At 39.6% G+C, this 144,179-nt stretch overlaps 2 protein-coding genes and 1 long non-coding RNA gene across 4 annotated transcripts; 2 read left to right on the top strand and 1 right to left on the bottom strand.

The window, feature by feature from the left end:
• The first annotated feature begins 25,447 nt into the window (after nt 1-25,447).
• On the top strand, nt 25,448-26,076 carry PLAC1 (placenta enriched 1). The gene is given in 4 exon segments (XM_037146349.2): nt 25,448-25,496; nt 25,499-25,587; nt 25,590-25,897; nt 25,899-26,076. Coding segments are annotated over 4 exon segments (624 nt in total).
• A 20,937-nt stretch (nt 26,077-47,013) lies between these two features.
• LOC128626919 (uncharacterized) lies at nt 47,014-50,378 on the top strand. Its single transcript, XR_008391040.1, has 3 exons — nt 47,014-47,091; nt 48,900-48,970; nt 49,733-50,378. It is a non-coding gene; the product is annotated as an uncharacterized LOC128626919 (long non-coding RNA).
• A 39,273-nt stretch (nt 50,379-89,651) lies between these two features.
• On the bottom strand, nt 89,652-122,475 carry HPRT1 (hypoxanthine phosphoribosyltransferase 1). 2 transcript variants are annotated; one of them, XM_037146370.2, is made up of 9 exons: nt 122,286-122,475; nt 107,642-107,748; nt 106,196-106,379; nt 97,790-97,855; nt 94,568-94,585; nt 92,570-92,652; nt 91,080-91,126; nt 90,850-90,926; nt 89,652-90,310 (listed from the first exon to the last, which is right to left on the bottom strand). In XM_037146370.2, the coding sequence occupies exons 1-9, from the start codon at nt 122,310-122,312 to the stop codon at nt 90,263-90,265; spliced, it is 657 nt and encodes a 218-aa protein (XP_037002265.1). In that variant the 5' UTR covers nt 122,313-122,475; the 3' UTR covers nt 89,652-90,262. The 2 variants fall into 2 exon arrangements, with proteins under 2 accessions (XP_037002265.1, XP_037002266.1); XM_037146371.2 differs by having other exon boundaries at nt 122,219-122,309.
• Nucleotides 122,476-144,179: the final 21,704 nt, after the last annotated feature.

The following is a 144,179-nucleotide window of genomic DNA, read 5'->3' as shown; positions in this document are numbered from 1 at the left end:
GGGGAATAGGACAACTGTAATGGCATAATCAATAAAATAAAATTAAATTAAAAAAACAAAAAAGAGAAATGGACCAATTCCTTGAAAAACAAACTACTACAACTCACTCAATATAAATATAGTAAAATATTTCATTGTTAATACTTATATTAACTACTCACCTACCAAAGATGTCCTTGATAGGTGAATAGTTAAACTAGTACAGTAGAAAGGAATGGACTGTGGTATGATAAAAAAGACTGGACAACAACTTGGATGGACTTCAAGGGTATTAACTTCAGTGGTAAAATTGTTTGCATACAGATCTTCACCCCTCACTCTCCATCTCTCCACCATTCTAGATTTAGTTCCCTAGGATTCGAAAGACAAATTGGCCAAAAGAAGCATTCCAGGTGATTTCACTTTAGTGACAATCTCTAAGGCAATATTTTGTTAAATATTATTGTTATCCCACATCTACAGCACACATACGCACACAATCAAGATGATAGAATTTTCATACTATGAGATTTTGGCTTCTATTGATTCATTTGCAAAGATGATACATAAAGACTCACCTGAGCTGTACTCAGGTAAGGGGAATGGTGATGGTTGGTAGCAACACAAGGAAAAGACTACTAAGGAAGAGAGGAAGATAAAACCAATGGTATTTCAAGGAGAAGATTGTGCTGACCTGTGTTCCAGCTGGGTAACTTTGGTCTCAGACATTCTGTTGATATGTACTATCTTCTCCATCTCTAGCCCTACTTCTGAGTGTAAGAACTGATATGGAAATGTCTCTTCTTCAGAAAAGCCTTGTCAGGCCCCAAGACTAGGCCCCTGTGTTATACACTCTCATTACAATTGAAACTAACTTTGGTGTCATTTATCACAAGTATAATGACATGTTTTTGAGATAAACAATTTAATGTTAAATAATGATGTATAACTTCATCTATTTAGTGTGTCTCCCACTTGGGACTGTAAATTCTATGAATGTAGGAACCCTGACTCAGTTCACTTTTGCATATTCCTTCCACCAAACAGTTCTGGTCTAAAGAAGGTGCTCAGTATTTGTTGTATGAATGGAAATAGCAAGTCCCTGATTGAATTAAATACAGTTACTTAAAATCATATGAAAGAAAAAACTTTTGTATTTATTTACTCTATTACAAAATAGCAATAACATTACTTATCCCACTTACTACATTAGATAAGACTAAATAGATATGGAGATGCTCTGGAGTAAAAATCACTGTTCAACTACATGGACTAAAGATAATGAAGCAATGGCTTCCTATGCTTTGAATTTGGGGATCCTATTGCACATGCTTAAAGGTATGGAATCCCAAGCCCTGGATATGCCACGTATGAAAATGTGGAAATCAGTACTCATTTGTCCACCAATGTGTGAATTCTTTCCTCCCACCAAGGATCCCTTCAAATCATCTACAAGAGCCCAGGGATTAAGGCCAATTTACAGTGCTGCTGCCTAGTCAAGATAATTAAGAACAAGTAATTATCAAGAATTATGGTTTCTAGTCCTTGCTTGTGTGGCTTAGTGGATTGAGTGCTGGCCTGCAAACTAAAGGGTCACCAGTTTGGTTCCTAGTCAGGATACATACCTGGGTTGCAGGCCAGGTCCCCAGTAGGGAGCATGTGAGAGGCAACCACACACTGATGTTTCTCTTCCTCTCTTTCTCCCTCCCTTCCCCTCTCTCTAAAAATAAATAATCTTTTAATTTTAAAAAATTATGGATTTCATTATCTATGTTTATTTTCCCCAATGGAAAAACTAAGTTGGAAGACTACAGAAGATTTGAGGAGACTCTCCTTTAGACTTTGAACTTAGAACACAAACACTGTTCCTCACGCTTCTCCAGGTTTCCAATTCCCTGTCACTCACTTTAAAGCTCTCCTCACCTGCCAGTAAGGAGGCACAGATTCTTCCAGTGGGAGGAATTGGGGGGTGCAGATGTTACACATCAGGATATTTCAGGGACAAATCTAAGCAGTTTAGACTTTAACACATAAGCTTACCTTTTCTTCTCAACATGCCATGATTAAGCCCTAGGCCACATAGGCCCCCCACCATGTGCTCACCCCAATCCCTTAGGGTAAAAAAGGTTCTTGCTGGTTGAGTTCCACGTTCAATCCCCAGATCATAGTGAACGGTGCTCTCCTTACCGTCATCTGACAGCAGAACTGCTGCTCTTTATTAAATATATCCCAAGTTTTCTCTCCTTTTCTGCAGTTTATGCTTTCTGTGTCCTTGGGGATTCTTCATGCTCCCCTCTACCCCGACTGATCATACTCTGACCAAATCCTTTTCTTGTACTGCCCACCCCCTACACCCATCCTGTGCCTGCATCCACTCCACTCTTGTTTAATTTCCAAGCTCTTTACCTCTGGGAGTGGTTCTTTCCCCACCAGCAAGTGGCAATCACCAAACACTGACAGGTTCCTGAATTCACCTTAGCCTTCACTGCAAAGAGGCTCTAATTTCAGTACATACAGAACAGGGGAGAATGTTATAGGAAAAAACTGTGCAATATGAAAAATTACTGAATTTTCAAATGAGCGGAATTTCCAGCAAAATAGCTAAAGCTGGGAGTGGCTAATCAAATCATAACCAAGAAAATTCTACTCAAGGGCATTTTGTAACCCTTTCCTATGTGCATGAAAGTCCTCTGAGAAATAATACAAGTACCAGAACCTTATAAAGTGTATTTTCCTGGGCTACATTGTTTAAGCAAAAGAAATATGGTACCAGTTCACAGAAATACGAATTATGTTGACAGTTGCTTTATTCCACATGAAACTTGCCCCCTTTTTATTACTTGGAAGTTAAGAAAGGAGAATGAAAGGATACTATGTTGGTTTTAATTTGCAAGCCCCCCCTAGTGAAACCTAGTAGGTCTCATTGAAACCTAGTGGGTCTCAGAAGTAATCTAACAGAGCCCCAAAAGCATGGCACAGGCCATCACTGTAAGTAGCACTTGAATGAAGTGGTAGAAAAAGGGAAATTGGGAAGCATCTGATTGGTGCTACCCTCTCACCCTTCACCATTTTCTGCACTGTGCCTGGGCCCTCTGTTCATGAAATTGTTCAGAAGAACAGAGATTTAAGTGCTAGCCCACCTGGAGCAACTGTGTTCTAACAGGATCCAAAAGGAGAGGCTTCATGAGAGGATTTCTGGCTTCTTTGGGGAGAGGATCAGTCTCAGTCCTGATTGCTTGCTAGGGCATGATCCTTGGGCTGAAGTCATCTAAACTCATTGTATTTCAGTTTCTCCTCTCTAACTAACATGGGGATGATAACAGTGCCTACCTCAAAATGTTGTGAAGATGAAATGAGGCAATGCTGGTGAAGCCCTAAGTGCAGTGTTGGGCATACATATAATGCTCAATACATATTAGATATGAGGAGGAAGAAGAGAAGGAGAAAAAAGGGCAGAAAGGAGGAGAAGAAAGTGGCATGATGACCTTTGTTCCATTGGAAACAAGGTGACTGGGAACAAGGGTCTTTTTCCTACCCCTGCCAGTTTCCCTTTTGTAGCCTAACTCATGGTTTGCTTTGTGGCCTCTAAGGTCTAACAGCTGAGAATTTGCTACCAAACTCACAGGCATGCTGTCCTGTACACCTGGGTGGAATGCTGCTCTTGCCCTCCTGAAATTATGCTTTAAGGAAGAATTCAGTACACTTTTTAAAATTAAGCCTGCACTTGTATTTGCTCATGGTGAATTTTAAAATTGAGAAGATGATGAGCTTGTTTACTAAATATGTATGTGTGGATCCATTTGTGACCCCCCCTTGCAGATGCTTTTCCCCCCTCCTGTTGCTATGGGCTCCAGAAGCAGAGCAGGCAGTAGGGTATGAAAATGTGAGTTTTTGGTCTTCTTGGACCCAAAAATTATTTACAGAGCACAGGATTTACAGTCAGGAAAAAAAATTAACAGAAATGGGCAAATCCTAGATACTCTCTATATACAAACCTCCTTTCCAACAGTTATGAAAGGGCATTTTAAACTTTAAATGAAAGCCCTGTTGATGGTACATTCTCAATGCTAAGTTTCATCAAAATATCACATTAAGGGGAAGGAGGTCACATAGGAATTGTCACCTTTGAGTTCTGAAATCTCCCCAATAATGCTGTGATGCCAGAAATAGGCAAGGGTCTTTCTTTGTACCCTTTATTTAGTCTCCCACCTCTTGTGCATCTGATGACAAAGCATGAGCTGGTAACATATACTGAGGTATAGAATTCAACTAGGGTCAGGTTAACTTGAACAGTTCTGTACAGAAGTACAACTTTAAATTTAACACTCCATTGAAGTAGTCTCCCTCCTGCAGCTGCTCTCCACCAGCTGCCCAGCCAGCTGTCATCTGGCCAAAATTACCCCCACCTCAGAGTTCCCTCCACACACTCCTTGGGGCTCATTCACTATCCCATTTGCTGGAATCGCTCACATTGGAAATCAGCTCTGGTTTTCACCAATATTTATTTTTATTTTAACAATAAAAGGACAACTTATAGATACCCTCCCTCTCAGCATGTGTGGAATAAGATAAAACAAAAGCCTGCTGAGTCAGACCCCACAAAACAGATAAAGCCTGAAATGATGTGAATGTGGAACCAATCAAAAGGTTACATGTGTTAGAAAGGACTGGCTATAAGCCGGTCAGAGAAAGACAAATAATATGATTTCACTCATATGTGGAATCTAATGAACAAACTGAACTAACAAGTTCAGACTCATAGGGACAGACTCATAGAGAACAGAATGACATCTGTCAGAGATGAGGGGGGTTGTAGGGTTGGTAGAAAAAGGTGAAGGGATTAAGCAGGAAAAGAAACTCAGACACAGACATCAGTATGACGATTATAAGAAGGAAAGGGGGTGGGAGGAGGTAGAAGAGGTAAAGGGGTGGATAAATGATGACGAAAGGAGATTTGACTTTGAATGGTGAACACAAATTACAGTATACAGATGATGTATTGTAGAAGTATACACCTAAAACCTGTATAATTTTATTAACCATTGTCACCTCAATATATTCAATAAAAACAAAGTAAAAAGTAACAAAAGAAAGAACAGGCTTAACAGTTCTCCTTAAAAAGTATATTAAAAGAATTTAATCACATCACATAGTGTGGATTCCTCATATTCCCTTTTCAATTCTTTGTTGTTTTTTTATTCTTCTTTTGGAGATGTTTGGCTTGTTTTTTGTGTCATTTGCAGAATTTGTGGAAAACAGGAGATTGGGTGTGAAATTGAGGCTGGGAGCTCACAGGGAGCAAGAGGTAAAGAATCAGGGATTCAGGATCTGAATCACTGTTGCTTCTGTGGTGAGAGGTTGTCACACAGGCAATTAAGTATATATTAATTTTCCAGCAATGTAGTTTGAAAATCAGCACATCAAATAAAATATTTAACACCTAGGAAAAGCCAAATGCACATTCTGCCTGTGTGTCCTTAAGTGGTATTTTTATGGAAGGAAACCTGATTGAAAACAAATGTCAGAACACAAGTTGAGCTTATGAAAGGCACTGAGAAACCACGGCACATAAGGTTTTAAAATATTGCCCATAAAAAGAATAATCCTCAGCCTCAGTCCCTTCCACAGTTAGCATGCCTATTCAATGCTCATGTTGATGCACCTGTGTGTACAGGTGTCCCCACTCTTTTGCACATCATTCATGGCAAAACCTGATAGGCATATTGCTTAGATGTGTGAAATGAAAAATGGAAGTGAACTAGTGGGTCTGTCATCTGCCACCCTGCCTGCTCTCAGGACAAGAAGGAAATCTCACAATGATGAATGGGATTTTATCAGGATACCCCTTGAGGAGCTTTCTGAGACCAGCATTAGAATGTTTTATGCCCACAGCTGAGAGATTCAAGGACTCTGAACACAAACTGGGGAGCCAGATCAACCTCCAAGCTCCTGCCTGGGTATCTTGAAGAGGCTTAAAGGGTAATGCCTATAACTTGTGCAGAGGGAAGGAGAGAACTGGAGTTGGCCACAATCCATGGCCAAGGGAGACTGCTGAGATAGAGAGATGTTGTGGAGGCATAGTCAGGAAATGTTTGCCACAGCTCTCATGTCTTTTTCTCCCTTCCTAGATGTCTGTCCGCCAACTCTTTTTTCATTCATTTGTACATACATTCCTAAAGTATTTACCGAACACCTATTTCAGGCATAAGCCTGGGCTAGCCAGGGCAGGAGAACAGAGAAGACATTTGTTTTCACCTCTTCCTCTCAATGGGTCTTCTCTCCTTCTCTCTTTCCCCATAATTCAGTGGTAACAGGGGTGGATGGGTATCCAAAATTTGTCCCTGTAAGAGACATCTGCGCCAGGAATTTCCACAAGCCCCTGAGAAGAGTGGCAGATTGATGGGACTCTAGTTGGGACTAGCAAGAGGGTGGAGGGAGGTGGGGTGCAAGAAACCCTGTAGCCAGGCTGTCTGCCCAAGCCTATTCTATAGTTCCCATTTATCAAATACTTGTTCTGTGCCAGGCCCTGTATGTGCACTTTCTTATACCTCTTTCAATCCTATGAGATAGTTATTATAACTGGCCCTGTTTTATTTGAGGAAACCGAGACCAAACTGAGGTAACTTGCCCAAGGTCAGACAGCTAGGATGTGACAGAGCCCCAATTCAAGGTTGGATCTATATATTTCCAATGCCTAAGCATTAAAAAAAACTCAGATATGGTTTAAATGTAAGCACAAAATAGATTAGGAACTTCTCAAACGTGCTATGAGTGCTGTTTCAATGTGGCTACTTTAGTTTCTATTCTTGAATAATAATAGTTTTAATGATATCTAATATTTACTAAGAATTTATGTGTCAAGCAGGAACTGTACAGTTTTACACTCATGGTGTCATTTAACCATCACAAGAACCCTACAAAGTATTATCATCATCGTCATTTTATTATTATCCTCATTTTACAAATGAGGAAAGTAATGCTTAGAAATTAACATGCCCAAGGTCAGATAGCTAGTAAAAGCAATACAGTTTCATTCCACGTCTCTCAGATACATCAAAGCCACTCAGATACTAGGATATCCTTCCTTAAGCCTTCATTATTTTGAAGAGTATGTCATTATTTTGAAGAGTCTTTGCTCAGACTTTCTACTTACCCCTTTTCTATCATAGAAGTGTGTCTATATAAATCTAACCTACTTCTGTTCCATAATGTGACCTATGTCATTGTCTCCTCCACAACCTTCCCACCAAGACCATTTATCCCCCATATCCAATTAGCCAAATCTGGAAGTCCCAAGGATACTACCAGCACCAAATTTCCAGTCACCCTTATAGGTTCACGGAATCCTAAGTAGAAGACAGAGTAAAACCATAAACTCTTGTATTTAGAAATAATAAATGCTACTTAAAACTTTATATTAAAAAAATACCCCAGACTTCCAGCCAAGATAGAGGTGTAGGTAGATATGTTTTGCCTCCTCACATAACCAAAACAAGGACAACAACAAATTTAAAAACAAAAAGCAATCATAACTGCCAGAAAATGTAACTGTATGGAAGTCTGACAATCAAGGCGTTCAAGAAGAAGCATTCATCCAGACTGGTAGAAGGGACAGAGAGAGGCAGCCAGAGTGGGAGAGAAGGGGCAGCAAAGCAGCAGCTGGAGGACTGGCCAGGTGAGGTGGCAGCTGGCAATCTCACATTTGCATGCAGATAAACTGGGAGGAACAACTGGATAGTGATGCAACCCAGGGTTCCAGAGTACGAAACTAAAGCCTCAAAATCTCTCGCTATAAAAACTTGTCAGGTTGTGGCAGTGGGAGAAACTCCCAGCCTTACTACAGGAGAGTTCATTGGAGAGATCCATAGGGTCCTAGAATGTACACATGGCCACCCACCCAGGGAATCGGGACCTGTAAGGGCATGATCCACTTGTGGGAAGCAAGGGAAGTGGTGGAATGTGGGGCAAGAGCCAAGCAAGTTAACAAGTAGCATTGTTCCCTCTCTGACTCCTCCCCCACATACAGTGCCACAACACAGTGACCTGGGTTACCCCACTCTGGTGAATAACTAAGGCTCTGCCCCTTACAACATAACAGGTGCACCAAGACAAAGAAACATGGCCCAAATGAATGAACAGATCAAAACTCCAGAAAAAGAACTAAGTGAAGAGGAGATAGACAACCTATCAGATGCACAGTTCAAAACACTGGTAATCAGGATGCTCACAGAAATTGTACAGTATGGTCTCAAAATAGAGGAAAAAGTGAAGGCTATGCAAAGTGAAATAAAGAAAAATATACAGGGAACCAACAGTGAAGGGAAGGAAACTGGGACTCAAATCAATAATTTGGAACAGAAGGAAGAAATAAACATTCAACAAGAACAAAATGAAGAAACAAGAATTCAAAAAAATGAGAAGAGGCTTGGGAACCTCCAGGACAACTTTAGACATTCCAACATCCAAATCATAGAAGTGCCAGAAGGAGAAGAAGAAGACCAAGAAATTGAAAACTTATTTGAGAAAATAGTGAAGGAAAACTTCCCCAATCTGGCAAAGGAAATAGACTTCCAGGAAGTCCAGGGAGCCCAGAGAGTCCCAAAGGAGTTGGACCCAAGGAAGCACACACCAAGGCACATCATAATTACATTAGCCAAGATTAAAGACAAGGAGAGAATCTTAAAAGCAGCAAGAGAAAGGGAGACAGTTACCTTCAAAGGAGTTCCCATAAGGCTGTCAGCTGATTTCTCAAAAGAACCTTGCAGGCAAGAAGGGGCTGGAAGGTATTCAAAGTCATGAAAGGCAAGGACCTACATCCAAGATGACTTTGTCCAGCAAAGCTATCATTTACAATGGAAGAGCAGATCAAGTGCTTCCCAGATAAGGTCAAGTTCATCATCACCAAGGAGTTCATCATCACCAAGCCCTCATTATATGTAATGTTAAAGGGACTTATCTAGGAAAAAGAAGAAGATTAAAATTATGAACAGTAAAATGACAACAAACTCATAGCTATCAACAACTAAACCTAAAATACAAAAAAAAAAAAAACCCTAAGCAAACAACTAGAACAGGAACAGAATCAAAGAAATGGAGATCATATGGAGGGTTATCAGCAGGGAGGGGTAAGAGGGAGAATGAGGGTGAAAGGTACAGGAAATAGAAAGCATAATTGGCAGGTACAAAATAGACAGGGGCAGGTTAAGAATAGTATGGGAAATGTAGAAGCCAAAGAACTTATATGTATGACCCATTGACATGAACTAAGGGGGAAGGAATGCTGGTGGGAGGAGGGTGCAGAGCTGAGGGGCACAAAGGGGAGGGGGAAATGGACAACTGTAATAGCATAATCAATAAAATATACAAAAATATCCCAGAGTATTTTCTACAATTTTCCACAAACAAAATCTCTAAAATGAAGGTGCAAGAGAAGTCCTCCTCCCCGGAAATCAGTTCATTTTTATAAATAATGATAAAGTATCCCTTTTGGAAGTGTTGCTTACTCAAAGACTCAGAATTTAAACCTATATTACTGGTAAGGGGTGTGTTCCTCATGACCATAATACCTTGATAAAGTCAGTCTTTCCTATTTTCTTAAGCATCTCTTTCCCCTAGTTCTGTAGCAGTCATTTTGTGCCAAGAGTTTCTCTTTCCATGTTCTAAGGAATCATATAAAACAAGGAATATCTCCCTTATGTCCCAATTCCCTGTCTGGGGTCATGCCCTTTAAGGACTTACTCTATTTTAGCTCCTAACTCTGTGAAGTCAGAAAAATTAGTCTAAACAACTCATAGAATGAGCACCTGCTTCAGTTAGGACCTCAATGTGAACGCTCTAATCCCTGGGTTTAGGAGAGGCTCGCTTTCCATTCAAAATGGCCAGGCCCTTCTAGTGGGTCAGCACTGCTGGTTTTAATACCCTAGTCTTGATTTCTAACAGGTGGGCACCACAGTTGTTCAACTCTTATTATGTGCCAGAGCATGGCCCAAACAATGTTAGATTCTTCATAAAGAGTCTGAAAGAATGCCAGGTGGTATTTTGGGGGGAAATAACCTCAATTCCTTTCCTCAGCATCTTGAGCTAGTGACTTTGACCAGGAATGAAGAGTGCTCAGCCCTGCTGCTTTCTGTATGCTCACTGAGTGTCATGGGTTGTTTGTTTGTTTGTTTGTTTGTTTGTTTTTTAACTGAACCAATTTTTTTTCAGGTCACCAGAGCCACTTAGCTCTGGTTGTTTAAAACATGGTACTAATGAAAAGTCGCCTAGTGACTCTCCCATTTGGCTATCTGTTCCCACCCCACTCCCATCTAATCTCTGTTTGGAGTTTCACAAATATCCAGGTTTGGTTAATGAAGCCCATCTTTGTTTTTAAAGATATAACAGAATCAGAGAGAGACACAATCTCTGTCCTTGGGGTGGAATTAGAAATATGTGATTCACCACTTCTGTAACAAATATAAGAGTTTGAGAATGCACGGGACCCTTTTTCCATTCAGAAAGATTTATTGGGTGAGCTTACAGGCCACTCTTCATAGTTCAGGGTCGCCATATTTGGTGGCTTTGTACAGAAGCCATACACATTTCCCTTGTCAAAATAGATTGGGAAGGCCTGAATATACAGTGTGTCCTGAGTTTCATTATGTTATGGGTATGCATGCAGCTCATGGGATAAATGTGTTGCACTGAAATCAGGAATGACTGTTTGCTCTCAAGAAGTCTAAAATATAAGGAGTGATAAAATATAAACAGTGATCTAGAATAATCTTCTCTAAGTGCCTCTGAATTTCTGTCTTTCATTTATTGCCTCTTTTTTCTCTATTTCCTCTGCCTGAAAAGCTATTAATTTCCCCAACTCCCTATCACCCTAGACTCTGATCCCCATAAAGAATCTATGACTCTTTTTTATGTCTTCTTTTTAAAATGCCTTCCCTGTGTTTACTTTCTTAGCATTAGCATTCACTAGGGGAAAAACTATGGAATCTCTATGAATATGGCAGATGCTTTCAATCTTGTCTTGCCACTTACTAGCTTTGTGTCTTTAGTGAGTTTCCTAACCTTTCTGATCTTCTGTGAAAGGGCCATTAATAACAGTACCTACTACACAGGGTTACAGTGAGAATTAAATGAGACATTACACATAAAGCCCCTTAGCACAGTGCTCAATAATATTCATTTCCTTTCTTCCTTTTTCAGGGGAATTTCAGTTTCTAGAGTCAGGCAGCTGCCTATGATGAATGGCCTTCTCTAAGGGGTAGGCTCAGCTTCTTTGTTCCCATAACTTCAGAGAAAAATTTAGAAAACTTTAAAAAGCCAGAGTGGACAGGGAAAGCACATACTACACATTTAACTGGTGTCTTACTATGTCTGCCCTCTCTGGTCTGTGAATACTTTATTCTTCCTGTTACCTTTTTCAAATCTTGGGCTATTCTAAAACTCTTGATCCTGGCCCTTCACTGCCATGCCAACTTGGAGATTCTCTCAGCTTTTCCCAGCTGTGAGGAGTTGCTGCTTAGAGGCTCTCTGTACTTTGGTTTGTGCAGCTCCCTTGGCTGAGTTTGAGAATCACTCCTGCTCCCTCCCCTAAATAATTCTGCTGTTAGACACTGAAACAGAATTTTCCATGTATCTTGGAACAGTAGCCCATAGGTCAAGCCACTTCTAGACTTTCCCTTCCTTCCCTGATGATTAACTCATAAAAATGTCTTGCAATTTTTGTATACATTGTAAAAAGGGACAGAAGTCATGCAGGCTGGTGAGAAGGCCTGAGGACCAAAATGACTTATCCAACCTTGATCTTGGCCAAGGCTTTCTACCCTGCTGGGCCCTTATTTCCACAGTTTTAATATGTGATGCCTGTCTTTGTGGACTTTATGGGAGAACTTCAAGGATCAAGGGAAGTAATAAGAGAAAGTATACCCTATTAGGGGGCATCTCTATATAAATAAAGATATCCAAATTCAAGAAAAATGCCTTATTTTTGAGATTTGTTGCTATATGTGACCCATATATGTTGAAACAAACTTAAAAATCCTTGGATTTTGCAATTGCTTAAAACATTGAAAAGAAGCATAAAAATAAGGGAGGAGTCATTACTACTACTTATTTCTACATTACATAGAAAATGTATATACTTTTGAGTGCTCTTCCTATAACTGTGCTTGGACCTCCATAAGCAGCAAAGCCCCAGCTTTTTCAATTCAGTGCAAGAAGTTTGTAAAGAGAACCCCCCACTGCAAGGCTTCCAAAGATCATGCTGCTTAAAAGGCTATGTCACCACCCACCCCCCATCTTTTAAATCCAGGTAGTAAGCCCTATTCTGAGTACAGGTAACCCCCTACTTTTTGAAAGTTCGCTTTCTCTCACTTCGCTTTTATCAAAGACTATATTAGTACCTGTTTTCTCTAAACTTAAGAAATCTGAAGAGGATTTTTTCTTTCACAGGCAAAAAGCAAAAATAGCATTCAGCATTTGTCTTGGAGCACACACCCTACCAGTAAAAGTGGCTCTGCCAAACTCCTTCCCCAGGAACCACACTAAGGATGTGAACATCAAGGCACCATAGCTTTTGAACTCGGTGAACATCTGTACTTCATACTGATTCATTTTGTGCACTCATTAGCAAGATGCGTCCTAAGGTAATTGTTTCTTTTCTTAGGCTATTTCTGCTTACCAAAGTTTTCATTGTAATGCTCTACTTTCAGATAGCAAGGGAAACCAGTATTTTCCTCTATTTCATGACTCAACCTTTCTTTTCCCCTGCCTCCTTACCCTTGTAATTGCCACCATTATCTCTAAGTTTCAGTCACAACAAAAACCTGGTTGAGGGTTAGGTCCATATTAGACAGTATTATATAATCTTGTATATATTAGGAAGACCTATATAAATAACTTATGTATGTGTGCATAATGTGGATGTGTTCTCATTCCATGCCTGAGTTCTTATATATATGCTAATTATGAACACATTATAATACACCACCATGAGCACATTATGAAGTATGATATATTATCAACACATGCATGGGAACACACACAGAAGGCATTCTGTGATAGGACCTTTAAAACCCTCTAATCTAGGCTTCCGGTCAAGATGGCAACATAGGCAAACATGGCTCGCCTCTTCGCACAACCACATCAAAATTACAACTGAAATATATAACCATCACTCAGGAACATCAGAAATCGAGTTGAATGGAAATCTGACAACTACAGAATTAAAGAAACCACATCTATCCAGAGTGGTAGGAGGAGCACAGGAGTGGAACAAGCTAGCTCCACACCCACATGGGTAAAAATTCAGGAGGGATATCTCGGGAGCAGGGAGTCCCAGACCCACACCAAGCCCCCCCAAACCAGGATTCCAGCACCAGGAAGGTAAGTCCCCACAACTTCTGGCTGTGAAAACCAGCAAGGATTGAGTCGGTAGAAGAAGCTACTGGAGTCCCAAGCAGGTTCTCTTAAAGAACCCACACACAGACACACCTACTCAGACTCACTCCCTCTGAGCTCGGGCACTGGGGTGGCAGCTTGAAGGGCACCAGAGGTATACAGAAAGAGACTGAAGTGTCTTGCACTGGAGTGAGCAGAGGCCATTGTTGTTTTGCTGAGCCCTCCTCCAACAGAGCTGGTAGGCTAGTGCCATATCTGAGACTCCATCAACTGGCTAACACTGTGTGACCCACTTTGGAGATTCCCAGAGGCTCTGCCCCACCCAATTTATGGGCCCACCCAAGCTGCTTTTCCATAAGAGTGGCTGGTTTTGGCTCTTACATCCTATCAAACGTGCAACAGCTGACTTCAGTGAGCCCTTGTGGCAGCCTGATTAGAGTCACAGGCTTTGCCTGGGAATCTCCAAGCTCAGCACAAGTAGGAGCCATCTCAGATTGCTTTACAGCTCAAGCAGGGTGGGCCCAGGCAAAACACAAGTGGGGGCTGACCTGGGCCTGCACCACCCAGGAAATCCCAGAGCCTGCGCATCAAGTGGACAGCTATAGACCATGTTGGAGCACTACCACCCTGCCCCCACACAGCTAATCCTCCACAGAGGACAGAGGTTGGTGGTCAGTGGTCACAGCCAGTCCTTGTAGCTTACTGGCCTGTGTAACTACCACCCAGTGACCTGTCATCAGCAATCAAGGTTCAACTACAAGAGGAGGGTGTACTCAGCCCACACAAAGAACACACCTTAAGTACCCAGGTTGGGTTATGGAAGGGGACTGTGCCAAAGGACCCTACTGGACACCTACTACATTAAGCCACACTACCAAGACACAGCGTCAAAGCAGCTTTACCTAATACGTGGAAAAAAAATACAGGGAAGCTGTCATAACAAGGAGACAAAGAAATGTGTCCCAAATGAAAGAACAGAACAAAACTCCAGAAAAAGAGCTAAACAAAATGAAAATAAGCAATATATGCAGAGTTCAAAACACTAGTTATGAGAATGCTCAAGGAACTTAGTGAAGACCTCAGCGGCATAAAAAAGACCAAGTCAGAAACTAACGATAGACTAATTGAAATAAAGAACAATTTACAGGAAACAACAGAGGAGTGGGTGAATCAAATCAATGATTTGGAACATAAGGAAGCAAAAAACAACCACAGAGAACAAGAAGAAAAAATAATCCAAAAAATGAGGATAGTATAAACTGCCTCTGGGACAACTTCATTTGCTTCATTGGGGGGCCAGAAAGAGAAGAGGAAGAGCAATAAATTGGAAATCTCTCTGAAAAAAATGGAGAAAGAAAACTTCCCTAATTTGGTGAAGGAAATAGACATGGAAGTCCAGAAAATGCAGAAAGTTCCAATTATGATGGACGTAAAGAGGCCCACTCCAAGCCATATTATTAAAATGCCAAAGGTTAAAGATAAAGAGAGACTCTTAAAAGCAAGAGAAAGGAAGTTGCTTACCAGAAAGTTGGTAGATGGGGGTTGGGGAGGAGGAGAATGGGTGAAGAGATGAGAGGATTAAGAAGTACAAATAGGTAGTTACAGAATGGCCATGGGGATATAAAGCACAGTATAGGAAATGGAGTAGCCGAAGAACTTACAGGCATGACCCATGGACATGAACAATAATGGGGGATTGCCTGAGGGGCTGGGAAGTGCTAAGTGGAGGGGGACAAAGGGAGAAAAATCAGGACAACTGTAATATCATAATCAATAAAATATAATTTTTTTAAAACCCTCTAATCTAGCTTCTCACATAAGACAGGGATTCCCTCTCCACCCTTCTGACAAGTGGCCATCTAGCCTCTCTACCTGAATGCCTATGGAGAACCAAGGAAACTCAGTTCCACACCAGCCTTCTTTGTTCTTTTTTTTTTCTTTTGGACAACTTTTGGAGTTAGGAAAGTCTCCCTGATATCACAGTAACATCTACTTCCCTAATTCCACTTCTTCTGTAGGTGTCAAATACCAGCACCTGTAACCCTTTCTTTCTTTCTAACATTTTGTCTCCATTTCTTGTTGTCTCATCATTTTTGTAATTCCAAATAGAATTTAAAGTTATAGCAATATATAGAGTCAGAATATTAAAAGTCACATGCTCTCATATCAGAAAGGAGGCATATGTGTCTGTTCTATTTGTTGGGAAATATATATTTATTAGTTTTCTAGGGCTACTGTACAAAGTGCCACAAACTGAGTGGCTGAAAACAACAGAAATTTATTCTCTCACAGTTCTGGAACCTGGAAGTTCAAAATCAAGGTGTCAACTGGGTCATGCTCCCTCTAAAAGCTGTAGGAGATGATTGTTCTTTGCATCTTCTAGTTTCCAGCATTCTTTGGCTTGTATGCATAGCTAGTCACATAGCTGTTTTCTCCCTGTGTGGTCAGCATGTCTGTGTCCAAATTTCCCCTTTTTGTTAGGACGCCAGTCATATTGGATTAGTCCACCCTAATACCCTCATTTTAACTTAATTATCTATTTAAAAATTGTATCCCAAGTAACATGACATTCTGAGGTACTGGGGGTTCGGACTTTAATATATAAATTTTAGGGGACACAATTCAACATATTTAATGTAGATATTTATATATGCATTATATATATGTGTGTGTGTGTATATATATATATATATATATATATATATACACACACATACATTTTTGCAGCCAAATGGTGTTAGTTAAAAGTCTTGAAAAAATTTCAGAAAAGAGCCTTTTATTCTTTGTTAAGGGGGAAAGATGATTTGCTGGTGGAGAGGAGACCTCAACTTTTTGTTGTTAGTATATATTTTTAATAGTATTATATATCATATATGTGTATATTATCAGATATAATAAATATAAGTGATTTTATATTCATTCAAATATATTTATTTTATAATATTTATATATTATAATATGCAAGTGGTAAACACAATTTCAACTTATTATGTATATATTTTCACCAAATACTAATTGCATGAAGGTGCTAAGCCAACATTCTACCCCAAGTATTTCGATATTGCTACGACCAATCACACCGAAAGTCAAACCCTTGTTATATAAAAGGTACAAAAGAAATGGAGAGTGATATTTACCAGTGAAAGTAGTGAAATTCTATATTATATGTGCTGATGCAGTCAACTTCAAAGCATTTGGGGGAGCACTCAGCCTGGGGGATGCTGGAATAAAATCTGAAGTTGGCCTGGATAGGCAGAGCAAAGAGCCCAGCCCACAGTGAGCCAAGGGTCAATTGGTAGTAGAAGAGATATAACCCATCTTTTCCCAGAAACCTCTGACATTTTCAGACTTCTACCTCTACACTTGGAACAGGTGTGGATGTGTAGATGTACTCTGAGGAGGAACAGATCTCCAGTCTGTGGTTTTGGTTTTGCCTAGCTAAGGGAATCCATACATAGGCAATGTCCATTCACTTCAGTGAACCTGGTGACTTCAGCAAGCCCTTTCTGGGTACCCCATCATTACTCAGTACCTTGTGGACCTGAGACTTCCAGCTCTGAGGATGCTGTGTCTATCAGTTGTCCAGACTTGGTCTGGTGAGATCTGGGGCTTTTTGCTTTCTTTCCATGTAAAGCCAGACCATAGAAGAGTTTCACCTTCTTTTCTCTATGGAGGTTGGCTTAGTTCACTTGCCCGAGACCATCAGAGTGAGAATAGCCTGTGAATTAGTGATGGAACCACAGATTTGGTTTGGTTGCTTGACAGAAAGAAGAGGATTGTGACCAGCAATTGGAGGTTAGTACAAGGAGTTCTGGCACCATTTGGAGTGACTGGCTAAAAGCTCATTGACAGGGCTGTGGGTACCACTGGCCTGGGCAGACACAGAGCTCTTGGCATCAGTGAGCGCAGGGAGTATGCAGGTGGGCAAGTAAGCCTGCTGAGACCCTAACAAGGGTCCTGAACTCTACCAAGAAACACTTTACTGCTACCACAGGTCTTCAACTTGGATTTGGGGAAAGGAATAGGGGAGAGGATTAGCCAGTAACCAGATTCAGACCCTTAGGGGCTGGACAAGGAGGCACAGGGGCAAGTGGTGATTTCTGCTAGTTACTCATTGATTGCTTTATTCTTTTGTTCAGCAAATATTTACTGAGTACTTACTATGTGCCAGATATTCTAGTACTCCAAGAGTTATTTCATTAGAAATTTTCAGTCCAAGAATTAAAGAATGGGGAAAAATAGTAGAGATCAGAACAGTAGGAAACAGATTGGGCTTTCCTTTCTCGTGTGCGTGTGTCCTACAGTGTCCTGGCCACAGAACAATGCAACTTTACCTACTCTGATATGCTGCCTTCCTATGAAAAGGACATTTTCTAAAACTTTTCTCCTTCTCAGGAGCCTAGCAATGGTGAATGGCCCCTTTAGGGTATACATACAGCAAATGGCCACATTCTGGGTGAGGCATACATAAGGTAGCTTTGGGTTTGGGAAAGATGCATATTGCTCAAGTTAGTTAAAAATCAGCCAAACAGCCTGTAACATCAACTGTGGTTTGATTTGGACTTAAGTCATCCTTCAGCTGGAACTATATATGTGCACCTCGTTTTAAGAAAACCTGTGACCAAAAATCTCAGTTTTTTAATCTTCACCCAAGGATATGTTTATTGATTTTAGAGAGAGGAAAGAAGAAAGAAAGGGAGAGAAACATCAGTGTGTGGAAGAAACATTGATTGGTTGCCTTTTGGTATGTGCCCCGACCAAGGACCAAACCTGCAAACCAGGCATGTGCCCTGACCGGAAATCCAACTCACAACCTTTCAGTTTGCAGGAGGATGCCCAACCCATTTAGCCACACTGGACGGGGTGTAAAAATTCCAGCTTTGAAAGGGAGAAAAGAATGTGCCTGACCCTTTTTGGAAGCTATCTAGAGCCCCCATTTATTGAAACAGGTGTATCAAAGAAGTGCTGAAGCCCTTGTAGGAGTGTCTGATTCATCCTTCTGCATTCAGATGGTAACTCCTCTGGCAAACAGGCCTTTAACTAGTGTGAAAAGAACTACAGAGACTCCTAATGGGTTAAAAATGCAGCTGAGCTGCTGTGGAGTTGGAAGCTTGGCTTAGACACAAATTTACCTTATCTTTTAAAAGGAGGAGGGACTGTAGGGCTTTATGGAAAAGGGTGTGGTTTTCTGAAAAATCAAACTCAAATAAATTTTTAAATTAAAACATAAAGTGAACTAGTGACATGCATTTGGGATTTTCCTTACATTTTATGGAAATTGTGAAAAACATTCCCTTGTTCAACTTTAAAATTAAACTAACTCAGCTTCTCTGCACAAAAAGGAAGGAGTTCCCATGACCTGATATTTGCAAATTCCACTTAAGTCCAGCTTTCTGTATTTATTTAGAAATACTTATGTTCAGTCAGGGTATGATTTACCCTTGTTGTGGAACCTTATTATGGTTTTATTTCACATCAAACTACTCACCTTTTAGTAAACCAAATTTGTGATCCAACGAAAACTTCTTTCTCTTACAAGAAGCTTGGACTCTTATTTATTTTGCAACCTTTATTTGTGCATGAAATGAACCATGACATTTAAACTATGCTTGATAGCTTAACAGATTATAAGAACAAAACCAGATGGCCCAAACAAGAATAATGCTTTGATTGCTTTCAAATTCAATGTCAAATATTAAAAACAGCTTTCAAGAAAGCCTTGGCTTTTTTTTTCAGAAATTACTTTGGAATATATATATATATATATATATATATATATATATATATATGCTTCCCCCACCAAAAAAATAGAAGTTCATAAACCAAAACAAAATTAACAATGGTTATTTTGAGATTGCAAAGTATTCATTTTTTATAGCTCCCAATTTTTCTACAGTTAGTTTTAGAATCAGATAAATATTTTTAATGACTACTTTTCATTTAATTTTAATGAAAGCTTTTCTAGGTTTAGTCAAGGTGTTTTACTCTGTTGAGAAAATGGACATTGTTAAACATTAGCAGTTCATAATTCTTCTTCCACACAAAATGATGAATAATGTGCAGTTACTTTTCACACTGTACTTCACAAGGCTAGAAAACTGAACTGGATCCAGCTTCTTTAGAATTAATATAAATTCTACAAAGGCAGTTATTTCATTATTTGACTCACTTTAATGTAACTTTGACATCATTAGTATAATCACAATCCTCATTTTCTTTGAGAGCAGTGAACCAACTAATTCTTTAAAATTGGGCTTGAAAAAGAAATTAAATTTAAAAAGACTTCCAAGCCTTGAGATAGTTGGTAGGGCAAAGTCAGAACGTGACTATTTAAATTTATAAATGAGTAAGTTCACAAAGTGTTAATATTCTTTTTTCTGGTTTTGGTTCACAGGCCTATGCTCAATCTACTGAGCTACACCAGCCAGTTTTTTCTGGTTTTGTTTTGTAAAAGAATCTTTATTCCAACTCAGATTCATTTTTCTTCAAATCAGCTGCAAGAGAGCAAACAAACTTTGCTGCAAATCAAAACCCTGACAGTTATATTTCCCTGAGATAATTGCATGCTGCCTTGGACTTTCCTTTTCCCCTGTTTCCTTTTGTTTTGACAACAAGATTCTGGGAAAACAATATACAAATGATAACTATGCTGTCATGAGTACACTGAATTTTAAAAATAAATAACTGTCGACTCCAAAAGCTTCCAGGAACCTATGGAGTGAGCTCTTTTTCCAAACCTTTCCAAAACCAGATGTGGAAATGTTTAGCTAATTCTCCTCCCCATTCCCCATGTGAAGAATTCATATGTCTCTGATGACATCAGAGGAGATGAAGAGGCAAAAATCCTCTCTGCTTTCAAGGAGATTTGTGTTACACTTCTCAGTTCACTCACCAACATTACAAAACAAATTTGGACTGCAGCTTTTGTCTCTTTTAAAAGAGTTTTTTTCTCTTCTTTCTGAGATGAAAAATGCTCTGTGTTTAAACCAATACCCAATCTTTTTTTCTGTAAGACATTAAAAAACAGAGTTTTCACTCCCCCATATATCCACCATTACTTCTAAAATAACAAATTAGCATTGCCTATTTTTGAACTTTATGAACATGAACTTTTACATTATGCATTATTTTGTGTCTAGATCCTTTCACTCAACATTGTATTTTTGAGATTTCTCCATAGTGTTGTACGTAATAATGATGCATTCATTCTTATTGCTGTGGTCTTCTATTTCATTTTTGAATATGCAACAATTTATCTATCCATCCTAGTGCTTTGGGGAACATGCATAGTTTCCAGTTTTGAGTTATTAGAAAAAATATTGCTATGAATGATTTGTACAAATATTTTGTTTTATACATATGTGCTTTTCTATTGGGTATATATACAAAGTCTATCCAAAAGGTATCCAGCCATAGAGTATGAAAAATAGAGACATTTATTGAAGAAGATACAAAACACAAGAAACATTGTACATAGGACAACGATGCCTCAGTCCACTTCAAAGTAGGCACCTTGGGACCTCACACAGTTCTCCTGATTGCTGTCAGCTGCCCCATTATATTTTCCTGAATCTCATCTACAGTCTAAAATCTCTCCCCTTTCAAAGGTGACTTTAGTTTTGGGAAAAGCCAGAAATCACAGGGCACCAAATCTGGACTGTAGAGGGGCTGAATCACCTGCATGGTTTGATGTTTTGCCAAAATACTCCACACAAGACATGACGCATGAGTGGGTAGATTGTCCTGATGAAGCTGCCAATCACCAGTTGCCCATAGCTGCAGCCTTCTGAATTATCTGAATAATTTCCATGGAGGAAAGTTCAAGTTTAATGCAAAATCTGATGCATATTCATTGCTCTGCTCGCCCAGTCATTTTGAACGTGATAGCCACACAGTACAGATGCTTACTCAACAGTGTCTACTGCTCCGATGGACTAGTACAGTGAAGTCATCATTGTTCACGCATTGCATTCTAGTCCACTCTCTTTGGCAGTCCAGTTATATGAATGTTACACAAACCATTCTTGTCATATTAACAATGGCTGGAATTTTTCTGGACAGACCTCGTACATTTTCCTACATGGTCATCTATAACATGTGAGGGTTGCAATTGTACATTCCCACAAAGTTGATATAGTCCTCCTTTTTTAGTTTCAAGCATTCCAGTGAGTAATCAGTAGTATCACCCTGTGGTTTAATTTGTATTTCCCTGATGACCAATAAAAATAAAACATTTTTTCCTTTGTCTACTGAAAAAAGAAAATAAATTCCATATTCCCAGCATAAAATGTTTCATGATTTGTTAAAGAAAAGTACAGTATTTATTAAGAATTAGGCTTATTAAGTTTTTTGGGAAGGGAGGGAGGAAAGCTCTGTTAGAGGAACTAATGGAAAATGTATATGCATAACCACATTTAGAAAAAAAACAGAAAACTACTGTACTCTGTAGCTGCTAGGAAAGCAAACATTTTGCATCCAGGTGTCATTAGCAACTCTGGTAATGCAGGGCTCTTTATAGCTCAGTTCAGGATAGTATGTACCAACAGCTGAACCCTACTTGGTTATACAAATGCATCTAAGTCTGTTGCTTCTGGAATGTCACAGGGATAATTTGCAATCAAGTCAAAATAGGGCTATGGTAATGCAAATTCTGAGACCTGCTTTCTGACAGCCCAGCTGCCTCCTCCAGAAGCTGGACAGTAGTCCGAAGGTGAGCGTTCCTTTCTGTGCATTTATTTCTTCCCCAGTCCTCAACTCCCTATAGCTCTGAAGGTTTCTGGAAACTTTAAATAAGATTCTGTCCACAGTTCTTGGGATGTTATGTATGAACAGCCCAAATTATGGCTAAAAATACCTTCATTTTGGCACCTCTGTACAACCTGTTCTTCTAGGAACCCCTTTCCCTATCTAGCCCCTCAGCCTTCTTTTTTCTCTGCCCCCCCCGCCCCGTATTCAGAGACCAGCCTTTCTCTCCTCTGCCCAACATCCCATTCTGTCAGCCCGTTTCCACTAAAAGTTAGAAAACCCAGCTTGATGAACTTTTACTGTGTTGTGAATGACTAATAACCATCCTCCAACACACACACACACACACACACACACACACACAGTACCCTTCCTTGGTAATTGCAGGCTGAAGAGAATATAGGCTGCCCAGATTTGATGACCTGTACTCAGCAAAAGGGAGCAACCCCCCAAGTGTGGCATTGAGCTAAGTGTTAGCAGACTCATTAATGAAGCAGTCTAAAATGATTGCCTGGGGGACAACTGTCTTTTTTCTCAGAGAATCTGGGCTTCTTATAACTGTTTGGATTATCCATCAGAGGGAAGAGGAGGGAGGAGGATAGGAAAGATGCTTGAGGGAGGGAGAGAAAATTGATGGTGTAACTTCCTGGCCAAAAACACAGCCTTAAAATTGGATCTCAGTTTTTGAGTTTGAACAAACAAAATGGAACAGAAGGATTGTTTCCCTGGCTTATTGCAGTAACTACTCAAAGGGGAGATTTTTGTTCAGGGAAAATAGGCCCAAGATGTGAGATGATATTAAGGACAGAAGAAAGGAAAGAGAGAGAGGAAGAGAAATCCATTCCCAAAGCATGCTCAGGATAAGGTGGTCTTCTTTAGACCAAGACAATAGTTCAGTAGTGATGGAACAATTGTCTCAGCTTCCAAAAGAAACCACAGCAAATATCATGCATCATTCTGGAGCATGTGCTTTGTTTATTTAACCATTAAGTCATCATCAAGGACCAGCTCTCATTAGAATTTACTTGGTTTGTTGTTGTTGTTTTATCTTGTTCATTTAATTTTTTGGAGAGGTAACAGGCTCAGGTTTTTTTGTGTGTTGTTACTGCTTCTGTTTTTGCTTTGTATAAAACAAAAGAGCAGTCTCAAACGTTTCAGAATGAACAAAAATGAAAGCAAGTAGCTTAGTAGACCCCTTACACTTCTCTTTACACCCCCCCAACACCTTGGAGAGAATGAGGGGGTATTAATGAGAGAGCGAGAGATAGTGAGACCAATCTATACCAATCAGATCAAGTGCCTTACTTAGAAACAAAGCATTTCATCTAGGCCAGTGCACTTTTTTTTAAAGATTTTATTTATTTATCTTTAGAGGGGAAGGGAAGGAGAGAGGGAGAGAGACATCAGTGTATGGTTGCCTTTCGTGCGTCCCCTGCTGGGGACTGGCCTGCAGGGAACCTGCCTGCAACCCTGGCATGTGCCCTGACTGGGAATCAAACCTCGATTGTCTGGTTCGCAGGCCCACGCTCAATCCACTGAGCTACACCAGCCATGGCCAGTGCACTTTTTTAGTGGGCTCTCATGCCATGGTTTTCATTAAAGAATGCAGCAAATTCATCAATTTCAAATGAAGAGAAAAAGCTGCATATTTGCAACTGGGGAAGGGGAGAAAAAAATGTCTTGGGATGCTTCTCAGCACAGTGCTATGCACATAATAGTCACTCAGTAAATGTTAGTCAAGGAATGAATTTATTTATGTGGGGGTTACTTAACTCATTAGGGGACAAAAGTAAAACCCTATGCACAGAATATCTTTGAAATTTTAAGCCATTTCTATTTGATTTATGTCATTTTCCCTTTTAAAATGAAAGCTAAGTAGGACAATATTTGATGTTTTCCTCTTCTTTCCTTCTTCTTTGGTCACCTCATTCTGGTGTCTTTTAGACACTTGTCCTTAGCATTACTCGTTTTCCTCTTCACTGCTCTGCCTGTCATTTTTTAAGAAGTAAAAGACAATAGGACTAGGAAGTGGCCATAGAGCTTCCTATTAAAAAAAAGAAATGAAAAGCTGGTGAAATTAAACAAGAACGTAAAGCAAAGCATGTGACTGAATGTGCCAATCATGGCCACAAAGGATATTTTTTAAAATGCCTTGTCAATAAATGTATAAAATACAAACCGAAGACCCTCTTTCTTTAATACAGGACATTTAAGAAGTTTTAATGTATAATATAGATAAAAAATATATAAAATTTTTTAAAAGCCTTATTTTTGTTTCTGCAATTCCGCTATTTTACAAGGTATCCCAATTGATATACCAAGGAACCTATTGGTCATAATGGCTTATGATGCTACTGCTATATTTTTTAAGACTTCAGCTGATCAATTTAAGGGAACCACTCAGCAACATTTTAATATTTGGTTGCCAGGAATAAACCATAATTTCTTCTTAAGCATTTATTTAATTAAATTTGTTGCTAACCAAAAGAAAAACAATAGGGAGGAGTTCACTAGTACAGCATATGGGAGGGCACTGGGGCCCTTAGGGAGGGAAGTACTGTTAGCTTGAATTAAACTGTATCTCCTGTTTCCTTACTTAACGTTAGGCATGAAAACTGACTTTTATTTATTTTTTATTTATTTTTGCTGGGGTTACAAACAAAAGGATGCTTCTCATGATCAGTATAGACTCATTCTGCATTTAAGGTATATGTGTTTTATACCAAAACAGCATGGTAAAGCCATTTGAAGAAGCTATTGTAGTCACTCAACAACAGAGTGGGAAGCTATTATAGTCATCCAACAACAGCATGGGAGCAGGGGGGTGGCATGGGCAGTGGAGGGCTAAGGGGAAAAATTGGGACAACTGTAATAGAATAACAATAAAAATGATTAAATAATAACGAAGCTATTGTAGTCATCCATAAATGTGAGTTCCAAAAATGAAATTAAAATTCAGTTCTCTTTCACAAAAATGTTTTCCTTTTTCTCTTTCCTTTTCTTCAGTTTTATTGAAATATAATTGACAAATAAAATTATAAGATATTTAAAGGGAACAACTAATAATTTAAGATATGTATACATTGTGAAAGGATTCTTCCATCAAGTTAACAACACATCACATATTTCCCTTTTTTGGTGAGAACATGTAAGTTTTATTCTCTTAACCTTTTTTTAATGCTTTAGGAATGGTCTTTTGTTTTTAAAAAATTGACCCTATTTCAACTGTTGATAGGAAATAAGATGATTTGTCTTTTGTGTTTCTTTGTACCCTAGAAATCTTCATCAGACAGATTCCTGTTTCCTGAGAGTCATTACGTGATCAACTACAGGGATGAAAGTCTTCGAGGTGATGGGAAGGATGGTCATCCTCACCTCTGTGTTTTTACCTGTTCTGGGCAAAATCCAATGACTGTACTCTGCTCTATAGACTGGTTCATGGTTATGGTACACCCCTTCATGTTGAACAGCGACATATATATATACACTTTCATGAGTTACAATTGGGTCTGGGTTGTCCTGCCAACTATGTTCAGTCACATATCTGTAAGTTTACCTACTGTGTTACAGAATGTGGAATCAGGGCCAAGGCTGTCTCTCAAGATACAGTTATGTACAGCACTGAGATACATTATGCTTCAAAGTCTACCTCATCTAAATACACAATCCCAGTGTCATGCACTGCCCCTCAGCACTCCCCATGGCTCACTACTCCCTATTCCATGAAAGAAGCCAGCAAGATAGGAACCATAGCCCAGGATGGTGAGACAGTCTATGAGGTCATGGTACAGACAAAGGCCCAGCTGTGATTATCCACCTTATGTCCTCAATGAAGGAAAGCATATTCAGGCCCAACATCACCAAGTGGGGGCTCAGAAGGGCCATTCTGCACAGTCATCTTTTTTTGTAGATATTTCTGAGGATTGGTTTCTTTGCTCATATGACCTGCTTGAGTCCATGTAATCCCAGTTTGGGGTCTCCTGTTGATTCTCCTTCTAAAAGTAGTATATAATATTTACTAATATCAGGAAAATGTGTCCTTGTGGCCCTCGTATGAGGGCTTCTGAGAAACGACAGCCCATGTTAACTCTGTGAATACAGTTTTAAAAAATATTTTATATTTTTAAGAGCACAAATAAAGTTATGATGGCATGAAAATATCAGTTGGGTATTTTTATTTTATAAATATAAGTATAAAGCTTTTCTATGGGCCAGACATGGTTCTAAGTGCCTTTCAAACATTAGTGCCTGGTCATTTTTTTCTAGGATAACTTAACTCTCCTTTAAGGTCCATCCTCCTGTATCTTCATTTCACTTATACTCTGCAGCATTCAAAATAGTTCTTAGCTATATATCTTCTTAGTTTGATCTAAGGCCATATCATTTTTTATCCATTGGAGGCAAAGGTTGCATTAGTGATTTATAAGCCACAAATGATTCTACGAATAATTTCAAGTCACATCACACTAACTAGATGGTAAGCTACTGAGGCCAAAGGCCATATCTTATACTTTAGTCACAGATTGATAATACTTTGAGAGGAGTTTTGTGCCTCAACTTATGTGTTTGGAATATTTTCACTCAAGTTTGGCAATCCATTAGTTTTTTTCAAAGACTTGGATGGGGAAGGGTAAATAAATTTATTCAACAAATATTCATTGAGTACTGCTACATTCCAGTTGCCATTCTAGACACTGAGTATATAGTAGTGAATAGAAGCTAAGGCTTAGAAAAATTGAGGTCACACAGCTAGTAAACAAATAAACAAGTAAACAGTAATTTTGATAGCAACAAATGTCATGAAGAACTTAAAACACAATAATATTAGAGAATTTGGAAAATGGGTTGGAGAGTCATGGAAGGCTTCTGAGGTCTTGTCATTTGAAATGAGTCTTGAATGTGAAGAAAGAGCCATCCCTGGTATGATCTGAGAAGGAACATTCCACCATCTCATTTAATCCTAAGTACAACCCTGAGAAAAGTACTCTTATTATATCCATTTTACAAATAAGGAACCTAATGCTCTGGCTGGTGTAGCTCAGGGGATTGAGCTCAGGCCTGTGAACCAGAGGATCATGGTTCAATTCCCAGTCAGGGCACATGCCTGGGTTGCAGGCCAGTTCCCAGCAGGGGATACATGAGAGGCAACCATATACTGATATTTCTCTCCCTCTCTCCTTTTCCTCTAAAGATAAATAAATACAAAACATTTAAAAATAAATAAGGAACCTAAGGCACAAAATGATTAAGAAACTTGCCCAAGACCACAACCCTGTTAAGAAACAGACAATGTTAGCACAATGTACATGATGATATACACATAAAGTGTTTCAGTAGATGAGTAACCGTTAGAAATTCAGTCATTATCTTAGTCATTTGGGCTGCTATAACAAAGTACCATAGACTAAATAGTTCATTTAAAAAAACAGACATTTATTCTCATGGGTTTAGGGGTTGGAAATTCTAGACCAGGGTACCAGTATGGTCAGGTTCTGGTAAGGGTCATCTTCTGGGTTACAAACTGCTATTTTCTGGTTATGGAAAGGTAACTAGAGACCTCTCTAGAAGCCCTTTTATAAGGGTGCTAATCCCATTCACGAGGGCCTCATCCTCATTACTTAATCACCTTCCAGAGACCCATCTCCTAATACCATGGGGTGAGGATTTCAACACATGAATCTTGAAGTGGACACAAACTTTCACTCCATTGTAGTCGTGGTAGTTGAAGAAACACAGTTGTTCACTTTAAATTTTTCTGTTCCTTTTAGAGAAAAACCAGATAATAATCTCTGAAAACAGTGTATTAATTTAAAAAATGTTTGGAGTTTGTCCTATGTGCCAGGCATTATGTTAGATGCTAAGTATGCAATAGGAAACAAGACTAATGCAGTCTAATAAGGAGGAGACAAGTAAAGAAACCTGAAGACCTAGAGGCTATTCCAGCTCAGGAAATGGGCTTATACAAAGACATAAAGATCTGGGCTGTGATAATCAGAAAAACTTCGAGTAGTTTAGTCCAATACAATGAGGGCACAGTTGGTGGTGGTGAAAATGGGGCTAGAAAAGTAGTAGTATACATGACTATGTACACAAGAACTAGCACTTCACTTCCCCATCTTCTCTTCAGAAGCTCACAGATTATTAAACACTGAAATACATATAAATAACTTAGCAAACAATCAATACTAAACATATTAGACCTGGAGTGTCATATACAAGTTGCGAATTTCATAACTGCAAGGGGCAATAATCACAAAGACACCCCCTGAGGTGTAATGTATCAGGCATAGAGGAGACTCAAGAGCTATGTGGTAATAATAGTCATTACCATGTGCCAGACATACTATATACATAATTTCATTTAATACTCATAACAACTATGCAAGATAAAAATATTTACTCATGTTTATGAATGAGAAAACTAAAGCTCAGAAAAATTGAGGCCGCACAGTTAATAACATCACTGGGATTCTAATCTAGGTTTGTCTAGCCCCAAAGTCCACTTTCCCCCTATATTCAACACTCCCTCCCAGTGTACAGAAACCTCCAGTTGGGTTGGAAGATCCACAAAGGTTTTCCACTAAAGGTGGGCAATGACCCCACTCTTAGAAGACAGGGAGAATTTGGCTAAACATAGAAAGGAAGAATAGCATTCTTTGTGAGCATAAACACTGGGAACAGGGTAGAGAAGTGTACTGTGTTGGAGGGAGGACACTTAGGGGGTTATTGCTCTAAAATAGGTGGGAGGAGATGAAGAAAGCAGGTGGGGGAAGGAGTAGAATTGTAGGAGGAGATAAAAATGAGTTCCCTGGCTGGTGTGGCTCAGGGTTGAGTTCTGGCCTGTGAACCAAAGAGTCGCTGGTTTGATTCCCAGCCAGGGCACATGCCTGTGTTATGAGTCAGGTCTCCAACAGGGGACGCATGAGAGGCAACCACACAAATGATGTTTCTCTCCTTCTATTTCTCCCTTCCTCTCTCTAAAAATAAATATTTTTTAAAATGAGAACCACTTCAAGTAAATAACAGCAGGACTTTATTTTAGCCTACAAACCAGTTAAATATGTACATAAGACTCATTCATAATTAAGACAAAAATTTGGAGTATGGAAAACTCCAGGACCTGGAGCAGAGAGGACAGGTTTCATGAATGGCACAAGACTTGAACTAAATAAACCCTGATCTATCTGACTGGGTATATGTGAAAAAGAAGAGATTGAATCAAAAAAGATATCACCATTTAGAGCCTGAGAAGGTCAGAAGACATGGTAAGCTCTGCATTTAAGAAAATTAGCATGAATGTAGAGGATAGAGATGCAGATGAGTCAGGGTTAGACATGTTGAGTGTGAGATGATAGTGACATCCAAGTGGATATGTGCAGGAATTAGCTCTAGAAATAGAACTTGGCGTAGAAGCTCTAGAAATTGGAGCTGGAGCTTGAGTAAGGGGTGTAAAGGATAATTACTGGGAGAAAAAGTCTTGAGATCACATGAATACAGGCAATAAGGGTCACAGAATCCAAATCTTCAAGGCATAGTTAGGAAAAGGAGAAAAACAAGTGGGGACAGAAGTGATCAAAAGGTAAAAGGCATATGCTCATGGAATTCTTGGGTGAAGAGCTGGGTGGACTATATTTTCCAGTGCAATGGCTAAGTCAAAATAGAGCACACCTAGGCATCATGAAATTGGAAGTCTTCAAACTAGACTTTAAATGAGAGATAGAATTTCATCAGGTGCAGTTGGAGGGGAAGAGCATTCTAAGCAATGGAAATGCAACAACGAAGATGCAAAACAATATTATAATTAAGAACTATATTGTGCCTGGGTAAACATCTCTGTATGATCAGGCATAATTTTTTTAATATACAAGAGTATTCTACACTTACTAAGTTGGACAAGTAATCACTTAGTAAAAGAGTTCTTCAACCATTTCAGTTGCATGTTTGATCTTTTCCACTTGAATGTGTGTCTCTTGAGCAGGGAAGACCCTCTCCTCTTTGTTTGCCAGTTGCATTGTTTTGGCTTTCTCTTACATAGTACTTGATAAAGGTATTCAGTAGGTACTCAATTCATTTGATGGACTAGCTGACTATTACTGAGAAAGGGCCTGGGAATTCATAAGCATAGGAACCATTCAAAAGATGAGAAGATAGCCATGGCTGGTGTGGCTCAGTGAATTGAGAGCCAGCCTGTAAACTGAAGGGTCATCAGTTTGATTCTCAGTCTGGGCATATGCCTGGGTTGCAGGCCAGGTCCCCAGTAGTGGGCACATGAGAGGCAACCACACACTAATGTTTTTCTCCCTCTTTTTCTCCCTCCCTTCATGTCTCTAAAAATAAATATATAAAATCTTTAAAAAATTAAATAAATAGACTTCCAGCCAAGATTGAAGTGCAGGTAAACACACTGTGTCTTCTCTCACGACCATAAGAAGGACAACAACAAATTTAAAAACAAAAACCAACCGGAACTGACAGAAAATTGAACTGTATGGAAGTCTTACAACCAAGCACTTAAAGGAGAAACATTTATCCAGACTGGGGGAGAAGGGCAGGGCAGATGGGATGGAAAAGACTCATGGCAAGGTGGTGGCTGGTAAACCAGGAGATGCAGCAGCTTGCATACTGGGCAGTCCCACATTCGTGTGCATATAAAATGGCAAAAACAACTGGGGATTGAGATAGACCACCCAACCCAGGGTTCCAGCACAGGGAAATAAAGCCTCAAAGCCTCTTACTAAAAATACCTGTCGGGGTTGAGGCGGCAGTGGGAGAAACTCCCAGCCTCACAGGAGAGTTAACTGGAGAGACCCACAAGGTCCCAGAACATACACAAACCCACCCACCCAGGAGTCAGCACCAGAAGGGCCCAATTTGATTGTGGTAGTGGGCGAAGTGACTGAAAACTGGCAGAGAGCGGAGAAAGTGGCACTGTTCCCTCTCAGACCCCTTCCCCACATACAGAGTCACAATGTATAGATGTGGGTTGCCCCACCCTGTTGAACACCTAAGGCTCCCCCCTCACTATGTAACAGGTACATGGAGACAAAAAAATATAGCCCAAATGAAAGAACAGATCAAAGCTCCAGAAAAAATACAATTAAGCGATGAAAAAATAGCCAACCTATCAGATGCATAGTTCAAAACACTGGTAATCAAGATGCTCACAGAATTGGTTGAATGTCATCCCAAAATAGAGGGGGGGGAATTAAGGCTGTGAAAAGTGAAATAAAGGAAAATGTACAGGGAACTAACAGTGACAGGAAGGAAACCTGGACTCAAATCAACAGTTTGGAGCAGAAGGAGGAAGGAAACATTCAGCCAGAACAGAATGAAGAAACAAGAATTCAAAAAAGGAGAGGAGAGGCTTAGGAACCTCCAGGACAACTTTAAACATTCCAACACCCAAATCATAGGGGTCCTAGAAGGAGAAAAAGAAGAGCAAGAAATTGAAAACTTATTTGAAAAAATAATGAAGGAAAACTTCCCCAATATGGCAAAGGAAATAGACTTTCAGGAAGTCCAGGAAGCTCAAAGAGTTCCAAAGAAGTTGAACCCAAAGAGGAACACACCAAGGCACATCATAATTATATTAGCCAAGATTAAAGATAAGGAGAGTATCTTAAAAGCAGCAACAGAAAAGGAGTTACCTACAAAGGAGTTCCCATAAGGCTATCAGCTGATTTCTCAAAAGAAACCTTGCAGGCAAGATGGGGCTAGAAAGAAGTATTTAAAGTCATGAAAGGCAAGGACCTACATCCAAGATTACTCTATCCAGTAAAGCTATCATTTAGAATGGAAGGGCAGAGAAAGTGCTTCCCAGATAAGGTCAGGTTAAAGGAGTTCATCATCACCAAGCTCTTATTATATGAAATGTTAAAGTGGCTTATTTAAGAAAAAGAAGATAAAAATATGAACAGTAAAATGACAACAAACTTGCAGCTCTTAACAACTGAACCTAAAACAAAAACAAAAACAGACTAAGCAAACAACTAGAACAGGAACAGAATCACAGAAATGGAGATCCCATGGAGGGTTATCAGCAGGGGAGTGAGAGGCATAGGCAGGGGGAAAAGATACAGAGAATAAGTACATAAATGGTAGGTAAAAAATAGACAGGGGGAGGGCAAGAATAGTATGGGAAATGTAGAAGCTAAAGAACTTATGACACATGGACATGAACTAAAGGGGGAGAATGCAGGCAGGAGGGGGTGTACAGGGCAGAAAGGAATAAAAGGGTGGAAATGGGACAGGTGTAATAGCATAATCAATAAAATATGTTTTAAAATAACTAATAATCTTTTTTAAAAATGGGAAGATAAAAATGCCTTAAGAAAATAATGCATTTTGGAGGAGGCTTCCGCCAAGATGGAGGCATAGGTGGATAAGCCGTGCCTTCTCACACAACCAAGTTTAGAGACAACTAAATATTATCAACAGAAAACACAGCCAGAACACAGAAAATTGAACTTTTCGGAAGTCTGTTAACAACAAATTCTTCAGCCTGATTGGTAAGGGGTAAAACCAGCAGCTGGTGGAGCGGGGTTGCACAGGAAAACTCGGTGAGATGGACTCAGGAGCGCAGAATCCAGGAGCAGGGTTGGACTTAGTGAGCAACCGAGCGAGCGACCAAGCGAGCAACCTCGGGGAAACAGTGAGGGAGCAGGGCTGCGGGTTGACTGTGGTGGCACATTGGTGCGCAGATAGACAAGCGAAGGAGTGGGCAATTGGACCGGGACCCAGCCATTCCCCGTGCAGCAGGGAGGGTGCCGCCATTTCCCCACTCTGACCACGCCCCCACATACAGCATCACAACCCAGCGACCTGGTAGTCCAAGGCTCCCCTCCTCACACTTAAAGGACGAGAACAGACCAAAAATGTCGCAAGAAGATCTCAAAGCCCCAGAGCCTATAAATCTAAGCCATGAAGAAATAGCAAAACTCTCAGATGCACAGTTTAAAACACTGGTCATCAGGATCCTCACAGAACTGGTTGATTATAGCCACAAATTAGACAAATATATGAAGGCAAAACTAATTGAAATGAATGGAATTGCACAGGAAACCAATAGCAATGAAAAGGAAACTGGGACTCAAATCAATGGAGTGGACCAGAAGAAAGCAAATAATGGCCAAACAGAAAAGAGTCAAGAAGCAAGAAATCAAAGAAATGAGGAGAGTCTTAGGAACTTCCAGGACATCTTTAAATGTTCCAACATCCGAATTATAGGGGTACCAGAAGGGGGAAAGGCACAGCCACCAGTGGAAAACTTATTTGAACAAATAATAAAGGAGAATTTCCCCAATCTGGCAAAGGAAATAGACTTCCAGGAAATCCAGGAGGCTCAGAGAGTCCCAAAGAAGTTGGACCCAAGAAGGAACACACCAAGGCACATCATCATTACATTAGCCAAAATTAAAAGGAAGGAGAGAATCCTAGAATCAGCAAGAGCTAAGGGGACAGTCACCTACAAAGGAGTCCCCATCAGACTGTCAGCAGATTTCTCAAAAGAGACCTTCCAGGCAAGAAGGGGCTGGAAAGAGGTATTCCAAGTCATGAAATCCAAAGACCTACAACCAAGATTGCTCTATCCAGCAAAACTTTCATTTAGAATGGAAGGACAGATAAAGTGCTTCTCAGATAAGATCAAATTCAAGTAGTTCATCATCACCAAGCCCTTATTATATGAAATGTTAAAGAGACTTATCGAAGAAAAAGAAGTTAAAGAAACATGAACAGTGAAAGGACAACAAACTCACAGTTAGTAACAACCACACCTAAAACAAAAGCAAACTAAAAGGACAGCTAGATCAGGAGTGGAAACATAGAAATGAAGATCTCAAGGAGGGTTAGCAACAGGGGAGTGGGAGGAGGAGAAGGGGGGAGAAGGTACAGAAAATAAGTAGCATAGACAGTAGATAGAAAATAGATGGGGGGGCAAGAATAGCATGGGAAATATAGAATCTAAAGGACTGGAGACACATGGACATAAACTAAAGGGGGGTAATGGTGGGGATGGGGGGTAGGGTGGAGGGGAATGAAAGGGGGAATGGAACAACTGTAACAGCATAATCAATAAAAAATTTTAAAAAAATAAAATAATGCATTTTGAATTGGGTAATTTATTTACCTTTGAAATGCCACTCTAAAAGAGTATTTTCCTCCTTCATTGTAGTAACATTCGTTCCATTTTAAGTAACATGATTTATAAAAGCCTACCACATAGTGTTACTCATATTTGTGATAATAATAAGAAATACTTGATTGGCATTAAAAGAGTCATTCTTAGAAGAAGACTCAAAATAACACTTAAATTTTATTTCTATAACATGAAAACAGCAAACAAGTTTTTTTAGAAAAACTATATAAAAGTGTATATGTAAATGTTCACAGCAAAAGTCTTTTATCCCTAATTTTAATCAATAGACCATTTTGAAGATGCATGTGACTATTCCCATCCTTCCATTCCTCCATTCCTCTACCAATAAGGAAAGCCTGGTCAACCATTAAACTAAACACAGTGCTGTACACACACACATATACACACACATACACATGTGCAAAATACGTTATCAAAGGACAAGCGTTTATTGTAAAGGGAAGGCTAACTTTCACAGAAACATCCTTCATTTTTTTTCTTTTCTTTAACTCAAAGTAGTGTTAATCACTATGATTGATCTTGATATCCTGTTTAAATTGTAATCATAGTTGGTATTCCAAAAAAGAAAGAGAAAAAGCTGGCTTATGTGGCTCAGTGGATTGAGTGCCAGCCTGTGAACCAAAGGGTCACCAGTTTTGATTCACATGCCTGGGTTGTGGGCCAGGTCCCCATTAGGGGCATGTGAGAATCAACCACACATTGATGTTTCTCTCCCTCTCTTTCTCCCTCCATTCCACTTTCTAAAAATAAATAAATTAAATCTTTTTTTAAAAAAGAAAGAAAAAGAGGAAAGGGGGATGAGAGAGCGAGGGAGAGAGAAAGAGAAGCAGGGACTTTCAATCTTGCAATTTTCTACAACTTTTTCAGAATGACACAAATGATTTGGTCAGATTTCAGCTTATAAACTTATATTGGTTATACAATTACAAGGCCTCTTGTATTTGTTATCTACTGCTGAAAACAAATTACACTAAAACAATAATCTTTTATTATCCATACTTTCTGTATGACTTAGCTGAGTGACTCTGGCTCAAGGTCTCTCAGGAGGTACAGTAAAGCTGTGACTATGGCCACAGTCATCTCAACACTCACTCAAGGGGCTCTTGGCAAGAAGCCTCAGAGGCTCTCTGTGGGCCTCCTCATAGGTTAGCTGAGTGTCCTCATGATATGATAGATGATGATGGTGATAAAAAGAGAGAGAGAAGAAGGGGAGGTTAAAGAAGGGGAAGGGAAGGGAAGGGAAGGGAAGGGGAGGGAGGGGAGGGAGGGAGGGGAGGGAGGGGAGGGGAGGGAAGGGAAGGGAAGGGAAGGGAAGGGAAGGGAAGGGAAGGGAAGGGAAGGGAAGGGAAGGGAAGGGAAGGGAAGGGAAGGGAAGGGAAGGGAAGGGAAGGGGAAATCCAAGTTAGAAGCCACAGGCCTTTTTCTAACAGAACCTCAGAAATGACATCTTATCACTTCTGCTATATCTATTTGTTAGAAGTGAGTCTCTAGGTCAGGCCTACAAAGAAGGGGAAAGAATTACATAGGGGGAGAATACTGGGAGATGAGGACCATCGTAGTGGGGAACTTCAATCTGATCATACTGACAAACTCTACATATGCATTTCTCAATGTATCTATGTAAATAAAATTAATGGTAGGGCACAGACTGGGTGGAAAAAGACATGAGATGTCATTGCCATATACTTGCCTCAGTCAGTTCTATTTCCCTTCTCCAGAGAAAACAAGCCCTACAAGGTGCAAGTTATAGGACTGACTGATTGGTGAAAAGCATTCCAGAGGAAGCTTCCATTTATTTTTATAAAAGGATATTGATGCAAACACTCAAAGCCAAAGGAAAAAAAAGTATAAAAGTTAAATCAAATAATATAAATAATGATACTGAATAGAGGTTCTAATGTTGTTTCTAATGTGACTCATATTAGCGATAGTATAAACTCAACAGTCCTTTAATGTAGTGTAATTCTGATCAGGTAACAATATTCTAATGTCATGCAGATTGGGGATGGGAACATAGAGCAACTGGTACATTATGTGTATGTGTGCTGGTGTGCCATTATTATCCAGCTTCTAAGGAAAACAGTCAGGAAGTTCTACTTATTGATTTATATATGAATATTAACACATTGCTCCCCATCATTTAGTACTTTAATTTTTTCCTTTGTTCCTGTCCAGTACAACTATATAGTTTGGCCATTGGTAAAATTCCTGAAGGGTAATGCATGAAATCTAAGTAGTTCACAGAATTATTAAGCAGCAATGGCTGAGAAAGGCTAACTGGGTCTGAGCAGGTGGTGGGATCGCAGGAGGGTTCATAAACAGGTTTCCGGAAGTGAAGTGGCAGGCTTGTCCTTCCCTACATAGCTTTGTCAACATTCATTTGTAGATGTTCTCTGACAGGCAAGAGGGAATTGCTCTAAGCCAGGGAAGTGAATGCTAATATCAGTTTTCAAATGTAAAGAAACATAAAAAATCCCCACCAGCTGTCTAGAAATATACCACTTGAAGGCACTTATATCCTGCAATTAATAAGAAGAATATTTAAATTACCCAACCTATTTTAATACTATTTTAACTTTGTCACACACACACCCTATTATTTAAACACCATGCTAATGTAAATTATTCATCTTTTAAAGTTACTTCAAAAGTTTTCACTATTAGCCAAATACCAATTTCTTTCTATCAAGAATTCTTTGGGGTTATAAATCTGCACACATCTTTAAAAGAAAAGTTTATTTTTCAAGTAATGCCCATAGAATATTTACTCTCTTTTCTAAGCTGTATTTACATGACAAAGTACTAAAAGAAAACCAGTGTGGGGAGAGAAGAGACAAATCCTAAAGCAGCAGGGAGACTGATTTTTTTTGAGGTTAGAAAAATCCCAGCCTTTCCCACTACCAAGGGTGGGTCAAGTTAGGAACAAATTAACCCAAAAGTAAGCCCCAATGTCATTCCCACACCAACTCCCTGTAATAATTTATAGTCTACAATCAAAATAAAGTAACCTCTGCAAAAATCTGCCTCTTTAATGATCCTAACTACAAATTAATTCTCATTTTCATTTCATATTTTATCTGCTTAACTTTTGCTATACTAAGGTAGAGAAATCACACTCTTCTGCTTATATTCAGATGAACCTTAGCTCTAAATATCTTGTGATATTTGGGTTATAGCAACTACAAGGGATATTTAAGTTTCCCAAGTTATTTTCAATGTTGTTTTAACTTCATAAAAATATTTAATGACAATTTTTAAAGCTGCCCATGAAAAATAACATTCTTCAGTTTGAAGCCCTCCCACCATCCAAAAAACAGTTAGCCTCAGTCCAGGTATGTATTTTCAGTCCTCTATTCCATCAAATCAGTATATGATATTAAGGTTCTGGATTCTTTTGATGAATTTTTTGCCTGATTCTTACTAGTATTTTTAAATATTTGTATGAGTAATTTAACAGGAAATGGATTAACTTTAAAGTCCAATCACACCCTAGTAGGGGCGCTATTTTGGTGTGTGCATGTGTCAGTGTGATAGTCAGAAGGAGTAAGGGAGAGGCAGAGGAGAGAGAGAGAGAATAGCTATTGAAAAAAGTCTAGCACATCACCTGATACACAGTAGGCATACAATAAGTAGTATTTTCCATCCTTTCTCTACCCTAGTAAGAAAACTCACTCTTATGTGGCACGGAGAATAGGATATTCCAATTATTCAGATCTTAGTAGGTTTACTGAAGCTCATAGTTCAGAGAGTTGCATCTAAGCCAAGTGAATCTCTTGCAAACATTTTTTACCATTACATCATGCCCCTTCTCAAGGACCTTTAAAGTTGCCACACCATTCCGCAGCTGAAGTCAAAACTCCTCTGCCTACTTCCACCCCTCCGCATAATCTCTACTTGTTTCAGATTGGATGGAATCTATTGTCCAGCTCAAGCTCCAACTAATTCCTGAACAGACAGCCTTTGTTTGGCTAGCTCTATCTCCTTTCTGCTTGTCTTTATCCCAGGGCTTTGAACACAGTTTTCCCCATCCCACCTTCCCTTCAAGGACTGGTTTGATACTTAAAATATACAAAATGACGATGATAGTTTTTCAGGAGAGGGTTCATAGCACTGAATAGCTAATGTAAAAGTAAATTAATTCCATATTATTACAGGGGATGTTGTTGCAAATGTCGGTCCCTCACCAACTTGTTAAGCCACCGTATCAGCTCAGGGTTAGACAATCTTGGCATCAAGAGCACCGAAGGGCACCTAAGAAAACTGTTGAGGATATTGGTCATAGTCTTTACTACCAACACAACACCATTTATCTCCCCCTATTTTGTTTTTTCCCTTCTCCAATATGCATTTATTTGACAGAAATGTATTAGATACCAATGTATGCAAGTTATTGCACAGATATGCCCCTACCCTCTGGGACCTTACTGTCTGCTAGGAGCAGACTCAGAATAACTAGCTGTATGAGAGTGCCCTGACAGAGCAGGACAGAGGTAGTTAATTCCAACTCTGAGGTTATCTGAGAAGTCTTTGAGGAGTAGGGGACATTTGGGCTGGGGGTGAAAAAAGGGAGGAACAAACATCTACATGGAGGCATAAAGAAAGTGTGGATGGAGGGTTGGGGGGTACAATTGGAGGACAGATTAGAGTCAGGTTGGAGAGTGCCTTGAAAGCCATATGCAAGAGTTCAGCTTTTAGTCGTGTGAGTTTTGTGACAAGGACTAATATGATCAGAATTGTGTCTACAGAAAAGAACTCAGAGACCACTAGAAAAGGGATAAAAGTCAGTTGGAAGATGAGAAAGGAGCCTGAGAAGGTCACCTTGATGACCTAGTGGAAGCAAGTTGAAGGTCTGAGCTGGGGGACAGATATTAGAAATGGAAGGGAAGACTTGGTTTTCTTTTAATATTTTTATCTTTTTTTTCTCTCTCTCACCCTCACCCTCAGTCTCCACATCGTTCTTGTTTTCAGTAGTCCCTGCCTGTGGGCTAGGCATTCCTGGGAATTCTGAGGTAAAGAAGCTGCTAAGCCCTGAGTTTAGGGCAAATGTAAACTTTGAAAACTAGGTCTTAGATCTCCATCTTCGTTTCTTGCCAATGGATGAGGCTGCTCTGGTCATTAGCTATTGTAAATCCCACACGATTTTAAACCTAAGAATTATTTTAAGAGACAGGAGATTAAGAAAATTATATTTTTCTACCAGTCTGAGAAACTCTACCTATGCAGTCTTATTTTTAAAAATGCAAAGAGTTATGTTTGGGAACAAGAAGGAGAGCTGCAGGTGAGTTCTGGATAGTGCAGTGTTAACAACTAATGTAAATGCTTCAGTTATACATATTGACTTTTCCTCCTTCCCTATTTCAACAAAGTGTTTCATGGTTTGAAAATCACATCTTGGTTTTAAACAAAGATAGCAGCCTTAGCACCCTTCCATTTCCTGTTTCTTCCTCCTCTTGCTACCCAGCAAGATATTATTTGCCCCCAGGAGCAATTTCTCTTTATGTAGCATGATCCTAAAAGTGATGTCATTTGGACTTGGCAAGGCTCTGTGCTTGTTACAGGACCTCCTTGGTGCTGGTCACTTTGGAGCTTTAAAAAAAATGTTTGATATAAATGAAGCAACCAATTATCCAAATGTACTTCAGCCTGCTGAACATGACTACATCTGACATGTTGACATTGATTTATACTGGAGTTTTTCTTCCTTTTTCATAATTAGGCAAGGCTCAAGGAAACTGCTTAAAGTATTAAAGTTAGAAACTGATGATCATAATGTGTATGGTAAAAGCAAATGACCAAATCCAATCTAGAACTACATTTAAACTCCTGTTCCCGTACACAGGATATAGGTTTTCCATCTCCTTGTCCCTGTGATCACAATCTGCTCTGTCAGTTTACACTTTGCAAAGGACAATGAGTCATGCTTGCTTATGAGACCGTGACACTGAAGGGCCAGACAGTGTAGAGACTGAAACCACCATACACCCTTTTACTGTGGCCTTGCTTTGCGCAAAGTTCTAATCATTTCTGTCATCTGACACAGTCTTTGATTTAATGGGCAAAAATTCAGAAATAATTAAGAGAGTGATACCACACACCCAACAAGAAAAACATGTGGCGTTTAAAGAAGAAATCCTAGCAGCATTGAAGACAGTGACTCTGCGCCTTTGAGGAGAAAAAAGAGACCTTAAAATCAAAAGTAACGGCATCAAGGACTTACTAAGGTCCTCGCTGGCAGAAAGGAAAAATTTACTAATTCATTCTTTTTTTCTGGTGAGATTTTGGGTGGGGTAGGAAAAGTTAAGACTTGAAAATTTTCCCAAATTCCCAAGTTTTTCAAAGAATTTTTAAATCAAAACTAATTGCATAAAGTAAAATAAAAATTACCAAGGAGAACTATCTTTTCTGTTGAATCAATCTGACAGTAGAACAAGCATTTATACTATTACTGCTCACTACTTGCCTTATCATGAACCCTGAAAAAAGCCTTTACAAATAATACAGTAGAAGCTTCATAATGTGTTTCCAGTTGTTCCTTTCTGTTAAATCTCTAACTCTATTCTGATTTCATCTCTCTGAAGACTTCTGGATATTTGTAACATGAAGTCTTGTTTCCATAACTTAAGGTCTTCATGAAAAACATAATCATAAAAGGCATTTCTATTTAAAATAAAAATGCTTATTTCTGAAAATTTGCTTTAAAATTGAAAGCAGAATCTTCAATTCACCTGTTTTCCCTAGTATTTATTTCCAAAGATTCATTCACTATCACTTTTCAGAAAACACTTTCCAAAAATTATTCCAAATACCTTGTTATACATAACTTCCTTGCTATCATCTACAGCTATTTTTTCTCAGCTGAGCCTTCAGATCCTTCAAAGCTATTGCTAAACTCTCCTCCCTTGACTGACTATAATTACTTCTCATTGAGGTAATTTTTTAATGTTTCATGAGCTAAAACAGCGAAAAATATGTGCTATTTTACTAAAAATACCCACTTTGAAACAGCACTTCAGAAATAACCAAAAACAAAAACAAAAACAAAACAATGAATGGTGTCCATTTCCCTTCCAGGTTTCCTGCTGCCCTGTGAGAAGTTGCCTGACACCCTGCTGCTGAGCTATGGCCAGTTCTAGAATGACTTTCTAAGTAGTTTTTAGGGCAATTTAATCCAGCAAGAGTTTGATAAAGTTGGGAAAGGCCTGACTAAATAAAATGAGAAGTCATTCGCAGAATCAAAGTTTTCTTCAGAAGTCCTAAGAAAACCTAAAAAAAAAATCCTTGAGACATGGTACTTGAAAAATATTTGAAGATTGTTCACTTGAGTAAATACTTAAGCCTGCCCTCCCTCACTTTCTGCGGCCTGTAGCCATATTACTCACCGTCAAAGAATTCATCAATATTCAACTGGCTCTCTAATTTGCTGATGTAGCAAAAACAGTTTAATAAAGAAAGCTGTTGCAATTTTCTTTAGAGGACGTGCCACAAACTCGACTTTTATCTTATAGTACTGGAATCTTTTGCTCTTCTGCAAATCCAGATAGGGAAATGAATGCTTACATGCAGTTAGATGAACTCAAGCTAATTTACTCATGAAGCCGAGCCTTAAAAGCTCAGAAAAGTCTTTCACCGCAAGGACACTGGAGCTTTGTAAATAATCTATCCGAGGATTTAGAAGCTTGTTCAGTCACGTCTCACAGCACGGAAAACTTTCAGTCCTGTCCACGAAGAGTTTTGAAGACTAACAGGGAAATTGTCTTTTAGGAATAAGTTTTCAGCGCCCACCGAAACCGTGCAAATTTTAAAACCTTTCCTGCAGTTTTAGAACTTTTCCTGAATCAGATTCTTGGTCTGCAAACTTGTCGGTTAAATTTTAAAAATAGCTTTGCAGACCCTGGAAGGCTCTACCGTCCCTCCCCCACCACCCACGTCTTTTTTTTTTTTTTTAAAAAGGCGAAGACGCCAGCGAAAGGCCGTGCAACACTTGCAACGCCTTGGGTCTGCGTGATCGCCTTTGTAAAGAAAATAAGATTTTTGCATCAGATCTACAGAAACATTACAGTAAAATGCATGCGATGGTTAAGTAGCTCAAGAAACTCCAGCGCTGAACACGGGGAAATCCGTGGTTTTATTTTTATATTCTGATTTCGTGTGTATGTGCACGCGCGCGCGCGCGCGCGCACGCGCGTGTCTCTACTTTCGGCACCTAAATTCCCCGCTCCCCGTAGAGCCTAACGCAAGGTTCTACAGCACCCCGAGCGCAGGGCTCAAGCCACGACAGCTTCGATCTTCCATGGGGAGAATGGGGGACACTGGCCTCGGTGGCGGCGTCAGGCATGTAGCTCAGCTCCCCGCGGCCCACCACTTGCTCGTCCATGGTGCCGGCGGCTGGCACCATTGAGTTAGTTAAGTCAGAGTCGGACCGGGATAGCTGAGGGCCGCCAGGGCAGCCCCCTCCTAGGTCCAGTCGGCAGCGCCTAGGCGGGGTTGTGAGCCTGGCTGCCTACCTGCCTCGAAGAACCCCCAGGCCACTTCGGGGCCTGGGTTTCGTGCCTAGGGCTTTGGCCGCTGCAGTTCAGCGCTACCCATTGGTCTCCCCGTCCAGCACCCACACAATTTGAGCCCTGCTTGTTTGCAGATTTGTTCCACCCGGGACAGGGAAAGAGAAGCAGCCGTGTTCATATCCTTAGACAGCGTTCAGGCGCAATTTTTACTATGATATTTAGCAAATAGACGAGAAATTTTAAAGAACAGTACAAGGAATGTCCCTTTACCCCTGCCCCCAAACTGCGTGTAACAACTGTAACATATTGCAACATTTGCTTCCCCCCAGCACACGGAATGTGTGCATGTGGTAGCTGCATCATTTGAAAACTGCGGACATCGTGACATTTCACCTTTACATTTCAGCACGCATCTTCTAAGTATAAGCACAACCTCCTACCTGCCGTCAATGCCGTTCTCACACGTAAGAAAATGAAGTCTCAGGCCCTAAAAGCCTCTAACATTCACACTAAGGGGTCCTTTCTCTCCTGTTTCCCCACTTCAGTCTTGAAACCACTTTCCCTTCTTGGACTGGGAGTTTGTGTAGACAACTGTTCCCTGTTCTCTACTATGTTCCCCAAAGCAGACAGCCGACACGTACAGCGATCGCCTGGTCCCAGGGCCTCTCTGTCCCTGAGAGCTTGGCAGAGTAGTGGGGGCAAGGGAGTCCGGACAAGTCTGGACTGAAATGCTTGGGGAGAGCACTACACTCAGGCAATCCTCCCCCTTCTTGAATCCTCCCCCCCAAAATTTCAGACATTTCCGGGAAGATCAGGGCTAGGGTCTTTGCTCAGCCACCTAACACCCTCCTGACATCTCAAATGGCACGACGGCACGGCGAGGGCACCGGTGGACGAGTATGTGGGCCTCTGGGTGAGTGCTGCACTACCTTGTGCCCTTGGCTTTGCCGTTTTCCATTCTCTCTTCTTTCTCCCTGAACCCCAGCTATTAGGCTCTGGATCGGCTATTCTGGGCGCGGAGGACCCTTCTCGCTCCTTCTCAGCTGCAGGCCAAGGCAGTGGCGTCGAGCGCCTGCACAACCCCCCTTCCCTACAGCTCCCTCTCTTTTCCTCCTCCCTTCCCCTTTCCCTCCCCCGGCCTGGGAGAAGCGAGGCGAAGAGCGGGCGGGGGGGGGGGGAAGCTCTGGATCCGTGTGGCCACGCCCCCAGAGCCGGCTTTTTCTAGGGCCGCTCCCAGAGCCTCACTGCTGGCTGCCCTGCTCCCCTCTCTGGGTGCGCACAGCTCCAGCCTTTTGCTCCGCTCCACCTCTGCCACGCTGCTCTCCGAGCTTCGGCTGAAGCCAGCCCTAGAGCGCGCCCTCCGCCCTTCCTCCCCAGCTCCCGGCTCTCCGCTCCCGGCTCTCGGTCCTTTTTGCTGGTGCCCAGCCCCTCGCGCCTAGGGTCCTCGCCGCCTTCTAAGTCCTTGCCCTGCTCCGCTCCTCACTCCAGCCCTAAGTCTCGCTATCTGTGCCCCCCCCGACCCCACCCTTCCTTCCTTCCTCTGTCTTTTGCTTGCTTGCTCGTTCTCTAGCTCTCAGACTCTGCAAGCAGCTTCGCAGGAAAATCCCAGAAACCTTTGCAAAAAGCTGACAATGAAATTTAAGAAGTTCTTCGATTTCGGCGCCATTTTCGAGTGGATCGAGAGGTGACACGCGATTTTTTTTAAGGGACTTGTTGGTTGGCGTTCCCCCCACCCCCACCCCAGTAACGTAGGTTATGGCAGAATGAAAAAAATCTGGTGACAATGATGGAAAAGTTTTGTGTTGCTTTGGGGTTGTAAAGCACGTTTGGGAACCTTGAAAGAGTTTAGCACAGAAGTGCAGCCGGGAAAATTCTTAGGAAACGGGCTTGGAAAAGAGCTCAGACTGAGGGAAGGGAAGAGAAAACTGAGTAAGGGGCAGTAACCTATCGTCAGCTTCGCCAGGGTCGGGTGTGACTGGTTTTCACAGACCCTTAAGGGACTTTTCATGGCTCTTCTTTGTAAGCAGTAAAATATCTCTTGAAAATAAATGTGTGATTAATTTTTCATTGTCTTTTTACCAATTAAAACTTTCAAGGTTGTTTAATTTTCCCTGTAGGAAAGTTGACATTAGGAAAGTTTGGCACGAATGCGCCCAGGGAAGATACATCGTGTGTTTGGGATGAGGGAAAGAAAGCATCTGCACGATTAGGACAAAACGTTGTAAAAGTATGAACGGAGGAAGAGTTGTATTCTTTGGCTCTTACACGATTTGGCCAAACAGTTTAGTTCGGAAGGGGGGTGGGTGGGACAATGGGCAACTTTGAAAGTATCGATTCTTTGTCTATTGTATCAGCCGCTGACCGTCTCCTAAAGTGACAAAATGCCTCTTCGTCATCTCTTTTCGTAAGTATGTTTCAATCTAAGGGGAAATCCGTAGAACAGGATTGTAAGGTAGCTTTCTACGAGTGTAAGTCGTTGTACTGTCACTGGGAGAAAAGAAAGGGGTTAAGCGAAGGGTGCAAATGAATTCGATTCCAGTGGGCAGTGTGCAGAGTAATTGGAAGGGACCTTCGCCTTTGACACCATTGCTATTTGGAATGAACTTTTGTTTTTCTAAGTAGTCAACCAAGGAAATGTTAAATTAGGGATGACTTTAACATCTGATGTAATAGTTCACATATTTGTGTGGAACTTAAATATGTAAATGGGAGATGGTTGTGGAGTTTTAAAGTGTAATTGTACATTTGCTAAACATGTTTTTTTTTTCTTTTTAAGGGCAACCAAGGACGTTTTTCTACATAAATCCCAAAAGTCAATGTAAACGTTGTAAATAGCATAGCCAAAACAAGAAGGAATTTATATACACTGAACTGTATTTCTCACTTTAGGGAGCAGAATTATTTTTATTAATAACTTTGTTTACCATGACAGAAATACTGTATTTGACAACACTGGGTCTCAAACTGGTGTGACGTATTTTGCACTTAATTTTATTAAATATTGTGCACAGTAAAGTTACTAACAAATAGGACACAACATCATTTGAAAAACCGATATAACTTTAAAATGAACCAAAACACTAGGCAGACTTGGCTACTTCAATTGTATATATTTCTATTGAAATGTATTTTAACTTTCAAAGCCATTAATTAGAGTTTGGTGCTGGTTTTGTTGTTTTAACTTTCAGGTTTGTGATTGAGGGTTACTGGGTAGTTTCTTCTGTGCTTAATTGACTATTTTGTTTAAACAGTGGGGGAGGATGTGTGTAACTTACTGCTAATGTGTGTCCATTTTAAAAAGGAAAAGTGGTATCTAACGAGTTAATCATTAAGGAATATGCACAGTGCCAGCCATTTCAGGACGTGAAAGAGTTCGTGTGGAGGTGCTTAAGAAAAGAAGGAGTAATTTCACATGAAGTATTTAAATGGTTTGATTGATGTTTTGATAGGTGACATTGAAAAAATATAAATTATTTATAGGTAAGTCTGAGTGACCACTTTCACATGTAAAGACCCAGCATTTTATCTAATGACAATTATTTCTCATTCTTTGACACCTTTAAAAATAACTCAAAGCAGGGTATTTGCTGTAAGAATGAAGAAGTGCCAGGTTAAAGGGGATTCTGATGCTTGGATGGAGGGCTCTGTATTTCCCAGCTACCCTGTATGTTAGAATCAGCTGAAGCTGCCAAAGTTTCTTTGGTGATCTCCTTTAAGTCAATAAGTGAAAAGGGTTGTTTTTTATAATGGGGATATTCAATGAGTCTTAGGATTGCTAATGTGCAGCAGAAGTTTCACCAAGACTTCGAAGTTGGCAAAAGTAATCCAGGTGTCAAATTGCCTCAATTTATTTTATTATTACTTTCAGAGGTAAGATTATTTTAACACCCCAATTTCTATTTCCTACCCCTCTTCTTTTCACCTGTATACTTTTCCAAGATTCATCTTCTGGGAAAAGAAATTGAGAGTCACACCCTCCACTCTACTATCCACCCAGCAAATCTAATGGTGAAGTTCTAAAAAGTATGTCTATTTGGAATGAAGTGTCTTCATTGCAAGTTTTGCTTTATTCCTGGCCAGTGGGTGGGGTAGGGTGGGGCTTCCTTCTAGTCACCCTGTCCTCTCAACCTGCAGGCACCCCAGAGCAATCCCCCTTCGTTGACTCCGAGGGGATACAGCAGCAATTCATGTTTTGAAGTGCTTTACATTGTTCAAAACGTGAGGCGCTGCTATACCCCCTCGTGGGGAAGTTGGAAGGTGGGGTTCTGCTGGATATGTGTTCCTGTGAGGCATCCACTCCCAAAGCCAACTCAGCAGCAGGTAGGTGGGTGGGTGGGAGGCTTTGGTCGCTTTTTTCCTTCCTCCTCACCCTTCTCCCACAAGACACCACCAGATTTGGGGAGAGGGCACTCTGCTGGGGCTTGGGGGCTGGAGGGGTGGGGCGCGCCAGGATGGACGCGGTGCCTGCACTCAGCCGTGCCCTAGCAGCAGGAACAGTACTGCAGTGGGTGATAGGTAATCTGGAGTATTGTTCCTGCTGCCCGGGCAAGGTTGGGACACCCACACGAGTCCACCCACCAGGTAAGTCCTAGTGCAGCACCTGTGGTGTGCACCCCAGGAGGTGCACGGTTGTCCTCCCTCAAACATTTGCCGGTCTTTGAATATGTAAATGGGTATAAATGAAAGGTTTTTCATTTTAGCACCGCATTCCCTGCCCAAGGAAAATATAAGTGATTGAAAAAAATCCCTGCCTGATCACTTAGAATGCCGCCCACACAACAAAAAAACGAAGACTACCTCAGACTCCAACAACTAAATGGGGGTGGGGGAGTGGAAAAAGAGTAAGGGGGACAGCACGGGGTGACCCACTGCAAGCAGTCCCCAGGCCATTCTGTTGTTCCTGGTACACAGCGTCACATCCTGCGCCTGGAAAGGACTTTGGAGTCCAAGAAAGATGAAAGTTTCCGTCCCCTTCCTCTCCCTTCCCTCTAGCTGTGTTTTGGGGGACTGCCCTGGAGCTCAAGCCGCAGAAGATGCGGTGAGGTGGGGGTCCATGCAAGCCAGTGACTCCCAGGCGCCGTGGGAAGTGGCTGACCTGCCTGACCTGAGGCCTTCAGGGAGAGCGGGGACTTGAGAGAGTGGCCCCTGAATGAGGCCCTGCATTTGTAGCTGCTCTTGCTCTCTCTCCCAAAATGGTCCCAGAATTTCACTCTGAAAGCGGTGTCCCAAGGCTCACATAAGGACAAGGCACTCGCTTGGCAGTTCTGGAGAAAACGGCAGCACCTCAGCTGTTGACTGAGGGGCCCTTCGGTACCGCCAAAACTCTGGATACTGTTACTAATTAGTGCCGCACAACTGTCGACCTCTAACACCATCTCCTCTTCTCACTGGGGGTCCCAGTAGGTTTAGGAGCTTGACAGACTGCCTAGGAATGAGAGGGCTCATTCTCTGGCTGAGGGAGCCCTTTGCCTGTGAAAATCACTTAGAATCTAAATCTTAGATATTTATTTTTGACCTGGCGAACCGGGACGTAAAGGACTGTTGGCAGACAAAGGGAGGTGTGGAACATTTCCACACTTTATGTTCTCTTAAAAGAAACAAAACACAAAGCCCCCTCTGGTCTGGATGGGCTGCCTGGAACTGATCCCACCGAGGGCCGGGAGTGGGGCCCCCAAAAGGGCCCCGGTCTAGGGAGGAGGAGGTTTGCAGGGGCCTGGAGCTGGGTGGGAGTTTGGATCAGCCGCCCGAAAAGCCCGCTCTCCCAGACTCCTTTGCACCAAGGGCAGTTGCAGGACGGTTTGGGGCCCTTCCGACCGCCGCGGTCCCTCAGGCTCCCAGGGGCGCCAGGACCCAGACAACTTGGCTAAGCCTGGCTTCCCACAGCAGCCGTTGCCCCTCCTCAGAGCCGCGATCCCCAGGCCCGGGAGCCCTGGAGTGGGCTCCCACCCTCGCAGGCTGCTCCATTCCCCTTCGGGCCCGCAATCTCCAGGCCTAGCCGGTGAACAGGTTCCCGCCCCCGCCTGCCTCTGTATTTGGAAGTGGGGAGGCATCTCGAGGCTGCCCTCCTGCCTCTCACCAGCTTCCCTTCTCCCTTTCTCTCTGCTCCGTACCGGTCCCCCTCGAGCCAGAAGGAGATCCGGTGGCACCCAGCTCTCCGGGAGGAATCCTGCTCCTTCCAGTAGGCGCCTGCAGGACCCAGGTGAGAGACCCAGCGGGTTGGGGACTGAGAGGGGCTGAGAGCGAGGACCAAGTGATCCTGACTAGGGGGCATTGCCTTCCAGAAGTTCAGCGACCCTTTGCCCAGGGCCCCCCAAGAGGCATCGAGATTGAGGGCGCCCAAACTGCTCTCTGACTGCACGGTGCCCTTTTCTGACTTAAAATGTCAGCTTGCACCATATTCACAAGATCGAAGTTGCTGTGTGCTTAGATTTTCCTCCAAGGACAAAAATGTGAATAAAGCAATATTTCAGCCAAACATTTGTGTCAGTTAAGAATATGGCAATTCGTTCCAGACTATAAACTCTCTTTAACAACTCTCTAAGGTATTTTTTAAATTGTTTTTTCAACATTACTAAATGTGCATCATAATGTGTGAGAGACTTGTGTAAAGGGAGTCAATTTACAGTCAGCTGATTAATTGATCCAATGTTACCATCTTCAGAGAGGCACCTTTCCGTTGTTTTCTCAGTGATTTTTCTCCCGACATATGTTATTTGTTAGTGAGAAAGCTAAGTGCATACAGCAGTGTGCTACATTTATTACACAGGTGTGGCCCTTAAACTAGGGAAAGCTTAGTTTAGTTCTCAGTTTAAAACTTGACGATTCTATAAGTTGTGGGACAAGATATACAGGTTGCTTTTATAAGCTAGAATTGAACATAATTTTTAATGTAATCATAGGAGTATTTTTAAGGCATCCAGCAACTCCAGTTAGCAGTACTGACTCTTTTTTTCCAACAAAGGAACACTACATCAACACTCTTGCCCTGGATCTGGACACAGAAGACTCCTGTTTCAAGAAAATACAATGATCTCTGAAAGTCTATAATTTATATTCATTTAACTCACTAGGTATTGAAAACCACCCAATTGTCTCACAGAATGGAGTAAAATATCATCGATCACTCAGTGTAATATTATACATCCTCTAAAAATGTTATTGGAAAATGTTTTATGATCTGTACGTCGAAATAACCCTCTCCTACCATTTCTCCCTGCTGCTCTCCCAAACCCATGCTTCTTTGTTCCAATTGGCAAGTAAACTTGTTTTTCCCGCCAAATGAGTCAGTCATAATGGGAACGTCAATTGATTTGAACAGATGTGTGTCAATGTGACTTGGAAAACTAGATGCCAGTAACCAGGGCCACAAAAAAAGGCAGTGGTTGCGACTCTGTAAAAATTTATGTGTGCATATAGACAAGGACTAAAGTGGCCCAAACAAAACAGGAAAACAGTTGGATATACTCCAGTGCTGGGAGACTGAATGACTGTATGCTGCTTTCCATTTCCGTTCATATGGGCAACTGTCCAATTAAAAAAAAAACCTAATAAGGACTCTGCAGTGCAAATTATTTTGTGGATTGTTTTAAAACGCCATACCTGTCAACTCACCAAGGCAGACGGGGCAGCAGGGAGCTGGATTTGTTCTGTTCCCCATCCCCCACCCCCATTCTGAACTACAGAGCTCAGGGCAACACTTGGAGAGTAGCTGATCCTACACAGGTGGGAGATGGGAGTTAACTTCTAGGCAGCTTTCCTCAGAGACTGCAACATGAAAATTAAAATAGGTTCCAAAAGCATTTTTTGAAGATTGATGAAAGATTATTGATAGGAATTAGAGACTTGAGTCAGGTGATATATCCAAGTTGACATACATTTTTAGAGCTCCATTTTCCCATTGGCCTGCAGTGTAACATCCCATAACCCTGGAACTTTATATCTGCATTCATATTTAGAATGATTACATTACTTTTCATGGAAAACAGTATATATACACCAGTTATAGCAAATGTGTCTCTCTCTGCCATCCTACACCTCACTCATCCCTGCCCATTAGTTGCTGCTCAAAAAATGAAAAAAGATCTGCTAGCTCTTTCCTAATATTCCACCTATCTGCTGGCTTGGCCTCCCTCCCCCCTGCTCCACAATTGATCTCTTTTAGCATGTTCAAAACAGCTTAGGCCCCTGTGGGAACTGTAAATTTATCCATTAGGGAGAAGCCCCTAGAAGACTTCTATTTCCCTTGGTTGCTCAATGTGGAGCTCTATAAACTAAGCAGTGGTGGGAGTTCAGGAGGTGGCCCTGAGAGCTGAGAACCAAGGTAGGGAGAATCTTGATTGTTTTGAAGTGTGATTTTCCCAAGGCAGCTTTTTCACATGTTCCCCATCCCCACCCCTACCTCTTCCCTAGACCAGACTGGTATCCCAAGAGCAGACCTTTTAAAGGGCTGGTCACAAAAACCACAATATTGAAAATCATAATAATTCCAACATCTTGCTTTTACAAATGCTTTCATATTTTCTACTTGGACAACCTCAAGAGATAAATAGGATAAGGCAGTCAAAATAAACAACTACAGAGAAGAAAACTGGGACTTCCAGAGTTTAAGGATTTGTTTGAGGCCTCTTCCTCTAGACCTCGTGTCATAGGGACTGCACATCAGTGACTAGAGCAGGAAATGGAGGTGAATTAGTTTGGTTAGAAAAATTCAGTGTGAAACTGATTAGTTTTATAACAGGCTTTTGCCTACATGCTGTACACTTCCTGGGGGAGTCTCAAGTTTGGCCCCAGGATGACTAAGTAATGACTATAAAATACCTAGCTGTGTACAAGTCCCCTCCCACCCCAAAAGCATGATTTAACTTCATTTAAAATCTCTGGCCCATATTTGGTTCTTTCTATAGTTTCAATCAAATGGAGCATTCAACCATAAGGGTTAACTTACTCAATGGAAACTTTTTTGGTCATTGCAAATAATATTTATAAAGACTATATAGAAACCTGGAAAGTGCTTATGATATCAAGTTTTAGAAACCAGGGACATAAAATCCCATGGACACCATTATTGAAAAGTGGAAAGGTCATGCAACAAGCATACTGGTTGCTTAAGGTGGTGGGATTTGAGCTGAGGTTTTTCCTTCTTTACTTTTCTTTCTATGTGTTTTTGTTGTGCCATGTTTTTTGTGACACTGTGAAACATAATTCTCTAAAAAGTCTTTAGGAATCATGGGTGACATGGAAACCTTGGGTCAAGGATGCAGAGACCTCAGACATCTCGGGGATCATCATGTCACGAGATACCACTGCGCACTTGTGACAGATTGATAACTGAAAGGTCTGGGAGCCACTTATCTTCATAGCAGAACAACTGGTAAGTATTACAAGACCAATCAAATGACAAGATCAGGAGAAAAATGGGCCCTGAGCAAGGAAGAAAATGGCCGCCATGGTGAGAGGAGGGGAAAATGAATTGTATTTTCATGGTTTAATGGGAGGTGAGGGGGTCACCGTTTGTGTCCTTCACTATTATTTTAAGTTTGTTTTTAGTGAATTGAAACTTACATAAGGAATAGGATTTTATATTCATGCTAGAATGTTAAAACAAAGAATTTATGCTCAAACAACAAGTGGGAATACATTAGCTATAAGTATTGCAGACACAGGGTCACCTTTAATATGTTGGGTTCATTTAAGTGGTCAAGAAAAAACATTGAAACTACATGAACAAAACATCATAGAAAAGAATACATAAAAGTGTTCATTTCAGTATTTTTAAGGATGGAAATTAGGAACATCCTGAATGACCAACAACAAAAGATTGAGTTAATAAAATATGGTGCCTTTAATAAGTGACATGAGATTGTCCTGGTGAAATATTTGGTGATTTTAAAAAACGGGGTAGGATCAAGGCTGGGAGGTGGGGATGGATGGGGCATGGAGGAGTGGTGCGGGGAAAATGGAAACAACTGTACTTGAACAACAATAAAAAATAAAAATAAAGTGCAAAATGTTTGCACTATTCCCATTAAGCAATCTAAGTATATAGGGAGCATTCTGCATGCAGCTTTGTTTCAATATACAGATGAAAGGCTGGGAGGAAATATACCAAAACTTTACTAGTGCTTATTTCTAAGTTGTGGAATATTAAGTGATCGAAGAGAGATGCTAAACTATTTTTGCGAGGTGTTCCTAATATGTAATATAAATGTATTGGGAACATTTTGCATTCATAGTTTTGTATCAATAATATGGGAAGACAGCTAGGAGGAAGTCTACATCAAAAGTCTATCGAAAGAAAGATGCTAAACTATTTTTGCGATATGTTCCGAATATGCAGTAAAATATATTGGGAGCATTTTGCATGCATGGTTTTGTATCAATATACAGATAAAAGGCTGGAGGGAATAAACCGAAAATCTAATAATGCTTATTTGTGGCTTGTGATATCACAAAGTGATAAAAGTAAGGTACAAAATTATTTTTGCAATATGTTCCTGAATATGTAATATAAGTGTATTGGGAACATTTTGCATATGTAGTTTTGTATCAATATTTAGAAAAAAGGCTAGGAAGAAATATGCTAAAATTTAATAGTTGTTATTTCTGTGTTCTGGTATTATAGATGATATCTGGTCTTCTTTTTATACTTTTATGTATTTTCCAAGTAATATTGGTATAAACGACAAAATGTATTACTTTTATAGTGATAATAAAACTAATTTTATGTTTTAAAAGAGTTGTTTTTTTTTTAATAAAAAGCACGGACCCCTGACCTGGGGATGGGGAGGTGGGGAAAGGCTTTCTGTTTAGGCAGCAATGGGCCTAGAATACATTTTCAAACCTGTCTGGGCAAACCCTACACAGCTTCGGTTGGCTCTGCAGTGCAAATCTGTCTTATCATTTGCTCTTGGCAAAACAAAAAGAAAGTATAATTTAAAAATATAACCATGACAGAGTAATAATAGCAATATTTCTAAACAGACTCCCTGCTATCTCCTGTCCAATCAAAGTAGCACTTTAAGAAGTACAGAGAGTTGAAACAGGCTCCCTTTCCTCTAGGAGCAATTTAGGATGGCAGGACTTGGATGCTTGCCCAGGGACTCAAGACACAGTAGCCAGTTTGGGACATGCCTGAGTCCGGAAAACAACTTACCAAAAGTCTAATTCCATTTAGCTAACTTTCTACAGTTGCAGATGAAGCCCCCTGTCTTTTCCTACCAATTCTGCTGAACATGACAACCCTGGTGTTGGAGAATACATTTGATACCCAAATTTAGACTTTCCATGTTCTGTTAAGAAAGACACAACCATTTGGAAACATAGCAGGCCCACAGCCTGACAAGACACCTACCAAGGCTTTGAGCGTTTCTTGGTTACAGCAACAGCACATACGTATTTTATTTAATCTCTACTGTATTTTTAAAGATTTTATTTATTTTTACAGAGGGGGGAGGAAGGGAAAGAGACATCAGTGCGTGGTTGCCTCTTGTGCACCCCCTACTGGGGACCTGATCCACAACCCAGGCATGTGCCCAGACTGGGAATCAAACTGGTGACCCTTTGGTTCTCAGGCCAGCACTCAATCCACTGAGCACACCAGCCAGGGTTTTATCGTATTATTTTACATTACCTTTTAGTCCCCTACACCCCTTCCCCCAGCAATCACCACACTGTTGTCCATGTTCATGAGTCGTGTTTCCATTTTGCTCAATCCCTCTCACCCTTAACCTTCCCCACCCCCTACTAGCTGTCATCCTGCTCTCCATCTCTGAGTCAGTCCCCATTTTCCTTGTTAGTTCAGTTTGATCATTAGATTCCACATATGAGTGAAATCATATGGTATATGCTAGGTCTTTCCCTAACTGGCTTATTTTACTTAGCATAATGTACTCCAGGTCGATCCACACTGTTGCAAAGGCTAAAAATTTCTTTATGGCCTAGCCCAAAGGTGGCAAACACAAGGCCTGTAAGCAGAATCCGGCCCTCCACCTTGTTTTATCCGGCCCAGCACCTTGTTTCTACCTGGTGGTGGTGCTGAGCTCTTGCTTAACTGTTAAGGAGTAGTTACATTTATACAGTCCTAAAATTACATTCAGCCCTTTGAAGGCAACTGAGAAGCTGATGTGGCTGGCCCCTAGTAAAAATGAGTTTGACACCCCTGGCCTAGAAGTATTCCATTGGAGGCACAACATTAGAAGAGGACCTAGGTTCCTTCCCATCCTTTTAGAATCACTCTGGGGAAACATTTTCCCCCAGATAATTATTTGTACTCTGTAGCAAGTCCCTACCACTAGATATTACTTCATAGTATAAGTCTATACTATTCGTAAAAGCAGAAGCTAATGTTTAGAGGCAAAAATATACTTTGAGAATATTCTTCCTGATGCTATGCTCTTCCTTGTTCTGCTTGAGAATGAATAATCATAAAGTCAAACGTCCTTTTGTGAATTGTGTGCTCCTTTTTAAGTGTTTCATAAGTAATTTTCTCTGCCACATCCTATCAATCAGAACACATTTTCTGGGTGCCTAGCTCTGTGCTACTTATTGGGAGGGGAGAGGACAGGAGAGAAGAGGAGGCTAAAGTGATACTGAGCCAGAGCGGCCTTGACCACAAGAATATCCTTTGCTACCAGGTACAGAGCACGAGTCAGCTGGGGCTTTGACCTTCTTCTGAGCCAGATGGGATCACACAGAGAATATGCCTGACTCAGCCGTCTTATCTAGTGTCCTTTTCCTAGGCTTCACTCCGGTCCCTGCTAGAAAAAAGAATAGGGAAAGGGGAAGAGTGTGGGAAGGCCTTCTTCCTAAATGAGAGAGAGAGATGGAGGGAGGGATCCTTAATATAAACATTAACCTTAAATTCATTCTATTTACCAGTAAAATAAATAAGTAAATATTTTTTTTAAAAAGCTCTAGCCCCTGAATGTCTAAACCAATAGAGTGTTCTAGAATTTGGCTTTATGAGAATGATCCTCCTAGTTGGAAGATTGCCAAGATGGGATGGGGAGATGAGGAGCCCCTGGGCAGGCACAGAAGGAGCTGGAAGCTGCCCTTTGTTAACTAACAGGGTCAATGCAGTCCCTCATTTCACAAAAAAGGAAGCTGAATTATAGAGGGAGGAAATAACTTGCAGAGAGATCATGCAGAGAACTTGTGACAAAGTTAGAACTTGAAGCTTGATCTTAAGGGCCCTTTCCACTGTAATGTGCTGTGTCTAAAAGACATAGGGAGTGACCCAGGAAGACACTATGAAAGATGTGGGACTGGGTGAGCACCCTGAAGGTGTGCAGGGCCAGAAGAGGCAGAGAGGGGAGAATGGATGTGGCATGACTCCAGGGCAGTCAGGAAACAGGTCTGGAGAAAATAGTTAAGGTCAAGGCTGGCTTCTCAAGGTGGGCTATACAGACCTTTGAGGATACAAGACAGTGTCCAGAGAGGTACAAACCCCCCCCCCCCAATAAATGGAATACTTAATGGCACAACTTCCCAGAGCACAGATTTGATTCAATAGTGAGTTCTTTAAAGCATTGCTTTTCTGTTAAAACAAGCACAGATTCAAAAAGATAAAACAGACCTCAAAGCCATTTTAAGTATGTTGTAGGCCCTGTGGGCTGTCCCAAGACTCCCACCCAAGTCTCCTTCTGAGGGAGTATTTATGTACTAGTCTCTAGGTATTTGGAGGTTTATTTGTTTTTCCTGCCAGTACCAGGGACCTCAAGTCCTGATAACAGCTCTTGCCTTTGGTGAATTGCTCCTCCTTGGCCCCAATCACAGTACACTGCTTGAGCCTCCCACCAGACACATGACCCAGGTCAGGGCAATAGTCTCCCATGCCCCTTTCCACATTGACTGTGGTAGAGAAATCTCATGTGACCCTAGCCTAACCAATGAGAGTACTTCCTTGGGATTTTTTTAAAATATCAGTAATGGAGACAGCCTTTCTTCTGCAGTTTAAGCCTGGAACTGTATGTGGTTTTGTCTTCACACACTGGCTCTACCATGTCCAACACCTGGAGGAAAGCCAGCTTCAGCATGGCAGAATGATAACAGCATGCACACAGAAGCACATGGGACGGAGGGAAGGTGAGACAGAGCGTGATAGAACTAGACCTAGAGACATAGATAGAGGAATGATGATGCATGAATCCCTGGACCCAGGTAGTTCTGAGGTCAGCCATAGTCCTGTGTCTCTTAATTACAAGGGCATGTATGTATTGTCTTTTTTGTTTGTTTGTTTAAGCCCATTTCATTTATTCATTTAACAAATCGTTGTTGAGTGCCTTCTCATGCTAGGCATTATTTTAGGCTCTGGAAATAGAACTGTGGAGAAAAGAGACAATGATCCTGCTCTCAGGTTCACATTCTTGATTGACTTGTGCTTCTGTCACTTGCAAGTGAAAAGTTGCTGGCTTCCAGATCATGCAAGACTTTATATGCTAGGCTAAGGACCAGAGAGAGTTTATACTATAAATAAGGGGGAGTCTTTTAAAATTCTTGAGCAGAGGAATCACACGAACTTTCACAAAATCTAGATTTGAGGCAGGCCAGATTGGAAAAAGTGACTACTGAAAAGCTGGAGTGGCTGGGACTTTGACATGCTCCATTTTTGAAATAGCCTCATGAAGAGGATGGCATACCTAAATCAAGGTCCCTGAGATGAAACTCAACTTTGAAGGAAAATAATGTGCTTCCAGGAAGTGCTCCAGGCATAGTTCTTCCAGCATTCCCCCATCATCTTTGATTTGTTGGTTTAGCCCTCGCTGGTCTGCTCCATTTTCCTGTCCTTTGCCTATGTACTTCCCAGACGTTTACCTGCACACATAATGCATACGTCACTAACCGGAACATGTTAGCTGAAGCAAAGACCCACAGGAACTCCTGCCTATGCTGTCCTCTCCCTCCCCTAGCCCACTGCAACTTCAAGGCTCATTCCAAGTGCTTCCTTTTCCAGAGGGCTTCCTCCACTGCCTCCAGCCACACTGAATCTCCCTTGAACTCCTGTAACACCCATATCCAGGCACTCACTCACAGTAGATGTGAATTTTTTCAGCTGTGCCTCCTATAATTCAGTAGGAAGCTGCATAAGGGCAAGAACCAGTCTCCCCTTCACCACCTCCTGCATTGGGCCTACCCCACCCCCGGGGGGGCTGACACAGCAGAGGGGATGCTCAACCCAGGCTTGTTGAAGGGACTGGTTGTGAAAATGGCTGAGGGATGAAAATATCTGAAGTTCTTTTCCAGATACAGTCCTGGTTTAGGCCCATTTTATTGTCATTACACTCAGTAGCATCCTCTTTTACCCTCAAAAGTGTCCCATGGTGAAATACATTGTCACCTACTCATCTGAAGAATACCAAAGGGGCTGTTGTCACAAGTTGAAGTGGCTCCTAATATATGACAGAATATTTATAAAACCAAAACAGCACTATATTCCAATTCCATGCTCTATCATTTGGAACTGAATATGCTCCTTCTAGAGCTCTGGCAAGTCTTGCCTGCTTGACTGCATCTGGCTCCCACACACTCTCTAGCACATGAGTCATTAAAGCCACAGTCCAGCCTGTCACAAGATTCAGATATTGCCTCCATTTATTTCACACCATGGGTGTGTAAAGTAGCACTGTTACATCCCACAAAGACTGGAAAGGCACACAGGCTGAGCTCAGTGTGAGAAAGAATTCAAAGGCAATGATGAATAAACTGCAAGTCCAAAAGATAGGGCAGACTACTGCTTGATAATTGTTTTCAGCCCTTCGCTTGTGAAAGTTGGCCTCACAGAGGCAACCAGGAAAAAAAAAAAAGAACTCTTAATTCATCAGCCTCCCATTTTCCTATCTACCTCCCTCTCCCCCAAATCATGGTTTCATCTTGCTCCTCACACTTGAATTGGGAAGTTCTACTTGTGTAGGATTCTCATGTTCTTCAAAGTGGAGCACCTGCAAAACAAATGTTTCCCTTTGGTGGATTAAAGGCGGCCACAGATTCTTTGACATTCCTTCCACTGGGCTATGGAGTCTATAGCCCTTTCCCCTCAAATCTGGGCTAGCGTAAGTGACTTGCTGCCCCTTGTGGCAGAAGTGGCCTTGCAGCTTCTACCTGGGTCTCTTGGAGCCCTGAGCTTCCAATTAGGAGTCTAGCTACTCTGGGAGACTTGTGCTGGAGAAACCATGGAGAGATGCCACAGAGAGGCCCTGAAACTCCATTAAGAAGAGAAAGATGCTGGGCAGCTCCTAACTGTTTCAGCCCCTGGCAGTTCAAGTAAACCCAGCTGAGTCCCCAAATATCACAAGTAATCCCTGCCAAATCAGATTCCTAAGTAAAGTAAATAACTGTTGTCGTTTTAAGAGACTAAGTTTTGGGGGGTAGGGTTTATGCAGCTATTGGTAAGCAGGCACTCCTTCTTGCCAGTATTGATTTATCACTTCTTGTACCATAGGTCTGATGTGCAATTAAGCTTTAGGACCTTAAAAAGTGAAGATGAATGAAAAACGGTATGAAATTTCCTAAGAAAACTAAAAATGAATATGCCTTTTGACCCAGCAATTCCACTGCTAGGATTATGTCCTAAGAACCCTGAAACACCAATCCAGAAGAACCTATGCACCCCAATGTTTATAGCAGCACAATTTACAATAGCCAAGAGTTGGAAGCAACCTAGGTGCCCATCAGTAAATGAATGGATCCAAAAACTATGGTACATTTACACAATGGAATTCTATGCAGCAGAACAAAGAAGGAGCTCCTACCCTTTGCAACAGCATGGATGGAACTGGAAAGCATTATGCTGAGTGAAATAAGCCAGGTGGTGAAAGACAAATACCATATGATCTCACCTTTAACAGGAAGCTAAACAACAAAACAAACAAGCAAGCAAAATATAACCAAAGACACTGAAATACAGAACAGGCAGACAGGGACCAGAGGGGCGAGGGCAGAGAATTTCAGGGGAAAAGGGGAAGAAGGATTCATAGGAACAAGTATAAAGGACACATGGACAAAAACTAAGAGGGGTGGAAATGGGAGGGAAGTGGAGAGCGCTGGGGGGGTGAGTTGGGATGGGAGTAAAAGACAGAAAACTATACTTGAACAATAATTAAATAAAGAAAAAAATTAAGTGTAATATAATTTTTAAAAAGCAAAGATGAGAAAGGACATGGCAGACGAAGGGAACGGACAACCTGTTATAGTCACACTCCTAGCACAGTAATACATGAGCAGTGTTGGAGGTAGGTGAGGGGATGATTAGACCATAAGAAGGAAAACTTAAAATTTTAGTACTATATGTTTATTTTCAGTTTCCTTTAATTTGCGGCAACAGAAAATGGTTTTGTGTTTACCATAGTGAAATCAAATTAAACTTAAAAATAAATTTATGTCACAGCCATTAGCGTGGCTACTCAAAAAAAAAAAAAACCCAAAAATAAGTGTTGGCAAGGATATGGAGAAATTGGAATCTTTGTGCGTTTTTTGTAAAATGCTACAGCTGCTGCTGAAAACCACATGGCGGTTCCTCAGGAAAATTAAGCATAGAATTACCATATGATCCAGCAATGCCAATTCTGGGTATGGGCACAAAAAGAAGGAAAAGCACAGGTTCAAGTAGATACTTGTACACCAGTGCTCATTGCAGCATTACTCACAGTAGCCAAATGGTAGAAACAATGCAAATGTCCATTGACAGATGAATGAATAAAAATGTGATCTACCTATACAATGGAATATTATTCAGCCTTACAAGGAAGGAAATTCTGACATGCTACAATATGGATGAACTTTGAGGACATGCTAAGTGAAAGAAGCCAGTCACAGGACAAATACCATGTGATTCCACTTATATGAGTTATATTACTTATGTGAGTAGTCAAACTCATACAGACATTAATTTTGAAAGCTAGCTGCATTCTTCAACTACTCACGAGCATTGGAATCTGCCACTAACAGTCCCCTGATTTTATTGGCTATGGGGACATGTGGGGGTAGTAGGAGGAGCCTCCCTGGCCCAGCATAGCCAGTAAGAGACAAAAACAGACTCCAAGAGGTCTCAAGGTTTAATCACAGGGCATCTGCATGGTCCATGGGGTGAGCTCAGACAACCTACAAGTGCCCAGGGGTTCCAGCATCCTCCAAAATGCAGAGTCAGTGCAGGTCCCTACAACCTCTGATCTCTGAGTAGCCCCACTCAAAGGTCCCTCCCAGTGGCTGTGGGGATGGCAGATGGCAGGGAGGCGCATTAAGAGCCACAACCAGGGCTTGCCTGGGCTGAGTCTGAGAGAGAAGGACTAAATGCTCAGACCCAAAAGTGATCTCCCAAGGATCTTTAAACTTCTATGCCCTGATGCATTAGATACCTGGAGACTAGTTAGTGGGGGGGGGTCAAAGGTGCCTCCTCGATGCTCACCCTCTGCACCTGCATGCAGGCACAAACCTCAACAAACCTCAGCTGGCCATGAGGGGACATACATATGGACAGGCTCCTTAGCATTAGGTGCCTGGGACGAAAAGGGTTAAAGCAGGGAGCAGTATTGGGTGGGGGGTGAATTAAGGAAAATCTGTTCTTGACAACACAATATAGCTGATGGGAGTTATTTGCCAAACCCAAATCAGAACGGTTAATTCCACCACCTTTGCACCCAGCATCCTCTTCCCACTATGCACCCCCAATACCTGCAACCTGGTTTATATCCCCCAGACAGGAGATTGGATTTTATTCTAGGTAGTAGACACCTCTGGTGCCCCTTGTCCCTTCCCCTTGAGCCACATCTGATTTCAGCTTGCATAAGTGTACCATTTGATACAAGATCACACTGACCTCATGCTGGCACCATTTGACCTTCAGGAAACATTAGATCTCTTTCTGCTTCAGTTTCAAGGCTGTATCTAATGCTGTGTGCTATGGTCTAAAGGTTTGTGTCCTTCCCACCCCAAATTCATATGTTGAAACTTAACCCCGAAGGTGATGGTGTTAGAAGGTGGGGCCTTAGAGAGATAATTAAGTACAGAGGGTAGAGCCATTGTGATAGGACTAGTGTCTTCATGAAAGAGCCTCCAGAAAGATCCCTTGCCTATTCTGCCATGTGAGGACACGGCAAAAACAAAAACAAAAACAAAAAAACAGCAGTCTGTAAATCAGAGAGTGAGTCATCACCAGATACCAAACCTTCTAGTGCCATGATCTTGGACTTCTAGCCTCCAGAAATGTGAGAAATAAATTTCTGTTGTTGAAAAACTTCTCAGTGTATGGTATTTTGTCAGCCTGAATGGAATAAGACACTGTAGGAGCCTACCTGACTCACTTTTAAGAGCAGCCTATAAATGTGGTCAATTTACACCCCAGGGTTAACCCTTAACTGATGGGGAGATGGGAGCTGTTGGGGACCATTCTATGTGGTTTCTGAGACTGTAGTCCTGCAAGAGCAAGCCCTGAAAGGGGCTAGTATGTCTCCCTGGAAAACCAAGTAAAAACACAGGTGGCAGGCATGACCTGACTCCTAACACCAAGGGTTCCTGTGGAAATCAAGCCTGAAAGATAAATTGTATCTTTTGAAGCTTGCTCTGCTTAGTTTTGTATAGCCGTGGTGATGTAAACGGAATGTTTAAGTACAAGGCATAAGGAGTAAACTCCTTATCTCATGAAACACGTCTTAAAGACCCTCTGGTGTCAGCATGACTAACAGACCCTGACCTATGACAAATCTCTGTGTTCCTTAGATTGTTATCTATAGATAATACCTGTTTTTATATGACTATAGCTTTTTGACATTGATTGATGAACTATGCATGTATGCTGTATACGCCTACACATACCATTCCCAATAAAAGCCATTTGGGAGAAGGGCTCAGGGAGTTCTCCACTAGAGGGAATTGCCCCCTCTCTTCCCACCGGAACAGCCAGATTATGTCCGGGATAACTTATTTCTCATTCGTGACAGATGGGAGGATTCCGCAGGCTAGAGTTCCTCCCACAGGGGGCTGGTGGTAAAATGCTCTAGTTTCCTGTTTTTCACTGGCCAATTTTGTGTGGCCTCTGAATGCTTCTAAGGAGGACCAGGTTTCCCTCAGGAGTAACCTCAATAATATACTTTTATATTGGCTTTTTTCCCTTGTGTCACTTTCAGCTCCCTCACTCCAAATTCCCAGGATCTAGTCCCAAATAAACTACTGGCTCTCAAATCCTTTTCTCAGTTTCTATAGTTGAGGGAACCCAAATTAAGGTATTCTCCATGAGGAGAGGCCATAATGAAATGTCTGTGTCCTACGCCAATCATTCTAGATTGAAGCAGTGCACAGGCCCCACCCATGCCACAGAGCTTCCAGTTGCATTTTATTGTCTCAGCCCTAAATATGGATCAATATTCAGAAATGGGACTAGAGTGAGGCAAATGAGGTGGTCAGGGAGCAAAATTCAAGGACACACTCACACTCAGGTGCTGACCCTGAACCTGCATCAGCCTGAAAACTGAGTGCCGCCTTGGGGGTCCTGTTTGCCTCACCCTAGCACTGGCTCTGGCTAAGACAGCAGTAAAAAGCCTCTAAGGATAAAAGAGACAAAAAAGGAACTCAAATGAAAAGGAAGTCATGCACACAGAAGAAGACAACTTTAAAAGACCAACAGTACTCTCAAAGACTTAAGATAATTTATGTATTCATCAAGAAGGAAAAAAAAGGGAACATTTAGCCCTCCCTGGCTGGTGTAGAACAATGCCATATCTGAATCCCCATCAACTTGGCTATCACTATTCACCCTGCCCTGGTGAATCCCTCAGACACAGCTCCACAAAATTTTGGTCCCACCCAAGCTGTTTCCAGTGGCTTTTCCATATGAATGACCTTCTTGGCTCATCCTTCTGCCTTTCCTAAAATTTCTCAATCAGCATCTGGTCTCAGTGTGCCCTGTAACTACTGTTAAATGGCCCCAGGCTCAGCACTAGAGGCAGCTGGCCTTGGTTTGCAGCTTGGCCTCTCCTGGGTACTTCCAAGCCCAGCACAAGTAGTAGGCAGCTGCAGACTGTTTTGTAGCTCATGCTTGCTGGCCCCCGGGCAGAACACAGGTGGTAGCTGACCTTGGTGTGTACCTTCTAAGAGGTCCCAGAGCCACTTCACCCAGTAGACAGGTTCAGATCAAGTTGAAGCACCACCACCCAACCGCCTCCACAAGCAAGAAACTCAAGGGGCAGACTCAGCAGACATGAGAGTCCTGCTGAAATAAGTCATGCTCCACAAGGTGGGCCCCTGCACAGCTAATCATCCACAGTGGTCACAGCCAGTCTTTGGAGCTGATTGCATTGGGGGTAATATCTCCCATGACATACCAACAGCAATCAAGGTTCAACTACAACAGGAGGGTGTACATAGCCAACGTAGTGAGGTATGGTGGGACATACCTGGAGTTCCCAGCTCAGATGAATGAGGAGACTATGCCACTGGACCCTGAAGGACACCTACTACATTAGGCCACTCTACCAAACCCGGGATATATAGCAGCTCTACATAACACATAGAAACAAACGAAGGGAAGCAGAGAAAATGAAAAGACAGAAAAAAGTCCCAAATGAAAGAACAGATTAAAACTCCAGAAAAAGAACTAAACAAAATGGAGGCAAGCCATCTACTAGATACAGAGTTCAAAACACTGGTTATAAAGGTGTTCAATAAACTTAGAGGAAGAGATGATTAACTTACTGAGAATTTCAGCAAAAAGATGACAGACATAAAAATAGCCCTGACAGGTGTAGCTCAGTGGATTGAGCATGGGCCTGGGAACCAAAGGGTAGCCAGTTCGATTCCCCATCAGGGCACATGCCTGGGCTGTGGGCCAGGTCCCCAGAAGGGAGCTTGTGAGAGGTAACCACACATTGATGTTTCTCTCCCTCTCTTTCTCCTTCCCTTCCCCTCTCTCTAAAATAAATAAATAAATAAATAAAACCTTAAAATAAAAAAAAAAGATCTTGTGTCAGTGGTTGGGTAAAGGAGGTGGCTGGGACAAGAACAACCACTACAGCCAGGGGAGGAGAAGACAGCTTAGGCAGCAGTGACTCTCAGCAGTCCAGACAGCGGGGAGGAGGAAAAGAAGAAGGGTGGTGGCTGAGCTTGGCTTCAGCTCCTAGAGGAGTTGGAGGTGGCGCAACCCGGGGAACTGGAATTGTTCATGTTACCCGGATCACATACAGTCTGTCATATGATTGTTGCTCTAATATTACTGTAAATAATAGCTGTTCTATACAACTGTAAATACTTCACAACACATCTCCCAGATCTAGCCCACTTTACAGGTCCCTGAATTCTATTACTGTAGTGATTAACTCTATTTGCTCACACACTACATCTATTTACTATCCTTTACTCTCACCTTACCTCAGAATCTGACTGCCCACAACCTCACTGCTTTCTAGATCCAACTCATAAGCCTTCCCTCCCCAACAAGAGACTTATTTTTGGTCCATCCTTTCTTAAAAGTGGGGTGTTGGTTTGAAGATTATGGTTAACACATATATAGCTTAAAGATCTTCTATCTCTTCTCCACTAGCTGTGACTGTAAATATCATAAAATACTCTTCTGCTGTCACAAACCATTTTTCCTCCCCTTCCAACTGACCACACACACAAAAGGAGTAGGTGGAAGCAGAGAACATCAAGATACCTGAAGAAGACTGCACCACTGAATTTCACAGGCATTCTACCACAGAAGTTCTACCAGGGAGTCAGAACAGATCAATTTAAGAAGCAGAGGCTAGCAAGAAGAGTCTCACAAACAATGGGAAGAGAAAGAAACAATCCACAAATGAAAGAAAAGGAGGAAGCCTCAGAAAGAATGTGAGATGAAATAGAGGCAAGTCAACTATCACATATTGAATTCAAAGCACTGGTTATCAGGAAGTTCAAAGACCTCACAATGAGCTACCAGAAACTAAAGGGGAGCTACAATGGACTCACGACAAACTATATTAACATGAAAAAGAAAATAGAAACTATCAGCAAAGGCCAAGGATAAATGATTAAAACAATTTCTGAACTGAAGAACACACTGGGAGGAATCAAAAGCAGGATTGATGAAGCAGAAGATTGGATCAACGAGTTGGAGGACAAAGTAGAAAAAAACTCCCAGAAAGAGCAAGAAAAGGAAAAGAGTCTGAGAAAGAATGAAGAGGCATTAAGAGAAATGCAACACAATATGAAACATAATAATATCCGAATAATAGGGATACCAGGAGAAGAAGAAGAACAAGGGATAGAAAACCTATTTGAAAAAGTAATGAGGGAAAACTTCCCTAATTTGATGAGAGAAAAAGTCTCACAAATCCAGGAATCACAGAGAGTCCCAATCAAGAGGAACCCAAGGAGGCCCACTTCAAGACACATCATCATCAAAATGGCAAAATTCCAAGACAAAGAGAGAATCTTAAAGGCAGCAAGGGAGAAAAAAGAAGTAACATACAAGGGAGCCCCAATAAGGTTAGCCACTGACTTCTCAATGGAAACACTCCAAGCAAGAAGAGAATGGCAAGAAATATTCCAGGTAATGAGAACCTGAGGCCTGCAACCAAGGCTACTCTGCCCAGCAAGGCTCTCAATCAAGATAGAAGGCCAAATAAAGAGCTTTCAAGACAAAAGAAGTCTAAAAGAATATACCTCCACTGAACCAGCTCTGCAAGAGATGCTAAAAGGACTGCTCGAAGGAAAGGAAGGATAAGAGGGAGACAGAGAGGAACACAGGTACAAAAATGGCAATGAATAAGTACCTATCAATAATAACCTTAAATGTAAATGGATTAAATGCTCCAATCAAAAGAAATAGAATAGCTGAATGGGTAAGAAAGCATTGCCCACACATATGCTGCCTACAAGAGACCCACCTCAGGACAAAAGACCATCACAGACTAAAAGTGAAAGGCTAAAAACAAGTTTTCCAAGCAAACGGACAAGAAAAAAAAGCTGGGATAGCAATTCTCATATCGGACAAAATAGACTTCAAAAAAAGGCCATAAAGAGAGACCCAGAAAGTCACTTCATAATACTCAAGGGAAGAATCCACCAAGAAGACATTAACATCGTAAATATATATGCACCCAACATAGGAGGACCCAAATATATTAAGAAAATCTTAGAGGAATTCAAGAAAGATATTAACAGCAACACAATTATAGTAGGGGATTTTAACACCCCACTGTCAAAAATGCACAGATATTCCAAACAAAATATCAACAAAGATATTGTGGCATTGAACAATGCCCTAGATGAAATGAACTTAACTGATACATATAAAGCCCTTCATCCCAAAGAAACTAAATACATATTCTTTTCAAATGCACATGGAACATTTTCAAAGATAGACCACATGATAGGACACAAAATGAGCCTCAAAAAATTCAAGAAAATTGAAATCATACCAAGGATTTTCTCTGACCACAAGGGACTGAAACTGGAAACCAACCCCAAAGGAAAAAACCCAAAACACCCAAAATCATGGAGACTGACTGGCATGCTATTAAACAACAAATGGGTCAAGAATGAAATTAGGGAAGAAATCAAAAAGTTTCTGGAAACAAATGAAAATGAATTTACAACAACCCGAAACTTATGGGACACAGAGAAGGCAGTCCTGAGAGGGAAGTTTATAGCAATACAGGCCTACCTAAAGAAGATAGAAACATCTCAAACAAACAACCTAACCCTATGCCTACAAGAACTCGAGGAACAACAACAAAGACAGCCTAGAGCAAGTAGAAGGAAGGAAATAACTAAGATCAGAGCAGAATTAAATGACAAAGAGACTAAAAGCACAATTCTAAGAATCAGTGAATCCAGCAGCTGGTTTTTCGAAAAGATAAACAAAATCCACAAGCCATTAAATAGGCTCATCAACAAAAGAATAGAGAGGACCCAAACAAACACAATCAGAAATGAAATAGGAGAGATTACAACTGATACCACAGAAATAGAAGGGGTTGTAAGAAATTACTATGAAGAACTGTATGCCAAGAAATTTGACAACCTAGGTGAAATGGACAAATTTCTAGAAAAATAAAATCTTCCAAAACTCAATGAAGAAGAAGCAGAAAGCCTGAAGAGACCAATAATAGCAGATGAAATTGAAGCAGTAATCAAAAAACTCCCATCACACAAAAGCCCTGGACCAGATGGTTTCACAGGAGAATTCTACAAAGCATTTAAGGAAGAGCTAACTCCTATTCTTCACAGACTATTCCAGAAAATCCAGAAAGATGGGAGGAAGACTCCCAAACTCTTTTTATGAAGCCAGCATCATCCTGATTCCAAAATTAGATAAAGACACAACAAAGAAAGAAAGCGTCAGGCCAACATCTCTGATGAACATAGATGCTGAAATCCTCAACAAAATATTGGCAAATCGCATCCAACAATACATTGAAAAGATCATACACCATGACCAAGTGGGTTTCATCCAAGGGATGCAAGGATGGTTCCATATTCACAAATCAGTAAATGTAATACATCACATACGTGAAAGCAAATACAAAAACCACATGATCATATCAACAGATGCAGAAAAAGCTTTTGATATGGTACAACACCCATTTATGATAAAAACACTCAGCAAAGTGGGAATAGAGGGAGCATTCCTCAGTATAATAAAAGCCATATATGAGAGACCTACAGCGAACATCATACTCAATGGGCAAAAACTAAAAGCTTTTCCACTAAGATAAAAAATGAGACAAGGTTGTCCACTTTCACCACTTCTATTCAATATACTATTGGAAGTTTTAGCCACAGAGAGCAGACAAGAAAAGGAAATAAAAAGCATCCAAACTGGAAAGGAGGAAACAAAACTGTTACTGTTTGCAGATGACATGATAGTGTACATGGAAAATCCTATACATTCTACCCCAAAACTGCTCAACCAAATAAATGAATTTGGCAAAACAGCAGGATACAAAGTCAATATCCAGAAACCAAAGGCATTTTTGTATACGAACAATGAAACAGCAGAAGCAGAAATCAAGACAAAAATCCCATTTAATATAGCAAAAAGAAAAATAAAATACCTAAGAATAAACCTAACCAAGGAGGTAAAAGACCTGTATACAGAAAACTACACAACATTGAAGAAAGAAATCAAGGAAGATATAAACAAATGGAAACATATACTGTGTTCATGGATTGGAAGAATTAACACCATCAAAATGTCCATACTATCCAAAGCAATTTACAGATTCAATGCAATACCTATTAAAGTACCAATGGCATACTTCATAGACACAGAACAAACACTTCAAAAATTTATATGGAACCATAAACGACCCTGAATAGTAGCTGTAATTTTAAGAAAGAAGAACAAAGTAGGAGGGATCACAATACCTGATATCAAACTGTATTACAAGGCCACTGTAATCAAAACAGCCTAGTACTGGCATAAAAACAGGCACATAGACCAATGGAACAGAACAGGGAACCCAGAAATAAACCCAAGTCTCAAGAGTCAATTAATATTCAACAAAGGGGACAGTAACATAAAATGGAGTAAAGATAGCCTCTTCAACAAATGGTGTTGGGAGAACTGGAAAGCTATGTGCAAAAAAATGAAACTTGAGCACAGACTTACACCATACACCAAAATAAATTCGAGGTGGATAAAAGACTTAAATATAAGCCGTGACACCATTAAAGTCCTAGAGGAGAACATCAGCAAGAAAATCTCAGATAATTCATGCAGCAACATTTTTACTGATAAGTCCCCTAGAGCAAGGGACATAAATGAAAGAATAAACAAATGGGATCTCATCAAAATAAAAAGCTTCTGCGTGCCTAAAGAAAACAGTATTAAATCAAAAAGACAACCAACTGTATGGGAAAACATATTTGCTAATGATACTTCAGACAAAGGTTTAATCTACAAAATATACAAAGAACTTACACGACTCCACTCTAAGAAGACAAGCAACCCAATTAAAAAATGGGCAAAGGACGTTAAGAGACACTTCTCCAAGGAGGACACACAGGGGATCCAGAGACACATGAAAAGATGCTCAATATCACTAGCTATCAGAGAGATGCAAATTAAAACCACAATGAGATATCACTTTACACTGGTCAGAATGTCCATCATAAATAAAACAACAAGCAACAAATGTTGGGGAGGTTATAGGGAAAAGGGGACCCTAGTTCACTGTTGGTGGGATCACAGACTGGTACAACTATTATAGAAAACAGTATGGAATTTTCTAAGAAAACTAAAACTGAATATACCTTTTGACTCAGCAATTCCACTGTTAGGAGTATATCCTAAGAACCCTGAAACACCAATCCAAAAGAACCTATGCACACCAATGTTCATAGCAGTACAATTTACAGTAGCCAAGAGTTGGAAGCAACCTAGGTGCCCATCAGTAAATGAATGGATCCAAAAACTATGGTACATTTACACAATGGAATCCTATGCAGCAGAACAAAGGAGCTCCTACCCTTTGCAACAGCATGGATGGAACTGGAAAGCATTATGCTGAGTGAAATAAACCAGGCGGTGAAAGACAAATACCATATGATCTCACCTTTACCAGGAAGCTAAACAAGAAAACAAACAAGCAAGCAAAATATGACCAAAGACAGTGAAATACAGAACAGGCTGACAGGGACCAGACAGGAGAGGGGAGAGAATTTCAGGGGAAAGGTGGAAGGATTCACAGGAACAAGTATAAAGGACACATGGACAAAAATTGAGGTGGGGGGGAGATGGGAGGGAGGTGGTGAGCACTGGGGGTGAGTGGGCTGGGATGGGAGTAAAAGACAGAAAAGTGTACTTGAACAATAATTTTTAATAGTAAAAAAATGAAAATAAATATTTACCTGAAAAAATTAAAAAATAGAAAAATAAAAATAAAAAACAGCCAGCTTTTAAAAAACATAAAAACAAACCACTTAGTCATGAAGAATACAATAACTGAAATTAGAACACATTAAAGGGGAGTAGGGAGAAAATACAGACAAGTGTAACTGAACAACAATAAAATAATTTAAATAAAAAATAATTTAAAAAAAGAACACATCAAAGGTAATGAACAGTAGATTAGATGAATTTAGAGAAGCAAATCAACAATTTGGAAGACAAGGTACCAGAAAACATCCAAGTGGAAAAGCCAAAAGAAAATATAACTTTAAAATATGAGAATAGCTTAAGGGACCTCTGAGATAAGATCAAGTTTAACAACACCTGCGTCATAGGAATACCAGAAGGAAAAGAGAGAGAGCAAGCGATTGAAGACCTATATCAAGAAATACGGACTCAAAACTTCCTTATCCTGGTAAAGAAAATAGACATAGAAGTCCAGGAAGTGCTGAAAGTCCCCAAAAAAGATGAACCCAAAGAGGCCCACACCAAGAGCCATCATAATTAAATGCAAAAGGTTAAGGACAAAGAGAGATTCTTAAAAGCAAAAAGAAAAAAAACAGTTAATTAACTACAGGGGAGTTCCCAAAAGACTGTCAGCTGATTTCTCAAAAGAAACTTTGTACACTAGAAGGAATTGGCAAGAAATATTCAAAGTGATGAAAAGCAAGAACCTACAACCTAGGTTATTCTACCCAGCAAATCTATCATTTAGAATGGAAGGGCACATAAAAAAGCATCCCAGAGAAGAAAAAGCCAAAGGAGGTCATCACCACCAAACCAGTAATACATGAAATATTAAAGGGTCTTCTTGAAGAAGAAGAAAGGAGGAGGAGGAGGAGGAGAAGGGGCAGGAGGAAAAAATAAAAAATATTAACAATAGCCCTGGCTGGTGTGGCTCAGTGGATTGAGCACTGGCCTGCAAACCAAAGGGTCAAAGGTTTGATTCCCAGATCAAAGCACATGCCTGGGTTGCAGGCCAGGTCCCCAGTCGGGGGTGCATGAAAGGCAACCACACATTGATTTTTCCCTCTCTCTCTTTCTCCTTCCCTTCCCCTCTGTCTAAAAATAAATAAAATATTTTAAAAATATGAACAATAAAGTGGCAATAAATATATATCTATCAACAATTGAATCTAATAAACAAAATTAATGAACAAGAAGAACAGAAACAGACACATAGATACAGAGATCATTTTGATGGTTGCCAGCTGGGAGGGGGGTTGGAGAAATGCGTAAAAAGGTGAAGGGATTAAGAAGTACCAATGGGTAGGAACAGAATAGTGATGAGGATGTAAAGTGCAGCATAGGGAATATAGTCAATAACATTGTAATTATGTATGATATCAGATGGGTATGAGATTTATCAGGATGCTTACTTAGTATGTTATATAATGTCTATTCACTGGGGTATACACCTGAAACTAATATTATATTGTATGTCAACTGTAATAGAAGAATTAAAAAATGATTTCAAAAACAGAACAAGAAAAAGCTATTGGAAATTAAGAGATTAGGACATCTCTCACAGAGAAAAACAAAAAGGCAAAATGAAGGAAAATAGGGTAAAAAAAGAAAAAAGGATATTGGTAAAATGGGTAAGAGGATATTAGAGGATTGTTCCAGGAGAAAAATAATAGGTTCTCTAGAAAGAAAATAAATGTGGTGAGAATATTATCAAAGAAATAACACTTGAAAATGTCCAAAGCTAAAAGACATGAATTTCCAGTTTAGAAGAATAAACTGAATGCCCAGCATAGTGAATGAAAAAAGCCCACAAAAAGGTACCTCATAATGAAAATTTCACACACCAGAATAAAGAGAATAAAGAGAAGATTCTATGAGCTTCCAGGACAAAAAAAATTGATTACATACACAGGATCAGAAATCAGAATGGATTTTTTATGAGAAATACTGACTGCTAGATGACAAGAAAAAAATCCCTTCAATATTCTGAAAGAAAATTAATATTCAAACTCATATTCTATTGTATATCCAGTCAAAACAACAATAAAGTGTGAGGATAGAATGTAAACATTTCAGACATGCAAGGTTATCAAAAAAATCACTTATTATGCACACTTTCTCAGGAAGTTACTAGAGAATGTGTGCCACCAAAATAAAAAAGAGACTTCAGCTTCTGTAAATGGCAGACTAGGTCATTTTGTTTTGTTTTGTTTTAAGATTTTATTTATTTATTTTTACAGAGAAGGGAAGGGAAGGAGAAAGAGAGGGAGAGAAACATTAGTGTATGGTTGCCTCTCATACACCCCCTACTGGGTACCAGGCCTGCCACCCAGGCAAGTGCCCTGACAGGGAACTGAACCAGCAACCCTTTGGTTTGCAAGCCCACACTCAATCCACTGAGCTATACCAGCCAGGGCAGACTAGGTCATTTTGATCAACACTCCTGCTGAAGACATCAAAGAAGGTGGGCAGAATGATTTTTAAAATATCTTTCAAAGCATAAAGTACTTAAGAAGACAATGAGAAAATAGTGGGCCAAGATCCAGGAAAGAACAAACACCCAGAGAGATGTGTCCAGGTATTCAGGTCACTTTAGCTCAGTGAGATTTTTCTAATCAGGGAGAGGAAGTAGAGAGATCCAGTGCTTCTACTGGCCTCCCAGTGACAAAGAGCAAAAGTCAGAGTCCAGAGTCAGCTCAAAACAAAGACTCTGGTAAACCATTGCTTTCCTTGGGCTTTATCCTGAAAAGCTGTACCCTAGAAGAAACGATGGCTTGGAAATAATCCAGCTCTCACACACATTGCAGCCTGCCTTCCATTCATCTGAGTAACTTAGAAAATGTCATACCCTAAAATTGTATTAAGTTTCTTTCAGATAGCTAGTAGGCAGAGGCATCTGAGGAAAATAAACCAAAATCTTGTTTGGAAGAATATAACAATATCCCAGCCTTCAGTTATTTATTTGAATTAAATTCTACTGTGCAACACATAATCAAAGATAATCAAATGCATAAAGATTTAAGACACACTGAGCAAGAAAGACTAGAAACAACAGCGCGTACAAATAAGTACAGGGCTCCAAATATCAGAATTTTCCAGCATGGCTGTGAAACAGTATCGTTTATTTTTTTTCAAGTAGAAAAACACTAACATTTACAATCGTGACAGGAAGCAGAAAACTATAAAATAAGACACAAGATTTTGGGGGAAAGAAGAAACCAAAATGTTATGGTAAACCAATTAAGAGAAAGATGTGGGATCCATCAAAAAGGGAGTACAACACAGGAAATATACAAAGGGAATTCCCAAGATGATAGTGAAAGGAAGATGCCAGGATGAATCTAGTGCCCTACACCTTGAGAGCTACCAGGACATATTACAGCAGGGGATGGAATGCCTCAAAAAGGTGGTTTTCCAGAAGGGGTAAAAAGTGAAACTGATAAACTAATGTGTTGCCCATATGAAAAGTTGGGTTAGTTCTGGCTGGGGTGGCTCAGTGGATTGAGCACTGGCCTGCGAATCAAAGGGTCACCAGTTCAATTCCCAGTCAGGGCACATGCCTGGGTTGTGGGCCAGGTCCCCAGTAGGGGACACACGAGAGGCAACCACACATTAATGTTTCTCTCCCTCTCTTTTTTCCTCCCTTCCCTTCTCTGAAAATAAATTTAAAATCTTTAAAAAAAGGAAAAAAAGGGTGAAAAGTTGTGTTACAAAGTTATTAGACATTATGAATAAACTTAGACAAGGATTTAAAGAAACTCAAGAAGGGGGAAAGGCAATAGAAACAAAGTATTTTGCATAAAAGATATGTAATCACTCAGTAGTAAACAATATTTACATAGTCATAATAATTAAAACAACAAATATGAATTAATCAAAATTTGTCCACATGTCACTGACAGGACAGAGGGAGCTTAAATGTAATCCTCATCTTTAACAGTAATCAAATCCTCATCTTTAACAATAATTTTAAATATTTAAAATTGTAAAATCCAGAAAGAACAGCATAAGCACAGCATTTATTGTTTACAAATATAATTTCCCACATAATGTTTCCTTTGATACATGGGTTATTTAAAAGTGTGTTAATTTACTAACATTTGGGAATGTCCTCCCTTCTTTAAGGTTAATACAATGTTTTTAGTGAGACATGGTATTTCTTCTATTGTCTTCTTAGTTATACCTTTTTGTTATTTTTTTTAGCAGTTGCTCTGGGGTTAACAATGTGCATCCTAAATTATTATAGAGTCTATTTAGAGTCAACATAGTTATCTCTCACACTTCATGCCTGAAGCACCAAACTTCCAGTTATTGACCACCTGCCCCATGTAGGAAATGGACTCCCAGCAGAAACTGGGTTCAGAGAGGTCAAGAGCCTTCCTCAAACTCCGTGCGCAGGAAGAAAGTGAAGGTGAGTACAGGAATCCATTTCTGTCAGTAGATATGTGTTGGCTTCTTGGGCAACAGCCTGGAAATGTGGATAACACACAAAGCTAAGCAGAAAAAAATTTGCAATCATATATAAATTATGACTACAATGAGGGTAAGAAACACTGTACTTATGATTGTGTTTGGATAACTTATTTCCTAGCTTTCTGTATTTTCCACATTCTTAAAAATCAGAGAGCATTAAAAAGCATAGGAGCACAAATTGGGAATTTCTTCTTGGTGCAATCAGAATAATTGACAAAGAATTGATTAAAAAGAGAAAAGAGTCAGAGAGTATTAGCTTCATTTTAAAATTACTTTCTTCTTTCTCTGTTTTCACTATAATAAAGTTTCTTTTTTTTCTGGATATGTGTGTTTGTTCAAGAACCAACCAACCTTATTTACAAATGAACTAATGACTTGAGTAGACATTTCTCTAGAGAAGATATACAAATAGCCACTAAACACATGGAAAGTTGCTCAACATCGCTAATCATTAAGGAAATATGAATTAAAGCCACAATGAGATACCAAGAAAACAGACAATAACAAGTGTTGGTGAGGATGTAGAAATATTGGAACCCTTGTGCACTGCTACTGGGAACATAAAATGGTGCGCTCAGTGTGGAAAACAGTATTATTAGCGATTACCTCAAAAAATTAAACTTAGAATTAATATATGTGCCAGCATTTTCACTGATGAATATATACCCAAAAGAATCGAAAGCAGGGATTCAAACGGATACTTGTATATCTATGTTCATAGAAGCATCATTCACAATAGCCAAAAGGTGGAAGGAAGCAAACCAAGTGTTGTATGATTCAAGGTGCCCTAACAAAATACTGCAGACTAGGTGGCTTAAATAACAGAAATTTTTCTCACAGTTCTGGAGGCTAGAAGTCCAAGGTCAAGGTACCAGCATGGTTGGTTTCTCCTGAGACCTCTCTTGGCTTGTAGATGGCTGCTTTTCTTGCTGTGTCCTCATTAGGCCTTTTCATACATCCTTGGGGTGTCTTCCTTTTCTTATAACGATACCAGTCCTGTTGGAGGAGGGCCCCATCCTTATGATTTCATTTAAACTGAATTACCTCTTCAAAGGTCCTGTCTCCAAACATAGTCACATTGGGGGTTAGGGTTTCACATATGAATTTGGGGGAGGACACAATTCAGTCCATAACACCGAATAACCATCAATGGATAAATGACTAAACAAAATGTGGCATATCCATATAACGAAATGTTATTCAGTCTTAAAAAGGAAAGAGATTCTGACACATGCTACATAAGGATGAACCCTGGAAACATTATACTAAGTGAAAGAAGCCAGTCACAGAAGGACAAATCTTGTATGATTCAACTTATATAAGGTGACTAGGGTAGTGAGATTTATAGAGACAGAAAGTAGACTGGTGGTTGCCAGGGGATGGAGTGAAGGGTTACTGGGAAATTATTTTTAATGGCTTCAGAGTTTCAGTTTTGGAAGATGAAAAAGTTCTAGAGACCGATAGTGCTAATGGTTGTACAACAGGGTGAATGTAATTAATGTACTTGAATTGTATATTTAAAAATGGTTAAATAGTAATTTTTATATATGTTACTACAATTAAAAAGTATAAGAACCTCCCTGAAAAAAATAATCATTAAAATGTTAAGGGCTCATCTCATGCATTTGTCTACATTTAGGTGTACACATACTATGTTTTTCCTTTTTGTCCTGGTAGAAGTCTTGTCCGTTACTTTAAAAATATTTTTATTATATGATATTTCAAACAAAATATAGAGAGTCACAATGCAGGTGCCCATGTAATCAGCATGTACCTTTAACAAAATTTTATGGTGTAAGTTGGTGCTCAAGTTTCATTTTTTTGCACGTAGCTGTCCAGTTTTCCCAACACCATTTGTTGAAGAGGCTATCTTTACTCCATTTTATGTTATTGCCCCCTTTGTCAAATATAAATTGACTGTAGAGAGTTGGGTTGATTTCTGGGCCCTCTGTTCTGTTCCATTGGTCTATGTGCCTGTTTTTATGCCAGTACCAGGCTGTTTTGATTACAGTGGCTTTGTAATACAGTTTGATATCAGATATTGTGATCCCTCCTACTTTGTTCTTCTTTCTCAAAAGTGCAACAACAAAACAAACAAGCAAACAGAATAAAAACAAAGACACTGAAATAGAGAACAAGTGAGCAGTGACCAGAGGGGAGAGGGGAGGGAATTTAAGGGGAAAAAGGGGGAGGGATTTGACAAATAGGAAGGACACAGGGACGAGAACTAAGGGGGGTGAAAATGGGAGGGAGGTGGGGAGCACAGGGCAGGGGGGGCTGGGATGGGAGAAATAGACAAAAATCTGTACTTGAAAAATAACTAAATAAAATTTAAAAAAATAATAATTTGGAAAGAATAAAAAAACAAAAAAACAAAAAATTTTAACATTTTGCTATGCTTGCTTGAGCTCTTCTATAAAAGTTGCCTTTGTTTATTTATTTGTTTGTTTGTTTATTTAAATTTATCTATTTTTAGAGAGGAAGGGAAGGAAAGAGGGAGAGAAATATCAATGTATGGGTGCTTCTCGTAAGTCCCCTGCTGGGAACTGGCCTGCAACCCAGGCATGTGCCCTGACTGGGAATCGAACCGTGATCCTCTGGTTCACAGGCCCATGCTTAACTGAGCTACATCAGCCAGGGAAAAGTTGCTTTTATTATATAATATTCAGCTCCTATAATAGTATATGATAAATGTGGATTTTTAATTTTAATAAAATATAATGCATACTTGAATTATATACTTGAATGTTACATAATATTCAGCTCCTTTAATAGTATATAATGAATGTGGAATGCTTAATTTTTAAATATATTTTATTTATTTATTTTTAGAGAGAGGGGAAAGGAAGTAGAAAGAGTGGAAAAAAAATATCACTGCGCCTACTGGGGACCTGGCTCACAACCCAGGCATGTGCCCTGACTGGGAATTGAACCAGTGACCCTTTGCTTCATAGGCCCGTGCTCAATCCACTTAGCTACACCAGCTAGGGCTGGAATGCTTAATTTTAATAAAATTAAAATGCATACTTAAAAATCCACCACAATACCCAACATCAAAACTAGGCCATTATGGATACCTTTGACTCTACCTGTTTCTTTCCCATCTCATCCCCGTACCTGTACCTCCCTTTCCCCCCCAAACACTACCCCGACTTTTGTGTTTATTATTCCTTGCTTAAAACAAGTTCTCACATATGTATATATACCTCTGTTCTTGCTGGCTGAAACACTACCTCAAAAGTTAGTGACTTAAAACATCAACCATTAATTATGTCTCGTGATTCTGTGGGTCAGGAAGTTCAGGCAGGATTCAGCTGGGTGATTCTCCTATTTGTGTGTCAGAAGGGGCCAGTCTGGAAGGTCCACATTGGCCCCACTCAAGTCAAGAGCCTTGGTGGTAATGAGTAGAACAATGAGTTAACTGGGACTGTTTACTGCAGCACAGCCACCAAAATGACGGACTCTGAGTAGTCAAACTTCTCACATGGTAGCTTAGGACTTCCAGAGTGTTCCAAAAGAGCCAACAAAACTATAAGCCTTCCTATGACTTAGCCTCAGAAGTCCTGGAATATCACTTCTGCTGCAGCCTATTGGTTAAGCAAGTCTCTAAGGCCAGGCTGCATTCAAGAGGAGGGAAATTTGTTCTACTTCTTAATGGGAAGGTTGGAAAATACTTTTTTGCTACCTTTAATGGAATTTTTGACCATCACAGCCCCTAGAAAATATGGTTCTTAGTTTTTTTAATGCTACATGGTAGCAGGGGTCCTGTACATGCTGAGCATTCCACAGCAAATGTCATCTTCTCAATAAGGCTTATTCTAATATCTTGTTTTTCATCCTTTCTTTAAGAAAACTTGTTATGGGGGTGGGTGGGCTGGGATGGGAGTAAAGACAGAAAACTGTACTTGAACAATAATTAAATAAAAAAAACTTGTTATGGAAAATTTTAAACATATAAAAAAGCAGAATATACAACCAAGCATCAATAGTTATCAGCTCACGTCCAACTCTGTAGCCATATCCCCAGCTATCCCCCCATTCCTGTATTATTTTGAAACAAATCCAGACATCAGCCATTTTCATCTGCAAATAATTTAGTATATATTTTAAAAGATATGACTTTAGAAAACATAACCACTATATTATACCACATTTTAAAAGCCACAATAATGCCTTGATATCAATGTATATTCAAGTCAGTCTTCAAATTTCCATGTCTCATAACTATCAAAAAAGTGTGCGTGTTTTAGTTTGTTTATTTGAATTGGGATGAAAATGAGGTCCATACATCACTACAGGTTAATATTTCTTGAAGTCTCTTTTAATCTATAGGTTCCGCCTTCATGTCTCTTTTCCTTGTAATTTTTAAATTGACTTGAGAGAGAGACATTGGTTTGTTGTCTCACTTATTTATGCACTCACTGCTTGATTCTTGTATGTGTTATGTCCGGGACCCAACCACAACATGGGCATATCAGGATGACAATTTAACCAATTCAGCTACCCAGCCAGTGCCTTTTTCCCTTGTAATTTACTTGTTGAAGAAAGCAGGCTGTTTGTCTTGTAGAAAAACAATTGGAATTATCTTAAATACAATGAAACAGGAATATCTTGGGTTTATTAAACCTAAAATTTTTCATGTTCCCCATTTTCCCCTTAACTAGCACAATATTGCCCTTTCCTGGCACTGGAGGCCACAGAGATTACTGTTGGTGCCTCCACTTGCACCAATTCCCTGCTTCTTCTTTCTTCACTGAACCCAGATTTTTGTTCAATGTGTCTCAAGGGAACTTAACTCTAATCTGAGCTCCCACTGTGGGTCTGACTGGGTGAAGGGCAATCCCACCCCCAATTGCCAGTTACTGGTTAAGAAGTGGACATTTCAGCCACTTTGGGCTAATGAAATTTAAAGAGATTTTTCACCACTTCTAAGAGGGAATTTACACAGAAAGCCTTTCTTGAGGAAGGCAGATGACTGTTGGCAGCCCTCACCTGACAACAAGAAGGACAAGCCTTAGGATGAAGCTGGCACTGCAAGGCAGCACAGTAGTGTGATAGAAACCACGTGACAGAGATAATGGAGCAGAGGATCAAACTGATCAGGCCTAAGCTACCTCTGGACTTTCCAATTATGTAGTTAATAAGCCTTATTGTTTAACCCAGCTTGAGCTGGGCAAACTGACTGTAAGCCTGAAACATCTTAACTGATACACAGGCCCTTAAGATGACTCCAATCTACGTGTTTGGCTTTTCTCTTATCAGTCCCCTCTACATCCTCGCTGCCACACCCAAAATAGACTACTCATCATTCCCATACTGCCTTATGATTTCTTTCTTTACCTATGCCTTTGCCTCAGCAGACCTTTTGGCTGAAACGTTTATTCCCCAGCCTTCCTTCCTCTATTTCTACCTGTGCAAACCTTTCCTAGTCCCTAGTCTCCATGTCCCATTTTAAATGCTGTTTCTCTCTGAAACTTCTCCCCAAATGCCCCCTACCTTCCCCTCCCCACCCCCCACTTCTGAGTTTCCTTTCTGAATTCCCATTGCAATAGTTGTGCCCCCCTTTTAGCACTTGCCTTGCATTGTAATCACTTGTATACTTGACCACTCTCCCCCACTAGACCTTAAGACCCTGGAGGGCAAGGACAATTTTCATTCATCTTATCCTCCAAGCACCTAGCAGGCAGAGCCTGCGACCCAGGAAGGCCTTATAGTTCTGAATTGAACAGCAACAATGATTAATGCAGCTGCTCCTTTAATTTATGTGACCCCAATTGTTTTCTTGAAGGCTCTGTGAACTTTCAAAGAAATTATGCCTCCAAATTACAAGTAACACATGTACACAGTTTTGTAATGGGGGGGGCAGAATCTACTGAAGGTGACATTCCCCGAGGTTCCAACCAAAGGCCAGGTGGCCTCTTGTGGATCTTGTTTAATCACATCTGAATAACTAGAACAAGGGTCCCAACAGCTATGTATTCAGAAAGGTGACTTGGTAGGGCTGGGCTTCGGGAAGAGCCAGACTGAGGCAGAACTAGACAATTTTAAGAAAAGGGTGGTTGAAACACAGACCCTGGCATCTGATCCTGGTTTGAGTATGGTTATGTTCCAGACATGTCATATTGGACAAGTTCCTTAGGCTCTCTGTGGTCAGCTCCCTCATCTAATGAAATGAGGCTAATAATAGTACCTACCTCAAGGGATTGTTGTGAATTCTAAATGAAGTCATGGGTGCAAAGTGCATATCGGTAGTATGCACTGGATAAAGATGTAACTGCCATTAAAAACAGGAAAGATGGCCCTGGCTGGTGTGGCTCAGTGGTCGAGTACAGGCCTGTGAATCACAGGGTCACTGGTTCAATTCCCAGTGGGAGGCAACCCACTTGGGTTGCACTTGGGAGGCAACCATACATTGACGTTTCTCTCCCTTTCTCTCCTCCTTCCCCTCTCTAAAAAATAAGATGAATGAAATCTTAAAAAAAAAAAAAAAAGAAAGATGATGCTCACAGGGTAATTGGGAAAAAACCTGAAAGTAGGAGTAGTGGAAACAGGATAGTGGGAATGGGGAGGGAACAAAATATCTCAGAGCAGACCTTTTTATATAGCTCTCTTAGTGTGTTTTACCATAATAACTAGTTAATTACAACTAGGGACTGGAAGCCAGAGTCTAAATGGAATACAAACACTAACAAATAAATCAAACTGCACTACAGATGAATAACACAGCTACACTGAAAGGGACGGAGAAGAAAATAACTAATAAAGCTTATGACAAAAACGACCTGTCCACAAACACTAGACTCTAGCTGGTAAATCTGTTATAGGAATATGTAACTACTTTATGATACTAGGGTAAACAAATAAGTGAATGAAGCCACATTCTTGCTGTCAAAGAAACAAAGTTTAAAAATAAGGAAAAGGGCCCCTGACTGGTGTGGCTCAGTGGACTGAGCACCAGACTGCGAACCACAGGGTCACCAGTTTGATTCCCAGTCATGGCACATGCCTGGGTTGCAGGCCAGGTCTCCGGTAGGGTGCTCTCAAGTTGCAACCACACACTGATGTTTCTCTCCCTCTCTTTCTCTCTCCCTTCCCTTCCTCTAAAAATAAGTAAATAAAATCTTTTAAGAAAAATAAGGAAAAGGGGTCCTATCTGGTATGGCTCAATTAGTTGGGCATCTTCCTGCAAACCAAAAGGTCTGGGCACATGCCTGGGTTGTTGGTTGTCTCCAGTTGGGGCATGCAAGAGGCAACAGACTGATGTTTCTCTATCACATTGATGTTTCTCTCCCTCTTTTTCTCCCTCCCCTCCCCTCTCTTTAGAATCAATAAAAGAAAAAAATTAAGTAAGGAAACAGGGAAGGCTAATGAGGATCTTGTGGTGTGGATTAAAATGGAAAGTCATCATGTTTATTTTTATATGTATACAGACAGAAACAGGTATAGGGGTGTGTGTGTGTGTGTGTGTGTGTGTGTGTGTGTGTGTGAATGGGTTAGTATGCTTGATTATATTGCATAGAGCTGTCCACTGGGAAACATAGAAGCAAATATCCCAATAATAAGCACACTTAGCTCCCAGACCCTGGTTTCTAATCCCATTCTTCAATATAGGAACCAGGGCTCCTTGGAGTCACAGCTCTTTATGGACCAGACCAGGGCAAATACAAGGTGAACCTGTAATATTCTGTGGTGCCAGGAAATTGGGAAGTGCTTGAAAAAGGGTGGAGGCATGACAAGAGGACACGGGAGCTATGGGAAGATGTGGGGGAAGTGCTCCAGAGGAAGCCATGTGCAATATAACCGAACCTTTGATCTATGTTCAGAGCCCTCAAAATATTGTCAAAATAAAAGGAATAGAAAAAAAGGTTGGGAAAGGAAGTTCTACTGAAAAACTACCAAGTTTGAAAGTCACTTCGGTCATAAATCTTAATGAGGAAGCTCATTATGAAGCACACCCATATTGTTTAAAGAGAAAACTTAAAACTTAATTCGGCAGTTTTTATCAGTTAGTGCTTGAAGTTACAAATAATAATGAAAAACCATTAGAAAATCATTACTCTTTCAAGTGGTTTGAAGTATCTATAAAATTCACATTTAAAAATGGCAAAGAGCACATACAATCCTTCATGCCGGAAAGATATTTTGTCTAAAGCTGCCCACAGGATCATAAAAATAAGCTAGCAGAAAAATTTAAAGATCACACTGGAGGAACTTTGTAATTATCTTTGAAAATGTTTCCTCATGCCAGAGGAAGACAGTTTACATTCTTCAAAATTATCTGTGACCTCAAAAAGCTGTTTTATGTACAAGTCATTTGGAAGTATTACCTTCAAAGAGCTTAATATTTTCCTCTATGCTGTCAGTGTATTCGTTTCCGCACAAGAGCTGGGAACTAAAGGTTAAGTGGCAATGAAATAAGAGGGCAGGTTCTGGAATAAGATCGCTTGGTTCAAGCACACCTACCACTTTCCAGCTATGTGATCCTGGGCACATAATGCAACTTCTCTTGGCTCGAATTTCCTCCTGTATAATATTGGAATTTTAAAAACCCCACCTCACCGGAGTTATCATAAAAATTTGGAAGTGCATAGCACAGTTCCACTGCATATGGTAATAATTCAGCAAATGTTAGCTATTATTAATAAATAGGGGTTTCTTTGCTCGACCTGAAAAATATAAGCTTTGCTTGTAATAGTAGGTAATTCAGATATAATTTCAAAATCTTATTGGTTTTAAACTATCATTTACCCAACAAATATGTATTGAGCACTATAATTTGCAGGCACTCTTGTAGGTGCTGGGAATACAGCAGTGAACAAGACTGCCAAGGTCCTGCCCTCATGGAGCTGAGTCTACGAGGGGAGACAGATAAAAAGTAGAGAAATAAAGGAAAAGGTCAATTTGGCAGGTGCTTTTAAGGGAACAACTCCCCCATGGATGTCTCCACATAAGGCCACGCACACAAGGTCAACTGTAGTCTGACCCAGGTCTCAGAGGAATACCCTGTGACCCTCCCAGAAACATGGCAATGTAAGCAGCCTTGTGAGGAGCTGTCCCAAAGCCACTTGTCACCCACCTCCCAATCTTGTAGGAGCCACCATAAGGCAATTTCTCACCTGTCTCCCTGGTGCTGGTGAAGCATGAGACTCTCAAACTTGCCTCCCCACTTAGGGTAAAGCTGCAGGTTGTAAAATCATTTAGCTGGAATATGGAGCCAGCTCCTTCACAATAGGGCAATCCACCAGTTGTGTCATCTATCCTTTCTGGTTTGGTGTCATCCTGTGAGACTGGGGATGAGGGAAGCTAACATTATGATCTTGCTCATACCAAGTAATAAACTACGTGTACTCACTTGGGCTCTTTCCTTCCCTGCAGAACCTATGGCAGAGTAGCAAGTCCCACCTAGCAACTGTAGTAGTTGCTATTTAAGGACTGCTTGACCACTGACAGTGCTAAGGACCAAGAGGAAACTAAAACAGAGGTAATGTAATGACGAGTAACTTTGAGGCAGTTAAGAGAGGCAGATCAGAGAAAGGTTCATCGAGGTAATTAATACATGAGCCAGCCAGGTTGATCTGGGGGAATCGAGTGATAGGCAGAAGGAGCAGCAGTTACAAAGGCTCTAAGGCAAGGGGGACATGAATGGCAGGCTTAAGGAAGTGAAGGAACAGCAGTGTGGTTGAAGTGAGCAAGGTGGGGGATATATTTAGGTACCTGGGCAGTGGCCAGTTTACAGATGGGCCAAATGATAGAGTTTTCGAGTGTTAAGCAGGCATGTGATATAATCTGAAATATATTTTTCAAATATCATCATCCAAAAAAAGAGAAGAGAAAAAAAGAACGATTTTTAAAAACCCTAACTGCAGGGTGGGGGTAAAAGCGGAGGCAGGGAGAGCAGCTGGAGGCTCTGGCAGCAGTCTGAGCGCCCTCGCAAATAGTTAAGCTGGTGGCACACGCAGAAGGAGAGTGATTCTGGAGCTTGCTCAGCATGCTTGTGGTACAGTGGCAGCCAGGGTGCTTGAAGCATTGAGGTGGGGAAGAGTAGATTATCCACCATTGTGAGGACTTTGGCTTTCACTCCAAAATGGGGAGCCAAAGAGTGACTCATTCTGACTAATGTTTTAGTTAGGATCACTTTGGCTGCTGTGTTAAGACTGTGTGTGTGTGTCAGGCAGGGGAAGGGGGGCAAGGATGGAACTGGAGATCTGGTGGGAGGCTACTGCAATAATCCAGAAAAGAAATGCTGGCTAATTTGTCCATGGCAGCCTTCCCTCCACTAATTTGGCCATTGAACCTCTAAAATGGTCTCTTCTGTGAAATGTGCTGTGAATCAATAATGTCTATAAATAAAATAATGTATATAAAGCACTTAGCACAACATGTGACACACATTAAAAAAAGTATTAAATAGTGGCTATTGCTGGCATTGCCAGTTTTATTCCTGAAGCCCCTGCACCTACTAGTAGAACAGTGTAGAGGTTCTCGTGCCTTTAAAAATGCCAATAAAATCTCTTCATTCCCCAGTTTATTTATTTCAATTTTAGTAAATTTATTTCCATAAATTCTGGTTTTCTTTTAATTTAGTATTTTTAATTTCTTATTAAATTTATGGGGGTGATATGGGTTAATAAAAGTGTATGTTTCAAGTATACAATTCTGTAATACATCACCTATATATTGCATTGTGTGTTCACGACCCACAGTCAAATCTCCTTCTGTCACCAATTATTTGACCCACTTTACTATGCCTCCAACCCTCTTTCCCTCTGGTAAGCACCATATGGTTGTCTGTGTCTATGAGGGTTTCTTTTGTCTTCTTTATTCATTTGTTGCTTTCAGTTTTATATCCCACACATGAGTGAAATCATATGGTTCTTGACTTTTTCCATCTGACTTATTTCACTTAGCATACCACCCTGAACGTACCCTATCTCCTCACTCCCTACACTAAAAGTATCAGTGCCTTCCCACAGCAGAATACAGAAAATCCCAAGGCCTTGCCATAGCCTGCCAGGTTGTCCATGGTTTGGCTCCGGCCTTCCTCTCTAATCTTAGGTCCTACCACTCTCCTTAATTGCAGACACTGGCCTTCCTTCTTTTCTCCCAACACCTCAGATATTTTGCCATGTCAAAAAATAACAAAAAAGCCCTGGCTGGTGTGGCTCAGTGGATTGAGTGCCAGCCTGTGAACCAAAGGGTCACTGGTTCAATTCCCAGTCAGGGCACATGCCTGGGTTGTAGGCCAGGTTGGGCCCCCAGTAGACAACCACGCATTGATATTTCTGTCCCTTTCTCCTTCCCTCCCCCTCTCTCTAAAAATAAAGTATTTTAAAAGAAATAATAATAATAATAATATCTAACAATAATATCATTGAAATGGAGCTGGGGTTGCCATTGCAGAAGAACTGCCTTGCATATCTCATTCTTAAATCTCTGGAATCTTGAAACAGGGCAAAATGACTTTAAGCAAGCTTGTGTCTCAAAGAACAGTTTGCAAAGATGAACAGAAAGCAGGTATGACTACAGGACCAATGACTACCAGACTGAAAATGAGAAATACTGTTTAGAATTAACATCACCATGTTCATGTCTATATCTATGGAAATGCCTTCCTTCTATTGATATAATTGTTCCTCTTCATGAATATTCATTGTCTTTGTCTCCTAACTGGAACATTATTTGGGCTTCTGCCTGAATCAGTGCTTCCCAAATGGCTGTTATTTGATCTCAAATAAATGCTTGTTGCTTCTCACTTTGAACTGCCTTTTTATTTTTAGGTTAACAGTCACCATCTCAGCACCTTTTGGATTTGCTATTCCTGCTTCAAGAACTGTCTATACCTAGCCCTCCATGTGGCTGTTTTCTTTTCTATTCATTCAAAGCTCAACTAAGACCTTCCCTAACCACTTTATCTAACACAAGATGCCTAAAACTCATCCAGCCCCAGCACACCACTGTTAGGTTCTTCACAGCCTGCCACTATTTGAATTATCTTGTTTGCTGTTCCCCTTTGCCCAGAAATGTCTAGAATGAAATTTTCAAGAAATCAGGAATCTTGCCCTGTCTTCCCCAGTACCCAGTCCACAGAGGGTGCTCAGTGGACCAGTTTCCAAAATCTGAACTACAGGGAAGGAGACTAATTGATTAACTTTCCAAGCTAATAAATTAGAGCAGTAGCCAAATTATCTATAGATCTTTTATACATGGAATTAAAATGGAAACCTATCTATATTTATAGGTATGATACACATATAATATTCTAAGCATTTGCAATGCAGGAAAACATGATGGGTTCAACACATGAATTTTCTGGGTCAAAACCTCTTCTTTAAGTAAGCAATGACTTCCCTTGGATGGTAATACTTGTATTCCTAAAACAGATCCCATGCTTCCCTATCTCCTATAAACAAGCAAATAAAGTTTCATTTTCATTCCCTTATGAAGGTCCCTTATTATACAGAATTGTAATAAAAGTGCAGCCCTTAGGGATTACTGAGGTGTGACATTTATGACCATTTGCTCCTATACTGAATGACTAAATGACCCCAAGAGGCTATGCCTATGTCTAATACTTTTTTTCGACCTTTGGCAGATTGTTATCCTAAGAATTACTGCTGCTCCTATCAGCGTCACCCTTTCCCCATATTATAAATGAACTATGTTTAATCTGTTAAAAATTGATTAAATAAATCATTAGAATTATATGTCCAAAAAGCAGATTAAAGAAGGTCTGAGGAATATTCTTATTAGAAAAGTACATGAGCTTTAGGAGGTTCCTTCCTAGGTGTTACCTGGGTTTCTTGTTGGGTCTGCCAACCAGCTAAAACATTCCTTAACCAGAAACTAAAGACTTTTGGTGAATCAGAAGAAGAAACAGTTCAGCTTCTTCATGATATTGTAGCAAGAATCAGTCAGATTTTGGGTTCAAGCTTTGCCTCTTACTAGCCGTGCACCTAACTTCTCAAAACATTCATTGTTTGAGGTAGCAACTAATGTTTAAGAAGCACTCAGTATGTCCAGGCCACTGTCCTATATTGCCTGTGCTATGGCATGTACTTATTTCTTACAATAAGCCTGTGAAGGAGACAACATTGTCCCCATTAGTCAGCTGGGTAAACTAGTTCCAAAGTTAAGTAACTCAATGTCATATAGCTATATAAGCCAAGGTCAGGACAGTCTAACCCCAAGCTCTTAGCTATTTATTCATTCATTCAACAACAACCTGAGCTCCTATTATCTTTGAGGCACTAAAACATACATCAGTGAACAAGATAGATAAAAATTCTTGCCTTCCTTATGGAGCTTACTACATTTTAAGATGTGGAAGGGAGAGACAGTAAGCAATAAATACAAATGTAAATTATGCCCTGGCTGGCATAGCTCAGTGGATTGAGTGTGGGCCTGAGAACCAAAGGATCGAGGTTTGATTTCCAGTTAAGACACATGCCTGGGTTGCAGGCCAGTTCCCAGCAGGGGACTCACGAGGGGAAATCATACATTGATATTTCTCTCCTTCCCTTCCCCTCTAAAGATAAATAAGTAAGAAATTTTTTAAAATGTAAATTATACCACCTATTAGGTTACACCACTCAAAACTGCCAATAGCCAACTACTTTTACCTACAAAAATGGTAGTTTTGCAGTGGAGAGTAGTAGGAGAGGGAAAGAGGGACAACTATAATTGAACAACAATAAAAACCAGCAAAAAATGTTGATTTCATATGGTTCAACCTAATAAAATGGTTAAGTGCAATGGAAAAAAGATGGGTAAGGAGGATCAGCAGTGGCAGAAAGGCTGCAGTTATAAATCACATCAGTGAGATGACATATTGGGGCAGGGGTGGAGAGGAATCAGGAGTTATCTTAGATACTATACTCCTATGTGGTAACACCAACCTCAGCTTCACAGGGTTATGAAGATAACAAAAATGAAAATTTTTATAAACTAGAAAGTTCTAGTACTGTAACAAATTATTATTGAAGTTCCCTACTTTGCTGCTGGGAATTGTGACAAACATTTAAGGCATAAATATAACTGGATGGCTCACAAGATTGCTAGTTCACATCTTAGTTGGATCAAAGAAACAATTGACAGGGGAGTTTTTTTTGGTTTAGAACTTTTCTTCCTGCTCCCAGAAAACAAAAGGTTTTATTATTGTTGTTCTTTAGTCAATAAAGTATTATCTACACAAAGAAGGTGATAGTACACAGCTGGAAACAAATTGTTGCAATGCAGATGAGATTGCAATCCAAACAATTTCCAACAGAATTCCAAGAGAAAGTCATGTTATTTTAGCATAGTAAGATGTAATAAAGTATACCATGTGTCTGAAATTTAACATCTCTGAAGAGGGTAAGAATTTCACTAGCTTCACCAATCCATTCTATCAGATAATCATTATTCTCCATGCTTGGGAACAATTACAGTTAAACTAGCTACTAAAACTTAACAGACAAGGAAAAAGTAACCAAAAGAAAACTATACTAGGTTAATCTGTAGAGAAGTGATAGATATGCATAGTTTCTTTTAAAGAGACAGTCTTTATTTTAAGGATTTTTACACTGAAGAATTCAAAAGGTGGTAAAGTTTTTTCTTAATTTATTGATTTGTATTTAAAAGGAACTGTTGACAAAGAGTCACTGAAAATAATCTGAACAAGCAGGAAAATACAGTTAGTAATACTGAAACACTACTAAAATAATTCCAGAACATATGGTTTATCTGTTCTAACAATATCTCTTAGATGCTCTCATTAATACAAAACCTGACTGCTTTTTACTTTTCTCAACACGCAGTGGTATAATGAACAATATTCAATTGCTTCTGTACTTTCCTGAATATATAAAAATTAAAATACCTATTCAAAACTAATATATCTTCTCTTTAAATTTTTCTTACAGATACAATTACAATATTTCCATTCAATAGTGGTGTGGTTTAAGAGATTTTTCATTCACAAGTCAAATAACAATCCACCCAAAGGGAACTGATAGTCTTTAGGCTCATAGTGCAAATAAAGATCTCAAGAATGCAGCAACTGACATTTCTAAAATACAAAACAGATAAAATTCTTAGAAGATACATGCAACAAGCTCTACTAAGCAGCTGGCCACAGAACTAGAACATTTGATAACTTTACTGGTGATTTCAATAGGATTCCAGATGTTTCCAAACTCAACTTGAACTCTCATCTTAGGCTTTGTATTTTGCTTTTCCAGTTTCACTAATAACACAAACATGCTAAAAAATAAAAATCCAGAAATTCACATTAGAAAAGTGTATTCTGAAATGGAAGGCAAGAACAGAACTTTGCATATCTTATGTGTATAGTATTATGCTGCAGGGTTTGTTTGGGTTTTTTTTTTTAACTAAACAAGCTGAAGTTTGTACAGTCTTCCGAATCTTCTTCATTTATGTTTAGAAATGCATTCTCAGGACTCCAGCCTCCAGAGGAGGCAGGCATTTGAAGGACAGTGAAATAAAAGACTTAAACTACTTCATTTATTTCTTACTTATGACCACATCTATCATCTGAAATAATAATGGGACAGTTAGTGTATATGAAAGCTGTTCAACTATTTAAGCCAGCAAGAAGTGTCACCGTAGCCTGGCCAAGTTCCAGATCTAAGGACGTCTTTACTTGACTACAGCTTTATGTGACTAATGGGAACCATCAGTCTGCTCAAATTATGAGGTGCTGGAAAGAGAAAACAATTCTCTTTCATAAATTTTTATATGGGCTCTGAAAAGTGAGAGTGAGAAAAATAAGTTTTACTTACATTCAAATCCCTGAAGTATTCATTATAGTCAAGGGCATATCCTACAACAAACTTGTCTGGAATTTCAAATCCAACAACTAAAAAGAATCATAATTCATCATTTAGATATGGAAAACATCACTTTCAAATCACATGTACCTTTTCTAAAGTAATTCTATACCATTTCATTTATAAAACTTGCTTGGGTTAAGGATGATGGTTAAATGATTGACAAGAAGTAATTCACTTACAGTCTGGTCTATATCCAACACTTCGAGGGGTCCTTTTTACCAGCAAGCTGTTAATTTAAAAAATGTGATATGTGACATATTTAAACGCTATAGGGCATTTCAAAAGAGAACAGAAATGTTCTGAAACCCAGTTTCATCTGCATCTAGCATACCATGGTCAGTTTTAACATACTCAAAGAAAGACCATGAAACCGTGTCTAAATAAATCACAGGGATCACTGGGCAGGGGCAGCAATGAGTTCACACTACACATGAAGCCCTTGATTGATCTCCACCTGGAACATGATGGACTGTTCTGAGAACTGCACCCGACTACCCACGCACCTATTGAAGGACAGCTAATCAGAAGGATACATAGCGGGGGAGTGTAATGAGCAAAGAAAAGAGCCCCCAGTCCAGAATCCCTGGAAATACAATTCCTCAGCTACAAAGAGTGTGGGAGAGGTGAGCATCACCTTTCAAGAGTTTTAATACTTTGCTTACTAAGAGGAACTTTAGGTTAAAAAGTAACTACCATGCTAAAGGAGCTAGTATTTATGTTTGAGAGCAAAACTGCAGGCAGGATGAATGAATTGTAACAAAAGCTCATTTCATAACTCAAGTGCTTCCTGCTAAAACTTTTTAGCCATTAAAAGAAGTTGTAGAGTGACGGTGCTTTGAAACCTTGCTATGTGTTAAAGGCAGTCCCAGTAAAACTTATGATTTCATACCTTCCTAGATAAATATATTTAAATAACTGGAAATGACCTAAAAGTGATTCTCAGCCTTAAGTGCACAAGGGAATCATCTCTATTTGAAAATAAACAAAAAACAACACTCAGATACCCAGGCCACACCCCTAACAATGACATCAGAATCACTAGGGATGGGACACAGATTTTTTTTTTTAAACTCTCAGGTAATTCCAAAGTGCAGCTGAACCTGAGAACCACTGGCTGAAGCCCTAGTCTCCAAGGGATCATCTAATCAAGTTCTTCATGATTCTCTTCCAGTAATTAAATAAATGATACACTTGGAGTGAATTTCCATTTAGAAAGAAAAACAATGAACTACTCACAGAAAAACCCATCACTCTACCTTCACTCACTGAGGAACACTCCAGAAAAGATATCATCATACTCAGTGCAAACTTTACTAAGGGTTAGGGGAACTCAGCACTTCATATGCCTAGAGATCTGAATGTTTAATAAAGCTCCATCTGTAAGGCATGATGGTAACTAGTTTTTTAAGCAATTTCAATCCTTTAAGTGTATAACCACTCCAGAGAAGATATACAAATGGTCAATAAACAGATTAAAAGAATCTCAAGATCACTGTGCATCAGAGAAAGGCACAATCATTTACAAAGGATACTACTAAGTTTTATTTGAGATCACATTGCTTTTTGAAGATAAAACAACCATTGAGAACATTAACCCTTACAAAGGAGTAATTACTTAATCCCCTTGCAAATGAAGAAAATATCCTACGACAAAATGTTATATATATACCTTGCGACCTTCACCATCTTCGGATTATACTGCTTGACCAAGGCAAGCAAGGTTTGCATTGTTTTGCCCGTATCAATTATATCCTTTAAAAAAAGATATTTAAATGGTAAATAAAACCATCAAAACTTTAAATTCAGAGTCATTATATGAGCACAAAATACCCAAACCTCATGTATAACTGGAATAATGCCATTTTTTCTCAGTACAGTAATCCTCACCACAATTCATATACTAGATTTCTAGAATCTGGAAATCATCTGACTCAGCAAGCAGTAGGAATGCTGGCCCTCCAAACTGGATTTCAATAGGCACCAAGAAGTCAATGACAACTAATTTACATATATGTTTATTTAAATATATAACTTATTATTGTGTCTATTTATTATATACTATTAATATATTTATTGTATATAATTATTAAATATATACTATTTAAATGTATTTATTCAAAACAAACCCATGTCTCCTTGGGAAAATATTTCTTAAACCATAACCCTAACACTCTTCAATGAAAATACTCTCTACAAACGGTATAAAGCAGTGCTTCACAAAGTGGGGTCTATGAGTCATCAGAAACAGCAGGGCTGAAGACTTGTGAAAAATGTAGATTTCTGGGCTGTGGCAGACAAAATTCTGATGGCTTCCAAGACACTCCTGCCCTCTGGTGTACACAGCAGGAAAAATTCCCTCCTGCTGAGGATGAAGACGGAACTGTGAAAAAGATGGGATGGTCACTCCTGTGACAATTAGGTTATATTGTGCAAGATAGTTGTAACAGACTGGAGAGAATTCTCAGGCTGGTTTTGAAAAAGTCAGCTGTCATGTGCGACAGTCATGCACTATGACATGAGAATGGCCTTTAGGAGCTGACAGCAACTCCTGGCTCTCAGTCCTGCACCCACAAAAACTAAATTCTGCCACCGACGTGAATGAAATCAGAAGGGCCCATAGGCCACAGGTGAGAATGGAGCCCCAGTTTTGATTCTGCATGATGAGACCCAGAGCAGAGGACCCAGCTAACCTGTACTTGGGCTTCTGACCCATGGAAACTGAGATAACAAATATGTGTTGCTTTAAGTTGCTAATTTAGGCATTACCCCAGAAAAATGAATCAATCTGAAGTGGAATTAATGAAGCTACATTTTAAGAAAGCAACACATTCCCAGAGATAGTCATATACATAAAACCTTTGAAAAGAGTATTATTTGTTTATTTTTTTAATCTACAAGCTAAAGTTTCTAAAAACAACAAAAAATTAATTCGAGGTTACTGTTGCTCTTAAGCCTTAAACAATTTTACAGAAGAGAATAAGAATTTATTCCATTGGTCGGAGTATACTGTATACACCACTTTGACAAGTCATTTGGCAATAACAGTAAAATTGAAAATGTACAAATTCTACAACCCAGTCATTCTACTTCTAAGTGCCGATATTTAGAAGGAATTCATATAAATGCACATCAGGACATGAAAGGAGCCCTGCTGTAGTAGGAAAAATTGTAAGCAAACTCCCTATTTGTAGGGTATAAATTGGTTGATTTATATACTGCAATGCTATATGCCATTTTAAGGCCAACTGACTCTATATGTGTCAACATGAATAACTTCAAAACCAATTTTGAGTGACAACAACAAGTTGCAAGAGAGAATATATACAGTGTGGCACTATATCAATTTTTAAATCAAAATATATTTTGTATATGGATACATATATACAATTGAAGCAATAAAAACATGCATGTGAGTAATAAACATTAACCTTAAAAGAAAGAAAAAATTTCAAGCCAATTTCAAAATTTGGGTAAGAAATATTCCAAAATGTTTTCCATTATCCAATACAAATAAATTAAAGTATTTTTGACAACCTCACTCTCTTATAACACAAGCTCACCATTAAAATTGAATAAGAGGAATTTCTTTTCCTAGCTTACCTCTATGATTGTACATACTAAGTTAGAAAAATCACAAACACTATTATCAAAAGTATGGAGAACTTACTTCAACAATCAAGACATTCTAGAAGAAAAAGAGAAATGAAAATCAGTACAATGAATCAGACAGTGTTTCTAATTATAACTCAAATCATAACATAACAAATTCCATCTGTTGGGATTTGGAACTCTTTAATATAAAATTTTCACTGCAATGGAATTTTTAAAAATAAAATTTGACCCATATGTTCATTTTTAAAAGTTTTTATTACTTAAACAGAGGTCTAATCTTGGACAAGTCATAAAATTTCTCTGAGCCTCAGTTTCCCATGAATAAAATGAGGGAATTGAATGAATATGTGTCTTCAACTCTAAAAGTCAGTAACTATAATTTAGAAAATAATCCCAAAATCATGCATTTAACTTACCATATGGAATTTAATTCAAAACCCATTTACTCATTAGACTGAAATTCTTCTGTATTTTCTGCATGTGTTCATATTCTTAGACTAAACTAAAGTAAGATACCAATGTTTGCTTCCTCCCACCATAAACTCTCACCCCAATTTCTACCTCTTGGAATTTTATAGCTGGAAGAACCCTTAGAGAAAATACCATTGAACTACCTCCAGGGTAGGGAAGAATCCTTATTCTTATATTAGTTATAGAAATGAAGCAGCATTTCACATACTGGTTATAATCACTAGCATAAGATTCATACTACATTGTTTATTTTAGATCTCATTTCTCTGTCACATACATATAACATCAAAATTTTAATGTTCTATATACTCTTCTAAGTCAGTGGTTACCAATGGAGGGCACAGAAGATCCATTTAGTTGTAAGAAAGGAAAGTTAGAACTTTCTAAAAACCTCAATTTGCATAATCTATAATGTTGCCTATACTTTATAATATACATAATATTACTACCACAGTTCATATATAATTCACTCCTCTCTTCATATCACAACTAATTTATCTTTCAAAAGATACTGCAATCTAAATCTTTAGTAAAACTGAATATAGTAATTAACACACCAATAATTTTTTTACCACTTACTATGTAGTTCTTTCTTAACATTCTGTACCCTAGCTAGCACATCTGAAGGATAACATTTTGCTGTCAATACTGTGGCTCATTGCTGCAGTGATGATGTTATAGTTTCAAAATACTGAATTAGGAGAAAGAAAAACTGGATTCTAGTCTTGGCTCTAACACTAAGTACCTGCATAACCTTGGTTACCAGTAAGTCATAATCATAGACTTTTGGTGGTATGAGACAGTTTATACAAATCAAAGTCCAGAGACAGTAATACTATTTTAAAACATAAAAGGATGAGAATTGCTACCATTGTTGAGAGCTTATTTTATGTCAAATAGCTACATCGTTACTTAATAAATGAAAAAATTGAAGCTCAGAGGTCCGTGACTTGTCTAAAGTCACAAAAATAGCCAAGCAATAAATAGAGATCTGAAGAGGTGTTTTCACATAGTCTTAACCATTAACTTCAAAAAGAGTGGAGGGGATATTTATATACATATGTATCTGCATATACAGTGTCCCAAAAAGATGAATATAAACTCTAAATAACCCATAATCTAACCAGCAAGAAATAACTTCATCCAATTTATGTCTTGATTTTTTCCACAATAAATTGTGTTTTACTATGACTAACATGAAAAGAAAGTTATTTTAGAAATAGAGATCTTTTAAGATCACAGGGCTACATAGTGGAACAGAGCCATTAGATGGGAAGGCAAGGTCAAATAAAATCAAAGAAGGTGAAGTGTAGGCCCCCTCCAGCACTAAAAACTAACGGTAAGAGCAAGGTTTTCAAATGACTTCAAAATATGGGCAAAGCATACTGAAAGGGAAGGAGGACAGGTCTGGCAGTGGTGTATAGGATGGACAGGGAGGGAAAAGAATCCATAGATTATAATTTCTCCTTTAAAAGTTTTCCAGAGATGTTGAGGAGGACAGCATAGTTTAGCATGACTCTGATATGGGATCACAGACTTTGACAGAGGTGCTGTATGCTAAAGTTTCCTTACAGATACTAAGTCAAATAAGCTGTAAACATTAACATGTAAAAAGCCAGGTCTGGAGCCTGACAGACCTAGATTCACAAACAAGCTCTACCACCTACTGGCAGTATGACTTAGATTTAGTCCTTCAACCTGGCTGAGTCTTACTTTACTAATCTGTAAAATGGGAATAGTATCCATCTCACAGAATTCTTCTAAAAATTTAAAATTATGCCTTTATATCTGGAGAGCCTATAAGTAAAAAAAAATGGTGGGCCACTTAAAAATGTAGCATTCTATCATTTATTATTGGTTACTCAAAAAAACATTTCATTGTATCGGAAGAAAAATATTCAAACATCTTAATATCTCTATTAGTTCAGCCAACTGTCTATATTGAAAGAACTTTGATATTTTTTAAACTCTTTTTGAGTTCTCTTAAAATAATCACATATTTGAATTTACTGGGTGTTCTAACTATCAGAAACTGTTGTAAGAACTCTATATGCAGCCCTGGTTGCTGTGGCTCAGTGGATTGAGTGCCAGCCTGCAAAGCAAAGGGTTACTGGTTCAATTCCCAGTCTAGGGCATATGCCTGGGTTGTGGGCCAGGTCCCCAGAGGGGGACATGCAAGAGGCAACCACACATTGCTATTTCTCTCCCTCTCTTTCTCCTTCCCTTCTCCTTTCTCTAAAAATAACTAAATAAAATCTTTCTTTAAAAAAAGAACTCTACACACGTTGTTTCACTTAATCTTCTTAACTGTATGAGGGGAATGCCATTATCACCGCCACCTTACATATGGGAGACAGAGAGGTTAAATAAACCGACCATGGTCACACGTTAGGAAGTAATGAGCCAGGCTTTGAATCAAAGCTATCCAGCTGCAGAACCCACACTTTCAGCCACTATATTATACTGTTTCTCTATTTTCTAAGAAATATGTATGAGTCTATTTTAAAAAGATGACTGTCTTTCTCCCCATACATATCCTTTCAAAGGATCTGAAATTAGATCCCCAAAGAGGCAGAGAGCAGTACTTGGCAACATGGACTTTTAACTTTAATGTTGGATTCTGCTGCCTCCTGGCTATCTGGCCTAAAGAAAGATACCTAACCTAATTGCTTCCAAGAGTTAAATAACCCTGACTTATGTGCATAAGTAACTGTGCAAACTGCCTCTTAGTGACTGATTGACCACACAGTGTTACTAATTGACTCTTGGTAGAAAGGGCTATTTTCTTCCCCTTCAAGATACATACCTTTCCAGTTAAAGTTGAGAGATCATCTCCACCAATTACTTTTATGTCTCCTGTGGACTGGTCATTCTAGTAAAAAAAAAAGATATAAATATATATGCACATCCTTGTGTGTACACACACATTCACATTTCATGTTATCAAATGGGAACTAGAAGATTTAAGAAGTTAGCTATCTAATGTCATAGCATTACGAACACATTGTAAGAATCATGTTTCTAGAAATGAATAACTAGGTAACTTTCAACTAGAGATTAGTAAAAATTAAAAAGTCCTAATTAGCTATCACTGACTTGACACTTTAAGAGTCCTAAAAATAGGGTGTACCCATTTTTAAGCGGGCAGTATTATAGCAGCCACCCATTTCAGTCACAGTAATTTCTGAACCACGAAGGAAGTTATTAGCATAGCAGGTGTCTGGTTCTGGCCCTAGACCCTTCCCATGACTCAAGCAAGTTGAAGGGTCTGGTCTACAACACACTCAACCCTGAAGATATTTCCCTGAAAATTCTAGCCTAGGTCCAATTCCTCTTCAGCAGGGTCTGGGAAATGAGGTCTCAACAGTAGTCCTTTAAGGCATACCTCTTAGGTTCCCAGTTTTCCAGTATCACAGAATCCAGTAAAAACTCTGATAGGAGTGTCGAAGGAGAATGCTCCACACCCACTGTAGGGGGTGATGATAATGATCATAATTTGGCTGCACTGGATTCAAGAGAGAAAACTGGGGTGAAAGAACAGGTAAACAAAAGAGCTTGGACTTGCCCTACCAGAGAACAAACCATATCAAAGCTACAGCAATTACAACAGTGTTATACCAGCAGAGTAACAGACAAAGAAATTAAGGAACAAAATAGGGCCCAGAAACAGATACAGGAAATATATGAGGATTTAGTATATGATAAAGATGGTATTTCAAGTCAGTAAGTAGAAGATTAATTATTCAAGAAACGATGCTTGGTCCACTTTGGAAAAAAAGTAAAGTATGATCCCTACCTCACAGCATACACAAAAACAAATTCCAGATGGACTAAAATCTAAATGTAAAAAATAAAGCCATAAGCAGAATGGAAGACAATAGAGTATTTTCACATTCTTAGAAAGGATAAAAACCTAGGCATGATATGAACCCAAACTGAAAGAAAAGATCTATAACAAATATTCCCACTGGGTTCCAACAACAACAACCCAACAGGAAAATGGAGAACAAACACAAACAGGCAATTCACAGAAGAGAAAGCCATATAAAATTAGATCTATCTGAGAAACAAATGCTAACACAATGTGATTCTACTGTTCGTCCATTCACACTGGCAAAACTTAAGCCTCATGATACATGTGGGCAAAAGTGAGAGAAAAAAAAGAACTCTTGTTGCTGTGAGTACCAATTTATATTGGTACAACTTCTTCTGAAAACAATATAGCAATACCTATTAAAATAATAAACACACATGCCATTTGTCCCAGCGATCCACTTTCAGGAGTCAATGCTACAAAAACACTCATGAGTATGCAAATGTACATACAAGGAAGTTCATGGTATCAATTGTTTATAAAAAAGAAATAGTAGAGACGACCATGTCTTTTAATAGACAACTGTTTAAATTAAGTCCCCATAAAGTAAATGCCATGCACCTACTGCAAAGAATCTGATAATCTATCCAAACTGACATGGAACAATGATAATTAAAAACATCTACTAGTAGAGCAATATGTTGCCCATGAAACCACTTTTGTTCAGCATTTAAAAAAAAGTCTGTAACAGCAATTACATCTAAATGGTAAGGATGGGGATAACAATACTTTTTACTTTTACTTATTTCTATTTTTGTCATATGTTTCTATATACATGTTCAATTTTTATGGAGTTGTGTTTTTTTTGAAAAATACAAATGGGCCAATACTGTTAAGTGTTACAAACTAAACAGAAGATGTAAGTATGACTTCTAATATAAAAAAACAGCTCATATTACTTCTAATTTTAAGGAAATTAAGGCCCTGGCTGGTGTAGCTCAGTGGATTGAGTGTGGGCCTGCAAACCAAAGTCTTGCCGGTTTGATTCCCAGTCAGGGCACATGCCTGGGTTGCAGGCCAGGTCCCCAGTGAGGGACATGTGAGAGGCAACCACACACTGATGTTTCTCTCCCTCTACTTCTCCCTTCCTTCCCTCTCTGTAAAAATAAATAAATAAAACTTTTTTTAAAAAAAGGAAATCATGGACACTCTTTATGCTAACCAATTAGACACCAGATTTTCAAATACAGAGAATTGATAAACAGAAAAAAAAATGTACAAAACCTGAAGCTTTCAATGAGAGTGACTCATACTAAATGATTTACACTGTAAATCAAGTTAAACAGTGACATCTTCTGTAGAAACTTGGTATTACAGTCCAACTTCAATTGACCCTCTTTCACAAAGAAAAGGAGTAAAGATCTGAGAACTAAAAAGTATGGAGACATACAAAACCCCCAGTGATCCAAAGGCTATGGCAATAGGGTAAGAGACAAAGGAACTCCAAGCATTCAAGACACTGCTGATCCACTAGCCTCCCAAACCTCCATATTCCTGCTGGCTCTAAGGTTTTTAGCTTAAACCAATTCTCTTCTGAGGCTTTTATCATGGAAATGCCATCTTTTAAGTGGGGGCTAATAAAGAAGACTCATTTAAGAAAAATGTCGCAGCCCAATGTGCTAGAATACAGGTAGTAAGTGCCCAGATTATATATAAATGGCACCCATGGATCAATTACCCCACCAGAAGAATTTCCCTCTCTTCCTCCCTTCCTGTCTAGAACAAGCTTCCCACTCTACCCCTACTTCATTACATTACTGAATGGTCCTTTTGTGCCTAATCTTGAGATAATAGGACTGGCACAATAGAAAGAAGAGATTCCCCTCTCCTACCCTCCCCTGCCCCGAGTTTTTCTTCCTTCTCTATCATCCCACCTTCTTTTTCCTCCCAGCCAGAGAGCCCAATCTGTCAACTACATAAAATTCCCACAGAAGCAATTTGGGTCTACACAATCATACCTTTAGTACTTTGTTCCTATTTTGTCTACTTAAGTCCAGGTGAAAAAAAAATGAGGAAGAAAATCAAAAGGAACTATGCTTCTTTCTATTTGTCTGTCTAGACATTGTGAAAACCTCTAAGTACCAATAAGAACTGCAGCTTGGTATAGGAAAAGAGCAAAGCTGTGTAAAAACACATAATGAATGGGCTGGCAAAAGAATTACTGGAACAAACAGGTTGAGACCATAAGCAGAAGATGCAGAGATGCCAGTCACCAAGGCTGGGGTTCCAAGAGAGCAAGGCTAGGAGTATCAGTAAGGTAGAAGTGTGGCCTTAACATTTAGTGGACTTGCACTCTGCAGAGCTTGCTTTTTGCTGTGAACCTCTGATCATTCTTTCAGGAGCCTACAACGAAGTTACTGGGGAAAAAGTAATTCCCTGAACATCCAGCGAGGCTTCAAGTCCACCACACCATCACATTTTCCCTTCACATAATAATCTCAACTATTCTCTCTCCTTTAACTCTTTTCCTATACCCTTATTAAACATCAACAAAAGTGAGAATATTAGAATCATATACTTTTACAGGTAGACTGCACCTCGGATGAAAAATGGCAGATATCTGATTTTCTAAAATAATATGCAGAATAAAGCAAATCTGGAAGGATATATGTCAAGATAATAAGTTAGTTTATTTACTGTATTTTATGAGGTCTTTTAAAAGAAAAGATTCCTTTAAAAAAGCTATTACAAGTTTAAAAATATGCTGATGTAGCTGGGCCCTTATAGATCATCCAATCCTGCATTATTCAATACAGTAGCCACTAAGCACATGGGACAATTACTTAAAATTAAATAAAATTAAAAATTCGGTCCCTTTGTTGTACAAGGCATATTTCAAGTGCTCAATGGCCACATGTGGCTAGCGGCTCTGTATTAGACAGCACATATAGACTATCTGTATCATTATAGGAAGTTCTATTTGTCAGCACTGCTCTCTAATTGAATCAAAGATACTAGTTAGCAATAACAGAACACCTGAAAACTTGAAGAGTTAGTACTAATATTTAACACCTAGCATTTTCAAGTATACCGTTTTCAAACTTTCAGAAATTATTGCATCCTATCTTTATGCTTTTCATTCCATGCTTGATTTTGGACTAGTACCCGACATAATAAATATGTTCAATAGAACCACTGTTCAGGGCCTAAGATAGTACTTTGTATATAACACATGATCAATACATGTTTGCTAAGTGGATCAAACTTCCTTAATTTATCACAACATCTGTAGTTTCATGGGCTCAAACTTAAACTCTACTCTTTATGTTCTAAGAATCAGGGTGCTTACATAAACCCTCACTTGTCCAACGAGGAACACGTCAAAGTGAAAATGCTAGAAGGGGTAGAAAGTGTACTCTGATCCTAGTTCTTAAAGTTTCCGTATACCACGGATAGTATATATCCTTATTACTGCCAATTTAAACTAAATAAAAAGTAGGAGAAAGGTATAAATCACTTCACTAGCTTTATATACATATAGACAGACACAGATTTATAGAAGATTTATATTATCTAGTGTCAAATTTAAAAAGATACACATATTTACTTTCAACTGTTCTGAAGAAAGCACACCTCAAAAGTAATTTACTAAATACAGAGGAAAAGATCAGAATGAAAATACTGATCTCTTCTAAGAGACACATTAAGAAACTACTACAATAGTCCCGACTGATGTGGCTCAGGTGGTTGGGTGTCATCCCACAAAGCAAAATATCATTTCATTCCAGGTCAGGACACAATGTTTGGTCCCCAGTTGGGCCATTCCAGAGGCAACTGATGGAACCGATCAATGTGTCTCTCTCACATCAATGTTTCTCTCTCTCTCCTTCCCCATCTCTCCCCCTCCCCCCTTCTAAAAATAAATAAATAAAACCTTTTTAAAAAGAAGCTGCTGCAACATTTTTTAAATTTTCTTTAATAAGCTTACTCAAATAGCCACCTTCTTACAAATTACAATAAAGTAATTTGCATCTTCGATATATTAAACAGCCCAATTAACCTATTAATCAAGCAACTTCTTCTAAGTTCAAGACTGAAAGTTACAGCTTTATATACCTTGACTGCAACTGAGGGGAAAAATCCATAATTGGCGAAATGAATTTTGGTTGCACATAAAACTTCTGACTAGTAGAGAATGAAAATAACAGTAAGCCCATTTTAGAGGATTCAATTCAGTTAAAAGTTTTCCTAAATAAAACTCTGAGTTCTGTACAAAGCTAAAGGCTTCTTGGGTTCAAATCAAAGATCTGTATGGTCTTGGGCAAGGTATTAATCCTTCTTTACATCATTGTTCTCGAATGTACACAGACATTTTTAAAAAGTGTAACAAAAAAAGTGTAACAGGCTGAGTTTCCCTTTTCATAAGGCCCACACGAAAATATTCCCACAAAAAATTTTTCTTGTATGACAACTTTTCCTCCCAAAATGTCATCATTTCTTACTAAACTATTTTAGTAAAAACATTACAAAAAAATTGAACTGACAATAGAGAAAAATACATTTCCATACTTATCAATTGCTTAATTTTTCTCAAAATCACAGAGCTTTAGGGATAGAAAAGGGCACTGACTATATAGTACTAACAATGCATTGTTCTAAGATGCACATTCACATTTTAATACCTCTGAAATCGACATACTACAACTGATCACAACTTACTACCATAACTGACAGTGTGTTTCTTCTTAGCAGAAAAAAAAAACCACTCAGCCTTAAAATCAGTGGTATCTTAGCATTAATGAAAATGGTATTTGGAATCCCCAGTCAATTTCCCATCTAGGCACTAAGCATATAAAATCCTGCCTAGCTTCTTTGATAAACAGTAGGTAAACTATAATATACATGTGTGTATATTCAAAGAAAAAAATCATTAAAATATTAGAAATAAAAGTGTTGGGGAAATTTAGAGTGACTTACCTCCTTTATAATTTTTGTGGTTATATGTTTTTATAATAAATGTGTTTTTTAATCAGAAAAATGCAATTTTTATTTTGAAGAAAAATATGATGACATTGCTAGGGCTCTTTAAATAATCCAGAATATTTAACAGCTCATGGAACATTTCTTTAGGATTAGTACAGACTTGTCAATGTTTAATTCACTATTTCAAACTGGTGAAGATCAGCATGTAAAACTATACTAACATTAATGTTACTGATACTGCAAACAATTTAAAATTTTCATTTTACAACTTTATCAAATTAAGTTGCCTAGATTTTTATATGTACATGTGAATATCTTCCATAACAAACTGAAGCATTAAAGCACATGGATGGTTTTCTTAATTTCTGTTGCTTAGCAGCAAATCCACACAGAATGTCACATAAAACAGAAGATATTATATTCATCTATGTGAAAATTAAGCTAAAAATCTGCTTTGCTTATGTTTAAAATTTCACATTTTCTTATCAGTTGACAAGTTCGGGTTAATAATGCTCTAAGATCTAAAACTAATAAGAGAAGAAACAAGTAAAAAAAGGAATTAAAATGTCCAAGTGTTCTTTTCCTTCAAATTGCTCTTACAGCTATAAAATACTTTTTAAAAACTTGTTTTTATGAGTTTTCTTTTCAAAGAAAGAACATTCTGCCCAATTTCCCAGAGGAATCAAGTATGGGTCATAAAGTAACAAGATTTAATTTTTATGTGTGTGCGGGTGAGGTGCTTAAGAAGATCAAAGAAAAGTCATACCATGGACTTTAAGTACATGTTTTGACTCTAAGGGACAATATATTAGAAACTGGGCAGCTATACTGTCTAAAATTAAATCTTAGTTTAAACCAGCAAAATAAATAACTTATGTTGAGTAAAAATCCAATTTTTTTGCCCTGGCTGGTGTGGCTCAGTGGACTGAGCACTGGCCTGTGAAGCAAAAGATCATCAGTTCAATTCCTCGTCAGGGCACATGCCTGAGTTGCTGGCCAGGTCCCCACTATGGGGCATGGGAAAGGCAAGCACACATTGCTGTTTCTCTCCCCCTCTCTCTCTCCTTCCCCTCTAAAATAAATAAATAAAATATTTTTTATTTAAATCCACATGTTGTGTTTAAATAAGTCTTTAATTCCAACAATACTGACAAGTTAAAAGGAGCTTATAAATATGAACTAATGCCAGGTTATATAAGCATAAATGGTTTTAATGGGATAGGGAAAATGTCTATAATACTTGAGTGATTATCCAATCACCCACTGGACTGATGAAAACAAAAAAATCAAAGACTGGGTCAAATAAATGATTAATAAAGAGAATGAAGGTTGAAAGTTAAATGTAGATAAGTGGTCTTATTCTCGATAAAAAAGTAAACAAAGGTGATTTTCTATAAAGATATACTAGAATACTGATTCATGAAAATGCAAAGATTGAGCATTTATGTTAACCTTTGAAGAAGCTAGGTAAAATCCCATTTTTAAGGAAAACTAGTAACTCACAGACACTATACTGTTAACATAACCAGAAACAAAGCAACAGCATGAAGTAATAAAAATTAAACATGCACATGATTAAAGAAATTGTAGATGATGAAACATCATCCACATGTGGAATTTCGTGTATAAACATTGCACCAATACTTGCTGATCCCAGTGTCAATATTCTGAAGCATTTGAGTTCATGTAACACAGGTAAAGTATCTATGAATCAAAAGTGGTTTCTTCAATGTGCCAATGCTCTCACTCCATATGTTTTCTAGGAAATAATTGTTGACCCACCTTATTTATCAGAACTAACTAAGACAACTTCCCCACAAAGCAATCTAGTTCCAGAGAAGATATTTGCCACCAGTTAGTAAAAAAAAAACAAAAAACCAAAAAACAAAAACAAACAAACAAAAAAAACTATCCCCAACTCCCAACAGCAACTCTTAAAAGGGGTTATAAAAACTACAAAAAACAGCCCTGGCTGGTATAACTCAATGGATTAAGTATGGGCCTACAAACCAAAGGGTTGTTGGTTCAATTCCCAGTCAGGGTACATGCCTGGGTTGTGGGAAGGTCCCCAGTTGGGGGAACAGGAGGGGCAACCATACATTGATGTTTCTCTCCCTCTCTCCTTCCCTTTCCTCTAAAAAATAAATAAAGTCTTTAAAAGAAAATCCAGAAAACAAAACAAGAAAAATTAAAGCCTTTAAAATAAGTATATAACCTCTAATCTGACTAGTTTGAAAAAGACAATATTCACTTTCTAATATATTCACTGGCAAATATATTAGAAAATCTCACTCTAACCAATTGAAATGGACATTTAAGTATATTGTGCAAAGCTTCAAAAACACACAAGAAACCCTTCAGTTGACATGTTTTTAAAAAATTTTCATTGAGTAAACATATATTAGATATACTTACACAGTAGCTTTTCAGTCTGATAAAATCTACAGTCATAGGAATGGATCTATCACTATTTCTGTTCAGTGCTTTGATATAATCCAGCAGGTCAGCAAAGAATTTATAGCCCCCCTTGAGCACACAAAGGGCTACAATGTGATGGCCTCCCATTTCCTTCATCACATCTCGAGCAAGACGTTCGGTCCTACGGAAATAAAATTAGGAATTTAATAGAAATTTATTTATAATAAAAATGCACTTAACTTTTATAACAAACATCCCTTAAACATTAAACTCCACAAAATACATCCTTGATCCACATAAAGTATATCCTTGCTTCATAATGCAAAGATTTCAAAAAGTTTCAAAAGCCAGGTAACCTGTAATATCTACAATAAATTTTTAAAATGCATTTTAAAATAAGATACCATTTTCACTTATCAGATTGAAAAATTCTGATTCAATGAGATTTCCATGGTAATATACAATATTAGAAGAGATTATGATGAAAACAGGACTCTCATATACCAGTGGGAATATAAATTAACATAACTTTCTGGAGGATGATTTGATAGTATCAGAACATTCAACAAACACCTTTCCCTTGACTCAGAACTTCCACGTGGATAAAGTTAAGCAAGTGCCTGAAGGTGTATAAAAGGATGCTCCCTTCAAGTATGGTCTATAAAAGCAAAATAATGAAGAGATCTTACATGTTTGTCAATAGGGAACTAGTTAAATTAATTATGGTAAAGCCAGATAATAGAACACTATGCTATCTTTAAAATACATGGGTACATGGAGTACCTCTGGATATACTAATATGAAAAATGTCCAATAAATTTTAGACCTATATGATAGTACATAAAGATGGGTTAAAATACATGTGAATATCTGCATATAGTATATATGTATAGCCAGTTAGGTAGAGAGGAATATGCACAGCAGGCTGAAGGTAGAGAACTTTACTCTTACTTATAGCCTCTACTGTTAAAATATTTCACAATACGAATGTATTATTATAATTTTAAAATCAAAACCAAACTAACCTGACACACAAGGCAAGTATTTAAATACCGAGTAAACTTTTTCTCTGTGGTTCATTTAAGGGGAAAACTTCAAGCTAAATGTGCATAACAATCAACATCTGACCTTGCCTTCTTGTGATTCAACCCCAGGCAATTACCCTATTCAGAGCTGAGAAATCAAAGACTGTGACTAGAGTTCATTCTTCCAATCTCCTTTCAATGTTTACTTTATTCTACTCCCTACAGATTCCCTGTACACCATGACTGATGTTGGGTAATTAGTAAGCCCTCCCTGCCCTTATTATAAAGAGGGCTTTTAAAATAGAAAACATCTATTATTTGACAAGCTGGTCTAGTTTATGATCAAATAACAATTACTTAAAACATTTGCTGACACCTACACTTTAAGACAAAAACTTTAATTTAAGATCTTACTAACCTGTCCATAATTAGTCCATGAGGAATAAACACCTTTTCCAAAACCTCGGTGTAATGCTTAGGTATACAGAATAAATCTAGGTCATAACCTGGTTCATCATCACCAATCTGAAAAAGAAATATCACTGTTTCAATGACAGCATTATAGGAAACAAACACTTGATTGAATTTAGATGTTAAAAACTTTAGCCTCCCAAGAGAAATTTAGGTATCAGATATCAAGAACTTTCATTAACTTTGTAGGTATAATGAATTATAGTTATATAAGAAATCAACCAAACTTCTGGTCAAGATGGTGGTATAGAGAAACATGGTTTGCCTCTTCCCACACCCACATCAATATTGCAACTAAAATATAGAACAACCATCACTCAGAACCATCAGAAATTGAGTTGAACTATGGAATTATAGAAACTATAATTCCAACTATGGAATTCCAACAATGGAAGTATAGAAACCACATCCATCCAGACACATAGGAGGGGCACAGAGGTGGAGCAGGCTGGTCTCACTTCCATGTGTAGTAGATAAAAATTTGGGAAGGATATCTCAGGAGTGAGGAGTCCCAGCCCCACACCAGGCCCCTTAGCCCAGGGTTCCAGTGCCAAGAAAGTAAGTCCCCACAATTTCTGGCTGCAAAAACCAAGCAGGGATTGAGTCTATACAAGAAATTTTTGGAGCCCCAGGCAGTTCTTCTTAATGAACCCACACAGAGACTCACTTACTCACGCTCACTCTCTCTGAGCTCCAGCATTCAGGTAGTGGCTTGAAAGGCACCAGTGGCATGCAAGGAGGAACTGAAGTGTCTGGTACCAAGGCAAGCAGAGGCCATTGTCCCTTTTTTAAACCCTCCCCCTTCAGAGCCAGCAAGCTGGTGCCATATCTGAGACTCCATCGACCTGGCTAACACTGTTTGACCTGCCTTGGAGATCCACAGAGACTCTGTCCCACCCAATTTTGGGGCCTACCCAAGCTGCTTTTCCACATGAATGGCTGTTTTTGGCTCATACTGCACAACTTACTAAATCCTATCAAAGACGCAACAGCTGGCCTCTCTAAGCCCCATGCCCTGCACTAGCAACACCCAGCATAGATTCAGAGCTTGGCTTTTCCTGGGGATCTCCAAGCCCAGAACAAGTGGCAGCCATCTCAGATTGTTTTAGAGCACATCGAGGGTGGCCCTGCGCAAAACACAGGTGAGGACTGACCTTGACCTGCACCACCAGGAAACCCCAAGGCCAGAACACCCAGTGGACAGCTACAAACCATGTTGGAGCACCACCACCCTGCCCTCTGCACAGCTGATTCTCCACAGAGGGCACAGGTTGGTGGTAAGTGGTCACAGCCAGTCCTTACAGATGACTGGCCTGGGTATGTCCCTCCCATTGATCTGCCAACAGCAACCAAGGCTCAACTACAAGAGGAGGATGTACTCAGCTTACACAAAGGATGCACCTCAAGTACCCATTTTGGGTGACAGGGGAAGTTATGCCACTGGACCATGCAGAACTCCTACTGTACTAAGCCACCTTACCAAGACAGGGTCAAAGCAGCTCTACCTAATACATAGGAACAAACACAGGGGGGGCTGCCAAAACGAGGAGACAAAGAAACATGGCCCAAATGAAAAAACAGATCAAACCTCCAGAAAAAGAGCTAAACAAAAGAGAGAAGCAATCTATCAGATGCAGAGTTCAAAACACTGGTTATGAGGATGCTCAAGGAACTTAGTGAGGACCTCAGCAGCATAAAAAAGATCTAGTCAGAAACAAAGGCTACACTAAATGAAATAAAGAACAATTTATAGCCCCAGTAAGTGTAGCTCAGTGAATTGAGCACAGGCCTGCAAACCAAAGGGTTGCCAGTTCAATTCCCAGTCAGGGCACATGCCTGGGTTGCTGCCCACATCTCCAGTAGGGGGCATACAAGATGCAACCATACATTGATGTGTGTCTTCCTTTCTTTCTCCTTCCCTTCCTTTCTCTCTATAAATAAATACAATCTTTTTTAAAAAAGAACAATTACAGGGAAACAACAGTAAAGTGGATGAAGCTGAGAATCAGATCAAGGACTTGGAACATAAGGAAGCAAAACACAACCAATGAAAACCACAAATCAAAAAAACAAGAGGAGCCTCTGGAACAACTTCAAGAGGTCCAACATTCACATCACAGGGGTACCAGAAGGAGAAAAGAAAGCACGAAATTGGAAATCTATTTGAAAAAAATAGTGAAAGAAAACTTCCCTAATTTGGTGAAGGAACTAGACTTGCAACTCCAGGAAGCACAGAGAGTCTCAAACTAGATGGATACAAAGAGGCCCACTCCAAGACACATAATAATTAAAATGCCAAAGGTTAAAGATGAAGAGAGAATCTTAAAAGCAGCAAGAGAAAAGAAGTTAGTTACCTACATAGGAGTTCCCATTAGACTGTCAGCTGATTTCTCAAAAGAAACTTTGCAGGCTTGAAGGGACTGGCAGGACATATTCAAAGTCATGACAATCAGAGACCTACAGCCAAGATTACTCTACACAGCAAAGATACCATTTAGAATGGAAAAGCAGATAAAAAGCTTCCCAGACAAGAAAAATTTAAAGGAGTTCATCATCACTAAACCATTATATGTGAAGTGTTATAAAGACTTATTTAAGAAAACGTAGATCAAAACTATGAACAATAACATGGCAAAAAATACATATCTTTCAACAACTAAATCTAAAAACCAAACTAAGCAAACAAGAACAGAGACAGAATCATGGATACTGAGGGTGTTTTGATGGATGCCAGATGTGAGGAGGTGTGGGGGAACAGATGAAGAGGTGAGGGGATTAAGAAGTACAAATAGGCAGTTACAGAACAGCCATGGGTTGTAAAGTACAGTGTAGGAAATGGAGTAGCCAAAGAACTTACATGCATGACCCTTGGACATGAACAATGGTGGGGGGATTGCCTGAGGGAATGTGGGGCACTGGGTGGAGGGGCGCAAAGGGGCAAAATAAGGACAACTCTAATAGCACAATCAATAAAATATAATTAAAAAAGAAATCAGGACTTCCGGCGAAGATGGAGGCGTAGTGGAAACACAGCGCCTCCTCGCACAACCAAGTTTAAACACAACAAAGTTTTAGTAACAAAAACACAACCAAAACACAGAAAATTGAACTATATGGAAGTCCAACAACAATGAACCGTTCAGCCAGACTAGTTAAGAGGGGCAGAGCCAGCAGCAGAGCAGGATCGGGCAGGAAAGATCCAACGGACCGACCCAGGCGCCACAGGCAGCCATAGATGGATCCCAGGCGTGGGGTAGCAACAGGCAGACCCAGTGAGGGCAGAAGGCTCCATGCTGACCGAGGTCACACATTCGCGCACAGATAAACCAGCGAAGGAGGGAGCAGTGAGACAGACAGCGCAGGCTCCAACAGCAGGAAACAGCAGAGGAATCACTATTGCCCCTCTTTGACCCCACCCCCACATAAAGCGTCACTACCCAGCCACTGAGTTGCCCCACCCTGGTGAACATCTAGGGCTCTGCCCCTCATACATAACAGGCACGAACAGACCAAAACATTATGGCTCAAGAAGAACTCAAAGCTCCAGAGGCAATAACTCTAAGCGACCCAGAAATAGCCAACCTATCAGATGCACAATTCAAAACACTGGTGATCAGGATGCTCACAGAACTGGTTGATTTTAGTCACAAATTAGAGAAACAAATGAAGGTGAAACTAACTGAAATGAAGGGAAATGCACAGGAAACCAATAGTGATGGAAACTGGGGTTCAAAACAAGAGAGTGGACAAGAAGGAAGAAACAACCAAACAGAAAAGAAGGAAGAAACAAGAATTCAAAAAAAAAATGAGGAGAGGCTTAGGAACCTCCAGGACATCTTTAAACGCTCCAACATCCGAATTATAGGGGTACCAGAAGGGGAAGAGGAACACCCACAAGTGAAAAACTTATTTGAACAAATAATAAAGGAGAACTTCCCCAATCTGGCAAAGGAAATAGACTTCCAGGAAATCCAGGAAGCTCAGAGAGTCCCAAAGAAGGTGCACCCAAGAAGGAACACATCAAGGCACATCATCATTACATTAGCCAAGATTAAAATGAAGGAGAGAATCCTAGAAGCAGCAAGACATAAGGGGACAGTCACCTACAAAGGAGTTCCCATCAGCCTGTCAGCTGATTTCTCAAAAGAGACCTTACAGGCAAGAAGGGGCTGGAAAGAAATATTCCAAGTCATGAAATCCAAAGATCTACAACCAAGATTGCTCTATCCAGCAAAACTTTCATTTAGAATGGAAGGACAGATGAAGTGCTTCTCAGATAAGATCAAATTCAAGGAGTTCATCATAACCAAGCCCTTATTATATGAAATGTTAAAGGGACTTACCTAAGAAAAAGAAGATAAAAAAGATGAACAGTGAAAGGACAGCAAACTCACAGTTATTGACAACCACACCTAAAACAAAAGCAAACTAAGAGGACAGCTAAATCAGGAGCAGAACCATAAAAATGGAGATCACATGGAGGGTTAGCAACAGGGGAGTGGGAGGAGAAGAAGGGGGGAGAAGGTACAGAGAGTAAGTAGCATAGACGGTAGGTAGAAAATAGATAGGGGAAGGGCAAGAATAGTAGGGGAGATATAGAATCTAAAGACCTTGAGACACGTGGACATAAACTAAATGGGGGGATGGTGGGGGAGGGGGTGTTTAGGGTGGAGAAGAATGAAGGAGGGGAAATAGGACAACTGTAATGACATAATAAAATATATTTTTAAAAAGAAATCAACCATATGTTTTACAGATGAATAGTTAAGATTGTAGAAGTAAAAAATAACATGATATGAAATTTCCTTTAGCTCAGCAAAGAGAAAAATTTTAAAGAGCTAAGACAAATGTGGCAAATCTTGATATTTTAAACATGGGTGATGAGTCTGTCTATGGGGACACAATATTCTCTCCACTTTGAGTATGCTTGGAAATTTAACTTAAAAAAAATCTTAATATACTGTAGTCCATCAGATTAAAATATCCCTCTGAACAAGAAAATCTACTGTTCCCAACCCCAAATCCAAATACCCTCTCATCTCATAATGGGGAAATTTTTTTTAAAGCTGATTTCTTAAAAACCCAAACTCCTAGAGGTTTGAGATTATTACAGTCTACTCATATGGTGCCTTCATTATTGAAACTCCAAGACAGTTTGAGAAAAAACATATACTGGTTGTTTTGGTATGCCCAGTCCCTGGCATACAAACTACTTAGTAACATTAATGATGTGGTACCTGCTGTGGTAAAATGTACAATGATTACAGTCTTATAAATATTATATATGCATCTATACACACAGAAATTATATAACAAAATCTTGAAAATTATTATCTTGCAGAGGGATTTTACTTAGTCCCTTATACCAAATATTACAAATTTTCTTCATTGAGTATATACTGCCTTTTTTTTTAAAGATTCAACAGTCTTTCTTATAATTAATTTTTGGCAGTATGTGTTTTTACACATACATGTAAAGAGTATGGGAAATTTTTTAAAAATATATACTAAAACAAAACCTACAAACAAAAAACTGTAATTCAAAAGGAAGAGAAGGAAGGAGGGAGGGAGGGAGAGTGGTAAGGAAGGAAGGGTGGGTGAGTATGGGGGAATATACCAAGCAATGGTCAAACAGAAGTAGGAACTTGCGACTTCCTACACGTTAATATTGACAGTTTTTTCTTCACTGTTGATTTCACTTATAAATTATAGTGGATTTATAATTCTCACTCACCATTTTATTTAAAGCTTATGCAAAGAAATAAACCAAAAATATAATACTCTATATCACATGATACTCAAGACTAAATTATCTTCCAAATAATACCCAAGAAGCTGATATGATGAACTCTGCCAGTTTTCAAGAAATATTGGTGAAACAATAATTAAATTCAATGTATCTGTTAATATCTATTGAGCAACTCCTCTTTCAGTCAGCATTGTATTAGGTAGCTGCTTAAGGACAAGCAGCATGGCTTTCATATTTAAGATTTATAATGTTATTCAGAGGATTCATAATTATATTCTGAGAAATTTGAGGTTCATGTTTTCTCATTTTCAGTCTCAAAAGCTGTTTTTCAGATCTCCAGACTTTGGGGGAATTGGAGGTACAGTGATGTTAGGCTGGTAGTACCTGCACACTGCTTCCATCTGCCCATAAGGCCTGGAGGCTGGCTGTGACTCAGGTAGATCAGGACAAGCCCATGGGCATGGTTGGGCAGCAGCACATAGTGCACACGTGCTCTTTCAGAAGCTAATCTGAAGGCAATTGAAAGTCGGTATTGATTTCTTTTTAGACAAACATATACTACTTTCTTTGGGGCGGGTTCATGCTAGATCCTCTAGGGCAAAGTGATAACATATCATGCTTATTTCAAAATGTTCACGGGGCATGGGGGGATATAAGGCTGATAAATGGTAATGGAATGGTAATGTATAAATGTAAAATAAAACAATAAGGACCCCCCCCAAATTTTCACTACAAAAATAATGGAAATGAGACATTTCTGTCACAGGAACATTTCAAGAGTACTTTATAACAAGCAAGTACTACTTTCATTAATTTTATAAACAAATTTAGTTCAGGTTTTGGAAAAAGAAGAAAGTAGTAGTCTAGACCCTACTTGCTAGTACTTGCTAGATCCTACAGATGAAAGGATAAGCATTCATTTCAGCCTCATCAGAATATATCTGCTACTCCCTGACATGTATGAAACCACCATTTCATAGAGCTTTAAAATCAGCAACATCCAGAGGGCCAAAAATGGCCTTCCTGAAGCTTACTCACCCTTTGTTCTCAGTGACTTACTGCTTCTGCCACAAGCATAAACCAGGACCTCCTCAAGACTCTTTGAAATATGCCATACTTGTAAAGACTACTGCTTCTGTGAAATGACTTAGTGCCTAGATACAGGTTTTGTAAACAGCCTAAGAACTTCCAGAGTCTTATTCATCTCAATCAAAGCCAATGTGATTCTGCCCAGAGTTCACCCCAGATGTGAGTCTAATACAGACAGACCAGCAGGGATATACACGAAAATAGGAATTTTATCTTTGTCAACACACCAAATTAATTTCTTACTCAATTTTTTTTAATTTTTCAATCAATACTATTAGATTTATACATCACATTTAATGTCCAAGGGTTGATTTGTTAGATCAAACATTTTTAAAAAGTTACTATAACTCTTCCTCAAAAGCCAAAAAACAAGAATTTATAAAACTTGCATTATTTGAAGTACTTTAGGCATGAATTCACAAGTTCATTATATTTCACTATAAATAAATGGGTTATATTTATGGGGGTCCTAATTTAAGAAACATATGATTATCCATGGATATATAGTTGTCCAAACTGGGCAATGGGTACATGAGCATTCATTATAAATATAGTCTACTTGTAGATGTTTCAAATATAAAGTTTCAAAAGGACCAACTTATTTCAATGATGACAAGGCGCCAATTTCACATTTAATGAAGAATCCAAGTCTTTAGTTCACAGGCCCGTGCTCAATCCACTGAGCTACACCATCCAGGGCTAGAATCCAAGTCTTTTACATTCATACTTAATGATCAAATATCAGAACACTAATTTTCATGTGGTGAGAACCTTATTCAGAACTTGTATTATTACTAATACTCAAATATTTGAATACCTACAATATTGTACATACTAGAGGGAATTAAGTAAACAATGGCATGGCTACCCTCAAAGAGGGTAGTAAAACACATGACATGTATTACATGAATAACCCTAAAACAGACGGTTAAACTGCTAAGAAAAAGATACGGCTGAAGTATTATGGGAATTTATCAAACTCACTCAGAAGCCTCATTTGCACCTGGACCTAAGAGAAGACGTAAAATACAATCCAATAAACAGGATGTGTTTTAATCATCCCAAATACCAAAGCTTCATATTAAACAGGCCCAATAATCTCAATCTCTACAAGAGTTAAGAGAGAAATATACTTGGTGGCCTTTAATCTTATTAGCCTTTATTTGTCCCATCTGATGTTGGTTAATATCTGATGTTAATTAACCACATCTAATATGGATTAGTCAACAATGCAGAGGCTGCTTTGATAGGAATGGATTGCGACATATTCAATTACATCAAAATGTATTCACTATCCACCTTGATTAAGGCACCATGAAATATTTTATAAGAGGAATACAAAGATTATGAATTTATAGTACTCAAAGAGCTTGCAACATACTGGAAAAGGCATGTGTGCATGCATACATATATACATACACTAACTATATGGTACAATAAAGCTTGTAAGTTGTACCTAAATCTAACTTGACAAGCCCACAAACTTTTGCTTATCAAAAGCAAAAAGGAGTCACTGGTGACTCCTTCCTAAAGCAATACCAAGCTGAAAGTAGTCATATTCCATTGCATAGGTTGTAAATTGAGTAAAATAGATTGGCATATCTCTGATATTCAATTAATATATCCTTCTAAGTCACCTAGGCAACAGCACACTTTCTATATGAATGTAAGCCTTATCTGTTTTATTATTTGTGACTTGGTGTTACATGTCTAACCACATGATTATTCCTGACACCTTCTAAAAGAACTTATATTAGTCTGCTTGGACTAATTATAGACTGGGGTTGCTTAAACAACAGTAACTCATTTCTCACAGTTTTGGAGGCTGTGAAGTCCAAGACCAAGGTGCCAGAAAAGTAGGTTTCATTTTGAAGCCTCTTTTCTCGATTGTAAGTGGCTATCTTTCACCTTGGAAGCCACTTGCTCCTAATGGAGTAGAGGTTAGGGATAGGGGAGGGAGAGCTTTCTTTTCTTAAACGATAGGGCCCCAACTTCATGAATTTAACTAATCCTAATTACCTATCAATGGCTCCATCACCATCACATTGGGGATGTTAGGGCTTCAAGATATTTGGGGGTGGGGAAAAACAAACATTCAGTCCATAACAAAGACTTAACATAAAATGACTAGATGTCACAAAAAGGGTCCTAGATGGCTTTGGAGAAGTTTCAACCCCAGAATATTTCAGGGGAGAACTCTGAGGGTGCCACAAGTGGTAACAAATGAAAATGCAGTTTCTCTCCAGATCTACCTTTCCCATTATCACCATTTCTGGCTGAACTGGAAATCAAATGATAAGTTATTAATAGTTCTGACTTACCATTTACCCAGCTCTCAAATTTTAACCTACCTGTAATATACTTGTTAATGATAAAATCCAGACAAGTACTGTAATTAACATGAACGACTGAAAAATATAACATTAATATCTACCTTTTCTCTAGAATCAAACTCAATACTTTTGTTACCATAAATTACCAGAATCATTTCACTTTCCAGTAAAACTGACATCCCACATTCTTAATAATTATGTGTGTCACATCTAAATGGTTTTTGAGCCCTGGATGGGGTGGCTCAGTGGATTCAGTGCCATGCTGCAAACCAAAGCGTTGCCAGTTCAATTGCCAGACAGGGCACATACCTGGGTTGTGGGCCAGATCCCCAAGAGGGGGCGTGGAGAGGCAACCACACATTGATGTTTCTCTCCCTCTCTTTCTTCCTCCCTTCCCCACTCTCTAAAAATAAATAAATATTTTTTAAATAAAATAAAATTACAATAAGCAAGGGATTTAACTTGAGCTAAGACAACACCTGCAACATCAATTTATCATGTGACTAGCATTGCTTAAGTTTCTCTGTGGTCAAAAAATGACAATGTCTGTGGGTCCAAACAAGACTAAATAGAATTGAGGGAATGAGTATTAAAATAAGCTGTGTAAATTAAAAGATGTACAATAATAGATAAAACAGATTTTATTTTATTCCTAGTAACCAACAATTCTTAGCTGCTAGAATGGGCAGAAATTGCTAGGTGGCATATTTTTATATTTTTACCTTTTTTATTTGGGTACTTTAAAATTCTCAAAAAGCACCAAAGCAGATATGCCATCCCTTCAGATAATCTATGATAACAGAGTATCGTAAAACCAAAATTATGAATTACTGATACACATATTCCTAAAAGTGAAAATAACTTAAGCCAGCAGTATATTCACCTTACAATTTTATTTATTTTTTTAGAACAATGTATTTTTATTCATTAGTAGTCTGACAGTACTCTATGTTACTTCTCCCCACACAATTTTTTGGCTTCTAAGTCACCTCTTCTTGTGACACATTTTCCTATTGTCTACACTGAAAAGAGTAATTTAGTAATTCATTTATCATGGTTATTTTTTATTCATTCATTTATTCATTATAGTTTTCTTTTTCTACTTCACAAATCATTATTAGTGATGTTATAAACATTTTTAGAATTCTTGTCAAATTTAGAAAAATGTCAATCAACTTCATTCACAGATGAGCTCTGAGAGTTTTGAGTATTTCAAGTTTTCTTCCAGTGAATAAATACTCTTAGGTGACATCTTCCAAGATTGTATCAGTCTTACAAATAAATTACATATATAATTTGCTTTCCCTCCCTTCTAAGGTTCAAGAATTAAAAGGTTCAAACCCTGGCTGGTGTAGCTCAGTGGACTGAGTGCCAGCCTGGAAACCAGGGATTGCCAGTTGGGTTCTCAGTCAGGGCACATGCCTGGGTTGCCAACCAGGTCCCCAGTAGGGGGAACATGACAGGCAACCACACTTTGGTGTTTCCTTCTCTTTCTCCCTCCCTTCCCCTCTTTAAAAATGAATAAATAATTTTTTTTAAATTAAAAGGTTCACAACACTGTAAGGATTATAAGAATTAAAATCAGCATTCTTGCCTATTCGATCCAGGGATAAATTATTAGCTGCTCCTAGGTAAGTGGCCTCATTACTATATGTGCAAGGATATGAATTTATTCAACAATATGATCTTCCCTTTTATTAGTGTGCACAGTGGAATAATAAGTATGTTTGTTCTGGACAAAAAATATACCTATCAATTATGAGAAGCACAGTGATGAAGATAGCAGTTTCATAACAATTTGAAGTATCTGTTTGAATTCTTATTAGTAGCAAATTATTCTAGATGTTAGTAATTTTATTACCACTGCCAGAAAAATATTGATATTAATCATGGTGGTCGATGTTTTCAAAACATAAATTTTGCTGAATGCACATAACATAAACTTACAGGAAGGAAAGAGTACACTAGTTCATCTTTAGCATCTCTTGCTTGACACAGGGAAAATGAAATGGCTCAGTTACTACCTAATGAACTACAGAAAACTCCAAGACCCCTCTTCACTGCTGATGTAGTTGATCCTTGTGTCTTTTTCCCCACCTCCTTACTATGGACTTTCTGCAATACCTAGATACAAACAATGGGAAACAATTAAGAAGGATCTAGACTGTATGTCACATTACTCAATTTGCAGAATGAAACCCTCAAAGTAATCTCCTTGGTGGTCACAAAGAATATTTTTGGTCTATGCTGACCACTGTCAGTCTAAACCCTGTTGGTCATTGTGCCATGGCTGGTGTGGCTCAATGGATTAAGCACTGGCCTGTGAACTGCAGGGTCCCCATCCAGGCACCTGCCTGGGTTGCAGGCCAGGTCCCCAGTCAGGGTTGTGTGAGAGAGGCCTCGGATTGATGTGTCTCTCACACACTGATTTTTCTCTCCCTATTTCCCCCCTTCCTCTTTCTAAAAGTAGATAAATAAAGTCCTCAAAAATAATAAATAAATAAATAAATAAAATGGCAGGGTTGTAGACCAATAAAATGAACTATTTTATCAATTCTGTGAAAATTATGGGCAGGGTAAGGTTTAAACCTAGTTATTACAGGATTACATTTCTAGCACTACCATCCTGAAATATGGATCCTGAAGATATAATATGGATCCTGAAATATGGATCCTGAAATATGGATTTAGAAGATATAATATCTAAATAATGTATACTTGATATTTCACATTAATTTGCAAAAATCCAGAAGGTTGTGCTTAGTTCAAGTATGTACAAATTTATACTGGCAGTTCAATGATAGTTATAAGCAGCAAGGGTTATATCAAGCATATCTGGGGGCAATTTCATGCAAATGATGTTAGACAAGTTACCTCATCCATATGTGCCTCCGAAGTCACATTAGTGTTTATCTACATCATAAGGTACCTATTATGTAACTTTCAGACAGTTATATTCAATAATGTCTGCAAAACAGTTACCTCAATGCCTAAGACATAGTAAGTACTAAATAACTATTCACAATTGTCACTAACCTAAAAGTGGAGATGTTAAGAGCAAACTCAGGGGCCAGATAACTTAGATTCAAATCCTAGCATTGCTGGGTGATCTTGGGCAAATTACCCAACCTCTCTGAGCCCCCAAAATTATTTCCTAAATATCAAACTAATTAATATACATAAAGGGCTTAGAACACTAACCAGCATATAGTAAGCACTATTTAAATGTTTGTTATTGCTAACATGCAGACAATTTCTGGGAAGGAAATTTAAAAAGGAACAGGAATTTGCAAACCAGAAACACAAAATTAACACCAGCTAGTTCTAGCAATAATTCACCCTATGCTGGTGCAGGCATCATACCCCAAGGCTAAAAGCATCTAACTTCCTTGGCAACTGAATAAAAACAGTCCCCACCATTTTTTGAGTACCTAGTACTAGCATAACATTTAAGTGCATGGGATCTTATCATACCTAGGTTTGAGCCTGAGTTCCTCTAAATGTAAGTGTGACGTCGGTATGCTATGTTGACGTTAAATTACTTAAACTTTCTGAGGCTTCAAAGATTCCTCTTCTGTAAAATGGTAATAATCATACTACTGTTACATGCTGTTTTGAGGCCTAAATAACTATTACATACCTATTATTACTATTCCCATACAAAGGTTGTTCATTCACATAAACCATCTTATAATCCTTTCAATAACACCATTAAGTAGCTAATACTTCAATTATACCTAAGGACATCAAAGGGAAGTAGAGTTTGCTAGCCAAAATATGCCTTTTGGGATATTATTTTAAACTGGTTATTTTCAAGGAACAGAAGCCTCAGGAAAAAAACTGTGACCTTTCCCCAAAGTGCCTAAAAGAATTTAGGCAGAGAGGAGCTATTATCACAGATAACTATAGCTTAATATGAACTAAGTGTGTGATAGATAGGGAGAAACCTAACAAGGCCAATTTGGTCTATCTTCTGGGTCCCATTGTTAAAGATGGCTAGGCAAACATCTACCAAACATTTCCTTTTCCATCTCCCTGCAAACTGCCTTCCTACTTTGAAGTCCCAAACCACAACGCCCCCCTTGTCCTTAACTCAAGATCACATAAAAGCCTCAAGTATTATGGAACCCCTGCCTGTTCATACATAATAAGCGTGATCACCTTCTCCTATAACTGTCTCATGTTAACTTGATTAATCAAGCAAGGAGAGTTAGAGGGGTGGAAGGAAAATTATTTTTCCTCCCTATAACACTTAAGCCCCAAAAGGAGAAGTTGTCCAAGGCCATACAAGAGAACTCCAGGCCAGATTCCATTTTAAGAACAGTGCTCTTTTACCGTAAGTCACAAGGGCTAAAAAGAAATAGAATCCTTTCTCTTTTAGGGCTCAAGTGATTATTTAATTTATTAATTCAACAAACAATTACTGAGAATTTCTTACATGTGGGATACTATACTATGAGCTGGGGTTACAGTGGTGATTCCTACCCTTATAAAGTTTATGTTTTAGTGGGAAACAATCAACAGGTTATCAGGAAACTCCTTAAATAATGAAAATGATGATGCAGGCTAAGGCGTTTATGTGTTGTGAGATACTGGCTGTTTCAGCAAGCATGATCAGAAAGGTGAGTGGGGGAGGGGAGCAGCTTGGCTTGTTCTAGAAACAAGAAAAAGAACCAATGAGGTTGGAGACAATAAGAGAGGCTGGTTACGGTGTGAATGTCCTTGATGATAAAGACTAGACTGGCATTTTTTGCACCATCAAAGAGCGTGTCGTACAGTTTCAAGCGTATCTGAATTAGAAGTCTGCCACCTTTATGCCGGTAAAATCACCTAATATCGTTTCATTATTTCCTCCTTGTGTAAAAAAGGTAGGCATGGTTACCGCTACTAAGGCTGCGGTGTGGAATCAGTGAGGCACAAATATTCATTATAATATTTGCAGAACTAGATGAAAAAAGCACTGGTCCCCACGTGTCCTCCCACGTAGTCGTTTCCGTGCCTGGGCCCTCTATACAGGTACCTGGAGGCCCTTACTTCCAACCACCCCCAAAACGTACAGAGAAGGGCCTCTCCCCCACCCCACCAATCATTCCTGAATTGGCCCACAGCCCCCCCCCCCCATCGCCCCACGCTCTACCAAGCAGCACAGGTCGGCCCACACGCCACACACACACACACACACACACACACACACACACAGCCCGCTCTTCCCACACGCTTTCCAGGACTCTCCAAAAGAAGCACCCACTCTTCCCTCGCCATTCCCTCCCGAGCCTCCCGGGTGTGACAAAAAGCTGAACCCAGGGAACTGACGCCGCCCGCGGCCAACCGCTCCCCCCCGTCCCCGTGTCACCTCTGCCCAGGCCCGCACTGCGGGCCCCGCGCCTCCCCTGGGTCGGGGGACGCGCCAAGCTGCTCACCACGACACTGGGGCTGCGAGTCGCCATAACTGAACGAGCAGGCACGGCAACTGAAGGTTGTCGGAGGAAGAAGCAGCAGCCGCCGGGCCGAAAAGTGGGCGGAGGCGCAGCAGGAGGAAGGGCCAGGCCGGAAAACGTAACGGTTTGCCCGGCGCTCTCCTCAGCCTAGGTCCCCAACGCTCCAAGCTGAGGAGCAAGTCCCGCCCCTTTTGCCCCGCCCCTCCCCGCCCCCGAGGCCCCTCCCACACGCCAGCCCCGCGCTCCCTGCGCGCTTCCGCCAGCTTGTTTCCTTGCTCGCAAGGTGGCCGTGGGAATTTTCTGGGGGGAGAAGTGTTGACGGCGCCCGCGCAACCTGTGTCCCTCTTTCCTTCAGCGTCCCATTTATAGGGCTTTCAAATTTCCAAACCTATCGCACCATTTTCTTGCTACAGGCCCTAATGGGTCCACCTCTTCAAGGTTCGATCACCACGTGGTTCTACTGTCCCGGCGTTTGTATTCTAACCCTTCAACTGCAGTGTGGACTCCATTTTCCTGACTTGTGGCCCAATTTTCACAAAAATCTTTAACTGGTTATCAGAGTCGAAGACTAGAGCCCTGTAGTCAACCAGATCAGGGTACAAATGTAAGGGGAAGGTTTAACTGCTCTGTGACCTTGTGCAAATCCGACTCTAAGCCTGTATTTTCTCCCAGTAAAAATGGGTATGTTAATAGGATTCTTGTGAGGAGTAAAGTACATGATACATGTGTGTGCATATATATGTATATATGTACTGTATATGTGTATATATGATCTATATGAGGTATGTACGGAAAAAGTCCAGCCATTGTTAATATAGCAAGAATGGTTTGTGTAACATCCATATAACTGGGTGGCCAAGGAGAGTGGACTAGAATGCAATGCGTGAACAATCATGACTTCATTGTACTAGTCCACGGGAGCAGTAGACGCTGTTGAGTGAGCATCTGTACTGTGTGGCTGTCATATTCAAAATGACTGAGCGAGCAGAGCAATGAATCTGCCTCAGATTTTGCAATAAACTTGAACATTCCTCCATGGAAACTGGATGATTCAGAAGGCCACAGCTATGGGCAACTACTGATTGGCAGTTTCATCAGGACAACACAACTGCTCGTGCATCATGACTTCTGCAGAGTGTTTTGTCAAAACATCAAATCACCTGAGTGACTCAAACCTCCCCCCCCCCAGCCCAAAGCCCAGATTTGGCACCCTTCGACTTCTGGCTTTTCCCAAAATTAAAATCACCTTTGAAAGGGAAGAGATTTCAGACCATCAATGAAATTCAGGAGAATAAGACAGAGCCACTGATGACGACTGGGAGAACTGTGTGAGGTCCCAAGGTGCCTACTTTGAAGGAGACTGAGATGTCACTGTCCTATGTACAATGTTTCTTGTATCTTGTGTCTTCTTCAATAAATGTCTCTGTTTTTCGTGTTATACCTGGATACCTTCTGGATAGACCTTGTATATATGCATATGTGTGTGTAGTTTAATTTTAAATATTTATTTATTTATTTATTTATTTATTTATTTATTTATTTATTTATTTATAGAGAGGAGAAGGGGGAAGAAAGAGAGGAAGAGAAACATCAATGTGTGATTACCTCTCGAGTGCCACCCCCACTGGGGACCTGGCCCCTAACCCAGGCTTGTGCCCTGATGGGAAAACAAACCAGTGACTCTTCGGTTCACAGGCCAGTGCTCAATCAACTGAGCCACATCAGCTAGGGCATATAGTTGAAGAACAATACTCGACTGAGCAAACTGGGAGATCTAATTTGACTTGTTAAGCAATTCATGAAACACACGACATTCCACTAGCAGCTGGAAGGACACTCCAATGAGTTGTATAGAATGGAAGGTTTTTATAGGCAGAAAGAGAGTTGGACTAAGAAATTAGGAACGGATTATTTCAGGCAAGGTTACCATTACTTAGGAGAGAACAGGGGGTCTAATAAGGCAGTTTATCTCCCTAGTGACCAGGATTTTCTAGACTGATTGGTTTAAAATTTCATTTCTGAGAGAGGCTAAAACTGAAATCATGTTAGTTATTAAGTTTTCATTATGTGGTGTGGCTAGCGGTTTAGCAAAAATGACTCCATTTTGGCCTGTTGTTTCCAATTTATATTGTACAGCACATTTTTAAAACAATTCTAATATATGGCAGTGCACTTAGGACAATGCACGATTAATAAATGAAGAACTAAATGGGAACTATCACTATTACTGATCTTTAGTTTTGCCTCCACAATTCCTTAGATGGAACTGGAAAAAATCTTTTCTTACACTCAAATATATCAGGTAAGCAAATAACTGTTGTTCCATTCCTAGTATACTCATTTATATAGTTCCAACACCCACTACAGTGCTCAGCACATAGTTGGTGGCCTCCATTAAGGCTACTGAGGGATACGGGATGGCAGAGACATGTGAAACTGAGAAAGTCATTGAACTCTGAGTCTCAGCCTTCTTCATCTAAAAAATTAGAATAATAAATCTTGCTGTTAAGGGTTATTATGAGAGTTATGAAATATCATGTATGTAAAGCACCTAGCATAGTACATGCCACATAGTAGGTGCTCCAGAAATAGTAGCAGTTATTAATTTTAGCATGTATGAATGTGTGAACTCCATACTTCCTTAGTTTCTCTGCCTTCCCTACATATCATGGAGAAGCAACAGACTATAATGGAAAAGGTACATGTGGGCTTTGAACTGAGATCTGAGTTCAAATTTTAGGTTCATCACTAACTAGAGTTATGACCTTGGGCAGGATCCACCTCTGTGTGCCTCAGTTTCCTCATTGTCAAGTAAGGATAATATCTCCATCATAGGTGTGGCTTAAAAAAATGCAAAAGTGCCTACCACAGTGCTTGCTTTAATAGATGACAATATCGATGTTATATGTTCCATATTTTTGCCTTAAACAATTCTTCACTCTATTTATCCTTCTGGCATCTAATACTTCTTATCCATTCCCCTGTTGATGGATATATGGGTAGTATCCAGGTTTGGGTTATTACAAATAGTGCTGCTACAAACATTTTACATATCTTTTGGTAAACAGAAAATGCATTTCTCTGGGGTATAGACTTTGAAGTTCATATCAGCACATTTTCATTCTTATATTTTTAAGAAACATGTATTCCACTGAGAAGTTAATTCAGAGGAATTCCAGGTATACATTCGGCTTGTGACACATGAGTTCTCAGACACCCAAATTTGTTACTAAATTAGGTATCCAACACTTTAGAACCTCTCCAGCTTGCTTCTGGCTTGCATTTTTTTCTCCAACCCCTGTGGTACCACATACTTCTGTATTTTAAAAGAGATTTGAAACAAACATTGATAGCTCTGTGATTATAAAGACAGAGAAGAACACTATTTTCTTCAATCCTGTCATACTGTGTGACAATTTGAGGCCTTAGTTTGTGTTTAAAATGTAAAACAGCAAAGATTGCAACCTGCAAGACATAATACTTTTGTTAGGTTCACATATAAAATATTTTACTAAATATATTTATTTTTTAATATTTTATGTATTTATTTTTAGAGAGAGGGGAAGGGAAGGAGAAAGAGTGAAAGAGAAACATCAATGCGTGGTTGCCTCTCATCTGTCCCCTACTGGGGACCTGGCCTGCAACCCAGGCATGTGCCCTGACTGGGAATCGAACCACCAGCCCTTTGCCTCACAGGTCTGTACTCAATCCACTGAGCTACACCAGCTGGGGCAAAATATTTTACTAAATATAGTTAAAACTGAAATGTACTTTTAAAATTTTATTCTAAAACTAAAGACAAAAATCAAGATAATGGTTATTACTAATTATTATAGAAAAATTATCATATAGACAAAATAATTTTTTTATCTTTTATTGTTGACACTATTACAGATGTCTCCCATTTCCTCCCTCCTTTGCCCCCTCCACCCAGCCCCCACCCCCCTTTGTCATTTTTTTGTTTAACAATGATTTACTTTGGCCCTGGCTGGTGTAGCTCAGTGGATTGAGTGAGGGCCTGTGAACCAAAGGACTGCTGGTTTGATTCCCAGTCAGGGCACATGCCTGGGTTGCAGGCCAGTTCCCAGCAGGGGATGCACAAGAGGCAACCATACATTGATATTTCTCTCCCTCTCTCCTTCCTTTCCCCTCTAAAGATAAATAAATAAAATCTTTTTTAAAATGATCTACTTTGGTTGCGAAATATGGTAGGTATGTCATTGTTCTGTCCTGGAATATCTGCATGCAGGAAGAAATAAGGAAAGCATTGAGTATAATCCAAAATTCCCCTTCCTCATTCCTGACTTTCTACAAACAATTTCATAGTTTACTTGTTTGGACTCAAATAATTCATTTGTGCACCACAAACAATTCCCAGTATGTTTCTCCTCCATGTTTCTGCCTGCATTGAGTAAGAACCTTGTTTTTACCCTGGTCCTGTGCACCATCCAAATGTGTATTTCTATTAAATAATTATCACCACAAAAATACTTATCCTAAATGTAAAATTTTAAAACTGAATTAATTTACAGTAGCTTTCTGTATAATGCAGATGTTTCACCTCCATCAGAATGAATTTCCATGAGCTTTTCTTTTATTCCTTGAATTCTGTTTAAAAAATTGAACCATTATTGGAATTAACTAATGTGATGGTTAATTTTATGTCATGGCCCTTGGCAGGGCCATGGTGCCCAAATATTTAATCAAACATTATTCTGGATATTTCTGTGAAGGTGTTTTCTTTTGATAAGAGTAATATTTAAATCAGTGGAGTTTGAGCAAAACAGATTACCTCCCATAAAGTGGGTGGGCCTTCTCCAGTCATTTAAAGGGCTGAGTGGAAGAAAGGCTGACCTCACCTGAAGAAAAAGGAACCCTGCCAGAATGCCGCCTTTGGACTCCAACTGCAGCTTCTTGCTTCTCCAGCCTGCCAGCCTACCTCGTCAGATTTTGGACTTGCCAAGTAAGCCAATTCCTTAAAATAAGTCAAATTTTCATTCTCTCTCTCTCCCCCCTCCTCCTTTTCCCTCTACACACACACACACACACACACACACACACACACACACACACCCCTGTTTTGTTTCTCTGGAAAACCCTAATACAACTGATTTTCTACTTTAAGCATCTAATGTCAATATAACAGTGGTATCATTTAACTGTTTGTGAAGTTCTGCTAAAAGAGCTATGTATTAAAAGCTGTTGCTTCACTTTTTGTTGTGTACAAGGAAACTTGATGTAAAAAGTGAGTAAAAGAATTTTGAAGAAGTATGTTGATGCAAACCGAAGGCACTCACAGAGCAATGTGCATATATACTCTCTGCAGCTGCGCCTCGTTAAGTCATCACTGTACACAGTCTTAAAACAAATACAAACCTTTGAGGTAAATGCCGATTCAGTCTCCACAGATTTATGTCTTCTGGTTTTCCTGTGGTCAGTGATATCACTATCCCCATGCATGCAGATGATATATATCAACAGATGTTTTGGTTTATGTTATACGTTCATGATCAATTTCCTTGAGTGGTAAATTTGTTGTTTAATTTTTTATTAATCATGCACTTCAGTTTTTGAACTCACATGTTGAAAGGATGGGTTGCAATTAAAAAATAAAGAGTTGTACATTTGCACCACATAATTAATATAATTAATGACATAGCCACTGTACCAAGAGCATTCAGACTACTTGCTGAATACTCCTCCCCTTCACCCACCCCAGACAAGCATAAGTCTGTTGTCTCCAATTCCTAGCATCTGTGTATACTTGCTTTATCAGTGAACGCCCAGCATGCTGTCCTTGAGAGCGGGGATGCTAAGTTATGTTGTAATGTAAAAGATTAGGAAAGGGGAGAAGCCTTATCGTTGGTTGTATATTCTGTGGCAGGACTCCTCAGCCTCTATTTCTTGAATACATTTTACATACACATAAATTTACGTATTTCCTTACATCGGCTGGCCTAGTGACTAATGATCTGGCATCTTGATGTATCTTGCAGGCTTTGACTTGGGAAAACCCAGCTGGCAGACCCAATGTCCAGCAAGGGACACAATGGTGAATACTCCTCCCCTCCACCCACCCCAGACAAGAATGAGTCTGTTGTTTCCAATTCCTAGCATGTGAGTACACTTTTTTTTATCAGTGAATGCCCAGCATGCTGTCCTTGAGAGGGAGGTGTTAAGTTATGTTGTAATGCAAAAGATTAGGAAAAGGGAGAAGCCTTATCACTTAGGTCGTTGCTTAGGTTTAACTCTGTGTTGCTTAGGTTTAACTCTGTGTTAAAGTGAGAACTTGATTCTCTGTATGTGCACCTCACAAGCTTGTGCAGGACACCAAGATAGAAGCCAGGAACTAACAAGCAATGTTTCAACAGACCCATCCTGGCTTATTTCTATTCAATTATTAATACTTACACTTCATGGGAAAAAGAAAAACCTAGGATAAATGCTAAATTGGACAAGATGCTGGGATAACAGACATAAATTGGGACTGTCTTGGGCCAAGTGGAATGGAATGTATAGTCCCTCTGCAGTGGTATAGGGCTAGAGCGGGGAATGCTTTCCAGTGCTGCTGATGGTAGCTCTTAAACTCCAGTATCCCAATCTCTGACCCAAATTTTCTTACTCTCCAGTTCTCTTTGGCCACCCTACCTAGCATAATTGTGCTTCAGACTCAGGCGAGACCTCCAACTCTCCAGTCTACCACCCTGCTCCTGGCTTCCTTTACTCCCCAGTTGTTTGGATCCCACCTGAACTGCTCTCTCACCAACAGCCAGAAGTCCTTCATTCCCTTGTAATTCTGCTCCGTCCAGAGGGCAAAACCACACCCTGGCTCGCACGCACAGCCTGTTTTGTCTATCCCTACTAGGCTCCAGAGTGCTGCTGGAGAAAACTCCCACAGCCATGGGGATTGGTTCCTGTGTAGACTCTCACAGTCCAAACCTTAACTGGGCCCTAAATACCCTTCTATAATTCTTTATAAGTCCTTGGTAAAATTTCCCTCTTATTCCCTCAGGAGTGTCCTGAACATTTGTCCCCATTCAACCCCATCATCCTCACTCTAGAAAGATAGACTCATTAACTCATTAACTTAGGAAGAGGTGGAAGGAATCAGGCATGAACCACATCAGTATCCTTCTATCTACATCTACACAGTTTCTTCCTCTCCAGGCTCAGAGGTGAGGAGCCCCTCCATACTTGCTGTCTATTTTATCATTCCACTTTTCTCAACACACTCATTGCAGCCTGTCTTCTGTACCCACCATTGTACCAAAACAGCTTTGACAAAGAATACCACTGACTGCTATCTTGCTAAATCCAATGGACACTAGTTTTGGCCTCATATAACTGTCCTCTGTATTGCATCTGATACTATTCATCACTTCCTTCTCAAATCTATTTCTTTGGCTTCTGGGACACCAGCCTCTTGATTCTCCTACTTCCCTACTTCTTCTTGGTTTGTCTTTCAAAGTGTTCAGTATACCCTTCCCTAGTGTTTGAATTCAATATAACCACACCCAGCATAATGATTGAAATCAGGAAATTAACACTGATGTAACAGTATTAAATAATAGACAACTCATTTAAATTTGACCAACTTTCTCATTAATGTTCTTTTTTTGGACCAGGATCCGATCCAGGAATGCATGTTAAATTTCCATAAATCTCCTTCATTCTGGAACAGTTCCTCAGTCTTTGTTATGACCTTGACATTCTTGAAGGGCACTGGCCAGTTATTCTGTAGGATTTCCCTGAATTTTGGTTTGTCTCAAGTCATTAAATTTCAGGCATTCCATTTTGGCCCAGAGATACAATAGTGAGGTTGTGTCCTTCACAGTGCCTAGTGTTAGGAGACACATGCTATTATTTGTCTATTATTGATGCTAATTTGGATTCCAGTAGTTAGGTTGTATCTGCCAGGTTTCTTCACTATAAAGATGTGATTTTCCCCTTTGTAGGTAATAAGGATTAGGAGGAATGATACTTTGAGACTATCTAAATATTCTGTTCCTCATCAAACTTTCACCCACTAATTTTGGCATCCATTGATGATTCTTGCCTGAAGTAACTTGTACTGGGCTGCTTGTCCAATGTTGATTTTCCATTAACATCATGCTTTCTTAATTAATTAAGTGAAAAGCCACTGTAATGAAGAGTTCTCCCTGCTCCCCATTTTTATTAAGTTATTTACATCAAGGACTCAGGGATTCCAATTTTATCCCAGGTAATCAACCATTAGTAGCAGTTATTACGTTATTGCTCAGATTGCCCAAGATTAAGCTATTGGGAGGCCCTCTATGTTGGCTCCTGTGTCTTTTTTGTCTTTCTGTATCATTCTGTGAGCATCTTCTTAATTTCTGGCACCGCACAATACTCCAGGCTCATCTTGTACTTTCTCTGCCCTACCCTTGGATCTGCCATTTTTCCAAAAAGCTCTGGCTCCTTTCATTGGTAACTGGTATTAGAAACCAAGCTCTGGGCACTAGGCGATAACATTTAAGTCACAGCGGTAAAAATCAAGTGTCTTATAAGCTATTTAAGAGTAATTATGTTTTTTAAATTAAATTGAAAATTTAAATAATCCCATCCATCATCATTTAGTATTTTATGTATGTTTAAATTTACATATTTAGGCCTGGATGGTGTGGCTCAGTGGGTTGAGCACTGGCCTATGAACCAAGGGGTCGCTGGTTCGATTCCCAATCGGGGCACATGTCTGGGTTGCAGGCCAGATCCCCGGTGGAGGGCACGTGAGAGGCAACCATACACTGATGTTTCTCTCCCTCTATATCTCCCTCCCTTCCCCTACAAATAAATAAATCTTTCTTAAAGTAAATTTGCATACTTAATATTGAAATATACATAGTATATTAAGAAATGTTCAATTCTTTTTGAAAAGAAAACCCTGTGTATAATATTGTAGAATTAGTAGCTCATTAAAAAACTATGCATTGAGTACAGTTTGTTCCCAATGTGAGGCAATACTTTCTATATAGAAAGCTGAGGTGTTGCCTCAGACAACATAAATGTGTAGTATCAAAAAGGTCTGCTACCTTCCTGCTCATGTGCTGCATTTCAGTGTTTCTACTATATGCAACTGTAGAAAAATCAGCAAATAAAACAAAGAGTAAGAGTTCCTTGCTTCTAGAGCAGCTAAAATCTCTAGTTATGTCACCTTCTATTGTGGTTTTCGGAAAGCACTGGCACTGTGGTTATTAATATAGCCAAGGCTGGGGCTCCTTGGGATTCTCTATATGCTGACAAGACATCTCTTTCTAATGATGTTGCTCTTTTCAAGGATCAGGTCCCAAATTCAGAATAATAAAACCAATAGAGTATCTTATACTCAAACCATCCTTAGCCCTCTCTTAGATGGCCACTAGCGCCAACGGCTCTCTCCCTCATCTCTTCACCCACAATGTGACATCACACACAAGGGGTGAGGGAGGAGTGTGTTAAAAAAATAATGAGGCATGATAGGTATGCTTCACATATTTTTTAAAAGATTTTATTTATTTATTTGTTTAAAGAGAGGGGAAGGGAAGACAAAAGAGAGGGAGAGAAACACCAGTGTGTGGTTGCCCCTCACCTGTCCCCAACTGGGGACCCAGCCTGCAACCCAGGCTTGTGCCTGACTGGGAATTGAACCAGCAATCCTTTGCTTTACAGGTTGGCACTCAATCCATTGAGCCACACCAGCCAGGGCTACTTCATATATTTTTAAAGATCTCAAGAGTAAATTACCTTAAGTTACTTTAGGTTAATTCTGTATGGGTCAAGTATGCCTATAGGAAGTTATATATCTTTTCAAGCAGGGTAGTGATATATTCATGTTCACTTGTAAGGGCTAACATGGTGCCTGTTAACAAAATGACTTCTGAAGATTTTATTGCTGAGTTTAAAACAGCTGTGTTGCTTGATAGTGATTATAGCACACACTCTACAAGACAGATTTCAATACTCTTGATGATTTAACAAGGCTTTTTCTGTTCATAATATGATCTTGCCTCAGGGTTATCATACATGAAGTAAATAGTTACAAGTAGGTCCATAGACTTGTGTACTATTTCCTAATAAGGTGTTCCACTTACCTCCATTCGGATACTTTTGGTTACTATAGTAAGTGAAACAGAACTATTCCGTTTCAATAAGTGGTCTCTGCTCCCCACTCACACTTGTCTAAAGATCCCTGCTATAAATCAGAGCTTTGCTATCCAATACGATAGCCACTAACACACATGACTATTTAAATCTAAGTTTAAATGAATTAAAATTAAATAAAACACAAAATTTTGTTCCTTGGTCCCACTAGCCACATTGCAAATGCTCAATAGCCATTTCTAGGTAATGGCTACTGTGTTAGATAACACACACATACTGAACAAAGTTCCATAGGACAGCTTTGGGCTATGGTAGGTCTGCTGAAAGGAATGACGACTAAGAGTGCCCTAGAGCCTTGGTAGGAAGGGCTCTGTTAGAAGCAGGCTTCCTGGTGTGACTTCATACTGCTACCAGGTGCATGGAACTGACTGGCTCTTCCAGTGCACCTAAATAAGAGTCAGGATTTCCAGGACTATTTTGGCCCAGAGGCAGATGACTTCATGAAACTGAACTGCTACTTGAACCGGAAAATGCAATAGGACTGAGTAAAGTTGTTAAACAATCTAGTTGCAGTTGTCTTAGAATCTTACAGAAGTCTTTTTTTAAGGTATTATTTATTTATTTGGAGAAAGATGGGAAGGGAGGGAGGAAGAGAGGGAGGGAAACATCAGTGTGTGGTTGCCTCTCACGTAGCCCCCACTGGGGACCTGGCCTGCAACCTAGGCATGTGCCCTGACTGGGACTCGAATTGGCAATCCTTTGGTTAGCAGCCCGTGCTCAATCCACTGAGCTACATCAGCCAGGGCAGGAGTTGTTTTTAATGTTCTATTTTTGACACACATAGACAAAGCTCTCTTTCTTTCTCGCTCTACTTGAACCCTCAGTTGAGTAAGCTGTATCAATGCCAGTAGGATATACACATTTGCTCCAAAATTCATTAGCAGTGGACTGCCAAACTAAACTTAAATTTTGAAACCAAAAGCATAGTTCTTTCCCTTACTGGGAGGTTATTTCAATTATCAGATTTGTTTGGGGGGTGCTCTTAAAGAAAAACTTATAAGACAGAAACTGAAGCAGGATAGGGAAAGGGAAACAAGTTGAGCAAGGACGTGGCCTCAAGTAAAGTCTAGCCCTGGCCTGACCCGCTAGGGCAGGGGTGTCAAACTCATTTTCACCAGGGGCCACACCAGCCTCATAGTTGTCTTCAAAGGGCTGAAATAATTTTAGGACTGTATAAATGGAACTACTCCTTAACTGTTGGGGAGTTGAAATTACCTTTGGCCCTTTGAAGGCAACTGCGAGGCTAATGTGGCCCCCGGTGAAAATGAGTTTGACACCCCTGCTCTAGGGGAAAGAACTGCAGTAGTCCTTCCCTGACACAGGGAACAACGATTATGTCCCTTGTTCCTAGTATCAATGGTAAGACAGGGAGTGTAACCTCCCAGGCTCCCATCAGGCAAAGGCAAGAAGCCAGAGGTCACATGTATAAGCTGTGACCTTTTCTTACTGGTTCAGGAAGAAAAAAAAAACATTTCTTGTTTTCCCCCTGAACCAGTATCCAATTCATAACTGTTCATTATTTTTAGTTGTTAGGACTCTTTAGTTACCTTTAATTTGGAATGGTTCTTCAGCCTTTAAAAAAAAATGATCACCCAAGGACACTTTTTCATTGCTTTCAGAAGGGAGAGAGAGAAACATCAATGTGAAAGAGAAGCATCAATTAGTGGCTCCCATATACACCCAGAGGGGGATTGTACACATCACTCGGGGTCCGGGAATGAACCAGCAACCTAGGCTTGTACCCTGACCGGGAATCAAACCCCACACCTATTGGCTATGGGTCAATGCTCCAACCAAGCCACACTAGTCAGGGCAGCCTTTCTTTGTTTTATAAGACACCAACTTTTTAAAAATTATTATTTATTTATCTTCAGAGGGGAAAGGAAGGAGAGAGGGAGAGAAACATCAATGTATGGTTGCCTCTCATGCGTCCCCTGCTGGGAACTGGCCTGCAACCCAGACATGTGCCCTGACTGGGAATTGAACCTCGACCCTTTGGTTCACAGGCCCGCACTCAATCCACTGAGCTACACCGGCCAAGGCAAAACCACCTTTTTCTGAAGCATACAGGCGAGGTGTTTTGTGGAATAGTCTTCAATCTGGGGTTCTCTGGTGTTTCTTCATTATTTAGAGCAGAACCATTTGCAATAGCAAACTAATACCAACAACCAACCCTGGAAATAGCTAAATGTCAAATCATAGAGAAATGGTTAAAGAAACTCTAGCAAAACCAGAAAATAGACCATTATGCAACCAATAAGAATAATAGAGTATATTTACTGACTTGAAGATAGTTTCACTTTATCCATGAAAAAATACAATTTAGTCACATATGAGCCATCTTATATAATTTACATATATGCATAGAAATCTTCGAAGAGTTTACAAAAACATTTAATGGTGACTAAGAGTAGAATTATGGGAGATTTTTGTTTTTAGCCCTGGCTGATGTGGCTCAGTGGATTGAGTGCTGGCCTGTGAACCAAAGGGTCACCGGTTCGATTCCCAGTCAGGGCACATGCCTGGTTTGCAGGCCAGGTCCCCAGTAGGGTGCACATGAGAAGCAACCGCACATTGATGTCTCTCTCCCTCTCTTTCTCCCTCCCTTCCCCTCTCTAAAATAAAAAAATATTGAAGAAAAACAAACCTTAAAAATTTTTTTGTTTTTCACACAATATATTGTGGTCATATGTACTTAACAGATTTCATTCTCTTTTGATTGCTATTTAATGATCTATAGTTTGGCTACACCAATATTTTTTCCCTTTTCAAATATTCTTTAGATCATACACTATTTATGATCCCCCTTTTTTATTTAGTTTTATTTTTTCTTTTAAATATATTTTATTGATTATGCCATTACAGTTGTACCATTTCCCCCCTTCATTCAGTTTCACCCTACACACCCCCTCCCCCAGCATTCCCCCCTTTAGTTTATGTCCATGTGTCACAAGTTCTTTAGATTCTGTATTTCCCACACTATTCTTGACCTCCCTCTATTTTCTACCTACCGTCTATGCTTATTCTTTGTACCTTCTCCCCGCTTCTCCTCCTCCCACTCCCCTGTTGCTAACTCTCCATGTGATCTCCATTTCTATGGTTCTGCTCCTGATCTAGCCGTCCTCTTAGTTTGCTTTTGTTTTAGGTGTGGTTGTTAATAACTGTGAGTTTGCTGTCCTTTCACTGTTCATCTTTTTTTATCTTCTTTTTCTTAGATAAGTAAGTCCCTTTAACATTTCATATAATAAGGGCTTGGTGATGATGAACTCCTGGAACTTGACCTTATCAGAGAAGTACTTTATCTGTCCTTCCATTCTAAGTGAAAGCTTTGCTGGATAGAGCAATCTTGGTTGTAGGTCTTTGGATTTCATGACTTGGAATACTTCTTTCCAGCCCCTTCTTGCCTGTAAGGTCCATTTCGAGAAATCAGCTGACAGTCTGATGGCAACTCCTTTGTAGGTGACTGTCCCCTTATCTCTTGCTGCTTCTAGGATTCTCTCCTTCATTTTAATCTTGGCTAATATAATTATGATGTGCCTTGGTGTGTTCCTTCTTGGGTCCAACTTCTTTGGGACTCTCTGAGCTTCCTGGATTTCCTGGAAGTCTATTTCCTTTGCCAGATTGGGGAAGTTCTCCTTCATTATTTATTCAAGTAAGTTTTCCACTTGTGGCTCTTCCTCTTCCCCTTCTGGTACCTCTATAATTTGGATGTTGGAACATTTAAAGATGTCCTGAAGGTTCCTAAGCCTCTCCTCATTTTTTTGAATTCTTGTTTCTTCATTCTTTTCTGGTTGGTCATTTTTTCCTTCCTTCTGGTCCACTCCCTTGATTTGAGTCCCAGTTTCCTTTCCATCACTATTGGTTTCCTGTGCATTTCCCTTCATTTCAATTAGTTTAGCCTTCATTCGTTCCTCTAATTTGTGGCTAAAATCAACCAGGTCTGTGAGCATCCTGATCACCAGTGTTTTGAACTGTGCATCTGATAGGTTGGCTATCTCTTGGTCACTTAAAAGTATTGGCTCTGGGGCTTTGATTTGTTCTTCTGATTGAGCCATAATGTTTTGGTCAGGTCATGCCTGTTACATATGAGGGGTGGAGCCCTAGGTGTTCACCAGGGCAAGGCAACTCAGTGGCTGGGTAGTGATGCTATATGTGGGGGCGGGGTCAGAGAGGGGCAATGGTGTTTGTTCCACTCTCTCAAGGATTTTGGTCCCCTCTGCTGCTTCCCTACAAGCAAACCGGGCCCCCCTGGTGCCTGCTCCCGGTTGTGTGGGCCTGTGTACCCTCCAGGACCCTATGGGTCTCTCCAACAAAAATTCTGTGAACCTGGGAGCTTCTCCCAGCACCTCAACCCTGAAAGTTTTTCCAATTGGTGCTTTTAGGCTTTAATTCCCATCGCTGGGGCTCTGGTTGCACGGTCTGTCTCACTGCTCACTCCTTCACCTGGTTTATCTGAGTATGAATGTGTGACCACAGTCGGCCAGCTGCCTTGCACCCCCACTGGGTCTGCCCGTTGCCACCCCATGCCTGGGATCTGCCAACCGCCACCTGCACGCCTTGGTCGGTCTGGCCACTTTTTCCTGCGTGACCCCGCTTGCCAGCCACTGACTCCGGCCCTCTTACTGGTCTGGCTGAATGGTTCTTTGTTGTTGGACTTCCGTACAGTTCAATTTTCTGTGTTTTGGTTGTGTTTTTGCTACTAAAACTTTGTTGTCTTTAAACTTGGTTGTGCAAGGAGGCACAATGTTTCCACCTACCCCTCCATCTTGGCTGGAAATCTCCAAACCTTTAAATTTGTATTTTCACTTATCTAGATTTTATAATTTTGGTATTTTCAGTATAAATTCTGTGACTAATAAAAGTATAAAAACCTTTAAAAACTAACAGTATAGTTTTGTTTTTATATCTGAAGGGTCACTGTGTGGGAAAGGGAATAGATATTACTTTTCTGTCTTAAAAAAGGAGCAAAAAGCAGTTATCTACCACAAACCAGCTAACTTCACTTAAAATCACTTTATCTCATTTGCTTTTTAAGAAAAACACAGTGGTTTAAGAGATATGCTCATTTTGAGATGGGGTGGGGGCTGAGGCTGAGTTGAAGGGAAACTTGCTCAGCGTTAACTGCTTACTAGTGGCAAAACTGGGATTCAAACACAGATCTTCCAGAATACAAAGTCTTGCTTTTCCCATCTCATATTGCTCCCATGTCTGCTGCCTGACTCCATCTGGAAATGGGGCTTGAAATTTTGACAAGTCCCCAGTTTTTGGTCTCACCATCGTACCTCTGGTGATTTTTGTTGTTTTTATAAGTAGGCATATGCCTTGTTATATTCTTTTCTACTAAAGAATTATATGTGTATATCTATGTACATAAATTCATTTTGCTTTCTGATGTGCCTAAAGCTTTGAGTTGCATTTTTCATGCCTAAAGCCTTGAGTTGCATTTTTCATAAGTTGGTTAGTTAACTCTATTACCTCCTCACACCACTTACCTCGGCTTCCTTCTCCTCCCCCTCCTCTTCCACCCTTTTACTTACGTGATGCCTACAGTTCACCCTGCCCTTATCTCTTTCCTTTGCCAAGGAAAGACCAGATTTTGCATATATCCCTTTTAAATCTGTTAGTGGGGAGAGGGTAGGTAGATTATCCATGTAGAGTCCCAGTTGATGGAAGGACTTTTCAGTCTTCGTCCTGTTACCTGATGTTACTCATTTTCTGGTCATTTGTGAAAGCAGACTAGCAGAGGTTCACTTGACAGTGCCTGGACTATCCAAGACAATAGAGCCTAAATTCAAGTGAGAACTAAAAAGCACCTATTGGCGTTATCAGCAGTAACTGGTGAACTTTGCTGAAGGGGTTTTAGTGCAGTTTAGAGAAGCAGAGGTAGAGCAAAGGGACCTTTTATGAAAACTGTGAGACAAATAGGATAAAACTAGAGCATAAGAACTGTACACTGTATCAGGGGATGGGAGAGTCTTCAATCTGTTTCCTCCTTTAACACTCACAAGTCCATGTGTGAGCACTATTTTATCCTGCACTTTAAAGATGAGATCATGTGAATAGAGATTCAGTAACTTATTCAAGGTTACATGGAACCTGAATCAAGGTCACCAAAATCTAGAGTCCATATGCTTATTTTCTTAATCTTTATTGCACTTTTTCCATTACCATTTAGTCTCCTTATAATCCCTCCCCCCATATGCTTATGTTTTAATAGTTTCTAAGTATACTGGGAAGACAAGTACGAATGATTGAAGATTCATGTGGGTAACTTGAGACTAAACATCAGTGTATGTGGTGGCAACAGTCTGCACTGTTTCGGCTTCCTCTAGCAGGCCATCTTCCCCAGATTTAAGTGTGGGGTGAACTCTAGGTACAAGGGAGGTAAGAGGTAGAAGAGAATTAAATGGTAAGTTGAAGCCAATTGTGTCAAGAAGTAATGGAGGTGATTAACCATCTTATCCAACCCGAGTAGAAAGCAAGGCCAAGAACTGCCCACTAAAGAAAATGAAGGAACTAAGAGTCTGATAAACATGGGTACAGAGTGTTAAAAGGCATTTCTGGGCAAAATGTTAAAGAAAATCAAACAGTTGACTCCAAACTAGTTTGTCAGTAGTAAGAATAGAGAGGATGGATATAAAAGACAGGATAATAGATTCTGAAGAACTTAGCAAGTAGATGTCTAGATCTAAGCAGACCAATGGTAGCCCTGTTGACTGATGGTGTCATTAACGAAGAGATAAAATTCAGGTCAGGACAATTTGATATCTGCATTGTATTTTTTCCCCTTTTTCAGTTAGTCTTGTTATATACCCCCCACCCCCTAGATCAGGACCATTTAGTTTGACACTCAAGCTTGAGATCTAGGGGTTTGGGTAAAAATATCCAGGAGAACAGTGGATACTCAGCATGGAGCCTCAGTGGGTACACCATCCTGTGGATAGGGACTGGTGCTCTCAGTAGGGTACACAGGCGACAGCTGTAGCACTAGGTCATGGTGACAAGAGAGAGCAATATAAGGTGGCAGGTAACTATCAGACTGATGGTCATTATAATCATACATTTGTATACATCAATGAATATGGAATGAGGGTTGTATAAATATATTAACACAGGTTTCATGTGAAATAGTAAACATGTAACTAATGATTTATATACAAAAAGTAAACCAGTAAACGCTTAATGTATAGTCACTGATATTGCAAAATCATTCTTTTTTTAGAAACAAAAATATATTTTAGATTTTTAAGATGACTTAATAATTCCAATAAAAGTTTTAAGTGCAAAAATTTTTAAAAAGACCAAGATGGCAAAGACCAGAACACTGTGGAATATTTACATCAGGGTAAGGAGAAGATTCAGGAAAGGTGTGGTCTTAAAGAGGCAGTATATAGATCATGGAAATTATGGTAAGAGTTTGAGGAAGGGGAATCAAAGGAAAAAGAATAAAGATGCAAATGTATCAAGTTTTGTGTCAATCTTTCTAGGAAGCGGTCTATTAACAGTTGGTTGCATTTCCAAGTTTCATGGAATGGAGTGACCCCAGTTACTAAATGTTGTAAAGGCTGCCTAATCTTCTCTCTTACCCTTCCTCTTCCCAAGGGAAAGAAAATCTGTCAAGCCTTTTTTTGTAAGCAGCATGTTTTCTTTAACAGCTCTCCCTGTGCCCCAGCCCCCACCCCAGCACATTGGAGAGCCTCCTAAGCAGTTTGGGCAAATGGGATAGGTTGTAATGCTTCAAAACAACTCTTCTTTGGGAGGTCCGGAAAGATGTTTGTATCTGAAGAGAACGCCAAATTCCAGCTCTTTAATCTGCAAACTTTTAAGAAAATGTTTATCTTTTGTGCTTGCTCTCTAACTGAGAACATGAGACCAGGGTCCAAAGAATTATCACTTCCTGGTAATACTAAATCAATACTAAACATAGAACATAAGCTTATTGGGCTTAAGGATCAGGAATGTTTGAAAATAAGCCTTTGTTAAATAATCTGACTAACCTCTGAAATAAAAAGAGCAGCAATCTCCACAACCCCTGTAGTTTGAAGTAACAAAAAGAACTCTCTAATGTAGTCATCCTGTTTTGTTGCCCCTTCCTTAAAGACTTAATTATTTCATAAACATATGAAAAGAGCAAGGAAACATGATTAAAGGTTGAGTCACTGGCACATTAAAATTATTTTTGTAATGTTATACATCTGACAAATCCTTTTAAGTAAAACAGCTGTTTGCCTAATGTTATAAATACATAATTAGCACCAAATGTGATTTTGAGGATTTGAAGAAGCTAATTTTCATGTGGCAAAAATTTACCCTCGACTACATTCACTTTATTCTTTATTTAGAAACTTTCATGTTGACTGACCAGCCTAACTTGAGTATTTGCATCATTTTACCAACAATTTCTTTGCAGACATGCAGGTAATTGTTGGTTGAGATTCTTGAGTGAAAAAAAAAACAACTAATTTTCTAGCAGATGAGCGAAAGGCATAAAGTATATATCAACTGAATTTTTTGGTTAGTCTTAGATTTTACGCATGTAAGGATGAAACAACTAGTTGCAAAGTGTAAAGTTCAATGGTTTTATATTGTTTTCCTGTAACTGACTAGTTGTTAAACACGGTCATGACTTGGGAAGAACCATGACAACAATTAAAGGTCATAGGAACTCTTCAACAAAAATGGTACATGACCCCTTCAAGTGCACTGAATATATGACCTTGGATACTTGGAAAAGCAGAATTATCTGGAAACAATGAATGCTACGAGCAATCTCTTACCTTTTGGAAAGGAGAAGTAAGGGGAAATGACTCACCATTACTACTGTTATTAATACATATGGAACAAAACCTTCTGACTTAACCTTTTCACACAGGAAATAAAACCTCTAGTGTTGTGGACCATCTGCCTGGTTCTAGGAATTGTAACTCTACCCCCTGTGGCTAAGGAGGAGTCAGTGACCTCTGGAATGCTAGCCGCAGGAGACAAGGCTTGTCTCTGGTAGCAAATGCTGCCCTCAGTTTTCTCCCTGCCCCCAAAGCTTGGTCAGAAGTCCATGACGGGTAAGACCCCTCACAGCGGGGGGCAACAAAGGCCAGACATGACCACTTGGGAGGCCATCATGGAAGGACTCGGGGAGGCTGGGACAAAGAGGGAGCAATGGACTCTAGCCCCCCCACCCCCACTCCTGGCTTTGACAAAGCCCAAGTCCCCACGTCCCCTGGGAGAAGCGCTTCATGGCTCTAATCTCCTTAGCCCTGAATACCTGATCTGGAGGGGTGAAGCTCCTTGCCTTGTTAGAGCATGTCCTGGGGAAAAATCTGGCATCACAAAGAATTCCTGATAAACCTGTGAAATCTGCTCTGCTGAGAGTGCTTTCATTCATATGTGAAGGGTTTGAGCAAGAAACCCTAAAACTCTTTCTGGCTCAAACTAAGCCCTCAGATTTCTTTGAAATGTTATTTACTGTTTGATCCTTGCTGCCCTGTATTCCTGTGTATTACAACCCAATAAAAGCCCTTGGAGGAAGGGATTGAACGCCTTTTTCCCCTGAGAAACTGGCCACTGCTCACAGCCTTTTTTCTTTGGGAAACTGGCCACCTCTCCTCCCCAAGCAGATCACATCATGTCTCAGTCCTGTTTACTCTCATCCGTGGCACACAGGGGGACTTGCAAGCAAAGTCGCCCCACACGCTAGTTTCTCAAATAATTCATATTCCACTTTGAAATGTAGCCCATATGGTCTTTATAACAAGATCAAACCCCCCCCTGAATTTTCTATAGAATGTGTATGATGCTTTTTGTTGTTGTTTTTAAAGATACCATACCTTTTTTCATTCAAAAGCACACCTTTGGAGTAGGGAAGCTTAATTCCTATAGATGGGACTTACTTAAATTGGTACACAATTTTCTGGATCAAAACTTTAAATGTACATATTCTGCACTTCTGGAACTTCAGCCTAAGAAATTCCACAAGAACATGAGGATATATGTAAGACATAGAACAATTCCAGTTAATCCATACACTGATACCATGGAGCTGCTAAACAGCATGTGAGAAGTCTCCCTGTACTGACACCTTGTAGAGCCATTCAAGTAAAAAACAAACAAGATACAGGACTGCAGATACAGCATGATCCTATTTATGCTAAAACAGTGTTTAAGTTATATATGTATACAAGCACTTAGAAGGGCACACATGAACTACTGAGAAGTAGGGTTGTGGAGAAAGGGGAAATTTTCATGTTTTGCTTTATATATCTTTGCATATTGTAAGTTTGTACATGGAACACATATTACTTTTTCATAAATTGAGGTAAAATTCATCCTTTTAAATTGTACAATTTATGGGTTTTAGAATATTCACAAAGTTGTGTAACCATCACTACTATCTAATTTCAGATGTTTTCATAACCTTAAACAGAAGCACTATACCTGTAAACAGTCACTTGTCACTCCCCACCCTGCAGCCCCTGGCAACTACTCATCTACATTCTATCATTATGGACTTGCTATTCTGGACATTTCATTGAAATGGAATCGTACAATATGTGACCCTTTATGCTTGGCTTCTTAGGATAATGTTTCCAAGGTTCATCCATGTTGTAGCAGTATCAGTACTTCACTTCTTTTTATGGCTCTGTATGACTTTGACAAATAAAAAAATCTGTAAGTAGCTATGATCTTAAAGATACTCAAACAGAAAAACTTTACCCCTTTGCACAAATCACTTTGTACAAACTCAACAGCTCAAAATCCAGTGTCCACATTAAATTAGTTTATTTCTATCTGCATGTTCTTAACATTCTCTTGAATATCTACCCTCCCAGGTCCCATTTTAAAGTTTGCCCCTTCAAACAGTATTCTCATTTTCACATGTCTATTTGTTAGACTGTTAATCATTCACAGAGCAGACCTAGTTAACTCTTTGCCCAGCTGCATATTCCCTATCTCCTAATTAGTGCTCCCACCTCCAACATAAAACCACATTTATATCCACAGACAGCTATAGACAAAGGTACAATTGGGATGTTTATGGGTCTCCTATTTTTGACAAGGACTCAGGTTTGATTGACTTCAGTACACTGACCATATGCAGAACATTAACTTTCTTAGTAACTGGTATTACAGTTTTCATATTCTGAATAAAAGTCAAGAATACATTTTTCTTATATCCTTAATGTATAGTTATGTCTGTTATAGTATAGTTATGTCATTATGTGAACAAGGCAAAATTATGTAGCATTGGTTGACAGGTAAATCACCACTGTGTGTGAATGAGGCTCTAATATATAGATGTAAGATGGATTGGGGTTTTCTCTTAAAAAGATGGACTAACCATTTGCTGGACATAGAATTTTCCTAGGAAATTCTACCAGGTTTATGCTTTAGAATAATCTCAGCAATTGTTGATGCCTGCAGCTGAAAAACAAAACACCAAAATGAACCTCCCACCCAGCTGTCAAAAGTTTCAAGTAGCTCAAGAAAACCACTTAACTCCTTTCTCCATATTTTTATGGTGGAAACTGAAATGAAACTAAATACTGGACTGTACACACACACGCGCACCAAGCACTATTAGGTAACAGTGGCAGGAAGGCACACCATCCTATAGTTGCAGTATTAATGGGAACCTACTGCTTGGTTCCCCTGCCTTGAGTGGGAAGGCAAGTTACAAAATGTGTGTATGGGATGAGCACATTGCACTAATTAAAACGTTGA

This window comes from Artibeus jamaicensis, unplaced genomic scaffold (assembly GCF_021234435.1).
Source record: "Artibeus jamaicensis isolate MK-2021 breed Jamaican fruit bat unplaced genomic scaffold, CSHL_Jam_final contig_240, whole genome shotgun sequence".
In the NCBI taxonomy this organism is placed as follows: domain Eukaryota; kingdom Metazoa; phylum Chordata; class Mammalia; order Chiroptera; family Phyllostomidae; genus Artibeus; species Artibeus jamaicensis.
This window is presented reverse-complemented; position numbering and strand designations above follow the sequence as displayed.

Bases quoted from the DNA above. Each gene is read 5' to 3' on its own strand.
- HPRT1 (XM_037146370.2), bottom strand. From the start codon at position 122,312: ATGGCGACTCGCAGCCCCAGTGTCGTG. The intron at 107,749-122,285 runs GTGAGCAGCTTG...TTTCTTTTTCAG, and splicing joins CTCGCAGCCCCAGTGTCGTG to ATTGGTGATGATGAACCAGG. The intron at 90,311-90,849 runs GTAAGTAAAACT...TTTATTTTTTAG, and splicing joins AATACTTCAGGGATTTGAAT to CATGTTTGTGTTATTAGTGA.